This window comes from Astyanax mexicanus, chromosome 8, assembly GCF_023375975.1.
Source record: "Astyanax mexicanus isolate ESR-SI-001 chromosome 8, AstMex3_surface, whole genome shotgun sequence".
Lineage (NCBI taxonomy): Eukaryota > Metazoa > Chordata > Actinopteri > Characiformes > Acestrorhamphidae > Astyanax > Astyanax mexicanus.
In genome coordinates, this window is record NC_064415.1 from 19,664,371 (window position 1) to 19,788,611 (window position 124,241).

At 37.9% G+C, this 124,241-nt stretch overlaps 4 protein-coding genes and 2 long non-coding RNA genes across 57 annotated transcripts; 3 read left to right on the plus strand and 3 right to left on the minus strand.

Moving 5' to 3' along the window:
- The first annotated feature begins 4,895 nt into the window (after positions 1-4,895).
- Positions 4,896-40,905, plus strand: LOC103038751 (meiosis 1 associated protein). Of its 2 annotated transcripts, none has more exons than XM_022678448.2 (10): positions 4,896-5,227; positions 7,855-8,113; positions 8,893-9,078; positions 10,061-10,250; positions 32,339-32,524; positions 32,647-32,806; positions 36,089-36,230; positions 36,409-36,606; positions 37,397-37,585; positions 39,487-40,905. In XM_022678448.2, exons 2-10 carry the CDS (start codon positions 7,865-7,867, stop codon positions 39,604-39,606), a joined length of 1,620 nt encoding a protein of 539 aa, XP_022534169.2. In that variant the 5' UTR covers positions 4,896-5,227; positions 7,855-7,864; the 3' UTR covers positions 39,607-40,905. The 2 variants fall into 2 exon arrangements, with proteins under 2 accessions (XP_022534169.2, XP_007242133.3); XM_007242071.3 differs by having other exon boundaries at positions 39,490-40,905.
- Positions 40,906-45,289: 4,384 nt separating this feature from the next.
- Positions 45,290-68,783, minus strand: dok1b (docking protein 1b). Its single transcript, XM_007242035.4, has 5 exons — positions 68,630-68,783; positions 53,643-53,936; positions 52,008-52,098; positions 48,867-49,039; positions 45,290-47,200 (listed from the first exon to the last, which is right to left on the minus strand). Exons 1-5 carry the CDS (start codon positions 68,684-68,686, stop codon positions 46,010-46,012), a joined length of 1,806 nt encoding a protein of 601 aa, XP_007242097.3. The 5' UTR covers positions 68,687-68,783; the 3' UTR covers positions 45,290-46,009.
- Positions 68,784-70,598: 1,815 nt separating this feature from the next.
- LOC125804040 (uncharacterized) lies at positions 70,599-74,055 on the minus strand. The gene is made up of 5 exons (XR_007440539.1): positions 73,331-74,055; positions 71,827-72,250; positions 71,206-71,326; positions 70,985-71,095; positions 70,599-70,854 (listed from the first exon to the last, which is right to left on the minus strand). It is a non-coding gene; the product is annotated as an uncharacterized LOC125804040 (long non-coding RNA).
- Positions 74,056-77,060: 3,005 nt separating this feature from the next.
- On the plus strand, positions 77,061-81,475 carry nagk (N-acetylglucosamine kinase). The gene is made up of 10 exons (XM_022678447.2): positions 77,061-77,164; positions 77,770-77,854; positions 77,973-78,071; positions 78,190-78,331; positions 78,660-78,770; positions 78,897-79,009; positions 79,307-79,394; positions 80,243-80,340; positions 80,441-80,519; positions 80,832-81,475. Exons 1-10 carry the CDS (start codon positions 77,136-77,138, stop codon positions 81,020-81,022), a joined length of 1,035 nt encoding a protein of 344 aa, XP_022534168.2. The 5' UTR covers positions 77,061-77,135; the 3' UTR covers positions 81,023-81,475.
- Positions 81,476-88,093: 6,618 nt separating this feature from the next.
- Positions 88,094-105,004, minus strand: LOC103027680 (polyadenylate-binding protein-interacting protein 2B). 2 transcript variants are annotated; one of them, XM_007242036.4, is made up of 4 exons: positions 104,877-105,004; positions 90,708-90,868; positions 89,271-89,444; positions 88,094-88,897 (listed from the first exon to the last, which is right to left on the minus strand). In XM_007242036.4, the coding sequence occupies exons 1-4, from the start codon at positions 104,911-104,913 to the stop codon at positions 88,841-88,843; spliced, it is 429 nt and encodes a 142-aa protein (XP_007242098.1). In that variant the 5' UTR covers positions 104,914-105,004; the 3' UTR covers positions 88,094-88,840. The 2 variants fall into 2 exon arrangements, with proteins under 2 accessions (XP_007242098.1, XP_007242099.1); XM_007242037.4 differs by lacking the exon at positions 104,877-105,004 and adding an exon at positions 104,580-104,728.
- A 207-nt stretch (positions 105,005-105,211) lies between these two features.
- Positions 105,212-112,148, plus strand: LOC125803897 (uncharacterized). 50 transcript variants are annotated; one of them, XR_007440288.1, is made up of 8 exons: positions 105,631-106,410; positions 109,744-110,082; positions 110,125-110,458; positions 110,495-110,795; positions 110,920-111,268; positions 111,325-111,380; positions 111,415-111,504; positions 111,540-112,148. It is a non-coding gene; the product is annotated as an uncharacterized LOC125803897 (long non-coding RNA). The 50 variants fall into 50 exon arrangements; XR_007440300.1 differs by having other exon boundaries at positions 105,629-106,410; positions 110,920-111,234; positions 111,269-111,504; XR_007440293.1 differs by having other exon boundaries at positions 105,629-106,410; positions 110,920-111,122; positions 111,158-111,504.
- The last annotated feature ends 12,093 nt before the right edge of the window (positions 112,149-124,241 follow it).

Below are 124,241 nucleotides of genomic sequence, written 5' to 3' on the forward strand. Positions count from 1 at the left end.
ATGTGCAAATCTCACAGTTCCTATACATACAAAAACATAACATAACATGTCTCCTCAAGTCTATAAATCCACATTCCAAGATTCAAGAGTCTAAGTCATGCAGACGTTGGGGTGTCTCTAGAAGAGCATTGACCTCGACAGTGAGACAGACTTAAGCTGTACGATCCCTACGGCACCTACTGATGATGTAATCTCCCAGCAGGCCGTGCAGCTGGGTTGAGTAGGGACGATGTGCTGGATAAACCTTTGACTCCAGAGAAGATAAATGGAAGGAAAGCTGGGACACAGGGTTAAAGGAGACAATATAATTACACTGACACAAACTGAACGTCTGTCCTTACATTACTGAGTTAATCCATAAAGTGCTCCACATTTACTGCCTCCCAACAGCTCTGTTTACACCCGCAATACTGTTAACTGAATTTGAGCACACAGACAGATCACAAGCTTATTATTACCATCATCATGGTGGACCACCACTAGCATGCTGTTCCTGATTGCCAACTGAGCCTTACTGCCTTTTCAGAATATATCACCTTTATATCAACTTAATAAAGTGGTCCATTTATCACTGATAGGTATCTGATGCTTCCAGACACTGTAACATTACTGATTCAGTTGAAGCTGAGCATTTAAAGAAAAAATATCTAGTTTTTTTTACCTTAAAATAACACCTTCAAAATGATGAGCTTGATGAGCTATTGACAAAGTGCTCATCAACATCTCATAAAACTCATAAAACTTAACTATATATAACTTTGGTAAAACTGTACATGCTTTTACGAACAGTGTAAATCCATGTAATATTAATCTACTGTGTTAATTCACCTTTCTTTCAGCCCAGAAGCAAGAAATACTACATCTCGCATAATGCTGCTTTAACTACACAATATTCCTTACTTTTAACAGTACAATACGTTAACAAAAATGGAAGAGATTTAAGTTGGTCCTTTGCTATTTTTATGGCTGTCGCCAGGGACAACAAACAATAGCCAACCCAATGAGAGCTAAAGTGTGGCAGGAACCTTTTCCAGTTGTTGGCCACCCATGCCAACTGATGAGAGAATCTGCAGTGCTTTATAGAAGATGAACACTACTGTGGACTGCAGAGCACAGAGAGTAAATGTAACCATAGTTCATCATTCTGTGCATCCTGTATTTCAAGCATTAAGAATGAAACAAATAAAGTGGTATAAAGTGCCAGAAACACCCACAGCTTGATATGTTTTTGTTTTGTTTTAAGGGAAAAGGTGCAAATTTTTAATTGTTAGTTTACATTAAAGATTGGTATCAGACAGTGGTTTATTTTAGGTTACGTTCAAATTTCACCCACTAGGATAGCAGTGTTGTTTTCTGCAGTTAGATCCCAATATTTTGACGTGAAAAAAAAAAACTGTTCTGTTTCTCAGATTGTATAAATATGATAGTGAATCGCAACATATCGCCTTGCTTACAGTATCACAATAGACTGTGACAGATTATAAATCACATTCCCTGTATTGGACTACGTATCAGACCACCAAGTTCTTGCCAATACACAGCTCTACTATGTATATAAGTTTATTACCCCATTCTTCTTCTTTTTCTTCTTCTTCTTATTATTATTATTAAAATCAGAAACCTTTCTTACCTTTTAAGAGGAAGGTCATACAAGCCTTTTTACAGCGTTTTTACTGGTCCGGTCTGGTCCGGTCCTAGCGGTCATGATGAACTGTGCAAGGCTGCTGCTGTGATCAAATGATGAGAAAAACAATCAGGAGAAATGGTGATATATTTTTGGACAGTAATGGTATGAAGAGCTGCAGACTGTGGCATATCATGAAGCCAGAGAAAGGTCATGGTAGTCTTTGGCAATCACTGCATAACCACTGCGGACGTAACCCAATTCATAGCCCCAGAATTTCTGAAAGACATAATTTGAAACACCTGTCTAAGTGCTTTCCTTCCAGTACACATAGATCCACAGAGGACAGCTCCTCTTCCAGCACGTACCGAAATCCAACAGCATTCAAATCCAGCTATTAAATTCAACATCATGAGAACAGCCAGCACTTATCCCTTTATTGTTCAACAGCACATCACTGAGTGGGCTAAACAGCATTGTTGAGGCCCAGATTTGAGATTAGGAGGCATTGAGATAATGGGAAAGAGCTAAACACTATGGGAATTTGAATAAATCTCGTGAAATGTGGCTCAGCAAAAATGTTAGCCCTGAGGTTCTGTGAGAACAGATGCAAGATTGTTCACTTTTTGCACATGCTGTCTTAGCCTACATATTTTCATTGAACATTACACATGTCAAATTAATGTAATTAGAATTTCTAAGCAACATAAAAGCACACTTAAGTGCACATTTAAGTTTAAGCATCAATTATGTAACACAACTGGAAAGCAAACTAGGCTAGTTATATTACAGATACAGCACACTTTTCCCATAAATTATGCCACATAATTACAAAAGTGCAATTCAACCTCCCTGCCAAATGAAACAATGAGATTTAGGACAAAATCCCCTTAAGAGATGTAAAACCTCTCGGAGATACTGCCACATTCAAAATCCGGATACTGCTGCAAGCGTTTGTTCTAAGAAGCTCTTACATCATAAGGGAAGAGGCAGAGATGACATGCAGAGACATGGCCTTTGTTTCATCTAAGTGTGGGTTTCTGGCTAATGTCTGGCAAGCTTTAATGGAAGCTAAACAGCCATTACTTTACTGCTCAGCCACTAATTACTGTTTACCAGCTAGGAGGTGTATTCAATTTAAATTATGTAGTCTATATGAACATCCCTGAACACTCTAAATGATCTAAAAGTAAGTAGACAAGGGAATTCCATCATTTTTAGCTGGCATAGGCCTACCCTGGCACACACAGATTGTACAATCTCCAAGAAAAAGACACTTGTTTCTAGCACACCATGTACTGTGGAGTAGTGGAACTGTGGGTTCTCTGGGCTGATGGTGCTCCATCCAATAGCTCTGAAATGGGCTCAGGTGGAGTCTGTGATCGAGCACATCTCATCAAACATCAGAAGATGACCTTACTAATGCTGTCATGGCTAAATAAATACAATCAATTCCTCACAACACTGTTTTAATATGGAATGTTAAGACTACGCACAGAAGTAGACACTATAATTATTCCACTAAAATCTATGATCTCAAGTAAAAAGTTGGAAAAAGCTGTCTACAAACTTTTGTACCAAAATACAACCCTTATTTTAAGCCTAGTGGAATCTGATAAGAAATATCTGATAATAAAATGTGTCTGACCACAGACAACTTCTAACCACTGGTCCAGTAAAGTCTCTAAAGTCCCTGGCATTTCATTCCCATTGCCTTCTACCAGCAGACAGGCACACATAGATCAAACAGTCGCCGGCATTCCAGAGCCGGGCCTTCCATTTAGTGAAATTCGGCAAAGACGGTCGCGTCAGATTGGAGCCCCACTCCGTTCTCCCTTATCTCCACTGAACAGATGCAGCAGCTTCATGCTAATTCCCGCCTGCACAGGACAAGCAGCGCGTCGTCATACGTCAGGTCTGATTTCATACCACAGCCGTCAGCCAAAGCCTCTTAAGCTGCGGAAATGAACCCGCAACGGTGGATGTGCTTAAATAACCACCAGCATTTATTTTGGGAAAGATGAACAGAGTTTGATTTCATAATATCTCTGTAGGCACATTTCAAAAAAAGTTGCGGCAAGTCTGAAGAAGGCCTAGCTTTAACTTTGGGAATGGTTGGGAATGGTGGGCCCAGATTGTGCCACATGCATGCCATGGGGGCATAAATAATGTAAATGGCTTCACCCAGTTCATTAAATGGCAAGACCTCTAATCTCACAACCAGTTTAAAGCTGCCAGCAAGCTTATAATGCTTTCACCTAACCAGTTATAACAAGTGAGTGGCCACTGACATTAAATATTGCTCGAATTATTGGCTAGTAGGGGTGGGCGATATGGCTCTAAAATAATATCACGATATTTCAGGGTATTTTTGCGATAACGATATACTTGGCGATATAGGAAAACTAAAATAATTCATTCATTTTAGGAATATAGTATAATAGTTTAACAGTATAATCATAATGTGGCAAAATAAATAATATAGCATAAAATAATATAATGCAGCAAATAATATTGTAGAATATTTAGTGCATGCATATAAACTGCAAACTAAAACAATTATACAATAAATACACCTAAAGCTTCACAGTAAATAATAGACTACTTTTAAGACACAACAGCCCTATTATCACAATATGGATTTTTAATATCATGATGCTTCTGTGTCACGATATATTGTATACGATATAATATTGCTCACCCCTACTGGTGCCAATATCTAAATTATGATTACTTTATTTTAAAAAAATTACTTTGCAAGTTTGCATGTGTGAATCCAGTATCTTTTAGTTTACTACATAATGTGAACACAGAAATTGTCCCTTACACTTTTTTTCAGAATGTCTTGATGAGTGGACCAATAGAAATTCTCAAAGATTACCTGAAACTATTTGTACATTGACATCCATTGAAAGTTAGGAAGGTTTTACCTCTCTCCTGCAAAGTTGCCGTTTTGAAGATACTTGTTTTTCATTTTTCATTGAACATTGACAATATGCTATGGAGTTTTATATAAGTACATCAACCATCACAATGCCCTGCTAAATCTGTCTAGGGCCCTAAAAGAGTATCTCTTAAACATGCATTGGATTGGGAGCCTCACCAATAAGAAACACTATAGAGGGTATAAGAAAAATAATCTATGCTTAATCAACTAATCAAAAAAAAAAAAGTCCAGATTAGTCGACTACTATAATAGTCATTAGTTGCAGCCCTAATACCAGCTAGCTATAGCAGCACTAATTATACCGGGAGCCATATGAAATTCAGCACTAGTTATATAGGTTAGTTAGGTTAGCTAGGTAGGGAGCATGGAGTGATTTGATATTTATCCATGGTGAACCACTATCTTAACACGAGCTATTTTTCATAATTTAACGTTTTCACAAAAAGCAGACATAGACAAAAAATAGTTGTTTAACACCAATGCTACCACACGGAGAATGCGCCTGAAAACTGCAGGAAAGCTTGAGATTTTTCCTGTAAGTTACATGATCCACAGTCCCACTCCTACCCCAGTGACAAGACAGGTCGCGCGCAGTCTGAACTGAAGAAACGGCTCGAAATACAAACCCACCCGGCGGTTTCAACTTCTTACTGAAGGTAACTACACAACTAATAAATACAATTTTGTAAATCAACCAGCTGCGTTAATCATTCCAACTACTTTAACCACTGAGTCGTTTTGGTTTAGCTCTGGAAAAGTGCGCTAGTTAGGTTAGCTAGCTGATTTACTTGCTATTTATCTAGCTAACCTAGCTAACAAGTTACAAGTAATAAGTTAACATAGTTCGCTTAGCTACTTTAAAAGAACTGCTTTAACTGCTTTAAAAGAAATTGATTTTCTTCCTAGATTAACATGTAATTTAGCTTAACTCTTGTTTTGTGTGAAGAAAAAATATAAACAATAGAGGTGCTATACGTTACCTATCTAACTAGAACTAGCTTAGCCGAGTTACTTAGCGTTAGCTAGCGTAGCCGAGTTAGCTAACGTTAGCTAGTTTAGTCAAGTAAGTTAGCGTTAGCTAGCTTAGTCAAGTAAGTTAGCGTTAGCTGAGTTAGCTAGCTTAGTTGAGTTAGCTAGCTTAGTCAAGTTAGCTAGCTTAGTCGAGTTAGCTAGCTTAGTCCAGTAAGTAAACGTTAGCTGAGTTAGCTACCTTAGTCGAGTTAGTAAGCGTTAGCTGAGTTGGCTAGCGTTGGATAGCTTAGTCGAGTTGGCTAGCGTTAGCTGAGTTAACTAGCTAGCGGTAACTCCTCGCGTTACATAACTACCTAACGTTAATTGGTTAGCTAGCTTTAAACTAACTGGCTACAGTAGCTAGCTTATCTAAGTTAGTTAGGTTAGATAACTAGTTAACTAGGTTAGCTAACCCAAGCTAGTGTTTGTGCCAAATGGCTAACATGGATAACTTAGTCCTTGCCAGAATTAACGTTAGAGCTCTGGTGTAACGTTCGTCTGCTTAGTCTTGCAAAACGTGTAGACATATTTCTAATTTAATGAGTGAATTCAGCTTCTTTTAAAGTGTTTTAATCGCTGACACAGAGATTCAACTACTCACCGCAGAGAGTTTAAATAAAAATTCATCAAATACCTTGAGTCTGAGGAGTATAACGCCCCTCAGCATTGGTGGAACAGCACCATCTACCATCTTTTGGGATGGACCAGTTGAAGTGGCGCCATTTGTGATTCGGAACTAATGATCAGCTTACTAATTAATACTGCTTGGCTCAATGCGATCCAATCCTTACAGCAATATTCTAAACTGTATCTAGGTAGTGTAAAGCCTTCCCATGACCTTAGTAACTGTTACTGCAACAAAGGGCTAAAAAACGTTTATTCTTTCAGTACCCTTGATTTTAAAAAAGAAACTTTGAGTAAATAAGGGGACCAGTAGTTGGGCATATAATGTAATATAAGTACAGTCATATTCCAGTCTATGCAACTTTCCTTTTAACTGTAAACTGTTGCATTAATCAGCAGAAGTAGACATTAAGAAACACCAGAGTGTTTTGGTGAATAATATTTTATGTTTCTTCTTTTTAGTATGAAATAAAAAGAAACATGTAGAGATCACGTAGAGAATGCTTATTAAATTCTCCCTATCATCTTCTCTCATCTTTCTGTGTTATGATCAAGCTGATTGCTCCTTGCTTAATGACTGAGTCTGTGGTGCCCTTGGATCTGAAGCGCTGAAGGATCTGGGCTATTTTAGACAAGACAGTATGCCTTTTGTTATGAATGTTGTGTTGAAATGGAGGAAAAAGCCTGGAGCATAGTATGATGTGGAGCATCAGCCTTGTGAAAGGACGCTGTTGTTGAGGTGGAACAGCACTGATGAGGTCGTAAACAGCAGAGAATTCTAACTGTATTTAACAAGTCTGCCTGTTTGATATAAGTAACAAAATGTTCCTTGTTTTGAATAGCCCGGGGGATTTATTCATAAATACATTCACAGTGGCACGCAAACCTTTGGTCAAAATTGTTGCTGGAGATAAGTTAAGTCAGTAGCAGATTACCTGCTCTCCATCAAGCTCAATATGAAACAATAATATTTTTATTATGTAAATTATGTATTATTTTTGTTTTTTATAATTTTAGGGTGAAAAAAGGGGTTCCCTGCAGAAGTGTGGACACCTCAAGAGATTTAATGTATTAGATCAACTGACTATGATCTCATTCTTTAATAGCTTGTTAAGGCAAGAGCTTGTTAATAATTATTTCCTGGAAATACTAGGTGATGCCACTTAAAAAAAAAAAAAACTATAAAAATATTGGCTCCTCAGGTCTTGTCTCACCAAACAGCAGCCACATGCAGCTGCCTAATATTCTGAAAATAAAAATAATAATTAATGACCACAGGAGAAGACTAAAATAAGCCATTTTTTCACTTAGAAGCTTCCTCAGATCATAATGTAATAAAAAATGGCAGATAACAGGAATGACAGAGGTCAAGTTGAGGTCTGAAAAAGCAAGAAAATGTTCTGCAAGAACTTCTCATATTTGAGTGAAAACATCCTTCAGAAAGAAGTGGTGCACTATTCTACTGCACAGTGACCTTTATCTAAGGTCCTTTTAAAGGCTTCTGGCTTTTTACCAGTTGTATAGTTGTTAAATAAATAGCTTTGAGTGCCTGTGTGAGAATGATTGTTTATTATCATTGGTTTCATAATTAATTTTTAGTTTAATTTTTAGTGTTATTTTCTGTGACCATAACCTCTGTTTCCTCTAGATTCAAAAGCATGAGTGGTAGAAATCGGTACTGCCCTTCAGCCAGCCAGGTGTGCCGTGCCTCATCCTTTACCAGACAGCCACCCCGTGTGCTCATTGTGGATACATCACCACCCTGGTGGTCAGAAACATGTTCTGTCCTGTGTGAGGCCCTTGAAAACTTTCTTGCTTTGGCCAGCACTCTAGAGGGGCCCAGCAGAGTGCCGCTGCTCAGTCTATATGCAGTCAGTCTACAGCAGGAGTGTCTGCTGCCATTTGTGGTGAGAGAGAAAAAGAGGATATATGTTGTTCATTTTTTTGATATTTTCCTTTTATGTATTTTTTATATGCAGAGTGCAGAAGAACAGTACTGCTGTATATCTGACCTTTGCTTCCGGTAATGATGTTACATTAGAAAAATATACTGAATGAAATATACTATTGAAATATACATTGTTTGGGTTAAACCACAATGGCAGATGTGAAATATGCATTGAATATGCATCACTATCCTGACCAAATCAAAAGATGTGGTTTCAGTCGAGATCAACTGAATCATTGTTTGGTTTGTATGCAGTGAAGTTGAGACAGGCTAAGGACACATTCTAAACAACATTCTTTTGTGTACAGCACTATAAGCACAACAGATTACACTGGCAATTTTCTTTATTCACTCTCATTGTAGATTGACCCTTATGTATAAGCTAAAAGAATTTAAGAGTACCGGTAATCTCTTACACTTAAGGGACAATTTTGGTAAGAAGGCAGAATTTGGCAAAACACCTGGAAAAGCAACTTGCTGAATTTGACAACATACCAGCGTTCAACTCACAAACTTTACAAACTAACTAAGGTTAAGTATAGGGAGATGCACACAATGTAGGTGATGACAAAAGGATGTAGTTTAGGATATTAGGATCTAATTTGCACTGTGAAACCAAAACTAACTGGACCAAATTCAGTATAACAAAAACGTAAAGTTCGGTTTAAACCTTGGTCTGGACTTTCATGTGTGAAATTGCCCTAAAGATCTGTAATCCATCTTTTTCTCATCCCACAGCAAGTCAAGGGTAATCTTGCACGCCTGCACTCATGTGTGGAGGAGCTGCGTTCTCTGCCAAAAGAAGGTTGCACCAGACCACGGGCTGAACTTCTCAGACAGGCAGTGCTGGACAGTCTGCAGCAGTACAAACACTACACACACCATGCCACACAGGGGAATGACCTCAAGAGCAGCTCAGTGGAGGTGTGAGACTTACACGTATGTGTGGATAAAGTGTGAGTTTTCTGGTCTGTTTTTTCAGGTCACAACTTGTCTTTACTGTGCTGCCGATCAATCTGTGGATTACAGGTGAGACTGTAACCTTTGCCTCCTGTCCAGAGTGCTTTTATTCTACATTTGACTGACACTTCACATCAGTCTGAATGAAGTTATCTGTTCCCTGGACCTTTTCACTCACTAGCATTCATATTCAAATGATTTGCCAAAGCAATATACAGCTTATTTAACCCCTGTTATCAATCTTTAATGAAGCCATTACCATCCTGACACAAACCACATGGCCTGTCGTGTCCTGTCTGCTCTCCACAGTCTCCATTCAAAGCCAACACTAATGATCTCCATGTAGGAAGCAGAGCGAGAGGACAAGTGCATTTAATTAGATTATTCTGATTTTTTTCCATTTAATGGGATTATTGCTACATTTGAGCCCACTGTCTCACTCACTTTAGAGTTAAACATCTGCAGAGAGAGCACTGAGTGACTGTAATTCAAACAGAGATGCCTCTGTCTTAGAGGGAGGTTTAGTAGCCTGCTGAAGCTGTGTGCTACACATGCAAATCAGAGCTGATGATCATCATCTGCTTTCATCAGTGATCATACGATTGAGAATGATACACATAAGGCTTAACTTCATGAAAACCTTATACAGTTGTGTGAAAAAAACAGTAGAACACCATACAATCATTTTTTTACTATCTTTTGAACAATATTGTTTGATGCAGGAAAGGACAGAAAGAATGTCTTTCTAAAATTGATTTGTGAAAAGATAACAAAAGGTTAGGAGACTCTACTGAAATTTTGTAACATTAGAATCAGGTACACCACATGAGCTGCAGACAATTAGGACATGGTTGAGAGGACTTTGGAGCATGTCTTTAGAACCTCAGACATTTAAGCCCTGTCCACACATGTTGAGATATTTGTATTTTAAACGGCTAATTCGCAGGTGACGGTGTTGACCAGCCAGTCAGGCCAGATTGTACTGAAGCAGCTGGAGCAGAGCCTAAAAGACTCAGACTTGGTGAATTTGCGCAGACTGCTGGTGGTCCATATTGCTGTGGAGCAAAACTTTCCTGAGAGAGAGCCATCATTGAGCCCTGAACCCACTTTGAAGCAGAACATGGATGAGCAAGGAGGTCAGTGTAGTCATTTACATTACTTTACATTGTCATGCCAAATGTTATAGGACAGAAACAAATATTGTGTTCTATGACTTGTACTTTGTCCTATGGAATGCTTAAGAACACTGCACTGACCACTGAGTTATGTGTGTGGTGCCTCCTGCCCTGAATTTCGCTTGTCAGAGTCTCTTGTGTGTTTGCCTGAACAATTCTAGCTAGACGGTGATGATCACAATCATTACCACCCACTCTGATGCCCACTGTGGGTGGAAAATGCCTTCTATGATGTATTCCTGGTACACACATGACATTGTGGATCAATGACTGTTAAATGTCGGAAACTGCATGTCCCACTCATATGATATCCACTATCACTCTTTGCATGAGCTTCGATAATTTACGCTGGCCCATGTATAACCTTACTCATAAGAAAACTCATTTACATACTACTGTCCCATTACATTTGGCTTGTCCCTTTAGTTTAATCCTTTACCTGTTTTGGGGTTTTGGGGTTAAAGACTCATTGTAAAGTCTAATGTACACCACAACAGCGGTAATTAACATATTAACTTATTATTGAGGATCTGTTTTGGCTTTCATCAATAATGTGAATCACAAGCCCAACCAGCAACAGAACATGGGATTTGCTCATGAGTTCCAGTCAGAAGCCTAAGCCCTCTATTGTTTTCTACATGTTTACTCTAATTAAGGATTTGTGGGCAGCAGTCTCAGGCTCGCTCTACCACAAACTGTCAGGAGGTTCCCATGGAAAAAAGGAGGATGTACATCATGCTTAATCTCACGAAGACAAATTAAAACTCAACCATGTGTTCTTGTAGACAGTAATCCAGTGGGACAAAAGAGATGTTGTCATACCGCCATACATCAGGAGGGACACAGCTCTGGAACAGGAATGTGAAGTGCTTAGTACATTATAGCCCAATCAGAAAAAAAAGATTAAAACTTTTGAAACTCATTAAACTTGAATAGATTGCAATAATGTTTCTAAACTTAGACTTAGACTTCTTTTATTGTCATTCTTAATACACTCGTGTGCGCAGAATGATATTTCGTTGCATTGACTTGCCCGCAAAAAAAATAAATTAATTAATAAATAATAATTAACATGACAGTAAAATATATCAGTCTGTCCTAAATCCAAAACTATCATGTTAAGTTATCATGGAAAGTCTTTAGAAACACATGGGGTTAGGGTTGGGTGGTGTGAGCTTTGTTTCCCCAAAGCTGGACTGAAACTTTCACATTGCTGCAGAGGGACATTTAGATCCGCTAACCAGTCAGCATTCTCCCATTAACTACAGTAAATGAAAGTCATACTGAGAAGAAAGCTGTAGTAGATTAACCATTGCTTTAGATTTACACAGAGATTAAACAGGCTTATGCTAATGTTTTGCCAACCTAACTTTTTAGGGGCTGTCCCTTTTCCAATTAAACACAGTGACCTCGAAAAAGGGTTAGTTCCAGTGTGTATGTGTGTGTGCGCATGTCTGCATGCGTGGGTGTGCATGTGTGCACAGAGAAAAAGTTGATTGTAACGTTTGCGCAGCACAGGAAGTCTGTTTAATTACATAAACTTTTTAACAGCTTTGTTCAGAGAAGTCCAGTGGCTTTAAAGAAAAGGAGCAGAGCACTGAACTGTTAATAACACTAATTTATACTGAAGGTTCAGTTTCTAATTAACATTACTTTAGACAGACACATCGGCTCGGCTGCTCTCGACAACAATTTAAGGTCCACCTTTCCCTAAGTTTCTCTAAAATAAAACTTAATAAATAAATACTTTTTTGCAATTTACCTGACAAAAAATGACAGAACAATAGTTGTGTAATTTCCATCACTGCTGAAATTACTGTCTATAAAACAGCAACAGTACCTGAACAAAAAACACTGCTGCCTGTCTCAAGTTTACCTGTCTGAAGTTTCTGTCTGTAAAGGAACTAAAATTAATTGCTAACCAATGTATTTGTTAAATCCAAAACAGAATTATTAGGAATTAAATGATGATCACATTTTTGTGACCCTTTAATACAGAAATAATGACTTTCAAAATGCTCATAAACAAAGGGTTAAAAGTTAAAGGGTTTCAGATTTATCAATGGGCATTGTCACATTAGTATATAATTACACTATTGAGGGTAGCTATCTAGTGCAAAGAAGAGCCAGCCTATTTTAACTGGATATGTTGCTCCTAATATCTGAAGTGTGGGTGGTATGCTCTTATCCCTGCTGTATTTTTATCAGTCACAACAGTTAAGGCTACTGGAATGTTAATTGGAATGTTAATCGGTTACTTAGTGTGTGTTTGGTTTTGAAATGCTTGACTCATTCAAGATGTGCGTGTCTGCCAGCATTCTCTGTTTTTTGTCCTGCTTCGTGTATTTACTTTAGCACTGGGAGTGTGTGGAATGGGTGGAGTGCTGTTGAATTTCCTCCTCTTAGAAAAAGTGGGGCGAATTTTCTCTGTCCAGCCATCCCTCTCTCACGAACTTAAAGAAGGCTGACCTTTTGGAAAGTCAGCCAAGCTGGAAATTGCATAACGGCTGATAAAAAAATATATATATATTAGCTATTTCGAAGAAGTCTATCATCACCAGGAGAGTCAAGAAGAGTCAAAACAACTATAATAAAAAAACATTGCTTTCCAAACTTTGCAATAATTTCCAAATCGCAAAATAAGCTTTCCATTATCACAAGCCTTCAGAGTGTCTGAGGCCATCTAATTCTAAGCTTCTTAGAAGGAGTGGGGTCACCTAGTGCACTTCACTGAAGTTTATATAGTAGTTTGAAGTTGCCAAAATTGTTCATACAGTGGGGCATAGCTATACAGTATGCATTTATACATTTCTATTTAAATTACAAATTCAAATCAAAGCTTAAACAGTATGGAAAACAGCATTTCTTACAAGTACTTAAAATTTTATTTCATTGAAGTCAGTATTGACCCAAGATATTTGTCTGGTCTGGAGATCTTTTGTCCCATTCTTTCTGGAAACTCATCTCAAAGTGTGCAACAGTACAGGGTCATTGTCTCTGCCGGAAGCCCAGTCCAGTGCATGTACCCTCTTCTACCACATCCATGCATTTGCAGTGTGTGCAGCATGTAGTTTTGCATTTTCATCTTCAAATATCCATGAACATCCCTTTTCTGCATTCATACTGCATCACTGAAGTACACTGATAACACCCCCATACAATGACAGACTGTTTTTGGACTTGCCCTTTACACATTGAGATTGCCTAAATGGTTTAGTGATCTTATGCACTGTAGAGGGAAAAATATGCAAAATCTTTCCAATCTTTTTATCAGGAAAGTTTAGTCATTTTCTGTGTATTTGTTGATAAACTGCTTCTGCACCAAATCGTGATTACAATCACACAATACTTTGAAATCACATCATTATTTGTTTTATTTTTATCCTCATTACTAGCTCTAAATTGCCCCTGTCCCAGCTTGTCCTGCTGGTGTAAAATGCAGTAATCAATGTATATTTACTAGGAAAAAGAAGTTGACCAGGCAAAACATAAAATATCCTGAAATATCTTAACTTTTTGTGGTGTGTGGATGTACAAAGATGAGATTGCATCTGGGGTCAGTGATCAATCATATTAATAACTCTTCTCACAGCCAGGCATCCTACACAGTCTCCTTCACACACAATCACAAATCCATAATGACCTCCAGAGCCCAAGGCTACTCTCAGAGCAGGCAGTCTGCAGAGCATCCCTCGCTCCCTCCCTCCTTCACATCCTGTTTTTGGCTTTCAGTGGACGGTCTTGAGCATAAGGGGCTCATGATTAGCTTATTGGAAACGTCTGTTTGGAAGGAAGGAAGCAGGGGAGTGTGTGTTCATGTACAGTATAAGAATGACCGTTTGTATTTATGCATTTGAGCATTTGTGTGGGCAAATTCATCAGAGCTAAAGTGCAGACAGCTTGTTGACATTGTTTTCCTATGACAGGTGCAGTGTGCAAATCCTCAGGTTCATGCGAAGTCAATTGCTTTTTAAAGCCTTTGAGCCATGAGCAAAACCTCTTTCATCCATATGCCACAGAACTACAAATCCTAATGGTGTCATTATGATGCAACCTCATGCATTTCCACCTGCTCTTTAGGCTCTGTGAGTGAGTCATGGATTCGGGAAGCTCTCTGCAATATTACACCCTTAAGCTGCAGAGAGTAGGTTCAATGACCCATTCGGATGACTACATTATCATGGCATTACTGTCAAATGCATATTCAGTAAGCGCATTTACGCATAGCTCACCTGCTTTTTTTTACAGTGTGTTGACCTTTGACATTCAGAATGCTCATACAGCAGTTTAAGCTTGTAATGCATATTAGTAAAAGCACTTATAAGGCGTATTGCCAACAAACCTGCAGAAAAAAACACTTATAGAAAACTTTAGCTCATTCCTGGTTTGTAATGCCATTACTCATAATAATCTCAATTTGCATTTTGTTTAGCTATTCGTTGTTAACCAAAGGAGGATGTTTTTAGTGTTATTTATTAATTTCTCAGTTTTTGATAGTGAAAGTGTGCTTCTTTAGCTGTGTATACATGATAATAACATGTTATCAGGATTAACAGATTACTGCGACTAGTAGCAATAATTTGTATTATTCAGAATAAATTTAACATTACTATTTGGGAAATGGACACATATTTGCTTGCCCCTCTGCTCTACAATTTTAAATTTCAAATCAATCCAATCACATGTGATTATGATACACATTACACATTTTACCTTTAGGATATTTTGAACATTTTGGTTTTACAAAGTTTAAATTTGTACATGTTTTTACATAGCCCCCCTCATTTCAGGACACCATCATCAGCTTGTGTCTGGTGTTTTCCATTGTTTAATCTGTGCAGGCATAAAATACATAGACTTGATTCTGAACTTTTAAACACTTTTGGTGATTGCCAATGTGGAGAATGAGTAGTGCCAGTGAAAGTCAAAGAAGCTATTAGGAGGATGAAAAACAAGAATAAATGAACCAGAGACTTAAGTCAAACATTGAGATTACCAAACTGTGAGAAATTGTATTTAAAAAGAAACAAAAAAAAACAGTTGTTTGTCAGAAAACTACTAGACCAGTAAACACCACAATATGCAACTAACTTGAAAAGAATGCCAGATTTAAACAAGATGCGATAATCCTTTATTTAAAGCCAGTGGGGAAATTTGCAAACAGTATTTGAAAGGGCCTGAAGAATTCTGAAAGATTTTGTAGACAGACCAAGATTATCCTCATGGCAACAAAGTGTAGAGATAAAAAAGGAACTGTCCACATTTCAAAACTGGAGGCAGTAGCACAGTAAATTCTGAAGAGTATGGGAACATCTCATCTGCTCAGTGTCCAGTAAATACCTCTAAACTCTTTAATGATGTAAAAAAAATGTCTTTCATTTAATCAAATTCAGGATGCAATCTATATAGTAAAGGGAAGCATACGGGAACAGAGCCGAAACAAGAAATAACTAAGACACTTAGCACCTGGTGATGTTTATGAATCACAAATGTCAAGCAGTCATAGCATCCAAGAAATATGCAACAAAGTACTGAACACGAGTGTAAAATTCTAATGTCCTGAAAAGAGGGGAGATGAAAAAAAACCTTCTCCCTCATTCTCTATCTTATTTTATTTGTTGTATTTGCTCCATAATACAATATTTCAGTATTTCAGTTTGCAGTAGCTTACAAAGACAGATTGATGTTCCAGGCTTCCATTCTGCGTCTTTTCCAAAAACAAAATCGTGTGCATGATTAGAGAGTACTGCAATCTCTGCAGTCATGTAGGCATCTGTTGAAGTTCATCTTGACTTTATTTTGTTAAGCCTGGCACAAACATGATTTTTCATCCTGATTTAAACCTCAATTTTGCCCTTCCAACAAATTTTCCAATGATTGTTGCACAGATATTCTGATATTAGAGAAGCAACAAGTTAATCCTGAACATTCTGATGGAACTCACAAGCTGAACAGTGGCCCTCTGATATTGTTAGATATATTGGATTTCTAACTAAAATTGTGAGCAACTCTGCTAGTGAACACACTTCAGCCAGTATCAGACTTGTTGAGAAGAGAGCAAACCCCTGCCATCATGAAATGGTTTCCAGAAATAGAAAGGAGGCTACACTTGTAGAGCTCTGAGAAACACAAGTGTCTCTACAGAGTGTTAAAGTACAACTACCATAACATTATTAGCTCTAAGAGCAAATCTTAGCAGAGGTTTACATGATTGAAATATTAGTGATGCACCACATCATTTTTTTTATCTCTTTCTTACCCACATGAACTTGGCAAGTCTCCAAGCCTCCACCGTCCAAACTTCTTCCTTGAACTGTGCCATCTCTCATTTCTGACTCCACTTATCAGAGATGGAGGATTGACCTCTTAGGGCAAGTTAAAACTACCAAAACTCTTTAATTTGAAACGAGGGATGGAGACCTCTGCTGGCTGGTATAGTTTAGCTACAATTGCTAACAGCAGGGTTATAGTATGAAACAGTTAACAGTTTCTTCGCCCATGTTTTCTGTGAATGTGCAAGATTATTCTGATTCATGAAAAAGGTTTAGAATTTTTTTTTACGTTTGTCAGTTAAGGCCTGGTGCTAAGCATGAGATGTCCTCAGATTATTTTATCAAGTATGTTTTTTTTTCATACTGCTGTAGTTTGTGCTTGGCAACAGTTCATGTATGTATGACAAGACGTTAAGTGTGAGATTGTCAAAAGCACAATTGATTTATCTTTCATAGCCCTTGGTTTCCCACAATTCTCTGCACACATACAACATGAAGGGAAACAAGAAATACTGCACCAGAAAATTGGAGGAAAATGGTGGGAAAGTAAAATTAAATGCTGCAGTATCACCATGTGACGTTCTTGTGTGACAGACCACAAAGCCTTGATAGACTGTACTGTTTGTGTCGCCATTTCCTTGACCTGTAGTATCCCAACTGCAGCCTGTGCCTTGGAACTCAACTGTGCTGCATGATGACCTCTAAAGTTTTAGAAGCTGAAGTTGATTCCTTACTTCTGATTCATTATTCAAATAGCTTAAACTGAAATTCAGACTGTGGCTGTGGCTGTCCTACGTCAAATGTTTTCCTTGTGACGAATCAAAACAAGGCTGCACAGTCTAGACTGACTGTCTAAGGCAGGGTAACTCCGGCTTACAGTTTCATGTGTTGGCAAATTTAGTGCCATGGTTAGGGAAGGACGTGGGTACAAGACAGAACGACCCACCACCCACGCCCCACTTCTTTCTCTCTCTCTCACCATGTGTCATTGCCATAGCTACAAGTTGGCGTGGTCATAGCAACATGTTTATGTGAAGAACAGGGCCAGCGTTAATGTCACTCAGGCTACTATTGGATAAGATAAAGTGTGCATGTGTGTGTTCTGGTAAATGGAATATATCACCAGGCGTCAGGGAGCTGGCAGCTACGTAAATAGGTCTTAAGATTAGTGTCTGTTGCTGGATGGGTTTGGGAACAACACTGGCAGATTGATAGGGACGTATTTTGGGGTAAGGGTGCTGAAATGATGCATGTTTTTGTGTGCATGTCATTGTGTATTAACACCAATTACTCATGAAAGTCAGCAAAGTCTTGAATCAACCTCTTTAATCTTCACACATGCATGCATTCTTTCATAGCAACTGTTGGTTTGCAATTTTGGCAAAGTAATCCATTTAAACTAATGCAAAAACAAATGCAACTGGATCCTGGACTTTGTGACAGGGAGACCCCAGTCAGTCCGGTTCGGGGGCAGCACCTCCAGCACCATCACACTGAACACTGGGGCCCCCCAGGGCAGTGTCCTGAGTCCTCTACTGTTCACCCTGCTGACTCATGACTGTGCTGCAAAACACAGTTCTAACAGCTTTATCAAGTTTGCCGATGATACAACCGTGCTGGGTCTCATCACCAAAGGCGACGAGTCAGCATACAGAGAGGAGGTGCAGCGGCTGACAGACTGGTGTACAGTCAACAACCTTCACCTGAATGTGGACAAGACAAAGGAAATGGTTGTTGACTTCAGGAGAGCACAACACACCCACTCTCCACTCAACATCGACAGGTCCTCTGAGCACCAAGTTCCTTGGTGTCCACTTAGCAGATAACCTCACCTGGACACTGAACACCATCTCTACAGCCAAGAAGGCCCAGCAGCGTCTCTACTTCCTCCGGAAGCTGAGAAAGGCCCGCCTCCCTCCACCCATCCTCACACTCTTCTATAGAGGGACCATCCTGAGCAGCTGCATCACTGCCTGGTTTGGGACCTGCACCGTCTCTGACCGCAAGACCCTCCAGCGTATTGTGAGGACAGCTGAGAGGATCATTGGCGTCTCTCTCCCCTCCATCACGGATATTTACACCACCCGCAGCATCCGCAAAGCAACCAGAATTGTGAATGACCCCACCCATCCCTCACACAAACTGTTCTTCCTCCTGCCTTCGGGAAGAGGGTACCGCAGCATCCGGTCCAGCACGACCAGATTCTGCAACAGCTTCTACCCCCAAGCCATCAGACTCCTTAACTGCAGAGACTGAACTGATTTCTTTTCTATTTCTTTTCTGTACTGTCACTCTACCCCACTTACCCCAGAAAATGAAAGCACTAAAAAAACCCTACTACCTCACTGGACTCTATTGCACACTACGTAATAGAGGTAATTACTACCTCACTGGTCTTTTTTGCACACTGCATAATTTGCACACTGTTTTGATATTTATTATTCTTTGTCTGTACTGTGTTGTATTGTCTGTCTGCACTTTTTGTACTGTTGCACTTTTGTTCTGTCTACATTGTGTTTATGTGCACCATGGTCCCTGGAGGAACGTTGTTTCGTTTCACTGTGTACTCTGTATATAGCTGAAATGACAATAAAAACTACTTTGACTTTGACTTTGACTAATGTGGGGCCATTTGTAGTGCACCAATTCCTTGTCAGAATATTCTATATGTACATAATTAATATTAAACAGCTTGTGAGATCCAACAGTGTTACATATGATGGATTGTACAATACAAAATCATACCAAAATCATTTACTTTAATTTCATTTAATTGCATACAGTATGAAGTTTTATAGTTTGACGTATGAAGTTTTGTAATTTGATGTTTTGTCTGGTCAACTTTTTTTTATGCATTTCATGCACCTGAACCGTATTTCAAAAGAAGTTGGGATTGGGTTCATGTAGGGCTAGTAATGAGGAAAAACAAATTATGTCATATCAAACAGTATTGTAAAATCAATGTCTGACTGTACAAAAGCTGTATTAACAATTGAGAAGCAAATATAGGTAGAGAATCTCCAGTTTGTAGACAAATGCATGAGGAAAATCCTAAAATGTTTAAAAGCAGTGATTCTCAAATAAGGATTGGAATGAATTAGCATATTGCTCTCATTACAGTGCAATACATCATTAAGAAATTAATGGAATTGGAAGGAAAATGTGTGTGTGAATGGAAAACACCTGTGATCTTTGATCCCTCAGATGGCACTGCATCAAGAACTGACATTAAACTCATAGAACCACATGGTCAATTAATTACTTACTATTAATTACTAAATTTTGGCAAATATAGTCAGACATTGCAATATGGAGTTACATTCTCAAATACCACTTAAACTTCACTGTAAAAAAAGAAGCCTTATGTTAACCTTATCCAAAAGTGCCATTAACTTTTCTGAACTCACAGGCATCTGGGAAAGACTATCACACAGTGGAAATGTGTTCAAAGATTGGATAAATCTGCATTCTGGATTTTTTTTGGAAGATATTAACGCTGCAAAGCATTAATGTAAAAATTTACACTGCAATGGTAAAGTATCATGAGCATCAAGATGGTATCTTTTCCAGTGATGCTTGTGTATTTTTCAGCAAGACAATGCAAAACCACGTGTAATACACATTACATAGGCTTGACTGTGGAAAAGAAGGTACAGGTACTGTACGCTGGCCTGCCTGCAGTCCTGATCTGCCCCTAACAGAGAATGTGTGGAGAATTTTGAAATAAAAAAATGTGACAACAGCGACCTCATACTTAAGAAGTGTTTCCAGGAAGAGGAATCATTAGTTTCAATGTTTGTTGTGGTGTTGTGGTGTGGGGAGTTGAGCTCATGTTTGAACAGTGTAGCAAATTTGTTGTGGTTATTCTTAGCCTGTTTAGTCTGTCACTCAGTGTCTTTCTCTTTTTTTGTGCTTGTTTGCCCACTCACTATCTCTCATCAGCTATCAATATTTGGCTCCTGTGTTTCTAAGGCGTCTCCTGTTTTTCTAAACTTATGCATCTGCTCTAAACAAAAAAAATCCTCCAAAATGACAGTTTCTCTTTAAATTGAGATTTATAGCATTATATAATAATCTTGGCACAGGTATTATAATACTCCATCTTGCATTTTTCATATCCATTTTCCAAATGTTTCTTATTTTATTGCTCACTAGAAATTAAACAGTGTCAAGTCACATAAACTAGGCTATATTTTAAATCACTCCTGTCTCGTAAATGTAAAGACTACAGCCTTCAGTCAACACAGACTAAACATCTTTCCACTTGTACTGTAGATGTCAGGCATGCATTATTTCGTTAATAGATTTAGCATTACTAATCTGTCTAGACTTGGACAGTCTGCTGTCCCACAATGGTCACAGGGCTGCAGGAAAGAAAGTGATTGATAGCATCTGTCTCCTTCCCTCGTTTTCCCTCTCACTCCCATGTTCCAGTAGCACCTGGCTATCTCTGTTTATGGCCCATTAGAGAGTGTGAGCCATATATCTCTCATGGTTGACCAGTTCCAGTGTGTATCTGAGATTTAGCCAAGCCACATCTTCTCAGGTCATTCCAGGTGAAGATATCCTCTCCAGCTCACTATATCAACACATCTCAGGGATCCTCCTGCATAAGTAATTTAACAGTGCACGTTGTTGTCTATTTTAAATTAGACAGGCGGATGCCTTATATGATGGGTGGAGTCTTTTTTATTGTCTTTCTTATAATGAAGGATATAAGAATAAAGGCCAGTCTCATCACCTTTTGGGGCGAATGTTATTTCCTGGAGCATTGGTGACCTTCTTTAGTGGGGTTATCAGCTTGTAGGAGCTGTTTAGACTATCATATCCTCAGCTGACTCTGAGAGTAAAGCTGTGGATATTGAAAACAGGCTGTAGATCATTCTGCTTGCAGCCCTTGATAAATGGGAAGCTGTACAATCCTCACAGTATGTGATATTCTGTTAATCATATTTGATCAAGGCACAGTTGATGACTAACACTATTGCATGACATTGTAGTACTGTTCGATATGACGATAAGTATCATGAGGACGATAGAAAAGTGTCTATTATGCTACTTACCTTCTATCGTCCATATCGTTTCTACAGTAATTTCATCAATTATTCATGCAAATATATAAAGTAGGCTACGATGAAATGTATTGGCATGGTCACTTTGCATAAACTTGGTTTATATAAGTGATAATAAAGTAATCTTCACCAAAAAAGCTTCATAATGAGGTTTTGCACATGACGCTGCTTTACGTTATTTGACGGACATGCGAGGACACGCCGGTTTGCGACATGCTTTACGTTATTAAACATAAAAGTTGAACAATGGAGACGCATTGTTCTTTTGTGCATCTACCTCATCTGTTTTCATTTGATACATATATATTGCTGCACTAAAAGGTAGTAATTCCCATTTATGAAAGGTTGTTTTAATGTCACTTTGAAATAAAGTTGGAAAAAAGGAAGCAATGATATTACTTTGTCATGTTTTTCGAAGAATAACTAAAAAAAACATACTTAAATGTGGTATATCATGATATATATATCGTTATCGTGATATAAAAAATTCCATATCGTGATATATGATTTTTCACATATTCAGCACTACAACATTGCTTGTATCAGTCAATACAAATGATAAGGTCTGTCACAATAAGTTTTTTTTTTTTGTGGACGATATATCATCCCAGAAATTATTGCGATAAACAATATTTTTGTCCTTTTAGGACCATTAAATGCCACTGACATAATGATAATAGAATAGCATAACAAAGTAATTATACCCAAAGACAACAACATTTTAATTGAGTTAAAGGGTGGGAAATATACTTTTTCTTCACCTACTGCAGTCCGCACAGTTATTGAAGCATTGGTCATTTAGCATGCCTGGCTGAAATACTTTTCACTGTTATATACGTGAACAAACGTACAAATAAACACAATAGACAATATCACACTCAATAATTAAACTTAATGTCCATTTGGTCATATCTATTTATTGTTCGATAAGTCTGTAATGTAGTTATCGTGACAGGCTTACAGAGTATGCGTTAATTGTTAGAGTAAAATATGACATATTTTCAAGTGATGTTTGTGCTTTTTTCAACCAGACAATCCTAAATCACATGCTACACATGTTACAAATGCTTTGCTGCAAAAGAAATGAGCACAGGGTCTGCCTGCAGTCCTTACCTAAGTCTTCAGCTCTTGATAAATGGGAAACTTTAATCTCAAAATGATTTTGTATAATCCTCACAGTATGTAAGTCTCTGTTAATCATAATTGATCATGGCACAGTTCACACTGTTAATTACTGAATGAATCAGATGGGTCCAGATCTGACTAACACTGCTGCACGGTAATGCTTACACCAGTCGACACAGATCAAGCTTTTAATTGTTAATCACTACAGTGTTGCTGTTTAACACCCAAAGCTTCACCCTCTCTGTCCCAACCGCAACAGCTTAGCCTAATTAATGAGTCCCTAAATTAATTACCTAAGTGGAGCTCCTGTGGGGAAATCAATAAGCGAATAAATCAGATTAAAAGAGGCCAAAGTTTACAATTGGTTGGAGGAGTTAACAGACCTTAACAACAGAAGAAATGAGGGAGAGCCGGGAGGTAGGAGCAGAGGAGCCAAAGTTGAGGAAAGAATAGATAAGAGAGCTGAGGTGGAAATGGAAAGAGAAAGATGTAGAAAGAAAAATGAGAAGTGCTTTTTCTCACCGAACAAAGACTGAGAGATTGAGAGGCAACGGAATGTATGGCATAAAGAAGAAAAAAGAAGAAAAATTTTGGCAGACTGAAAGAGCAGAAGGAGGGAGCGTGTCCAGACTGAGGCAGCGTGAAAGAGAAGGACAGGGGATGAGAAAGAAGAGTGTCGGGAAGACGAGGGTGGGCTGGATGGATAGGAGAGTGGTGGGGGCAGAGTGAGAAATAAGGAGGGAGAGTGTGAGACTGGCTCCAGCATGCAATAAAAGGAAACACTATGTGGCATGAAGGGTGATATCAAAAACGTCGCTGGCCTCAGGGGGAGCTGAGGAACAAAGCCACACCATAAACCCCTATTCACTCGCTCAGAGATTAAGCAACATGACTCATCACCATAAGCCGCTCTCTGAGCATGCAGACCTTCAGCTGCTGTAGGCTGGGAAATGCATTTCAGGCTGGTCTAGGACCAGTTGATTCTGCCTTGATTGTGGACTTCTAGACCAGAGTGCTCAATAATGAAACAATGAAACTGGTCTCAGTTCAGAGAAGAGCCCCCACTGCCCCTCATTTTCTCATATCTTATTCAAAGAAGTGATTTAAAGCCGGAGGAGGACAGTGCTTTATGCATCACAAGCTCTTCTCAACAGTGTTGCTATTTCAGACAAGGTCATTGGTGGGAAATAGAAATGTCAAGGACAGTAGAATGACACAAGCTGTGCACATTTTTGTTGCACAATAGATGTGTAAACTATACTTGTATATTTACCAAACCATGTCTTCAACTAGTTTTGTATTTTTTTATGTATTTTAATGTCATTATATTTGTAAATGAAGACGGTCCTGTACATATATGTAAAAGTTACTTTAGGAGTGTACACTATATGAAAAAAAGTATTGGGACATCTACTTATTTATTTGTTCCTGAAACCAAAGCTATTCAACAAGAGCTTGTCCTACGTTTGTTGGAGTATCTGTCTCTACTGTCAAAGTAAAAACTTTCTACTACATTTTGGAGCATTACTGTGAAGATTTGATTGCAATTACTGTATCAGCAATTACTTTAGTAATTAGAAAAAGGAAAAAAAGGGTTGACCAAATAGTAAAAGGGTTGTCCAAAACGTTTGAGCATATAAAGTGATCCAGAAAGCAGCAGCACGTCTGGTCTTCAACCAACCAAAACGGGCACATGTCACCCCGCTGCTCATTGAGCTCCACTGGCTACCAGTTGATGCTCGCATCAAATTCAAAGCTCTTACAATCGCCTACAAGGCGATGACAGAACAGGCTCCTTCCTACCTGCACTCACTCCTGAAGGCTTACGCTACCTCCCGGCCGCTGCGCTCCTCCAATGAACGTCGCCTCGCTTTGCCAAACACTCACACAAAGCAATCCAGACTGTTCTCATACAGAGTTCCCCAATGGTGGAACAAACTACCCTCCACTACCAGATCAGGAGAATCTCTCGCTATCTTTAAGAGACTCCTGAAGACAGAGCTCTTCAAAGAGCACTTACTCTCTTAACACCTCTAACACACTAACTACTTCTAACCCCATTTCCTTCTTCCCCTCCTTCACTTCTCTATCCCTTTATTTCCCTTCGACCTCCTTTAAGCCCTATCTAAAAATGGGTTATCTAAATTCCTATTACTTTTGTACTTCATTATTGTAAGTCGCTTTGGACAAAAGCGTCTGCCAAATGAAATGTAATGTAATGTAAAAAGTACATACTGTCACTATCTGTATAAATAATCGTTTTTATGCTTAATTGGATAGTTAGTGTTCACATTGTGTGAATATTGATGATCTTCTCAACAACATGTTAAAATGGTGCATTCAGCCATTGCTGACACAGGTGTGCAAATGCACACACACAGCTTGTCTAGTTCTTCTGGAATTCCTACTTCCTAAAGCTGGTAATCTTTAACTTGTTGGCATCATTTCTAATGCCTGTATGTGGAACAATGCAGTTGTGTTCTCAGGTACTTTTTAGGATGAGTTGGGGAGTTGTTGTGATGGGGGGTGTGAATTAAACTCTGAATTGAATTGAAACATTCTTTCACTGAATGCTAGGATCTAGTAGAATAATTTATTCCAACAAAAGTATGAGAAATGAGCAGAAGTCACAGAAAAAAGAGAGATATGAGTCTTTGTTAAAGGAGAACTCCGGTGTAAAATGGACTTTTGGTGTAGTAAAACATGATAAAAAGTACTTACCTTTGATAAATTGCACACTTCCGTTCTTCTACAGAGTTCCGAGATCCAGACATTTGAACTGTTTGCCCAAAACCTTTTTAGACTGGATGACATGGGGCATAATTTGCCCCGATATATCACTTTTTCTTGGGTGCCACACTATACGAAGTCTATATATATAGCGTAGCAGCCGGTGCCAGGAGTAATGGTGGTGCTCGGAGCTGGAGTTCTCCTTTAATGATATGCTAGTATGTTACAGAACAAATAAACAAAGAAATCATATCTTAAAAAGATGTTTGGATGCTGATTATTATTCAGTTAACAATTATGGACAAACACAATCTTAAAAAACTGTTATGTGTACTGTTCATATATTTTCTAAGAGCACTAGGTAAATATCCAGGTCATTTCAATAAGTTTCCTTACCTTTTCTTGCAACTATATAAGGACACTCTATAAGAATGTTTAGAATTTTGCCTTAGAGTTTCTGCATTCTGCATTCACATTGCATGATCATAGCTGGGATTAAACAGGCAGATGTTTTATGCAAACAGTGAATGTGCACAGCTCTGTTTCCTCGCTTTGCCTTATCTCTTGGCTCTAGGCTAAGATAAACATATTCCACATTGTGAAAAGCCCATAAGTTGTTTTGAAATTGAGATTCTGCTGCAGTTTCTCAATCTCTGCCTCTCTTTCTTTCTTTCTCTCTCTCTCACTCTTTCTACCTCTATCTCTTTCGCTGTGGTACTTCACTAACGTGAGATAAAGTAGCCATTTGAAACGACTTAAGAGATGAATGTGTGCTTGTGTATCTGTGTGTGTATGAGTGTGGCTGTGTGTGTGTAGGGCGGAACTGGCTTGGTGGTCTGTCCCCACGCACTGTAAGACCATCACTCACTGTGTATTTTCTCATGAGGATTTGGCCTTGGACGATAGTATTTGCAGGGAGTTAAGAGGATCTTCCCTCTCTGTCTTTGTCTGCCATCTCCTTTTTCTTCATTTTTTCTGTATTTTTTTTTTTAATTAAGGGATTTGCACTGTACCGTAAGTGTAATCACCTCCACTTTCCCTATCCCTGTAGTACAGTTATGAATAATTGTGCATATTCTGTGTGCAGAAGTGTTATTTACCAGATTATTAATAATGCTAATGTATTTGCATATACAGTGTTTAATATCTGGGAATACAAGGGAAGACTGCTGAAGGACAGTGAACTCGTTATCATGTTCATGTAGCCAGAACAAAAACCCAAGGCTAGTCTATTTAATCTGATCCCATAGAAGTGCTACTGTAGCACAACTGCTGCTAATTTGTCTATGACAGGAAAGTGTCAGAACACAAAGCATTGAATCTTTGTCTGTAAGGTTACAGAGGGTTCAGCATGAGCCAAGTCAGCATCAGAACTGATCCATGCATGAGGCAGTGGAATCATGAATCATGTAGATGTAGATGTGTGTGAGTGTTTGTAATCCCTGTCTAGAGAAGAGATCTCAGGAAGATTCACTTTGGGAAGGAGACAAACCAGCAGATGGTTTGCATGTGATGCTCTGGACAATGGTTTGTGGTTGTTAACATGGTGAATGTTACTTAACATGTACCACCTACTCATACATAGTTGTAGGTCAATTATAACCCTTTATAGCAGTGGTATTTACTGCAGTAGTTATAGTTTGTTTAACATGATAGAGTTCATAAATTCCCAGATCTCAGTCTGATTAAGCATCTGTGGGATGTGCAAGATGAACATGTAGGGACACCCCACATCATAACCTAAAGGAGAACAACTCAGAAGAACTTAATTGCTGCTATCTTCTTTGTTTCAGTCATTGTCAGGCAATATTGCTATAATAATGCCAATGCCACTGGTGGCGACCCACTGGCAGCAACCTTATATTTCTAAGCATACCTTGCTGATTTATACCTTGCCTTTATTGCCTCTTTCTGCCTTGTGGAGCTCGATTACAATTTGTTCCAGTATTTTAACAGCTGATGGTTAGAGAGACCCATGGTTGCTGAGTGTTAGCAAAAGGTTTAAAGAGTTTGATCATTTATTTACTTTATTTCACCACGTCTACTTTTACATGTTTGTCTGTGAGTCACTGTAGAACTTCTAACTTATATCAACCACCTTCCAAACATAAACCTGCATCTATGTTGGAAGGAGATTTTTTAAAAACATTCACCCACATACATCTGCTCTTATCACTTGGTGGGAAAAAAAACTTGGTTAGGATGCTCTGGTGAAGCAGATTTGTTGGGTTCTTGTGAGGTTTCCAGTAAGACGATAGCTTAAGGGCTAACCTAAGAGGCTTACGACCACCCAATACCTCTGCTTTACCGGCGCTTCATAACTGAGCTGTTTCTTTGGTTAAAGATGTTTGGAGGTTGGTTTCCCATTCACAAAATTGTAAGAACAGGTATATGAACGTTTAGGTGGATGTTTTAAATTTAACATCTACAACCATTAACATAGCTCATCTTCTTTTAATATTGGTGAATATAAGTTATGTGGTGTGCTACAACACTTCAGTCTCTTTGTGTTGTGTTTGGACAATTGTCTTGCTAAATTTGTCCTCTATTTACTATAAAACAGGACATGTTGATTTATTATCACTGTGGTTAAATTGTGTATTATCGGATCCACTGCCACACCAGAGCTGGGAAATTTTATGAAGCTGACAGTTTCTAATTACAGTTGGCAACATGCTTTGGACCTGATTTACAAGCTCTGAGAACATGTCAGAAAGAATTTGAATCTTCGCAGTGCTGACCAGAATTTTGCACAGGCCACATTTCAGTTTGATCGGCTATAGCTGCAGTGTTTCCTACTTTACTTTTAAAGAAAAAACATTAGATCATGTCTTTTGGCCGAAAGGTCTATGTGATGTTGACCTGGAAAATTATTTCATTCAGAGAGTTTTGTATTTGCTATTTTTTTAACCACACACTCAGACCATCCTCTGTCATAGGCTCTGCTTAATGTAAACTGTGTGACATGGACTCTGCAGGACTGATCTTTGATGCCTGTACAAACATACAGTACAAATGCTTTTTTAATGCTGAGTTGGAGAATCCTCTACCTCACTGCGCTTGGACTCCACTCAGTGGTCAGGAGTTCAGGAAACAGTCGTCTGTACTGACGGTGGAAAAGGTCCCGTAAAGGTCACAGTGTTATTGCTATGACGTAAGCAGATACTGGCAGGTGTGTGGATACAAGTGGACATCACTCATCATTTAATAATAATGTGGATTGTATATTTGTACTGAGCAGGCTGTTTCTCCACACCTCAAATTACGTGGCTTCTGTGAAGTCTCCTCACTCTTTTTCTGTCTTACTAATGATACCTTTTTCCTTTTTTTCTTTTGTTATAAACAAAATGATTCCCTCTGGGTGTAACCTCTTTTATTGATGATGAGTGTATTTTTCTCTTTTCCTCTTTAGATTGAAGTAAAAAAAAGTTTTTTTTGAGATTCTGGGGCTTTTTCCCTCTGTTCCAAAGCATGAAACTACTTTGAAACCACATGCAATACTGTCAAAGGCAAGAAAATCCCCCAATATGAAAAACAAACAAAAAAAAAACCCACTCATTATTAGCTGTACAGATCATAACCTTTCTCTTTCTCCATTACTTCATAGGATGAGACATGAGTTATAGACCTCATTACTAGCAGAGTGTAATGAGTGCTAATGGCTCGGTAGTCATTAGGTGCACAATACTTGTCAAGCTAAACTTTCTGATCTCTTAGTGACTGCACAATGATCAATTACACCCCATTAGTTTCACTCAGAGAAGACAGAGGCTTGCTTTTTCCAGGCTGGTCTGGTACTCTGATCGCTATCTACACTTATGAGGGAGTGAGAGATCATAACTGATGGAGTGAGGATATGAGTCTTGCGTGGTTTCCGTGCAAATGAGTTTGGAGAGGAGTGCTGAAAATCACTTAAGCTTTTTACTGACAAAGGAAATAGAGCAGAGGAATGAAGAAGAGATTAGTGGAGTGGGGACGATGTGGAAAGCAATATGGATCATATTAAACACCTATGCTTAAAAATAAATGAATAAACATGGATGGATAGAGATACAGATAGACAGATAGAGATACGGCATAATGAGATACTGTGTAATCTGTGTATTAACAGGTGATGTGTGGGTTGTTTTGCATCTGTCACTGCTATTTACTCAAAGCCGGCATGCTTGGTGCTTTCTACGTATCCATCCACACCTTTTTTCATGTCGTTTTTTTATTTATTTTTTTGCCCACTTAAACCATCTGGGTGACATTTAGTAGACAAGAAGTCTGAGCTGTGTGTTAAGGTTCACTAAATTTATAAGCTTTTAGTCACTTTAACATTCTCGTTCACATTCTTTTTACAGATTTTGCAGTGTTGTTTTTGTTTGTGGACACCTCTTCTAATGAATGCATTCGGATATTTTAAGGTACACCCAATGCTGACACAAATAGAGAACTATAGCCAGTAGATTAGGAGCAGATAAAAAAACACAAACCTATTGTCACCATGCCTAATGCCAGGCATGATCTAAAGGGTATAAAGCTCCTAGCATTGGGCTGTAGAACTGTGTTTCCTAGAATGATGTTGCATGGTTTATAACCCCCTGGTGGTTCTAGAGGCGGCCTCAGCTGAAATCTGATTGGCCCTTATTAGTACCCTGATTAATATTGTGGATCTTGATGTCCACTTATTTAAAAAAACTCCTAGATCCACCACTGACAGTTAAAGCTTAGTAACATCAGTTTAATACCCTTGATTTCAGGAGAGACTGAGCAGGTGAGCAGGTGTCCCAATGCATTTAGTCCAGTATTTTTGATGAAGTATAAATCCAGTCAAATACATAAAATGCCCAACAGCATGCTGTTTAAATTGCAGTACATAGAGAATGGCTCCCTGTAACACTGATGGACTCAAAGGGGCAATTGCCCCCTTTGCTACCCACTCCCCATGGTTTCAAAAGCATTCTTAATTGCCCTCTACAATGTAAAAAAAAAAAAGTTTAGTAGTTAAATCATTACTGTAATAAGATATACCTTAGATTAAGAAAATTGCCCACCTATGAGTGGATTTCTTCCCCTCCAATAGAAAAAGGTGCCATTATGAAGTGCCTTCTATGCACCCCGACTAGACAGTACCACAATGTTGCCCCTATTGGTGCTCTTGTAGAAGAATAAACTATCTTAGTAAAAGACAAAATAAATTGTTGTAAATGAGAAGGTAATGAGGCAATCAAGAGTTTAGACTAATAACACAATATTAATCTTATTACAGAACAAAGACTATCATCATACGTGGTTCATAATAGCTTATTTCACGCTAGTTGAGCCCCATGTTGTGCAGTAGCTGCTGTTTTTATTTTTAGGCCCTGCCTTTCCGTCACTGCTCCATAATACGTCATTATGTTTTGAAAGGAAACTGCTCCAATATTCCGGTACTTTATTATTTTTATCATTGGCCAGGAGAAAGATATGCCATGACCTTGCTTGTATACAGTCTAAATTATTGTTTATTCAACACAAATGACATGTAATTGATTAGAGCACTCCTTCACGGCTTAAATATTAACCTCTGACGAAAAGCGTCAGTATCCTTGCTGACAATATGTGCAGCAACAGCAAACACAGCCGATGTTGATGTTTGACTTGTAAATTGAAGATCAGATACAAAGGATTAGCAGCTCTGCTTCACCGATGACCTGGAAAAGCAATTATTTCCAAACTGCTTTAGCGTATATTGTTGGTCTAAAAGTGCCCTAACGTCTCCTCCCTGCACAATTCCCATGACATCGGTCGCCTTCTAGGGATTGTTTCCATTAATTTTTCTCTAATTCTTTCTCTCTTGCCCCCCTCTTTGTTCCTCTCTGTCTCTACCTCTTTCTCTTTGCTAAGCAATAAAAATTTAAACATGTCCAGTTGGCTCCCATTAGGCTCTTTGGGCCCTATAGAGGAACATGAATAATTGAAAACTGCAGTGGCTCCAGAGGAAGAGTCAGTTTATGCTGAGATAGTCTTATCTTTGACTGGTTTATCTCCACAATTACTTTCATGAAGAATTACCCACTTTAACTCAAGTATCTAATCTAAAATGTCTTAAAGAAGAACTATATTGCATACAGTAAAGATATAAATATTTCAAATTGGTTGCTTTAGAGCAAATGGGAAAGTTAGTATTTGGTGTTCCAGAAGATAAAAAGGTTTTTGAAGATCCAAGTGAACTTAAATGCATAATATTCAGCCTACTCTTTAATACCATACAGAAGTAGAAGCCACCCTTTATTGCCTAAATGTTTGCTTTTAAATAAAAAATACAGTGAGTGTATTTCAGTACAATGACTGTAAATCATTTAAATTAGTTAAATACTGATCCCCTTCACAACAGCTCACACTTATTGCCCTAATAGGATATTTTCAGCTGCTACATTTGTCATAATTTTAATACTAAATCACTTGCATAATACTGGAACATTTTCTGAAAGATTCTGGAATACAATCATCTTTACCTTTCCCATCAGAAAAGAGGTAGAGAACATGTGATGGGTCTAATCCCCAACAAATCAGTTGTGCAGTTGTGCAGCACCCTCTAGTGGCAGAATAAGAGAGCTTAACTCTTCACTGGTTCCTCTATCAGGGTGTCTGCAAATTTCCTTTAAAACACTTTTTTAGTTATGAGGCTTTGCTTTTAACATAAAGTGTCTTAAATACATCTCTAAATGGTTTCAAAATAATTTAGTATTCAAAAAATACTACATTTCTAAATTTCATTTGCAAGTTAGTTTGCATTAAATGGTAGTCTAACATTTACTTTCCCCATATATGCAGATACACTGTCTTGATTAGCGAGCCTGAATCTCTCTCTTTCTCTTACTAGATTGTCTGATGTTAGGTGCAGAGATGGATGTGCAGCTAGTGGAGAACAGTGTGGTTGCTGTGGAGAATGTACTAAAAGCATGGCTGCATGACCAAACAGGAGAAAGAGAGCACCTTCAGCTGTTCTTACCTGCATTTGGAGAAAAACTGAGCTCAAAAACCAATACTGTTCACAGGCCCAATCCTGGTGATTCACATTATTTTACACACATACATTTCTGTTGCAATACATGTAGAAAAATACCATGTTTACAGTATATTTAAACACATGTATTTATTTATTTATGATTTATAAATGTGTGTTTGTAGTGTGTATAAAGTGTGACATGCAGGAAAGGCTTGTGAGTCCTGCTCTACTTCCTGGCACGCCTGACCTTGGAGCAAAAACTGAGAGTTTACGGGACTTCCAGCCCACTAGCAAAAGCCTGTCCAATCAGAGCCCTCCACCACAGCGGCTTCGAGTTATCAAGTATGGGTTTGCTCTTGATTAGTTGTGGTGTGTTGTAGCTATGTAGTCTTGGCTTTATGATTATAGATCATCTCAATGTGTGTGTCGGTGGGTGAACCATTCGCCCATTTGCTCATTACCATCTCTAAAAGATTTTTTATATAGTATAATATAATATAATATAATAAAAAATATATGTAATATAAAAAATCCTAAAGATTAAAAAACATTATTTGCTTTGATTGATGCCCAAAAATGCACTTCCGTTGGGCTGCACAATATTGAAAAAAAATTGATGTTAAAAAACTGTTCATCAATGATTGGAGTAAATTAAACACTGCTAGGTTGGTATAATCTGCCTTTGGTATATATGCTAAGCAAAATGAAAACAGTGAAGATTTATGCTTTGTAACAAGTAATCAAGATGTAGCATGATCTGTATGGTTTAATTTGCTCTACAGGACACTGCATATCCTGTGATGTAATTACTGTATATGTGCACATTGCAATGACAAAGCTGAAATTCTATATTGTGCAGCCCCTACCTCTGCTGCACTTCTTTCATAAAGTGTTCTACTTCTTTTAGAACACTGTTGCAATTACACATGCTTTGGTATTAGCATTCATCTTTTGTTTGCATTGGAACAACATAGTAAAACAGAGAAAAAAGTCAAATCTGCTTTCGTTCTACTCAGAACTCAAGACATAGACTGGACAAAATAATTAGCACTCAATAACAATACAAAAATCAGTGTTGTCCCTTTCTGTATCCATACATGACTTTCTTACACCTTTCTGCTGATATTTTGGACCAATTGTTTTTTTTTACCTTCTGCTACAGGCCTCTTAAATTTAAAGCGGACTGATTTAGATTTTTTTTTTATTTTACCACCTGGGTCTGCTACCATATCACAGGAACAATAAGATCTCTGGAGATGGACTTCAATATATGTATATATGTATATTTCTGGAGTGGAATTATATCAGATTTGTTTATCTGCTTTTTTGTGTTGTTCCAGTGCAAACAAAGAAAAAAGGACATACTGCATCAAAACTCTAGGAGAAGTGGTGCCTGACCTGAAAGAAATGCAGTGGTGAAAATGTTTCTGCAGCATTTATGTGTAAAGATTTTGGAATGGTTATATCTCTGTCTATAAAATGGAACATAACTTTGAATCAAATAGAAATGCTGCATTACTAAGTGCATTACAGAAGAGTCAGCACATTCTTTTATTCTGATTTTGCAACGAGAGATGTATTGAGTACTGTTTAGCAAAGCTTTAACGTTAATTGATCGCTGGACAAAAAAAAACAACCCATGGAAAAAGTGACAACCAGAAAGAAACTGAGAAACCGAGATAGAGAGGCTAAGAGCGACAGTCAGATAGAGTGAGTGAGAAACTGAATGGATTATGCAAAAAGGGCATCAGTGTCATGCTGAACATGGCTATGAGTCATGCTGTAATGTAGTGTGGAACAAGTAGACAGAGGCTTCAGTGTGTGAGGAGGCTTTAACACACACACACAGGCAAATACACTGCCAAACTTTGTGGTGACTTGCGGGTTTTGCATATGCTTTGCATGCCTATGAGATCAGGGATCTGAGGGACTTTTGGTGAGACAGTGAGAGCATTCTTACCTTCACATTGTAAAGCAAATCGACCATTTCTCACTGTGTCTTTTTAGCTCAGTTTCTTTTTTTTGTCATTTTATTTTCACTCTCACTTTATCTTCTTTATAACCACTCAGCAATCTGCTTTACACTGTTCGTTCCATTACTGCATGATTACTAAGTGTATTACTTACTATGAAGTACACATTATTTATTTTAAAGCTTTGTCTACAACAGGTATTCAGCCAAAAATCTGATTTGCATATTTTAATATTTTAAGTAAAATTATGCAGAAATAGTCAATGAGGCATAACATGACCTAAGCTAGACCCAGTTTTTAATCACAAAGAAAAAATAGTTAATTAAATATTGTATACCTTTGTAAATTGTAATATCAGTTTTGAAAACAAGTTTTGATCAACATTCAGTTGTTCTGGTATGTATGCAGATTAACCAGAATATGGACATACATCATTCTTCAGGATGGCTGCATTTCATTATAGCTATATGGGAAAAAAAGTATTGGAACACCTGCTCATGTATTGTTCTAATCTAGCTTTTGTTGGAGTAACTGTCTCTACTGTCCAGAAAGGGACAGATTTCTACTAGATTTGGAGAATTGTGCTAAAGATTTGTTTTGCATTCTGTGACATAAGTGTTACTGGGATGCAACAGACATGACACAGATGTTTTGGTCATGTTCTGATCTGACAGGCTACTGGTTTCACTTTATTTGACATTCTCGGTAGAATATGTGATGTAGTTCTAAAGCCCAGCGCTATAACTGTTATTTTTAAACAGAAATTCCAGCTTAACATGTTAACGTTTGCATCTTTGCTGGCCCAAAAAATATATTTTACAGTAGAAGTTAGCCAGTCCACCTAGGGGCTTTTACATGTTTACATTTTAGAAAAGTTCAAATATGTAATTAGAGGATCACACAAATTGTAATCCATTTGGCAACCCCTGTTGTGCTGTTTATCTAGCTTTCAGTCACTTCCAGCAAACTGAAATGCACCCAACATTAGTTCCCATCAATTCATTCTTTGTACATAGAAATGGCATGTACTTTATTTAGTTATTTAGTTAGTTCGTTATTTAGTATTTTTTAAATACACAGGATCCATAAATCTGGTCTGGATGTTAGATGATCACCTCCCCACCTCACACCCAGCTTCCCAGTATTAGATGGAGCACTCATTCCAGAGAATAAGGTTCCATTGTGTGTGTGTGTGTGTGTGTGTGCAAATCTGTGTCAGCAATGGGTGCAACTTAAATTAGCTGTAGGGGTGTCATACAAACATTTGGAGATGTAGTTTGTCCTAACTTTCAATAGATTTTCAATTATTTTAATTATTTCACTGTTCAATTTTAACACAATATAAAAAACCTAACACTTTCAAACTGTTGAGCAAGGATATACAAGGACACATTGTTAAGTATGCACTTTTTCTGTTCTTACCGATAACCATGTGGCGTACAGTAACTGAAACCACACAAGCGAATCTATTTGTGGTTATGTGTGATGATTTAGGCATGCAGTTTGCACAATGCTAATTAGCTCCAGTGGGAAACTAAAGAAAACTTCAGGTATGTCTTGCATGATTGGCCATATCTATTTTGGTGGGGGAGACAATTGGTTAAATTTGATTTTTGATCAAACCAACACAAGTTATTTGTGTGTGTCTCAGAGCTCTGCGGGCAGACGGAGTGTGTCAGTCTGTGCTGTATGGCCTTCCTCTGATCATCAGACCCACAACCTGCTGGCAGCTGGACTGGGACGAGATGGAAAACAACCAACAGACTTTCCACGCTCTCTGCCACACCCTCAGAGTCAGTTCAGAGTGTGTCTATGTGAAATGGAGATAATGATTTGTATTTGGGATGTAGGGTCTAATATGCAGATGAGATGTAAAGAAATGCAACATTTTTAAATAATATTATTATGGCAGTTTTCAGATCTTTAAAAGCCCATTAAATCTTTGAATTCATTGTATGCTTGTGTCTCCAGACCCGGTACTGGTTTCTCTTGGTGCGTTCAGAGCCAGAATTTGGTTCCGGGTCTCGTGTATTCTCTTACTATGTGCTCCAACCGTCCACATCACTCTCCCTGTTACTCAAACCTGTCCTCACAAGAGAACTGATGCTACCCTGCAACCTGCCCTTCCTAAATGAGGACCCATCCCTCAACGCACTCACCATGGTGGAGGTACTCTTCACATTTTCACTCTTTTGACATGCTAACACACAACTAGACACATTTTTATACAGTCAGATCTATTTTATACAGTGTTTTCAGTGGTTGAAGCAGTGGTGGATCTCCATTTCCATGGAGCAAAGCAGGCTTTATGATTTTGCATATGGTGTAATTGCATGAATATTACATGAACATTACAAAATTCTGTAGGTTTAAATGACATCACTGCTTATTGGTGCAGTATATTACATAATAATTGCATTCAGTGCTTAATATATTATATATATATATATATATATATATATATATATATATATATATATATATATATATATATATCTTAGAGTTATATGTAATTTTTTCCATCATAAAAGACCTTGTACATTAGATTTGCGTACCTACGTTTATAAACACAAACATCTAAGGCTCTTAAAAAGCAACATCTCTTATCTCTCTGATTTCAAGATGCAAATCAACAAAAATTGTGACATTATGGAAAATTGACTTTTTTGGGATGTGTTGCAGGCCTGAAATGCTGGATTGGATGTATCTTAATAAATGAAATGAAGTTGACAAGAAAATACATGAAATATCTTTGGTTCATATGGTCTGCATTGAAATAAAGCTAAAAGTAGACATAAAAACACTGTATTTTTATATTTGCAGTTTCCAAACTACAAACCTTTTTGATTTTGGGTTGTGCAAAATCACAGCCAAGTTGAACCCATGTGGTTGACAAATTTTCTGTATAAAAACTATTACTTATATTATTCATTAATGTTTTACTGTCTGTGTCTTTTAGATGTGCCTGGAACAGCTAGAGGAGGACCCTGTATTTAATCCTCTGTGTCTGCGCTCCAATCTGTACACCCAGCTGAGGATGAGAGGCCTGCTCTCTCGCCCCTATACTTCTCATTCTGAGAGCCAGAGCCAGGGCCGAGGCCAACGCAGAGACAACCACCGCCCAGCAGAGGGCTCCACATCACGACAGGTCAGATACTGCAATGACATCTATGCTTTGGTGCAATTTGTTTTTACTACAGAGAAAAAACTATAAAGTGTAGCCCAAATGTGCTGATTAGAGCCCCTATACCGTCTTCCTAAGAGTTTAAGCTGATTTTAGCTTCTAAGCACAGTATCAGGCTAGTTACATGTGCTACAGGCCACAGTTTAGAACTTTGTATGAGGATTAGTCACCATAACCTAATAAGATAACAAGCTGTCAAGACACTTTGGTCATTTAATAACCACCTGTGTCATGTGGAGCACTGAATTTGCCTATCAGCATAAATGTAGTCTGTCTACCCATGCTTAAAAATTCAAATACTGTATGTAATACTATATATTTGAGAAGGACAGCACAAAGGTCTTGACTATTATGAAGCTCTGCGTGGGTGTGTTTTAAAGAAGGACAAATGGTAGGATAAGGAAACATCATGAGATCACAGACCAAGCAATGACCTAGTATGTGAACACCCACACAGAATTAGATACAAAAATGTAAGGGAATGGAGAAGTCTACAGGGATAAATATGAAAATGTTCACAGCTGTGCTAAATATTACAGACTGCACAACCGTGGACTCTATCCACAAAAAAGCTTACTTTTTTTTTTAGACAAAGTAGCCGTTTCTTTAAATAATGTGCACCTTTACCATAGTGGACATGTAAAATATTACACACTCACGCAGTCACACTGCATCATGATCATACAGTTCTGCATTCTGTCTGAGAGATGTGTAATTCACAGAGTCTAGGTCTTGCCTGAAACTATTTCGCAAACAGTGTACGAGAAATAACCGGATGCAGTATTACAACTAAGGAAAGTATTGCTGTTTATAAAGAATTTGGATTTTAACTAATCCCAAATCAGATATTTCTTTGTCTTATATGTGGCAGTGTGAACAGCAAAAAGCAAGGTAAAGTGGCCTAATGTTTTTTTTTGTTGCTTTTTTTGATAATTATATTCTATAATGAGACTCTTTAATATCAGACCTTTGTTCAGAGAATTTACACTCCTAAACTGATGTGCCAAGAGCAATGCTTCACGTGAAGTTTCGGTTTCATCTTCGTCAGCACCTCAGGAAAAAACCTGGAAAAGCCAAGGAATTTAATTTGAAAATTGCAATTTCCAGGCCTGGATAAGTTTTGGAAAAATACAAATACCAGATAGTTTTGAAAAGTCATGGAAATTTGATCAACAAATCTTTGTCTTTCAGTGGTTATCGATTGAGAAAATCTGTTTTGAGCTAACAAATATGTCAGCTCAGACTACATTCCATAATTTAGCCCTACACAATGGATTTCTCAAGATGTGGCACACATTTTAGTATTAAAGATTGTGTGTCAACATTTTATATAATTCATTTTAGGCCTTATTTAATTCATTTTAATGATAGTTTTATTTGCTTTTTGGTTTTATTGTTCATGTCTGCACTAATGTTTTAAAAATCATATGGTCATCAAATTCATGAAAAAATCATGGAAATGTATTGGTTACAACGTGTATGCACCCTGTATAAAGGTTTGGTTTATATTCGTGGTATCTTTAAACTCTAGAAATGTCTTGAAATATGGAGCTGTTATTTAAAAGATACTGGAGCTGTCATACAGAGACATCACTATAAATATATTTGTCTGTTACTAAGATAAATAACTAACCTGCTACTGAAAACTTCCCTCACTGCTTTCATTCATTTTCCCTTCACCTCAGCGAATGTGTTGTAGTAGAAGTCACACTGAGTTATATTGATGCAAATTAAATCTGTGTCACATATGATGAAAAAAAAAATATGTGGGCTGCATATTTATCTGCTGTGAAACCTTAGCCCTAGTGTTACCTTTGCTGTGTTCGTGCATTTTTGTATTTATTTATATAACTCTGTTTCTCCAGCAGGGGCGTGTGAGAGCCACTATAGCCCCTCTTGCCTCTGCCCCACCTGGCAAAATGTCTCGCCCCCCTCTGACCCTGAGCCACTCCAGCGCCCATGCCCCCTCCCTCTGCCGACAGTGACTGACGGGGAAGCGGCCTGCTGATGATGACGATGACGCAAGAGTGAGAAACCAAGCGCGTCGCATTACTAAATCTGGTGGTAACTAGCACACAGAACTGTTTCACCTGAATGAGAAGCTTTTTGGCTAGCCTGTGGCCTATGTTTAGAGCGACTGAGCTGACCTACATTTGCGTAGACTGATAAACCACACTGTATACCAGAGACAACATTATAGATTTATTTACAGTTCGGAAACCTTTCAACTGCAATAGCTGTGTGTTTTTTACCCCGCGTGCAAATTAGCCGTGTGCCATATAATTGGTGCGCTGTGACTACTCAGACTACAACAGAAAACACACATCACATCTGTAAAGCATTTTCACGTTTCACAGATGCTATTGTGTACTGTATCAAGGGGGTGGGGTAAGCAATTGCAGATGGAAGGCATAAAAAAACAGCATATAGGCATGTTAATAACCTAAAGAGTGTTAAATATGAGTGCCACATCATAACGAAAGCCTGCAAATCGTTTAAAATAATCCCTAAACACCACCACAGGCTTAAGTTCAATTCATTAGTCTCAGTAAGCCTCTCAAGTTTATTGTTGGTCAGTGCAACATGGCAGCCTTACAATGGAGCACACACCAACTGTTTATATCTCCCCACAGCTGTAAGGCATTACTGAGCTGATAAAACACTTCATTTTTTCTCTAAAGACTCCAAAAACAGAATTAGACAATGTTCACTTAATGCCCATTTTTCTGTTTTGTTTTCGTAAACGCCTCCAATAAGCAGCAGTTCCCAAAAATGCTTAATTAGCACAAATTCACTTTTTAGTATTTTACTGCTAGCCCATTTTTTTCTTTAACAATGACTTGACCACAAGTTGGACAAGTTGGAAATTCTCAGAGATCCAGGCTGAAATGAGGCTGAGACTGAGGTTAGGCAAGGCGTTTAGTAAGCAGAACCACAAAGCCACAATTTAAAGACAAAAGACATACAAAAGCTTTTTTAGAGAGAAAAAAATATATAGAGAGAGCAAGAGAAATAGTACAAAAGAGTACAGCTCTTTTCAGCACACTGTTCTAACTGAAAGAATGGGTCTATCTGCTGAGTGTTGGGGTGTAAGGGAGAGTACTAGAAGAAAGAGCATAAAAAGAAAAAAAAAGAGGCAGCTAGGCACAGAGGCATTGCATTGCAAGGCTGTACAACAAGCCTCACAGAAACACACTGTACTCAGCTGAAGAGAAATTCAGAACAAGGCCTCAATGAGAAAGCAAGAGAGAGAGAGAGAAAGAGAGCGCGCGAAAAAGAAAGAGAGAGTGTTCTGTTCAGTCCCAGGGCACTAAGGCCTGGCTTTGGAGGCGTTGTTACAGAGTTTGGGGCATAGATGTGAAGGAGGGGGAAAGAGTTCAGTTCGGAAACTCAACTAAGGTCAGAGCCGTGGTGTTGCTCAATGCGCTCTATGACCAAAGCCCATTAGAGTTGCTTCATTAAGATTTCCGCCATTCCGCCCACCTAGCATAGCCTACGCCACAGTGTTATGACATCACTTTGGTGTTAGATATTATGCAAACCCGTCCAAAATCAGACCACTGTCTGTAGGCAGGAAGCTGGTACGTCAGTAGCATTTTTTAGTATTGGCATTTCCAAATTTCCGTATTTCCTAGTTCTCAGTTTTGTGTTCTTGTTAGATACTGCATATAGTTTTGAAGAAGTCTTGAAGTGTTTTTCCAATTAAGTTAATGTTTCTCTGTTTCTCTGAACAGTCTGCCTGAAATGTGTTCGCACCTCCGTTTAACTAATGGCCCAGGCATGTGTTCTAGTCTTGGCCAGACAGGCTGTTGGATTGTAATGTCTGTGCAGTGTTATTTAAAACCCCGGTCAAACTAAACAACAGCCTTATTCCCAAAGAAGTCTTTCTACAAATTGGCTGAAATAAGCTGAAATTGGCTGAAATCTCCCAGAGATCCAGACAATGGGCCTGAGCATATTCTACAGGGACAACAGCAGTGCACACAAGATTTATTCTAGAAATCTGTTGCATTACAACAAACATCCTAACTCTTACACCAGTGAAAAGAGCAGAGTTTTATGAAAGTTCAGTGTGCTCACTGTGTTCAATTAGTTTTAATTTATTCCACAGTAAATATACAAATATGAATGCCATAGTTTTACACATTATTACATTCGATTTTAATGTATTTATGCTGTTAATTGTGATGGAAAGTGTTGTTCCTGTCTGTCGTATTTAAAAGGAAATGTCTTATTAAAGATTATTAAAGAAATTAGGCTCATTCTCACACAAACCGACCCACTTAGTTCATCTCTGTGGAACTTTGTCATAACAGCCGGTCTTTGTGAAAAACAGAGTCAAAATCTGGCAGGAAGCAGAAGAGGGACTGATGCTATTTCCAAAAATAGGAATGATTAGCTTCTGGCTACAACATTGTTTTTGTGAAATGGATTTTCCAGCTTTCCTCAAGATTTTACTTAAAAAAAAAAAAAAAAAACACTATATGGACAAAAGTATTTGGACACTTGCTCATACCTATATTGTTTTGAAATTCCAAGATTGAAAACTAAGTGTTATCCTATGTTTGTTAGGGTAACTGGACCTTTTTACTAGAGCATTTTGGAGCATTACAATAAGAATTTGATTATATTTAGACAAGAGTGTTAGAAAAGTCAAGATATTGTAAAATCGCCACCCCTCTCCATCCCCTATTCATACCAAAAGAACAGATATTGTGTCAGCATTGTCAATACAATGTGTGCATGATAAAGATTTACATCACAGTCTTGCATAGGGCAAATTAAACAGAATAACTTAAAAAGAATAATTCTTAAGGTTCTTACAACATGTTTCACAACATCATTGACTTGTGGAGAAATCTATTGAAAATTCTTGTATTTTGTAATGTAGCAATATTTATAGTAGAACATTAAAATATTGCAATTTCATTTATTATCAACCAGCACTACCTTTAGGTCTCTTCTCCTATTAGGCATGCTGCTACCAATAGATGTTGGCATGCTACTTTTGTTCTAGACAGGGACAAGACGAGCTGTGTATGTGTTAATCTGCACGTGTGTCAGCAATAGTATAATAATGCACATTTATAAATGCTGTATATAATAATGCTGAATGCATATGTCCACAAACATTTGGACAAGACCAAATCTCCAATATCAAACCACCACATATATACATATAACACATATCAGTGTTAAACAGTGCTATATTTACTTAGTTGTAGGTATTTGGCATGAACAATCACATGCTGTGGTCAGTGACTGAGTCATGATGAAGTCCACTTTCAGCCAGTCCTGTTTATCATGACACATAAGGCATTAAATATATCATTTATATAATTTATACTGTCATTAAATGCATCTGTCTTGACATTGGTTAGTTGAAATAAAAGCTACTCCACATGCAGTTTATTTGCAATAGCTTGAATGTGTTTCTGGTAAGAAGCATTTTCAGGTAACAGCTGTACTTCTGCTCTGCTATTCGGAGAGCGACACAGTTCTGTTTTTCCCCCACTTATCCAAGCATAGAGAGGGGGGAGAGAGGGCGGTGGAATGAAAACAGAAACGGAACATTCTAGAAAAGGGGAAGTCGCGAGCAATGAGAAATACATCCCTAGTGCAGTCCTTCTCATAGGCCAGAAAATGCCAAAACTGAAACCGCCAAAAATGTTACTAATTAAATTAACACTATATAAAGCTTTGGTGGTTAAGTGGCATATTTTCCAGCAGCCTTGAGGTCTGCAAAGATAACAGGATCTACTATAATTGCACCATGCACTGAGTAAAGTGTCATCTGATGTTATCTGGTGTCAGCCTATAATATTCATTCTCAAACCACTTCTAAAATGTTTAGCAATAAAGTGATATTGAAAAGCCCTTCTACCAATACAGTGTGATCAATTAAAAGCTTAAGCTGAAAAAAAAATACTTTTACGTTGTATACAATAGGTTCATAGTATAATTTACAAATAAACAATGAGCGTATTATTCCCATAAGGGTATTTCATTTTTCATTATGAGGTATTCTGATACTGAATGCTTCCCTTTTTTTGTTCGTATGCTCTTTTTATGTGTATTGTTTCATTTTGAACTTTGTAGTTGCACACATTGAAGTTGCATCTGTTACAAATACAGATGTGCAAATGCACACACACGTATCACTCTCTGAAATGGATAAATATCGACTCACTGACACCATCTAACATCTAATGTTTTCATAGGATAGAGGGCATTGAGCTCTGGAGCGGTGGTGCAGTGTTCTCTGGAAGGATGGTGTTCTCTCACAGCAATGATCAATTTAGTATAAACCCTGCCCTGGACAGTAGAGACAGTTACTCCAACAAACGCAGCATAAACTATTGTACTACCCTTGATTTCATAAGAAACAACAAATGATTGTGTGTGTGTATAATGTCAAAAGTCATGGGACAGAAGCTTTATTGCATCACAATCTATGTCCATAGGCATTAGTTTGGAGTCAGTCCCCCTTTTGCAGATTGTAGAATATCTGAGAGGGAAGGAAGTTTTGGCAGTGGTGGTATTCTTTTGCAATACCACACTGGAATTCAGTGAGCTCTTAAATTTAATTGGATCCAAGTTTGTAAATCGTATGTAGTTGGTAAAACTGCTTCTTACAAACAAAAAGCAAACTGCAAGTATGACCCTTGTCAGTTTATCATTGACTGCATAATCATAAAACAGATCTAGGTCAAAACATAATTTTACATCAGTATATCTGAACCTAATTTAAAACTGTCAGAACAGTTAACAACAGTTTAAAGGTCAGGAAGTATGAGAGGTTACTGTCAGACAAAAAGGCAAAACACTTCCTCATTACACCAATGCCACAGTATAATGACTGCTGTATATTTGAATTGAGCCTGGAGACACAAGCTGTAGGTCATGAACGTTTCAGCACATATGGGTTGTGTATCGACAATCTCACGGGTGTCAGGAATTCTGCATTACAGCATTTAGAGCAGCTCTGTGCAGGAGTGCAGTTCTAAATGAAAGCAGACTCAATTCCGGAGAGCAGCAGTCTGCTGTCCCTTCACAGAGTCCGTTCTAGGGCCAAAATGTTTTTGTCATCTTTTTCCAAAGAAAAACATTGGTGTGAAGGACAAGGCACCGTCTGCTTTTTAGCTTAAGAAAACTGCCGATTGAAAAAAAAAAGTAAGGCACAATGTGATGAATAGATCAGATTCTGGCAGGCCAAGAGGGTGGCCAGTTAGGAAAAAAATCCTCCAGACAGTGGAAGAAAAGAGTGAGGGTGGGGGGAGAATGAAAGGAAAGGAGTGAAGGAGTGAATGAGAGAGAACACAGGACAAGGAACAGCCTGTACCTTCAAATAGAGCCGGGCAGATGCGGATTAATTTAGCCAACATTCAAACCTCACTTGAAGTGAGGCCTTATTTTAATGCAGATGGTTAATATTCACCAAGCATCAGGCTGTGTTTTATCTGTTCTGGCATCCCTTCAGCAGTCATTTAGCAGGGAAGAGCACGGGAGTGAATAACTAACAGTGAAAGAGGAAAAGAGCATTCAGGGTGATTTCATGCCCTCCTTTCCAACTCGCAAAGACAAAAAAAAACAGCTCAAACAGATTCAAGGAACTGAGATTTTCCTGGAAGCAGAAAACATGCTACCAAAAATTCATAAACAGAAGACTTGATTTCCTATGAATCTTTTTTTATTACTGTTATCATCATAATTTTCCATCATATTGTAAACAGCACAGCTGTTTCTGACTTCCTTCAACACACACATAGCAGTGGATTAGTAAATTGCTACATTTAGAATCTCAATAAAAAATGTACCGTAGATGTGTGCAACGACTGTCCATATAATCTATTAACGATGACTATCCAAGAGTGAATTGTCAGGCATTGTAAGACAACAGGACAACAAATTCCCTTGCCTTCCAGTTTTTCCTGACATTTAAGTGCTTTGCAGTCTCTAAAATACAAGTCACAGACTTATTTTGATTCACAAAAAAGAAAAAAGGTAAAAAAATAAGTGCAAAATTGTGATATATTCTAGAAATTATACCATATGGATAATCCACAGGTAAAAATGTGTTTAACAAGACACATCTGTTTTCTGTAAAATATGTAGTTCCACTTTCCTCCAAATTTGAAGGTATTCCCCCGTGTCACTGTTACTTATCATCATCAACCGCAGTTCATTGTCTGTTGTGATGACACTAAACAGCACACTTGCTCTGTTTCCTCAGTCACTGGCAAGTAAGAAAGGCTTTCCGTCTTTTTGACTCCAGAGAACTCACCTGACTCGCCTGACATTGCCTAGGACCAAGTTCATATCATGTAAGAGAGCCACTGGAAGTCAGAAGTCAGGCAGTCAGAAGGCATGAGTTGTCACTATTTTGGGTCAGATGTCGCCCAAGTTGTCGTAAATGATGTCTGGTGTTCGCATGGCAGGATGCCAAACATTGGTTGGAGGCTTGTGCTTAGATATTTTACTATAAAGCTCCACCTGCTTGCTTACTTTTCCGCCAACACCCCATCCATTTATAGTCCCTTCTTCACCACCATAATAGTTACTGGTGCTGCTATTGTTGTTGTTTAAGTTAGCTCCAGCTTTACCTTGAGGCAGTGGAGGCGGGTCCTTCCGGGGAAGTGCTCCCTTATTGGGTTTGGGTGCTGTGAGGGGTTTCGGACCTTTAGGCCGGGCCATAGCCTGAGGAGGACTTGTCTTGGCAAAGGCAGGCACGCTATAATCATCAAAACTGGGATTATAGGGCACCTCGTGACCCTTAAGTTCTTCAAGTCCTCTACTCCTCCAGGGTTGGTTCTCTAGTCGTGCCTCATCGTACAATGTAATAACGGGCGGGCCTGCTGGATGGCCTGCTCTTCCTTCAGGTTCATCATAGATGTGCTCTGCTGCAGTTCCTTCTGCAGGCCGTCTGCCCCGTGGATCAAGTCCCAAAGCTCCAGTTCTTGGGGTTAGGTCAAGAGTCACCCGGTCGTATATATCTGAATAGAATGGCTCAGCCTTGTTGCCTGGATGACGGCCTCCCCCTTCATCTCCGAGTGGGCGTAGCCTCGGGTTAGGAGTGGGTGTAGGTTTGATGCTGTCTATGGGGTCAGAATAAAGACCATCTCCAGGATTCGGTGGAATTCGAAGGGAGTCAGCAGGCTCTGAGTAAAGATTAATTTGGTCCTCCATTAAAGATCCACCTTTTGGCCCACGAGGCATAGGAGACCGTGGCGGTGTGCTTGTAATAGGTGGTGGGGGCTCTGGTAGGCTGCGGCCCTTTAAATTCTTGCCTTCACCTTCCCTTCGGCCGATAACACCATCTGCAGATCCGGGCTTGCTGCCACCAGAGTCCCCATCTGGTTCTCGACTGTTCCCCTCAGCAATGGCGGCACGAATCTGCTGCAGGGCGGGACAGTCGCCGTCAAATGACGGACAGCTCTGGTGTCGTTCCTCGGCCTGGGCTTTCTGTTCTCGTATTGCGTTCTCAACAATCTGGAAGATCTCGTTGCCTTGCTTTGTTTCGAAGGTGAAGTTCCCTGGACCAGACTCACAGCGCCGTCCAGCCTCGAATGAGAACATTACCTACACAAGAGATCATAATGAGAGCATTGGTTAATATTCGGTTTTAATAAACAATTTGGGTCAGGATGTAATAATTAAAAGTTGTGTACACAATGAACACATTAAATGATTACATACACAATATGAACAAAAGTATAAAAAGATTAATTGTGCTTTTGTTGGAGTTACTCTTCAGTAAATATCTACTGTCTAGGGAAGGCTTTCCACACTGCTGTGAGGATTTGATTGCATTCACTGACAAGAGCCTTAGAACGGTCAGGATGCTGGATGATTACCACTCTGCTCCACACTATCCCCATCTCCACAACTCTTCCCAAAATTACTGAGAACACAGTTCCACTGCTTCACAGCTCAATACTCATGGGTTATATTCTTCTCTAATGCATTCATTACAAGTGATGTCTGCAAACATTTGGACCTATAGTATATTTAAGATGCATTTGGCCCTTTTATATGGAATGTATTCTTTTTTAATCTAAAACAAAACTGAACTTCTATATCTATATACTGTATATTGACACATTTATCTATATTACAAACTTGACACTCAAGAACTAGTTAGTATTAGTCAATAGTATGTAACTGGGGCACACCATGAAAACCAGCCCTATACTGTATGTTTTGTAAAAGAATGTAGATGAAGCAAGGGAATTAGCACATGCAGTTTATTCAGATCCTCGAGAGATATCACAAGTTTGATGCCTCAACAGTTATCTGCCACCTTAACCCTGCCTCCCGCCCACTCTTAAGGGAGAGAGGAAGGCCAGCTTCCTGTACCAGACTAGTTTCTATGGTAACGACAGGAAGCAGAGTTGGAAACAGTGGTGGCCTCAAGTTCCTGCTTGAAGTGTCAGTTTTAGTAGAGGGCAGCTGTCACTGAAAACGCAAGGTGAGCACTGCCACAAGATTATTTTAGGCGCACTGGTCAGCATAGTTGTTCAGGTCCAAGGACAGATTAAAAACGTTCTATGGGTGGGTGATATGACCCTAAAAATAATAATAATTGTCTTGTTTGAAATGAGATTAAATGCCACAAGTAATACAAATACAAAATACGCTATACTGCCAAAAGTATTGTCTCACCCAACCAAAGCATTGAACTTCGGTTCCAATCACTTCCATATCCACAGGTATATAAAACCAAGCACCTAGACATGCAGAGCTTAGTAAATTCCAGTGTGGTTGCTTGATAACAAATTCAAAGTGATTGGGAGCAAAAGCAACTCGCTCGGTCAGTATTAGAGCAGAGTCAGTGGATGCTGAGGCACATTTACATAAGTCAATGATTAAAGACCTTAAAACTTTATGTGACCTTCGGATTAGCTCAAGAACAATGTAGAGCCTTATGGAATGGGTTTCCATGGCCGGGCAGCTTCATTCCAAGTCTTACATTACCAAACACAATGTAGACAAAGATACTTTTGGCAATATAGGGTACTGGTAGATTGCTTTTAAATAGAAAACTGCTATTATTACTATATAGATTTTTTTTAATTGTGACTTTTATCATGTATGATACCATTTTACACACCCCCTTATCAGATGTGGCTGACTGTACAGGAAAAGATGTGATTAAATATCTGAAACATTTCACCATTTTCAGTTCTGGTAACCTATGACCCAGTTAGCTGTAAGAAAATAAAGTTTAAAATGGACTAAAACTCACTCTGTCTCGTCCGTAGCGACGCAGAAGTTTGTAGGGCCACACTAGTTGGTTCCGTTTAGTCTTAGGATCTTTCAGTATCAGATTTTCTCCATCTGCTTTAAGCCAGTAATTACCCAGGAGTCCACACCGTTCAGATGCTTCTGTTTTTTGGACACTCACCCAGAATTCATTGACTATGAAATCAGAGATATAGTAAGAGAGAGAGAGAGAGAGAGAGAGAGAGAGAAAAAGGGGGGAAGACAATGTTTTAGGGAACACAGTTATTGGCCGCCTTTTTCTGACATAGATAGATACTTTACTGATCCGTGATGGGAAATTCTAGAATGTTATTCAGAATTAAATTCTGACATGTTTTGAATGTTCTGTCATTGCTCTGAAATCATTATTGACATTAAATGAATAATGGTAAATAACTATAAAACTGCATTTCCTGAAGAAAACTGAAGAATGGAGTGCAGCTGATTGGGATAAACAAGAGTTCACAAAAAAAAACTCTAAACAGATGTGTATGGGTCAGTATGACAGTGGATTAGAGCTGAAGGAGTTCAGGCAGCTTTGTGGCATGGATGAAAGTAAATAGAAGTAATAAGGGATGAAAAATGGCAAATAAAGAAAAGTACGGGTCAATATGGCTTGTGGTGTAGAACTTGGGGGCCTGCCCTGAATGAGAACATGGCATTTGGTGGCTGTCGGACAGAGGGGAGATAGGGATTTGGTAGGAGCGGAAAAGAATTTGAGGCAATGGGAGCAATAAGGGATGAAATAACAATAAACAGATCAATGTGGTTCAGTATGGTTGGGAATTAAAGCTTGGGAACCTGTAGTCCTGAAGGAGTATGTGCGGTTTGAAAGGGAGGAAGAAGGGGAAAAAATGACAAAAAAAGCGGTGTGGTCAGTATGACTGTGGATTAGAGTTTGGGGATCTGCCCTGCAGGATTGTGAGGGGTTTGGTGGTTCTTGGACAAATGAAACTCTAGGCCCTGGGCATGGATGAAGTTGAATGAGAGGAAGAAGGGGTGAAAAATGGCAAATAGAGGAGTGTGATCAGTATGCCACTGATTTAGAACACAGGAGGCCTTCCCTAATACCAAAGAAAGGGAGTAATGAGGATAAAAAAGACAAATAAACAAGTGCAGGATAAAACAGCACATTTTTTCTTGGGGACCTTAGATATCTGAAATGGTGTGCATTGGCTGAGCAGAAATACAGTGGATGGGTATGCATTAAATTGCAATAAAAACAGGGATGAAAACGATTGTTGCAGGTAAACAAGTGCACAGATCCAAAAATTGTATACCAGCCCACACAAATCAATCAGAACAAACTGTCTAAAGTTGATATCTCAAACAATGCGACTAGTATGGTGAAAATCCAGAATCCAGAAAAAGATGAAGCTTTGCAATGCACAAAGTTAAGAAATTAAAAAATAATAAATCAGAAAAAGCATTTTCATATAGATTGAATACTGCACAAATCTCTGTCGTACATAGCTAAGCTTAACTGGCCAAGCTTAAGATGCTTAAGCATGTAATTCAAAACCGGTATTCCTCCATATTTCACTAAAAGCTCAATTTCACAGGAGGTCGACAGACTCCCGTGCCTTCCTTTTCAACACCCCTATACATACATATATAGTATGTTATATATACACGTATAACCAGGATGTTTATCTATCACAGCTGGGCCAGTGGGTAGGTCCGCCATATCTTACTTCTGACCAGGTTAGCTTTGTTCTGCGGCTTATCAGGACCTGCAGAAGCTCGCAGTTGTTATCAGTGGCTTCACTTCAGAGAGGCTCTTTAAATCCCTCCAGGCCAGTGGAAAATTAAGGTCTGTAAAGTCAACAGTTGTAGTGCAGCGCAGCAGATCAGCCAAAGTGAGATGGCGTCACTTTGCATGCTTGGTTGGTGTCGCTGAACTGCAGATGTGTTTAATTTAAGAACACACCCACCAACACCACCACAGTGCATATGATGCTCACACACACATAGAGACACACACCCACAGACAGATCATGCACTTTTAAGACAAAGTGAGGATATGAGTGAGTGTTCCAAGACTGCAAAGTCACAAGCTTCTTAATGTTAGTGCTCACTCACAGATTTTTGAGGAACTGAATGATGCCCTTCTGAAAAACAGAAGTGTTCATGACCTCCATTTCCCTAGAAACATTCAGATTCTGGAGTTAAATTCAGAGAGAGAAAGATAGTGAGAGACACTGCTCACTGCTGTCTTGACTGTTTCCATAAAAATAAGTATTATTATCTCTTTTTTCTTTCTTTTTTTCTGTCTCTCTTTTTTCTCTCTCATCTGAATGCAGTGGACGGCTGTCCTGAAGGAGGAGGTTGGGTGAAAATGCTTGAGATTCTGTCCTAGTCTCTGTACAGCCCATTTGTTTTGCTTAGCAACATTTTTGTCTTTAATTCAATCACTTTTAACAACCTTAATAGTATGACTGGTATTACAGTGCAGAATGTCCTTTTCTGTGTGTGTGTGTGTGTGTGTGTGTGTGTGTGTGTGTGTGTGTGTGTGTGTGTGTGCGCGCGTGCACCCGCATGTCTGTCACAGCAAGGAAGCAGCTCTCTTCTCTATACTGTCTAGTGTAAACACATTAACAGCCACATTTTTCCAGGGCTGTGTGCCGAACATGTGACTAGGGAAAGCACCCTTCCGCCTCCAAATTGCGTGAAGCCAGTTTTTTCTTTTACCATGGTTATGGTTCAGGTACTGGCAGCGACGGTGGGCCCTCAATCAACATAAAAAGACAAACTTTTTAAAAACCCAAAACTGTGCCAGTGCTGCAACCGGACAGGAAAATATTTCACAAGACCCATTTTGTTTCGGCACTTGCCCCCGAAGGCATACGATTTATGTAATTCCTGTCTTTATCTATTGTCCGTGGCAGCGAGGACTCCCAGACAGAGCATAGCCATGACTTTGTGTTTGCCAGCAGGGAGAGTATGAGAGTTTTCTTGATTAAGAGCCATAGAGGAAAACAAGAAGGGAAAATGGGAGGAAAATCAGCTCTCGACCGGCTGTAGTTGACAAAAAAACAATCTATTTTGTAACATCATAAAATGACCAAAATATGACAGAAATATGGCGCAAGCCCTCTCACAGTCCTTTTGCACTTTCTATTACCTTCCTCTCTGGAGTAATAGATCAGGTTCTCAGCCATCTGAAGCTCCTGTTGTCCGTTGGAGTCTGGAATACCAAGAGAACCACTCCCTCCCTGAAAGCAAGAGAAAGAATAAGAGAGATGCTGAGCGTGCAAAGGAGGCAGCTGCCCTTCAAATTCCCATAAAAGCTCAAAGACCCTTTCCCTTTGGAAATTCCCAGCATGTATCCGGAACATGCCTAGACATTCCAATTTGCAACATTTTGTACACAAACACAAACACTTCTGGACTACATGGACTGTGTTTGTGTAGATATGCGGTGCAGACAAAAAATATATATTTAGAATTGCTTTCTAAACAGTAATCTGCAGGATGTGTATACAGTTATTAATTAAAAAAACTGGATTTGTAATAAGTAGGTGTGGTGTGGACCTGGTTTAAGATATAGCAATTATTGTTTACATCTCTGTGAGTTTCTTGGTGCTCATTCAATCAGCTTTACTGACTATTTAGGAGCATTTTGTGGTTATGTAATAATAACATACTGCAGTCCTGTAATCTGTTTCTCTGCATACTCTTTTAGACTCCTGTTACCCTGTTCTTTAATAGTGAGAACCCCACAAGCCACCACAGAGCAGGTGTTATTTGGGTGCTGGGTCATTCTCAGCATGCCTGTGACCCTGGCATGGTGAGTGTTGTGATGGAACGAATGGTTCAGACATTGTGTACCTGCATTTAGCAGTGCAGCTGGAGTTTTTAAACACTGTGTTCAATTACGGTCCTTTCTATTAGACATTCCTACCTAGCTGATCCACGTAGTACCAGTAGATAAAAGTAAAGTCAGAGACAGAATCTCTGAATCTGTTGCTGCTCAGTTTGTGTATGTTATCCTCTAGTTTTTCATCAGTGGTCACAGGTCACTGCCCACGGGGCACTGTTGGCTGGATATTTCTGGTTGGTGAACTATTCTTAGTCCAGTTCAGTGACTACAATGTTTAAAAAACCCAGCAGCACTGCTGTGTCTGATCTACTCACACCAGCACAGCACACACTAACATGCCACTGCAGTGTTGGTGCTGAGAATGATATGAAAATATAATACCTGTTATGAGATGACACTGTGGAAACTGTTAAAAGTTTTCAAAGAAACAGATTTGTTATACTATAGTCTGTAAATTAAACTCTTCCAGCAAAAAAAAAAAAAACATATCAACCATTTCCTTTTTTTTTGGTGAGAAGTTTAGTTTTTTTTTTTTTATTAATTTATCCGTGAAGTCACTTAAAATAACTTAACAACAGTAAAGATGTGAATATTATTAGTTATTCATTGGAGGGGCTCATTAACACAACCAACAAAGTGCTTCTATATAGTCAGTGGAGCAGATTAAACAGACAATGTGTGTAGAAACAAGGTGGTGTTAATGTAATGGCTGATCCATTTCTAAAAGTTTAAATTTGCTATAGAACATTATGTCTCTCAATGTATGAGCTCAAACAAATCATTATTATCATGTAAATTTTGTCAAACAATGGGAAATTTGTATGAATCATTTAGTGACGTTTAATACCCTTGACAGATCCGTTGCTCTGATCTCACCAACGACTGAGTAAAAGTAACGTTAATAAAGATGCGTCAGCTCAGTCAATGACACCTCACCTGAAAGGCAATCTCACACATCTTCTCCACCCACTCGGTTGTGATGTGCTTTTCGGCTGCAAACACATGCAGCTTGTCGTTAGTCTCCACACAGAAAGCAGCCATGTTGTCTTTGGGGCAGGTTTCAGTAACAGCAGGAAGGATGCTGATACACTCTGAGAGACGGATGATCTTTTTATCCAGTTTTTTAGTGCTTGGTTTTTCAGTGCTGCTGCCTCCGCAATCATAGAACTCGAGCCGTGCGATTCCGTTCTGACTTGCAGGATAGAGCACAAACCAGTTCTTCTTCCATTTCTGAAAACAGATGAGGAGGAGATAAGGAGGTGGTTAGATTGAGAATTTTTAGCAAAACATTATTTGATATTCTTTCATGAAGAGTCAACCTTGAGCTACACTTTAAGAGCTACACTTTTCTTTAATTTTACATTCGATTAAACAAACAGACAGTATTTAAAAGTCATTGTTTGGATAAAGTGGGAAGTCACAGAATGTTATCTGTAGAGTATTTGACTCTGAGATTAAATACCTGGCTTATCTAAGGCACGGGGTCATGAGTGCTTAGGTTGCTGCTGGCAAAATGATTCAGTCAAATACCTTTCATGAGAAATGGATCAATAGGAATGGTTTAAAATAAACATGAAATTAAATGTTGTACGCTAGTTGTTACAACAAAAAAAAGTAAATAAATTATCCTTAACATTAACACTACCTTCTTGTTTCTACACCCACTGTCCACTGTTTAATTCTGTAATTACAGGCTGTATTCAGTCTGTATACCTTGCATACCTTATTAGCCTCTTTTCACCCTGTTCTAGACACAGAGCAGCTTTTATTTGAGTGGTAGGTCATTCTCAGCACTGCAGTGACACTGGCATGGTGGTGGTGTATGAGGTGTACGACACAGCAGTGCTGCTGGAGTTTTTTAAACACCTCATTGTCACTGCTGTACAAAGAATTGTCAACCAACAAAAAATATCCAGCCAGCAGCATCCTGTTACCACAGATGGAAAACTAGAGGATGGCCGACACAAACTGTGCAGCGATAGATGAGCTTCTGTCTCTAACTTTACAGCTACATGGTGGAGCTGCTAGTTAGGATAGAGTCTAATAGAGCAATCCACTAATACCATCAAAACAGACCCTAACACCTCATATAATAAAACCATGCCAGGGTCACTGCAGTGCAGAGAATGACCCACCACCCAACTAACATCTGCTCTGTGGAGGTCCTGTAGGGCCATTAAAAACAGTGTAAAAAGAGGATAATAGAGCATGCAGAGATACAGATAAACTACAGTTTATAATTATAGAACAACAACGTGCCCCCAAATGCTCAGTGGAGCTGATTAGATGGACAACTGAGTGTAGAAACAAAGAGGTAATGTATATCCAAACTCTGACTGAGATCTCTATACCACACAAGCCTGTTACTTTAAGCCTGTTTGTATGACAATCATAAATCGTAGTCACATCACAATCTTTATTTAGCATCGAGGTCACCATTGAGAGGTAACCGTGAGGAAACCTACGTTGCCAGTGAATATCATTCCCCTTCCTCCAGATGCACAAAAGAGGGAAGGAAAGCAGGGAGAATAAGCAGGGAAATAAACAAAATGAGTGGCCAAGGACACCTGTTGAGTGTGTGTTTGTATTTTTTATTTTTTTTGCATCATTGACATTGGCCAATATATTAAATGGATAGTTGCTGGTGTATTCATTATAAGCCAAAAAAAGGGCCATGCAATGCTGGCTAACTACTACAACTGTCCGACACTAGCTGTGCTACTTCAAATATTAATTGATTAAAGCAAAGTTATATTTATTTTGTTTTAACCCTCCTGTTATGTTAATTTGTCAGGAACAGCGATGGTGTTTCTGGGTCAGTTTGACCCAACGCATGTTTAATTATCCAAAAGGTGTATGAAAACAGAAAAATCCTAACAAGCAATGTAAACATTTCATTGCTAACTCCATTGCTAATTATTCTATCAACATTTAGTGCAATGGTGTTACTTTCCTCTAACAGGTAATGGTTCAAATAGGATAATTTACCAATTTGTTATAATACATGTTCAATTTTTTATTACATTTGAAAGACCAACATATAAACACATTAGTTTTAAATAACACTGAAACATAACAATTGCAATTTTGTTTTTACTTTTTATTTTATTTTTATTTTTTTGCAGGCGGTGCTTGCAAATATGTGAAATGAACCGTTTTCATATTATGTTTTGATTCCATTAATTAAGGCAAGCAGAAGTAGTTTCATACTGAAAAAAAATATACTTTTAACTATTTTTCCTAGATCTTCAAACTTTAAAATGGGTCAGTTTGACCAGAACATAACAGGAGGGTTAAAGTTATAAAGTTATACCAGGATGTGTAGTCTCTGTAAATTCTAATCGGCAGATTCAGTATATACATTGGCAGATATGTACATGTGCAATTTCAGATATCGGCATTGGCCTCAGGAATTCGCACGTCGGTGTCACTATGTTGTACCATGACACTAAAAGTGCTCACAATAGTAAATGATCACCTGTCAGTAACATTCAAACAGCAGGGAAATAGAACCCTTTTTACTTCTGTGAAATAATCTGGAAATTAAGATAAGAAAGGCAGGTTACTATGTTGAGCAAACACAATAAATACCACACCTTGAGGTGGGGAAGTTGACAGTTCTATTCTAGCCCAGTCCGAGACCAAACAAATGTACTATATGTCTGAATGTTTGTGGACACTTTAACTTTAGCTAAATTAAGTTGCAAAAAATAATTCCCAGTAGAATGTGACTGTGGAGCAGGTCAATAAACCAATTGGGCCTATGTCTAATATCAGGCATGGGCTAGAGGGGAATACCTTAGTGCTCCTAGCTTTGAGCTTTAGAGCAGTGGAACTGGGTTATCTAAAATGATGGTGCTCCAACCAGTACTTTAAGAATCATCCATCCAGTCCTTACTAAAGCTCGTCACTGAATACAATCAAATCTTCACAGCAATGCTCCACAATTTAGTAGCAAGCCTTTGCAGGACATTAGTTACTCCAACAAAAGCAGGAGAAGCAAGGACCAACAAGGAACAACTGAATGAGCAGGTGTTAGGGCTGTACGATATTGGAAAAAATTTACATTGCAAATGTTCTTTTTGTCTACAATATATATCGCAATATTTCCTGATAAATACACCACAAGAAATGCCTTAAAAGGTCTTACATTTCGTTAAATTAAACAAAGTCTGTTGCACTACTAAACAGAAAAATTAACATCTTAGACAGATAAACTGTTAAATATGAAAACAGATGTGCCACCATGTTAACACATAACCCAATGAAAGAGTGTTGTTAGTTCCTTCATGGAGTAACTGGTCAAAATACAAGAAGGATCAAGCACCATACTGCCCTTTTTAGCCATCCTTAGTACAACCAGATTAAGTACCTGCTTCTTTAAATGATATTTGGCCACTGCTCACACCCTATCCTCACAAACCTTTGATACAATGCAGATTAAATTGTAGTTCATTTAAATTTGATATGAGTTAAAATAAAAGGTGCTCGCTCATTCATAACCCTGACTTTTAGTTTTACAAGGCAACAAAATGAAGTTTGACAGAACAAGAAAAACAGTTTAGATTTTTTTTTTTAAATGACATTTCCCACGGCAGCAGAATCTAGTACTACTTCCACCAGCCTACAGACCTATTTGCATACATCAGGGTACATTATAAAATAAAAGACCAGTCACTAGTTCAAATATGAATTGGAGTTCCTGTAATGCTCAGCATGGCATCTGTTTAAAGATAAATCCCACCCTTTAACAAATGAGCCAATCAGCTTTGGAGGAGGGTCAACATTTGTCGAAGTAGTCAGAAGCTGGAAAATCTTTGTTTGTGTGCATTGTTGAGCCAAAAGCTACAAATTGTTCATGTTTCAGTTTAAATTAGATTTTATCAGTGATTTAAAATATTTTTTGGAACTGTAATTTGACCTTTAGTTTTTGAGAATTTGGGTTTCTTCCAATTCATAGAGATCAGAGCCTGGTCTTGTGTGTGTCTGGAAATATCTGTCCAATTGTATGGCAACGATGCTGCTAAGTAATTAGATTAATCAGATTGCTGCAGTAATACGTAGCCTTAATAAAGCCATATTTCATAACTATGCACTTTATTTCAGATAGGCCATAATGCCACAGCATGAATACTGTCACCAGTAAAGATATAAGGTGCAGAGTTGGGGAGAAATTTAAAAGAGGGTTACAGGCAAAACCATACTTAGTAATACAATTACCAAGAAGAGCTTTAAATAAAGCATTAGTCAATTGAAGCTAATGGTAGCATATTGTACCAACCTAAGCTAAAGCTAAAGTACCTAGTAGATGTCCAGCAAAATCAAAAGTAAGTAAACAGAACCGAACCACAGGAGAATAATCCAGTGGAATAAGCTTGATGCAAAACTGAAAGCATGAAAAAAGTTTTCTTGTTTAACCGCCACATTTATAGATTATTCTACATAAGCTAATGCTAATAATAATGCCAACTTAATATTAATTTAGTTATAATCTCTCAGCAATCACAAATGAAACACTCAGTAAATGATACATTGTATTTAACCTAAAGCTTTTGTTCTCTCTCAGTGCCATAAAATGATAAAAATATTATAGTGATGCCAGAAAACAGTATAACAATAAAGGCCGTCATCATTAAAATCTAATGCGTCTGCGCCTCATCAGTTCAGTAAAGAGGAAATGTGTGGGATCCCCAATGTGCTATGCTTCCTCCAACACACTGCAGGTGTACATTATGACTGTTCCATTTGCAAGTTTGCTCTGCGCCTTCTTTCCAGCAGCTCCTCAGTAGAGACTATTTTAACACTTTGAAAGTGATCAGAGCACGGCACTTCCTCTACAGCCCAGTGTGCACCTGTGTGCAGTGATATTTCTGGGAAAATAGATGCTGGCCAGTCCATAGTGGAGGATTTAAACCTAGCCATAATGCCTACACACCTTTCTGTACAATTGTGTGTGTGTGAGGTTGTGTGCAGACACATTGTTTGCAAAGAATGACACAAGATCCCCAAATCATTAGCGGTTTCTTACTAAATCAAACCCAATTCATCATTAAATCTCACTCACTGATTTCCAAGCAGCTGCATTTTAATGACAAAGGTTATGTCAGAAGTGATTTCAGCACAGTTACCCCACCGAATCCATATAAGGTAAGAGTGAGTTTGTGAAATATATTACACAGTATGGAACTTATTCAAATAAGCCAAGAGACAGCCACTTCCTCAAATCTGTGTTCCAGCATTATCAGAGTTAACTCTGGTGTAATATACACACACTTTTCTCCCCACAGGTTTCAGTCTTGTCTTCTGTCACTATGCTTCTTTTCACTTTGTTGAAAAATCAAATATTAACTCAATATTCTACAAAGTTTCTATATGAAACATAGATAGATGGATAGCTCCACACTGAGGCCCTGCTTTTTAAAAGTGCACAGGTAGTTATTAAATAAAAAACACATTTTGTTTATATACACATTATCTTGAGGTACCTTTAGGTAGTTCTCCAGGCACTGGAGGCACTTAATTGAAATTAAGTCACAATAGGCAGAAATTAAGTCCAGGCACTTAATTGAAATTAAGTCACAATAAGTCGACTGACGAGTGCGAACGAATAGATAGTATAGGGAAACAGACTGCAAATTTAATTCTGTGGAAATCCTATCCTACCTATTTGTTCATGCCCATCAATTATCGTGACTTGACTACCTCAAGGTATTGTGTGTATAAACAGTGTTTTTAATAAACTACATATGCCTCTAATAAATGTCAGGAACCTCAATTCTACCAATGAAGTGTAGAGCTACTTTGAGCTTGTTAATGGTGTAAAAATCTTTTTTTTTTTTTTTTTGCATGGGCAATGCTATGCTTATATTACTGCATTGTAAGCCTGTTGAGAGCATTAGATAAAAAAGTTTTTTGTTTTTTTGGGGGGGGAATTTGGGAGAAATGTACATCAAACATATACCTAAATAAATATCAAATTCAGAAAAACTGATTCAGAAATTGAAATTGTCTCTTCATTTTTACCAGATCTGTAAATACCATATATACCACATATTTTTAAAATATCAACTTTACAGGATTTTATGTTTATTTCGTATAAACACTCAATATATCACGATACCTGCATCAACTCTCTGATACTTCTATTGTGAGCTGTACCCTCATGTTCAGCTTTCTGGCTTAATGTTTATCCACAGGAGAGACAGTGTTATAAACTATTCTGAGAGCTCAGTTCTCTTTAGACAGAGGTGTTCACTGTTTATTTCCCATTTTCATAGATGAAACATTAACTAAGCTCTAGACAACCACACTTTTCACACTGTGTCTGTATTAAAATAGCATTTAAATAACGTGTTTGTATGTAATAAATAACTGAGGGCAAAGATGAAAGAAGGTTTAGTCCAGGTTGTTGCTTTAAATAAAGTTGTTGGTTTGATTAAACTTGAACAGACGTGTTAAACATTTCAATTAGGTAAGTTAAAGTGATCGTAAATAACGTAAAAGCAACAATAAAAATAATATTTTATAAATATTATAACTATGGCAAATGTTATAAAACATTTATAGGTTCCTCTACAGCCCAAAAATAGCTTTTTCCACTTTAGTTCTCGAGTCTGTTAGTGTGTTTACAGGGCCCAGTGTTACTCAAGTGGAAAGATAACACATTCTATTCTAAAATAGCTTGTTGTCAGTTCTATACCTCAAAGCTTTAAATAGTGAGCGTGTGAACATTTGTACAGTCTACACACATTTACCATAAATTTACACACTCACCGACACAGACACTTTAAGGCCCATTTTGAGCATTTGTGTGGGTTTATGTAGGTAAAGCATCAATGATCTGTAATTGCCCATGAGCCTGTCTCTGGCCTCTGATTGCCCTTTCTTGAAATACTTTTGGTAAAGTACTGACCACTGCATACCAGAATACCACACAGCACCTGCCTGATGGGTTGGAAAAGTACTTACATAGTCATCTAGCCATCATGGTTTAGTTTATGTCAAAATGCCTCATATCCTTACACTCGTGAATTGTTCCTGCTTTTACGTTTCACGTAAACTTGACTGATCTATCAAGACTGATAGAACTGACTGATCACTCACTGCCTAATATATCTCCCCACTTACAGTTGTGGTCAAAAGTTTACATACACTTGTAAAAAAACATAATGTTATGGCTGTCTTGAGTTTTCAATAAGTTCTACAACTCTTATTTTTCTGTGATAGAGTGATCGGAACACATACATGTTTGTCACAAAAAACAGTCATAAAATTAGGTTCTTTCATAAATTTATTATGGGTCTGCTGAAAATGTCACCAAATCTGCTGGGTCAAAAATATACATACAGCAACATTAGTATTTGGTTACATGTCCCTTGGCCATTTTCACGGCAACTAGGCGCTTTTGGTAGCCATCCACAAGCTCCTGGCAAGCTTCAGGTCGAATGTTTGACCACTCTTCTTGACAGAATTGGTGCAGTTCAGCTAAATGTGATGGTTTTCTTGCATGAACCCGTTTCTTTAGCACTGTCCACATGTTCTCAATGGGGTTTAAGTCAGGACTTTGGGAAGGCCATTCTAAAACCTTAATTCTAGCCTGGTTTAGCCATTCCTTTACCACTTTTGATGTGTGTTTTGGGTCATTGTCTTGTTGGAACACCCAACTGCGCCCAAGACCCAACCTTCGGGCTGATGGTTTTAAGTTTTCCTGCAGAATTTGGAGGTAATCCTCCTTCTTCATTATCCCATTTACTTTCTGCAAAGAACCAGTTCCACTGGCAGCAAAACATCCCCAGAGCATAATACTACCACCACCATGCTTGACAGTAGGCATGGTGTTCCTGGGATTAAAGGCCTCACCTTTTCTCCTCCAAACATATTGCTGGGTGTTGTGGCCAAACAGCTCAATTTTTGTTTCGTCTGACCAGAGAACTTTCCTCCAGAAGGTTTTATCTTTGTCCATGTGATCAGCAGCAAACTTCAGCCGAGTCTTAAGGTGCCTTTTCTGGAGCAAGGGCTTCTTTCTTGCACGGCAGCCTCTCAGTCCATGGCGATGTAAAACACGCTTGACTGTGGAGACTGACACCTGTGTTCCATCAGCTTCCAAATCCTTGCAGACCTGCTTCTTGGTGATTCTTGGTTGACTCTTGACCATCCTGACCAATCTCCTCTCGGCAGCATGTGATAGCTTGCGTTTTCTTCCTGATCGTGGCAGTGACACAACTGTTCCATGCACTTTATACTTGCGTATAATTGTCTGCACAGTTGCTCTTGGGACCTGTAGCTGCTTTGAAATGGCTCCAAGTGACTTCCCTGACTTGTTCAAGTCAATAATTCGCTTTTTCAGATCCACACTGAGTTCCTTTGACTTTCCCATTGTAGCTTTTGTAGCTGAGTCTAATCACTGGGTCAAATGAGCCCTATTTAAATGGGCTCATGAGAAGTCAACAGCTGTAGTCAATCAGAATCACTTACAAGAAGTGAAGAGGCCATGACATGAAGCTAATTTGATTGACACAACTCGCTACATCACCAAAATTGACAAATTTTGTTGCTGTATGTATATTTTTGACCCAGCAGATTTGGTGACATTTTCAGCAGACCCATAATAAATTTATGAAAGAACCAAATTTTATGACTGTTTTTTGTGACAAACATGTATGTGTTCCGATCACTCTATCACAGAAAAATAAGAGTTGTAGAACTTATTGAAAACTCAAGACAGCCATAACATTATGTTTTTTTACAAGTGTATGTAAACTTTTGACCACAACTGTATAACAGAGACCACTGTAGATCAAGATAATCATACAGTTTGGCATCACCTGTTAGCAGTGCTAATAAGTAAGTACACATATATGTACATACACATACTCAATATGGATACAAGTATTAGAACAGCATGACATTAAAGCCTTTTCCAGAAGAGGAAATGCTGTTAGAGACCCAAAGGAAGGTCCAACTCAATATTAATGCCTAAGGATTTTAATTGGCATGTCAAAAGCTCCTGTAGGCATTCCAGTACTTCTGTCTATATAGTGTATATTGTCTCACTGTCATAAAGAAACCTTCACAACCAGTTATTTCTATTTAGACAGAGGTTTTCACTGGTTATTTCCCATTTTCATAGATGAAACATTAACTAAGCTCTAGACAACCACACTTTTCACACTGTCTCTGTATTAGCATAGCATTTAAATATGCATGTAATAAATAACTGAGGGTAAAGGTAAAAGAAAGTTTTGTCCACTTCATGTTGTTGTTTTATATAAAGTTGGCGGTTTAAGTAAACTTGAACAGACATCTTATACCTTTTACTGAGAAATATATTAATAATATATTAATATAATAATAATCGTAAATAAAGACAAATCAGACATAAAAAGTTGATTGAAAATTAATTTTCTCTTTAAAACATTAAAACTAGATACCTCTGTAAATACAAGACAGTTTTGTGTAGATGTATATGTGGTCAAACAGCGCAAAAACAGCAAAGGGAGCTCCAACTCCATATTAATGTCTATGGATTTTAATTAAGATGCCAAAAGCTCCTGTAGGAATCCCAATACTTTTGTCCATATAGTGTATCTTCCCTCACTGTCTTACAGAAACCTTCACAATGTCACATTAAAACATTGTCAAAGAGTATTTTCATGCATACAGGGTTTGTGTGTGACTGCAATAAAATATTGCAATTACTATCTATTAAACTGTTTTTACTATATTTGATTTCTATATATTTGTATCTTTATGTTTTATTTTATCTTTATTTATACATACATTCCATCATTATTGTCCTTGTTGTCTTGTTTCACAAGACCAGTTATAGAACCATTTAATTAGCTGTACCACGTGTGAATATGTCAATGTAGAGCGCTAGTTTAACAGAATGCTTTTGTAAATGTGTTTTATTTTACAAGACATATGTAAATTTGCATATTTAAATAACCTCTGCTTCAATTGGCAGGCCTGTATGGTGCCAAAACTTTTTTTTAAAGCAATCCATGCTAGGGTACTTCTCATAACTTCAGTGTGAAAGTGAGCATAAAATATAAATATTTTATATGAGTTAATAAAATGTTTATTGTTTTAGAAATTGGGCAATATGAAAGTAACATACTTTACATACAACATCAAACTCATATTTCAAAAACAACATGGAAAAATGCAGGACCCACATCTGATCCGATCGTTTTATATTCTATAGTTAAAGACCATACAGGCAGTCTCTTGTCTACCATAGAGCTTTGTGCAATCACTGATCACATTCCTGTAGATGCAGCAGCCCCTGCAGTGAACACAGGCCCAGGGGGCACAGCAAAAGACAATATATAATATCCCTCTACAGTCCAGCGTTTAGTGAGGGTAAACTTTGTCATGCCTTAGAGCATGTCCCAAGTCACACAAAATTTCTGATGTTTTTTTACCCAAATCCCTGGTCCAAATATTATATACACCCCTACAGCCATGAAATACCTTAGTGATTAATTAATTACTCCTTTTGAGTCAATGAAATTTAGGGATAAATATTTTGATGGTGATGTGTCAATATGCTTTAAATCAGGGGTGTCCAAACTGCGGCCCGTTTCCTTTTTTGGATCGGCCCGCTTGGTATTTTAGAAATAGAATGAAAGTTGGCCCTCTGCTAAGCAGGTTTTTATAATGTGAGATCCAAAGTTTGAACGCTAGGTGTCAGAAACGGGCCAAAGAGTCTAAAAGCGGAGAGGATGCGCAGTTGTAGCGCAGAAAAACGGGCCAAAGAGTCTAAAAGTGGCAAGTATGTTCAGTTTTAACGCAGAAAAAAGGCCAAAGAATCTAAAAGGGGCAAGAGTGTTCAGTTGTAGCGCAGAGTCTAAAAGCGGAGAGGGTGCTTGGTTGTAACGCAGAAAAACGGGCCAAAGAGTCTAAAAGCGGAGAGGGTGTGCAGTTGTAGCGCAGAAAAATGGGCCAAAGAGTCTAAAAGCGGAGAGGGTGTGCAGTTGTAGCGCAGAAAAACGGGCCAAAGAGTCTAAAAGCGGAGAGGGTGTGCAGTTGTAGCGCAGAAAAACGGGCCAAAGAGTCTAAAAGCGGAGAGAGTGCGCAGTTGTAGCGCAGAAAAACAGGCCAAAGAGTCTAAAAGTTGTCATAATGAAACATCAATTTGAAAAATCTTAGTTTACACAACACTGTCAAAGTAAAATGGTGTGTAAATGAAAGTAATCAGGAAAATGAATTATTTAAAGTGGTATATTTCATTATTTGTTTTATTACAGAGTCTGTGGCCTGCACTTTAAATATATTTTTCCTTCTGGCCCCCAACAAAAAAGTTTGGACACCCCTGCTTTAAATCACTTTGGAGAATCAAAAAAGGGACATGTCTTACGTCATTTTAAGTCACTAAAACTCAGCACCACTTATTTAGAGCTAAGATAGGCAAATACACTGACAGCATACAGTAAATAAAAAGTGCTCAGATTATTTGCATTTCTGTGGTGCCATTTTGGTCAATAGTCATTATTGTAAAACTGAAATTTTTATACTGTGTAAATATTACACTGTGTAAATGAACTCTCAATACCGTCAGGCACTTTCAAGTGACTTTCTGAAGATAATTATGTTAGTCAAAGTCGAACAGCAGCTATCAATATATGTTATAATGTCTTATATACTGAGGATGACTGTTAACAGAACTGGGTTCAGCTCAATAGGTGATATCCTACAAGCGACACTGTGAAACTACCCAAACACCTCCAACCCCACCTACACATATGAGCCAACCTTGAAAGCAAACCGCTCCACATTCTGCAGTATTAAAATAATTTTGTCCTGCATGTTCACACTCCTGTCACCTCAGACGCAAAGTCAACTTCCTCTGTCCCAGCTTAGCAGCTAAGCAGGCATTTTTTCTCAGCCTACGTATCGGTATATATCAATTCATTTCAAATCAGCTTTCATTTGTAGAAAACTTTTTTACAATGCACATTGTCATAAAGCAGCTTTATCTGGACCCAGAGTCTAAGGGTGATAGGATGGGACCAAATATAGACTAAATATAGGCCAATGTCCCAAAAACAAAATGGGAACAACACAAACGAAAATTGTTATTTCAAAGAAATATACATTAACATTTTTACATACATTTTTCACAAACAAATAAGGAACCGTTGTTCACTAAAATGCAAAACTGTACCATCTCCACTAGCTAAAAGCAAGAATTAACCATTCCTAAAATCGTCACCGCTCTGAGCCAAATAATATTGCTGTTTACACTCAGTCTGACGTAAATTGGTAAGATAACTCATCATATCAAATAGGGAAACTTACAAATGCAACACACATATGTATTTGATCAGTCTGATATTGAGCAAGGTCTAATAGTGGGTGCCAAATAGATGGCACATTGCATTTCTGAAGTTGTACAGGCATTTTACATTCCCTGACCCACATCAGGAATATATCATATAGAAAGTAATGACTGGTTACTAAGTAAACTGTCCATGCGAACAGAACTCTGGCAGAAATATCATCCACATTGACTGAATTCAGAAGACCCAACACAGGAGGTCAGTGACTGGCCTAAAGCAGAGTCTAGTAAGCAGTTCCAAACTCACAACTGTTCTCTTGCTCATCCAACAAAGCCAATTAATTGCTAAAAAGTTAAAGAAAACAAAAGGCAAAATGTTCCATAAAGAAACACATAAAAAAATAACTTTTAAATTTGATTTTATTTTCTCCTGTCAGGTTTTGAAAATAAAAGCTTGTTGTGTGACAACGTCGATATCCACAGGTCTTCACAGCAGCTATGACTCTTATCTGTTGCCTCAGGGTTACTAATGTGAAATTGTTTGCTCATACTTTTCCTTTGCCAAATAGGGAGAATAGTTTCAAGAGACACATTAAGGAAGCTATAAGAATAGATACTAAGCCTGAAGTAGAGCCACTGGCTATGATTTTAGAGACTTGAGATTTGAGTGTCACATGATTCATGTCAGTGTGAAATACTGGTAAAAGCAAACTGGCTTAACACAGTGTGCTTAGCCTGCATGAACTGAGATGTTTAGGTGATGTAGCATTTTTACACTTTTTATTTGTGCTTCTGGTGAAAAGATAAGGCAACACATTTTCAAACGTTTGTAAATTTAGTGTAAGTGAATTAATAGATTGCAGAGCGTGAGAAAAGAGTTATGTGTGTGTGTCTGTTGGATACAATTTTTTTTGTAGAACTACACCTAAATATCCGACAGTGAAAATAACTGCTTTTCCTGAACGCTGTGTTCGAGCATGCAAGCTTCCTTTTGTAAACAGCAACGTCCAAAACAGAGGGCAGTCGTGCTGGTGGTGTGTGTCTGACTGTGCTGCTCATTCATGTGACTATCTCATGTCACAGGAAAGAGAAGAATGGAGCGAGACCTCATGGTTACAGATATGTGTTATGATTAACTGATATGAGTTCTTGAACTTCTGTTTTTTTTTTTTAATGAGTGGAATTATTCAGTCAAACGTTACACATAAATAGAAGTGTGTAGCAACTTGTTAAATTTACGCAGATACACGTTTTCTAATATGAATTTAATGGATTTGTACTTTTACTTTTGTATTTTTAACAAAATTTTACTTCAAGAAACAGCTTTCAAATTTTTCCCCAACTGATGTTCATTTTAGAACACGGTGCATGAAGTGATTTGCAGGTAGAGATATTCATTGTGTACATTACATTACGTACTGTATAATGATGAATCAATAACCCAAATACTGTGACTAACCTAGCTCTACATTTACTCAGGAATGTTTACTTAGCTATATGTACTCAAGTGTTAATTTTTATAAATTCTTGAGTATTTTTAAATAATGCTACTTTAACAGAAGTACTCTTGTGATTAAATTATTTTACTTGTGTTTAACACATTAGTCGTCAGATTCATGCCAGGTTGTTTGTACTGATTTACAATTTATTTTTTTTATTTAGACCACAAGTGCACCTTATGAACGTCAGCGTCTGTGCTGAGAGATACAGAAATGTACTAATAAAAGTACAGTGCTATAAGTTTCTCAGTACTAATGTAGTGTTTTGGTGCTTGTTTTTAGTAGAGCAGTTTTTTGGGAAGAACTTGGCGATACGATACATACCATATATTGGTGTCAATATACTGTGATACTTTTATATATTCATACACCCTTGCTTTTAGAGATGTAGCTTTATTTACTTGTAAGTGACATCAGATGGATATGAATTTGTCCAACTCTGCTAACTCTGTAAATATCCACCCTTAATAGAAGTGAGTCTGAGACAGTCTGGATGTAAATAACCTCAGACAATGTCCTCGATGTTTACAGCAACACATGGTTCATCTAAGTTCTGGTGCTGTTACATTATTACCACAGTATCTATCTATCTATCTATCTATCTATCTGATCTTACATTATTACCACAGCTCTATAACACTACTGAGAGAGTGAACAAAACTGTGTCTGAGACAATCCTGATGTAAATACTAAATAACTTAAGACAATGTCCTTGGTGTTTGCAGCAACACGCAGTTCACCTCAGTTCCGGTGCTGTTAAATTATTACCACAGCTCTTTAAAATTACTGAGAGAGTGTCTGAGACTATCTAGATGTAAATAACTTAAGACAATGTCTTTGGTGTTTGCAGCAACACGCAGTTTACCTCAGTTCTGGTGCCCTTACATTATTGCCACAGCTCTTTAACTCTATTAAGAGAGTGTGTCTAAGACTATCTAGATGTAAATAACACGCAGTTTAGCTTAGTTCTGGTGAACTTCCATTATTACCACAGTTCTAGTTCAAGTTTACTGAGAGAGTGTGTGGAAGTGTGTCTGAGACTATCTAAGATGTAAATAACCTCAGCCAACGCGGTGTTTGGAGCAGCAGACGGAGAGTGTGGGGGGAGGCTGAAGTCTGGAGGGAAGAACAGAGCAGCTTACCTTGCCGAACTTCTGGTGCTGGACATAAAGTTGCCCCTCTTTGACGAGAGTGTCCATCTTGTAGCGAGTGCTGGAGTCGCTCCTTTGAAATAAAACCCAGACTCTAGTCAACACGCGAGTCCCCCTCCTCTCCTCCTCCTCCCCCCCCCCTCTCTCTCTCTCTCTCTCTCTCACTTCTTCACACTTCCTTCCAAGTACGTCTCGCTGCAGCCTGTAGGAAGGCGGAGTTGGACATCCAACTCCGCCCACATCCAACTCCGCCCACATGTGCTCTTGTACGCCAACCCCCCTACTTTTTTGTTCAAGAAGCACTGTGTGCCACGTGAAATACGCATATAACGCCGATGTTGCGCTAAATTTACGCATATCTTGTGAGTAGTTCCACCACGTAGCCTTGGCTACAGCACAACACATGCTGTAGTGTAATGCACAGATATCACAAAAAATAGGCTATATATACAGTACCAGCCAAAAGTTTGGAAACACTTTCTCATTCATTTTTGGTTTAACATTGTAAATAAAGTAATACATAAGGAATCATGTGAACTTAAAAGTGTATGATTTTATTGTTTTTCTTATATGGCATGCTGCTAACTTGTGGTTTATGAGGCTGGTAACTCATTCTGTGTAACAGAGGGAACTCTTCTTTTTCATCACGTGTGCCATTTCTCCTTTATTTTATACAATAAGCAAATAATTGCATACAACGATTTGCTGTTTCCAAAAGATCAATTGCCTCTGTCCTGTATATCACAATACATTAATCTGTCCCACTCACCAGCAGAGTAAGCCATTATTTCACTGCATTAATCCTTACATTTAAATTTGTTAAACTAGTTGCCAGAGTGTGTAGATTTTATAAATTTATTTTAGACTGGTAAATATCTCCAGAATTATTGATTAGCTATCATAGGAATCATTATTTACTTATTATATAAAGTTAAAACTTACGATATACAGTTTTTGGTTATGTTCCATATGAAATAAAGAGCACATTATCAATCATGGCTTTGCACTGGTAGAGGCTGGTCAAAGGGTGCATCTGATTATTAAAGTGTTTGATTGTTAGATCACACCTGTTCTCTGTACTGTAATGCTCTATACTTCATATTACAGATAGACAGTGCTTCTTATCACCACTCAGCAGGGGGAAGGCTATTTGTGTCATAGGCATAGCTAATATATAATAATGATATTAGAAGTAATTCTGCATCTTCACTGTCAACAGGGTGCTGAAAATATTACAGATGAGAATGACACAGCTGCACTGTATAGCATACAATTTAGGACCACCACAGAGCAGCTATTATGTGGCTTGTTGGTTATTCACAACACTACAGTGACACTGACATAGTGGTGTTAAGAGCTGTGTTGGTATGAGTGGATCCGACAAAGTAGTGCCTCTGGAGAATTTAAACACCTCATTGTCACTACTGGACAGGAAATGCTCCATCAACCAGCATCATGTGGGCAGCGTCCTGTATTCAGCATCAAGTAGGCAGCATCCCATGGGCACTGATGAAGAATTTGCAGATTTGCAACAAACTGTGCAGCAACAGATTTAAAGATTCTGTCTCTGACTTTTCACTCACAATGTAAAGCAGCTGTTGGTAGAAGTGTCTAATAGAGTGAACAGTGTTTTATACCTATTGTATATTATACACCAGTAAACCATTATGCAACTAAAGTGTCCTAGATGCTAATTGGAGCTAAAAAAAGAATAATAGAAGCAGAAACAAGCAGGTGGTAATAATGGTATGCTGGATAGTGTATAACGATAGAGTACAATATATCAAATGCTGTGGTTTCAGAAATTAAAATATATGTATACATAGCTATTTTGTCAATAATAATAATAATAATAATAATAATAATAATAATAATAATGATATCCCTCTCCTGCTTCTCCTCTCCCAATTTTGTATGGCTGACAGTAGTTCCCAGGGAAATTAACTCCATTTACAAACACTTTGTCCAAGCTAATACAATATCTTTATTGGCATTTATTGGCACACTAGCCTTTAAAATGTTTGGTTACATGCTTTGGTCAAACAAATACAGAAGTCTTTATTTAAAAATGCAACACCCAGCCACTCACACTCAGCCACTCACACACCCAGCCACTCACACACCCAGCCATTCATGAAGCTGGCTGCAGAATCCAGGGTGCTCGTTTTCGCTGTAAAATGCCACAAGCTCCCCTCGTCTCCCATGCCCAACGTAGCCTGTAATATAAGTAAAAACACACACTTTCACAAAGTAACAATCTCCCAAGCCCCAATACCTTAAATATATTGACTTACCAATTTCTGACCTCAGGAAAAAATTATCAAAATTTATTTAGAACAAACATACCCAGTATGTAGTCTTTATAAGTTTCTTGACAGTTCTGGCAGCACTGCAGTTCGTACATCCTGCGAAACTCGTCTTTACATGCAGCACTGTGATGTTTTCATGGCACTACACCTGTAGGTTTAAAAAAATCAAGAATTTTAAAATGATTTCAAAATCAGTGAGTGTAATTCCTTTTCTAAGGGAAAACAAACATCTTAACTGTACTGAAATATCATGCTTACTGTCAAGCCACTCGAAATGTGCCCGGGCCCGGAATGATTGTTGTCCAAACAATGTCCCGGAAGAGACGACAAACCAGTGACAGCTTTAAAAAAGCTTTGTCACCCTCATCCAGAACTGTATCTATGAGAATAAGGGGCATCTGTGAAAAACATTATAGAAGCATGTAGATTTTGATTCATGAAAATTATAGTAATTGAAAAAAATGACCAGATAACATTCTAAGGCTGCAACCAATTACTATTTTGGTATTCTATTAATCTGAGTTGGCACTTATTATTTCAATCATATCCCCAATCTCTGATTACTGTAGGAATGGCTAGCATTTTTGCCTGAAGACTGTAGTCAGCCTCATTCTGTTGACTAATCTCTGCCTTAACGTAACAAAACAGCTCTCTGCTTTTCTATCCCTTTAAAATGATAGCACTCCAATAGCTTATGGGCTTCAAATGTCCTTGAAATGACTAGTCAACACTAGGTCAAGTTGAAATTTCAAATAATGTCAACTTATCTTTTCAGCCCAATTCAGACTTTTGAAAACAAACCACAACAGTAAAACATTTTAAATGGCCCAGTTAAATTAACCCGAAATAAAAAAAAAACACACATCCACACCCTCACACCTGTTCAAAGGAGACGTTGCCCATTCTATCTCCTTCATCAGTCACACGTTCAACACGCTGAACTTTCCTGAGGGAAAATATAATAATTAATATAATTAATACCATGCACAGAGGAAGCAAGACCAGAACTGGGAGAAGGTGTATCAGGAGTAGCTGGCAGAGGGGGAGCTGGACGTGCATCAGAAGTAGCAACAGTCTGTGGATTAAACACTTCTGCTATAATGGTCTTGGTTGCACTGCTGCACAGAGATACATGATGTCTGAACTGGTCTTTGCATAGTATTGTATGGCTGCAATAGACACAATAAAAGTGTGCTGTAGGTGTGCAGTTTAGAGATGAAGGAAACTGTAAGCAGGGGCATTTGAAAACACCACACTGGCCAAACCGTGAAGGGTCAGGAGTGGCCTGGACATGTGTTGGATGCTGTAAAACAGAAAGCAACAAAACACAACATGAGCTTACAATTACTATATCGGTGCACATTAATTGTAACTACATTCAGTACAAAGGTAATAAATGTGCATCGACTTAACCCTCCTGTTACGTTACGGGTCAAATTGATCCATTTAGAAAGATAGTAAAAGTATTTTTTCTGTATGAAACGTCTTCAGCTTGCCTTTATTTGTATAATTAACATATAACATGAAAATGGTTAATTTCATATTTGCAACAACCCCCTGCAAAAACTAAAACGAAATTGTAATGTTATGTTTCATTTATATGTAAAAATATTGTGTTGGTCGTTTAAAAGTAACAAAGTAGTAAAACAAAAAAAAAAAGTAAGATTTTTTAAAATGGAAAAACAAGTGAATTATCCTAATTGAACTATTACCTCTATTGTACACTATTGTACTAAATGTTGATAGAACAATCAGCAATGGAGTTAGTTATTAAATATTTACTCTTCTGGTTAGGATTATTTTGGTTTCAGAAATATTTTGGATAATTAAAAATGAACCAGGTCAAATTAACCCGGGAATACCATTGCTATTCCTGACAAATTAAATAGGAGGATTAAGCATTGATATCTTCAAATATTTATTTGTATGACTAAGACTTTGAACCAATTTTAGTTAGCTAGATTATCTTGCTATCTTGTTAGCCAATTAACTTCTTGTATAGACAGTTTAAACAGTTTTTTAGGTTAGCTGACTATGACCCCTAGCTATGCCTAAAACAAAACTGATGCCTAGCTCACTACTAGCTATGAGAGTTTATCTGTGATACCATTAATTGGTAGCATTTTAGCCCATAAAACAGAAGGTAAGATAACTAAAGTTTGAATTAGACAAGACTGGGTGCAATTCTGCATTAGAATCCATCAAAAAAAAAACGGCAATATGATTAGAAGCAAACAAACCACATGGTACACGCGCCGATGTAGAACCTTCATGTGCGTATCAACGACTCACCGTTTATTCATAAAATATAATATAGAAAAACAAGAGGACATTATAAAAATAGCTCTGTTAACTTAAAAAATAACTCAATATTTGTACTTACCGCCATAACCGGAGATATAAATCAGATAGATGCTTTAGCTGCTTTCTCGGCTACAATTCCTGTTTACCTGGAGTAAATGTAGGCGTTCGTGACGGACGTAAGGTGGGTGTTGCTTTAGACGTAAGGCGGAGTTGGACATGGGCGGAGTTGGATGTGGGCGGGGTTGGATGTCCAACTCCGCCTTCCTACAGGCTGCAGCGAGCGGCTCCTCCTTCCTTCAGCAAGAACTTCCGCTCCCCAAACTCCTCCAGCGACTCTCAGACAGCTCATTTAAAGCCTGGTTAAAGCTACAGGTACTAATATGAAGGAATGAGAGCGATATTAATCTAAGAGGAAGCGGAGAAGCTCAGTGTTATCTCTCTGAGGCTCGTTCACGCTCTGGAGGTAGGGTTCACGCGCGCGCACGAGGAGCTCTATCACACTGCTATTCCCTGCCTCTCTCCACCCACCTCTCTCTCTCTCTCTTTCTGTGCACTGTGTATCTGCTCCTTATACCTCCCTCTCTCTCTCTGTCTTTCTCTCTGGAAGGATGATCACAAGCCATCAAACCAAGCTAAACTGCCTGAATTTTTGCACCAGGAGTGGCATAAAGTGTGTGAGACTGGTGGAGAATCCAGGGTTATTCTACCAAATATTGATTTCTGAACTCTTAAAACTTTATGAATATGAACTTGTTTTCTTTGCATTATTTGAGGTCTGAAAGCTCTGCATTTTTTTGTTGTTATTTCAGCCATTTCTCATTTTCTGCAAATAAATGCTCTAAATGACAATATTTTTATTTGCAATTTAGGATAAGTGTTGTGGGTAGTTTATAGAATAAAACAACAATGTTCATCACTTTGTGTCTCTGTATCACTCTCTGTCTCTCTGTGTATCTCTGTTCTTATATCTCTCTCTCTTCTCTCTCTCTCTCTCTCTTTCTCTATATTTCTCTCCTTCTTAAGATTCACGATTCAAAGCAGCTGCAAATAATATTACCAAAGCATTACAATGAGTCAACAAAAATCTAAAAGGTGACATTAGTAATGAATAAATAAATCAATAATTAAAGTAAAGACTGTTTGCTTACTAAACTATATATATATATATACACACACACAAACACACACATATACACACACAGGGGTTGGACAATGAATTTATGAATTATATATATATATATATATATATATATATATATATATATATATATATATATAAATGAATATATATATATATATAAAAAATGTAAAGAAAAAAGGAAAGTGTCACTTTCTCTCACAAACACACACACATGCTCTTGTCCTCATTACCCGTTTGGTGTGGTCTGTGCACCAGTGTGGTGAAAAGTACATTCATATGTAGAATTTCCACTCAGAGCGCACGTGCTCTTTTCACTCACATTATCACATTCAACCATCTATAACTAAACGCTCAGTTTTTCACTCTGTACAAACTAAAATTATATATTTTGTGCATGTGTTTTTTATATCTGACTTTCTTGTTTTTTTTCTTTTGTATTGAGCAGTTTAAATATGTTAGGTTATTATTTATTGTGTCTTATAAAAGCAATATATTTCTCATTAAAATTATATTAAATAAATATAATGCTGCAATATAATTTGCAAAATGTGTGTACTATACGTTCCTAGTTTGCGTATATAATTTGTGCTATAGTGTGCACTTTAAAATTGATTGTAAATTGATTTATTTTATTTTTTATGTATTTAATTTGAATTTGGGTTCTGTAACTTGGGATACTGTTGGGACACTAAAATGCAGATACAGTGATGCTCTCTCTCTCTCCTACACAAACACACACACACACACATTTATATTAGTATACAAGGTCAAGTTGACCCTGTGCAGCTGAACTGTGTACTACTGACTCCAGTCTGGTACACAGTGTCCTCTTATGTATGTAAGAGATCATCTAATGACTTTAGCTGAGCAGTGGGAGTGTTTGTGTATTATTTTGTACATACATAACGAAAGCAATTATGCATAATGCTGACGGAAAAAGATTCTCCCCTCACTCACGCCCACCAGACAGGCCTGCTAGCGGAGAGTCAGACAGTGTGGGCCTAGTTCAGAGCCACGGTGGGTGGCAGGGAACTACCACATTAAATCTTTAAATGCCTCTGCACCGCTGCCTTCAAACACTTCAGGCAATTTGAGCACAGCAGGTGAAAGCAAAAGTCAGACTCAAGCAGGAAAAAAGTCTTCCCCCATTAAGGTAAAAGGATATCCCATGTGACGGCTATACAGTTAGTTTTAGAGTAAAACTGAAATGGCCAATCTGACATCCAACATACTTTACAGTGAAATCCTGTGGTTTGGATTCAGCCATTTTGTTACCTAAATTCCCATGTACAGTATAACAGTAGAGCCAGGGCATGCACTGTATATTCAAATACCTGTATTCAAATTATGTACACCTGGCTGCTCACCCATTGTTCCATCAGTGCAGCTGCTCTATCAGCATGACTGACCTGACCAAGCTAGTTTTACTGTTTGTCCATTCTGGTAAAGCTGGCTGACCATTTTGGTTAAGATGGTTCTACTAGCTGGTAGATCATCTACACCACCCACTTCTCAAAGGAAAAGATGTTGTGTTGTTCAGTAGAGCTTTCTTTGACGATATATACAATTTGTGTGTAAAGAAATAGAGGATTAATAATGTGTGCTCCTTAAAGTAGCTGAACATTAATATATTCACATTAATGTCTATTAATGTGTTTTCCAAGCAACTTGAGTTTATTGCATAATGTAAAATAAATCATTGTCTACACTGGAGAAAACACCAATTTTATGACAAAAAAAGAAAGAAAATTAATTGTTTGAAATGTTTTTGCAGCAAGGCTTCATTATCATTCACTAGTCATCTTAAATTTTAAGGTGAGATGAGGCCTTCCTGCTACAGCCTAGTCTAATTTAAATGTGCATTGCTCCATCTAGTGGTGTTTTAACCACAAAACCTGAAACCATTTTTAATAATAAAATTAATAACTTAGTGAAAATACATAAAAAAAATAGAAACAAAAAAAGAAACGAATAAATTAGTGTTATGTTGCCCTTTTAATTTTTTCCTTTTTATTTAAATTAGCTCAATCATTACAGTACAATATGGGAAAAATTATAACCTTAAATCTAAAAACAATATTGAATAGTCTACTAACAAATATGTCCTGTGTTTTCTTATATATTTATTAAATTTTATGCATTTATTTATTTTTATTTTAGTTATTTTTTCCATTTTATTCTTTTCATACAATACTTGTAAAGCCACTGTTGGGTGTTGAGGTGTGGGTAGGTCTGTAGGTGTACTTTGTGTTGGGATAGGGAGGTAATTGGGTGTGCGTAGTATAACAGTGAAAAGTGGACCATAACCATAAATGTAGAAAATCAAAATATTAATGTCCAAAATTATTAAACTGGGGGAAACGTAGTAAAAAAGTCAAACAAAGGTAAAAATACATTAAAATACTACAAACAATATGTGGCTCTAACGCCTACTTTAACTTATCAGTATTTAGCTTGTAATCTAAACATTTCTTAAAATGTTTTTTAAAAATTATTATTTTAGGTCCATGACAATAACTTGTGGGTGGATTCCATAATGTAAAAGATAAAAATGCAGATTTTCTGAATTGCTGGTTGTTAACTAAAGCGATAAGAGGAGGAGGAAGAGAATAAAACAGAGCAATAAAACTGAAACGATCCAAAGTCTGCAGCCCCGGCGCTCACTATGACTATGCCACCATCTGATTGGTCGAGCCGGGTTGTGCACGGCGATGTCACATGACAGAAACAGGAAGCAGCAGAGATGAGTGCGGTGTATGGTGGAGTGGAAGGGTGAGTTATTACTGAATAAATACATTATTACTATTAATAATAATAGATTATCTTCAGCACAGTGTGTGAGAGTGTAGTATATTAGTTAAGACGGGCTGACGGGTGATTTTACACTGAGAGAGTGGAGGAAGCCATAGAGAAAGTAGAGTAAACTGAATCAGTGAGATATCTGGGCTTTAACTAATCTCTGATCCTTATTTAATAAATCCTCACTCTGCTTTAATTAATATATCATTCATTTATCATCCTGATTTATTTATTTTACTCAATTAAATAAATGATTTTCTAATAACTTGGGGTTACTTCTTTACTGTTCCTGTTCTGATTTGGATTTAGATTTTTACTAATCCTGTCCTAAATTGGATGTTATTCTTTACTGAGTTTAATTCTGATTTATTTATTTTACTAAATTAAATAAATGCTTTTCTAATAACTTGGGTTTACTTCTGTACTGATCCTGTTCTGATTTGAATTTAGATTTTTACTGATCCTGATTGTCCTAATTTGCCGTAAATGTTTGCTATTCCTATACTAATTTGTCTTAAAATGCTTGATAATAATGTTGCATTAATTGATTAATTGTTAATTAATGTCTTTTTTAACAGGGGTGGGACTCACTCCAAAGCAGTCCTGCTCTCTGCTACAGGAGACATCCTCGCTGAGACAGATGGACCATGCACCAACCACTGGGTGAGTGAGAACATATAGAGAATAAAGAAAAGTGGTTCCTTTGGTAGTAAATGCATTAATTTATGTGTGTGTTTCATTGCTTCTATAAAACAAATAATCTCTGTTGTGTTCTTTTCAGTTGGTTGGTGTTGATAAGTGTATTGAGGGCATCAATGACATGATTCAGAAGGCAAAGATCAGTGCAGGGTTGGACCCGGACTCGCCCATTCATTCTCTGGTAAGTGTTAACTGAACTCCAGCTGTAATCACAATTTTGCCAATTCCTTAGATTTTGTCAAATATTTCAGATTGTTCTTAAACTAAAAGGATGGTATGTATGTGTGTCCTGTCTGTAGGGCATGTCACTGAGTGGTGGGGAGCAGAAGGCAGCCATTCAGAAACTGATTGATGACATGGCAGAGAGATTTCCCAAACTAAGCAAAAGTTATTACATTACCACTGATGCTATTGGTGCCATAGCAACAGCAACTGATCATGGTAATGTATCAGCATCTAGGTATAGTATATTAGCACTGACGAAACTCAACAGGGAATTTTATTAATTCTTTCGATTCTACACAATCCACACATTCGGCAAATGATTATATAAGGCCCTGTGAAAACTGTCTTTTCTCATAATTCCCTTAAAAGTTTTTCATATTAAGGCATTATTGTATTTTTGTCACATTTTTTGTTTTTATATTTAAAATCCATATTAAGCATTAAATCTGTAATTCTGTCCTCATTCTCCTCTTTACAAAAAATCATAGGGTCCTACAAAGTGACATAGCAAGACAATAAACATGAAGTGTGTTCCTCTCTTCAGGTGGAATAGTGGTGATATCAGGCACTGGTTCCAACTGCAAGCTGGTGAACCCTGATGGCACTCAAGTGGGCTGTGGGGGATGGGGCCACATGATGGGTGATGAGGGGGCAGGTAAAATTTCCACAGCAGCTTCCAATTGTAACACCATTACTGTTAACTAGAGGGTTTTTGGTTCTTATTCGAATTCAGATTGTCTCTCTTAATTAATCCCAATCAGTTAATTCTCTATTTCTTTAGCATTTTGGATCTCTCATCTTGCTGTAAAAACAGTGTTTGATGCCAAAGATAACCTGGCGAAGCCCCCACATGATATCACCTATGTTAAAAAGGCCATGGAAGAGTACTTCCAGGTTTGTGATCAGTATTCTCATGCATTACATTGAATTTTCACTTTGGAACATGAGTAAAGGAGTATATACAGTACATATGACACTAAGCTTTTTTAATGATCAAATAATAAATAGCCTAAATGTTGTGTGCACCAGGAATAAATTTGTATAAATAAGGATAAAAACCTAATACATTTGCAACCTTAATGCACCAGATTAATATATTACTTTGTAGGCCCCACTTCACTGCAATTATTACCAAGAAGTTGTTTATTTTGTATGAATCTGACCCATGATGCTCTCAAACTTCACCCACAGGTGTCGGATCTGATGGGCATGCTTCCTCACCTGTACAGAAACTTCCAGAAATCACACTTTGCCGGATTCTGTAGAAAACTTGCTGAAGGTATTGCTTAAAGATTATAAGTACAAGACTAAATTAATTTTGAGCGATGATAAAATTGTGCACCTAAAATAATACCACATTTCATGGTATTTTTGCTATAACGATACTCTTGCCAATGTGAAAAAACATAAGAAATATTAAAAAGATATACTTCTGCTGGAAAATAAAATCCGCATCTCCATGAAAGTTGTCAGCAGAGTTGTCTCTCAGTGTGAAGTGTTGTTTCGGGAAAACACTGCACTGACTTTGGAGTTGATAAAACACAGAGTGGATAAACACCAGCAGATGACATGTCTCTCCAAACCATCACTGATTGTAGAAACTTCACACTAGACCTCAAGCAGCTTGGACTGTGTGTCTCTCCACTCTTCCTCCAGTCTCTGATCCCTTCATTTACAAATGAAATGTAAAATTTACTGATGATCAGTGATGGTTTGGAGAGACATGTCATCTGCTGGTGTTGACCCACTGTGTTTTATCAAGTCCAAAGTCAGTGCAGTGTTTTCCCAGAAAATCTTACAGCATTTCATGCTTTTCTCTGCTGACATATTTCATGGATATGTGGATTTTATTTTCCAGCAGGACTTGGCACACTGCCCACACTGCCAAAAGTACCAATTGGTCTTATATAATATTCAACTTTTTGAGCTTTCATTGGCTGCAAGCCATAATAATCATCAATAAAATACAAATAATAAAAACTTCAAATAGATGACACTGTGTGTTATACATCTATATAATATGAGTTTCTCATTTTGAACTTAATGACTGAAATAAAGTATATTTTTAATGATATTCTAATGTTTTTGAGATGCACTAGTACAGTACATATATGTTATATGTTTCAGGTGCCAATGCAGGTGATGCCCTCTGTCGTTATGTGTTTACCCAGGCTGGTAAAGTCCTGGCACAGCACATTGTAGCAGTTCTTCCAAAAGCACACCAGGTTAGACCTATTGCATGACTGAGCCAATCAGCATTCTGATGTCTGATTCAGTGTCTGTCTGACTCACTCTCTGACTCTGTCTGTCTCGTCTCTGTTGAAGGAGCTTTTCTCAGGGGAGTTGGGTTTGCCTATTCTGTGTGTGGGGTCTGTATGGAAAAGCTGGGAGCTGCTAAAGGATGGTGAGTGTTGTCAAAACAGGTCACAAGACAGAACAAGCCACTTCCACTTTCTGTTTATTTAACAAGTTGCAGGATATTTCTCTTTAGCAACAGCTGGAAAGCCCCGAAACAGCCCAAAAGCACACTGCATATTCACACAATATTATTAGGATATTATATAAACTCATAGTTCTTTACTTTACTTATTGAAACTTCATGCATGTGGGATTAAATGCAGATGACCTGTGCAATCAGAGATCAAAGGCTCTGAAACTACACACACGTCTTACAGTATATACTGTGGTCTGAGCTTGTGGTTTATTTGTTGTACAGGTTTCACTCAGGTGCTGTCTCAGAACCAAGCTCACTACAGCCATTTCCACAAATACAGCCTTCTTACCTTGTGTCAGTCGTCTGCTTTGGGTGGTGCCAAGCTGGGGGCTCAGAATGCAGGGGCCACACTCCCCCTGGACTACTCCACAAGCGCCAATGTGTTCTTCAGCAACTCTTTCACCAATCAGTGACCGGGATGAATATGCATCATAGAAGACTATTAAAGAAACATGACTTCAATCAGAAATCATGGTGGGACCATTGTTCTTGTTTTGCAGATGCATCTCCAGCCCTGTTGTTACAGTTCAGTAAAATCCCTTAAAAGTTCCCCTAGTCACTTCCACTTAGGAAAATCCATGTAGTCAGAATGCACAGTTAACTTCTTAATGACGTGCCTATTAAATATGCCTTTTGTTTGAGCCTATATAGTTCAATGCATTAACAATACAATAACTAGAGGACATAAAAACACTTCAGGAAACAGAAGTTGTAAAAAAAAAAAAGGCCTGGCCTGTCACAGGGCTGAGATGCATCTGTCTTCCAGAGCTCTAACTAAAATGCTGTGTATGTTTTATATTTTTATACAGTATGTAAACCTATTCTTACAATAAACCTCTGCACGAACCACTTTGGGGCATAAAATACATAGTGTGTGTGTGATTTTTTTTTAGGTGACATTTTTTAAGGATTTAAATCAGTAAAAACACGAGACTCTAGCTAAAGTTATGGCAGTTTTGAGTCATAATGAATCAATAAAAAAAGATTCGCAGTTATGGTTAAAAATATTTATATGGTGTATGCCATGAAAGGTACTACAAAACACTACTGTATCATTGTAATGTCATATCAAGATTCTTCAGTTGATCTGTGACCTCACCTTAAGATTCTACAAGTGATTTGTTATGTCATCTCAAGATTCTACACATGATCTTTGACTTCACGTTAATTATTCTACCAGTAATCTGTGACATCACGCTGAGATTCTACAGTTGAGCTGTGACATCACATTAAGATTCTACAAGTGATCTGTGACATCACCTTAAGATTCTACAGTTGACTTGTGATGTCATCTCAAGATTCTACAGTTGATTTGTGATGTCATCTCAAGATTCTACAACTGATCTGTGACTTTACCTAAGATTCTACGAGTGATCTGTGACATCACATTAAGATTCTACAAGTGATCTGTGACATCACATTAAGATTTTACAGGTGATTTGTGGTGTCATCTCAAGATTCTACAAGTAATTTGTGACTTCACATTAAGATTGTACAGTTGATTTGTGACATCAAATTAAGATTCTACAGGTGATCTATGACATCACCTCAATATTCTACAAGTGATCTGTGACATCACATTAAGATTCTACAGGTGATCTGTGACATCTTAAGATTATACAGTTGACTTGTGATGTCATCTCAAGATTCTACAGTTGATCTGTGACATCACCCCAAGATTCTACAGGTGATCTGTGACATCACATTAAGATTCTACAAGTGATTTGTGGTGTCATCTCAAGATACTACAAGTGATCTGTGACATCACATTAAGATTCTACAAGTGATTTGTGATGTCATCTCAAGATTCTACAAGTGATCTGTGATATCACATTAAGATTCTACAAGTGTTCTGTGGCATCACATTAAGATTCTACAAGTGATTTGTGACATCACATTAAGAATCTACAAGTGATTTGTGGTGTCATCTCAAGATTCTACAAGTGATCTGTGATATCACATTAAGATTCTACAAGTGTTCTGTGACTTCACATTAAGATTGTACAGTTGATTTGTGACATCACCTCAATATTCTACAAGTGATCTGTGACATCACATTAAGATTCTACAGGTGATCTGTGACATCACCCCAAGATTCTACAGGTGATCTGTGACTTCACATTAAGATTCTACAGTTGATTTGTGATTTCATCTCAAGGTTCTACAACTGATCTGTGACATCACCCCAAGATTCTACAGGTGATGTGTGGTGTCATCTCAAGATTCTACATGTGATCTCTGACTTCACGTTAAGTTTCTCCCAGTGATCTGTGACTTCACATTAACATTCTACAGTTGATTTGTGGTGTCATCTCAAGATTCTACAGGTGATCTGTGACATCACATTAAGATTCTATGAGTGATCTGTGACTTCACATTAACATTCTACAGTTTATTTGTGACATTACATTAGGATTCTACAGGTGATCTGTGACATCAACTAAAGATTCTACAGTTGACTTGTGATGTCATTTCAAGATTCAGAATAGGAGCAGTTGTATTATTGTTAGTCTTTGCACTTTTAAAGCATTTAAAACGATTCTCCACCTTGCAGTATCACTTGTTCTCCACCCTTCTGATTTTTAAAATAAATGTAAAGATTCATGAGTGGGGAAATTATTTTTAGGGGTAATGAATATGTATATACGTCACTCTGGGTAGCTGTTTCTTGTATCTATCTATGTGACATTATTCTGAGGGTTTATACTACTGAATAAGATCAGCTTAAGCCTTTAGCTCCATACTATGGTATGATGCAAGTGTATGTACCAAATGCATCACATATAATCATGACAGGCTGCAGGCGCAGACTTCAACCACTAGAGGGATTAATGCTAATACTTATCTGTAGTTTACTCATACAGTGCATTAAAGTGTATTACAGAGCCCTTCAGCGTAATCATGGTATCGTTCAATTATAGGCACAGAAATATACTGCATCCTAATAAACTCCTGTATACACTGAAAGGTCAGCTGAGCCACTGAGCCATAGTAATTATCTGTGAGTCACAGAGCAGTGAAGCCTAACGTCATTACTGATTAGAATTAACCATGCATTCATCTCCACTGCATTCTGCTCATTCACACAAAGGCCAGTAATATTCAGCAGTAATATTCTATATTATGCATTCTAAATATTCAAAATATAATATGGTGTATGCTATGACATCAAAATGATTAAAACGTTGAGTAAAAAAAATAAACACTGCACAGCTTATCTGTGTCACCTCACCTCAATGTTCTATAACTGGTGTGTGATTTATAACCATCGCCTCGTGTACAAGCTTGAGGTAACATCAACTGATTTGTACCATTACTATAAGATTCAACAACTGATCTGTGACATCACCAAGATTTTACCACATTTGTGACATCACCTCAAGGTTCTACAGCAGATTTGTGACATCACCTCAAGATTCTACCACTGATTTGTGACATCACCAAGATTCTACAACTGATTTGCGATCACATCACCTCAAGATTCTACCACTGATTTGTGACATCACCAAGATTTTACAACTGATTTGAGACATCACTAAGATTCTACAGCTGGTGTGTGACATCACCTCAAGATTCTACCACTGATGTGTGACATAACCTCAAGATTCTACAACTGATTTGCGATCACATCACATCACCACAAGATTATACCACTGATTTTTGACATCACCTTTAGATTCTACACCTGATTTGTGACATCACCAAGATTCTACAACTGATTTGTGACATCACCAAGATTCTACAACTGATTTGTGATCACATCACATCACCTCAAGATTCTACCACAGATTTAAGACATCACTTGAAGATTCTACAGCCGGTTTGTGACATCACTTCAAGATTCTACAGCTGGTGTGTGACATCACCTCAAGATTTTACCACCGATTTGTGACATCTCCTAAAGATTCTGACTCCTTCCCTGACTCTGTTCCACAATCAGACTCGTTCACTGTGACCTTACCCGCTGCCTCCAGCCAGTCCAGCTCACCCAGCTGCAGGCCAGCATAGACCGAAGTCACAAGCGTCAAGGAGACCATGCGGGTCACCAGGGAAACTGTGGCAGATGCTCCCACAATTCCACAGTCTGTAAGCGGTGAAGGTAAGTGTAAAGTCAACAGTGGCCTGCAGTTGTAGTGTAAAGGCTAACATTGCGTCAACAGAACAACTGCCCGGTCATATTTCACCCCATCTGGCTATTCAAGGCCATGAAACCACAGCCCAGCATGCACTTTAGCCCTCTGAACCAGATCATGTTACTCTGCTCAATCTAAAGCAATACATCTTAAAATAAACTCTATAGATGTTTTTTTTTCTTTTACATTAAAATACTGACATATGCATAATCCACATTTTAAGACATGAAAGCCTTATTAGGAGGATACAAGGCAGTTGTTTTAATCTATAAACTACGGACAAGATTTCTCCCAAATTCCAAATAGAAATAGTCATTTAGAGCATTTATTTGCAGAAAATGAGAAATAGCTAAAATAACAAAAAAGAGGCAGAGGTTTCAGACCTCAAATAATGCAAAGAAAAGTTTGGAATTTAATATGTAGTGGAATAACCCTGTTTTTTAATCACAGTTTTCATGCATCTTGGCATGTTCTCCTCCACCAGTCTTACACACTGCTTTTGGATAACTTTGTGCCACTTCTGGTGCAACAGGTCAAGCAGTTCAGCTTGGTTTAATGGCTTGTGATCATCCATCTTCCTCTTGATTCTATTCCAGAGATTTTCAATTTGATAAAATTAAAGACACTCATTTTTAAGTGTTCATTTTTTCAGAGCTGTATGTAGAGGGTTTTTTTTCAGTACGTAAAATTAAAAAATGAATGATTATGGATATGGATATGGCCTTAACATTCCTGTAAAGGATGTTTCTTTATTTACACCTAGAAAAACATACAATATACAAATGTATATTGTTGTAATGATTTTCCAACTAATTATTGGCATTGCATGATTGTTGATTATGATAATTAACTGCACAATAATCGCAATAAACTTTACTCAGAATGGTGTGGTAAAAGTGAGCATCAGTGCTAAGGACGGAAATGTCTTGATTAAAGAGAGAGATTATTAATATAAAAAAAAACTGCCTGGCTGATTTAAGCTGACATAAAGGCTATTATGACAGCTCAGCTATCCGCTTTGTACTGTACGATTGTAGTAGTGAGCTGAGAAAGATTTCCAATACGTCCCAACTTAGGATGGATGGGATAAAACAGCAGAGGACTATGTCAACTTCCACTTCTATCAGCCAATAACAGAAAACTGAGGCTACTGTATTGTTTGCACTATACGGCACACTTAAAATATTTTAATTTCTCAAAAAATTGTCAGTGTGCCTTATAATCTGGTGCGATATGTGGGATGAACCACTAACTATCACCACCCTGGGTTACTGGAACACTCAGGGTTCTTCAGTGTTGTGCTGTCAGGCTACACTGTTAGTGCTAATGCTAATGCTGCTGCAACCTGCCTTAGGCGAAATCTGGAAACCTATGCTTACTGTAAATACTAAACTGAAGCACTTCACTCACTCAAATAAAGGAGAGAAATCTGTGTAAATTAACATCCAGCGCTTGTTTGAAATTTTTTAATAATTACAGTTTTGTTTACTTAGTTTAGCTTTATTTAACTTATTTACCGAACACCACCACCACCTAGTGGCGAGACCTGCTGAAATCGAGGGAAAACATGGGAACACCCCTGTTCCTTACTAGAGTTGCATAATGCACCTTATAATCCAGTGTGCCTTATGTATGAAAATAGATGTTTATTGATAGGGTGCCTTATAATTGAAAAATATAGTACTTTCAACAGTTATAGCATGACCCGAATCACACACCAAAACCCACATACAGAACCCTCATTTAAAATGCATTGTTGTGTGAAGGTTAAGGTCTAGCTTCAATATTCTACTTAAGATGTAAGAGATGAACTTAAATGCTCTCTTGGCTTCTGCAGGTTTTAAATTCAACTGCAGGTCTGAGCTGCATTTGCAGGCAGAATGTTAAACCAAACTGAATCCAAATGAACTCTAGACCAGGTCCGTACTAAAAATGAACTGAGGGTCAGTATGAAAGTGATCTATGTGAAATAACTGAAAAACACTGTACCCTTTTGAAGTTGTGCAATATCCTTGATCAAATCTCCCAAAGGAACAACAGGAAAGAGAGATGGAGTAATAATTCATGATAGTATAGAAATCTGGCATTGTTCTGACTCTAACAGTTATCGGTGGTCGTACAGGAAGTGGGCAGTGCTCCAAGAGTGAGAAGGGGAGTAAAATTGTGTAGCTCTTATGATAGTATCTTGCAGTCCCCAGTCCACATCCTCCAGTAAAGGTACTGAGGATGTAGAAACACAAATGAGCAACTTCTAATTAAACAATCTCCATAAAAAAGGTAATAAAAACAGTAATGTAAATGCTTACCATGATAAATAACATTCAACACTTAAAAGCAATGCCATAGAAAAGCCACTTTCCATTGATTTAATAAAAAAAATAAAAAAAATTCACATATCTAGATCAATTAATCAAGAACCATTTAGCGTCCTACAATGTGTGATTTGCTTACATTCAGTCACAAAAGCTTTGGTAAGGTCAGGATGTTATATGATCACCACTACAACTCATAATCCCTAACTCCCTAAATGATCCCAAAAGTACTGAATGGAGCACAATCATTCCAGAGAACACAGTTTCACAGCTCAAGTATTGTTGAGTCCATGCCTACTTTACTTTTTTTACTTTTCTTTTATCTTATCAATGTTCCCTCTTATTCTATTTCTTTCTTTCCTCCTCTCTTTTCCTCTTATAATATATACATATGTATTTTTTGCACTGTAATGCACATTTAAAATCCTTTACTTTTCCCAAAAATAAATCAGTGAGCCTTTTAATCCGGTGCACCTTTATATATGAAATGTACCAGTCAGGAATTAAGAAGCAGTAAAAAGCCAATTTGCTGAAGTACAGCATTGTACAGGAGTTTCAGTTTAGTTCTCCAGCAGTATTAGCATTAGCACTAGCTCTTTGGCCGTCCTGAGGTGAAAACAAACAAGGAAAACATGGCAACACCCCTCTGTTCCTACTACTAGTTACTAATGTCGCATATAATGCACCTTAAAATCCGGTGCACCTTAAAGTGCAAAAAAATACGGTTATATAAAGTTCACCCAACAAATCAAATGAATAGTGAATAAAAACAAAATCCCCCTGCTTTGGTTTTACACTTTTTTTCAAACAAAGCCTGTTATTATATGTTAGCCTTGTAGCATTTCTGCAAAATCAAAGCACTAACTTCTGACTCCAAACAGTACCACCTGTTAAAAGCAATGTCTCGAAATGTTTGTTTCATCCAGACAGTTGTGTTAATACTGGGAGCAGGTCCAGTTTCCTTAATTTGTATTTCTTTTAAATGGCAGTAGCATTATTAGAAGCATAGTTGTAAAAAATACAAAAATGTCTCAACCAGTTACCAACTTTTGACTTTTATTTACTTTTTTTCTTCCTTTTTCAAATGAATTCCATTTTTGCATGTAAGAGGTTCTACTCAAAATCAAATTATGTTTTCATGTGAATTCATCCAAAGCCTCTTCTTATTGTACCCAAACTGCCCCCTCCTTTCCCTTCCCCTCCCCTCCCACCCCATTCAGTCAACCACTGTACATCCAGTCACACCCCAAAGCCCCTTTTGGCCCCTACCACCCTCAATCACAGGGCATGGTTACACAAGACAGACACAAACCTCCCACTGCAAGAAAAAGAAATGAAACAAAAACAAACAAACAAAAAAAAAAAAGACAGGCAAGGAAAAAAGTAAATACCTGATGAGGCACAAATTTCTAAATGAGAGCTGACATGATCAGTCAGTCACCTTATGGACAGAAGAAAATAAAACGGCTTTGTATCGAGTATGACATTAGGCTGCCACAGCGCCTCCTAGAGGCCACATCTAAACTCCCTGCCCTTGGTTTATATGTAACGAATGTAAATAAAAAGCTTATAGATGAGCAACCCCCCCCATCCCTCCCCTCCTCAGAAAAACCTCACCCTCCTCTGCATTTCCAGCCCTTCACAGCAGTGTGTGTACATGTGTGTGAGTGTACATATTTATGAGTGTGTGAACATGACTGTCGTAATTACAGCCAAAAAAGTCTCTGTATGTGTGGGTTTGTGTATGTGCTTGTGAAAGGGCAACTCCAGAGGGTGAGGCTGATCCCTAGTATTTCACTCCCGGGACAAATTCCTTGGCTTCGGGGTTTAAGCTGCTCTTGCGCTGGGAAAAGAAAAGAAAGAGAGAGAGAAGACTGTAAGGCTAAAGATCATTTTAAATCAAATCTTTTTTCAAATCTTCATTTTGGAAGACAAAAAAAAAAAATAATAATTATACACAGTTCTGGAGAAAGGAGAAAAAAAGAGCCTGGTTCATATATAATGCACCTCAATCTCTTGTTTAAAGTGGTCACATTAAATCTACAGAAATAATGAAAATTGAAGCTTCATGGCACTTATTTTGAGACATTACTAATAATACTCATATTATTGCCTGCACCACAAAACCCCCTGACTCAACACTGTACAATATAAAGATTAAATAAGTAAAAAAGTAAAGCAAAGCGCTTCTCCATTGTTATTGTTTCAAAGCTTACCACAATATCCTCAGCAATACTGTCGTTGACTGACAGGCCATTGAGCTGCTGCTGAAGCTGCCCGACCCCTGGAGGGAGGTCCCTTGCTGGAATGAACCAATCCTGGTCCTCCTCATCCAACATTTCTTGGAAACAGCGCTCCAGAAACTCCTGTTCCAATAACTCCTCCTCCACCTGAAAGACAAGACAATAGGAATGAACAGGAGAACCTTTCCATAAAAGATTAAGGATTACCCATCTGCCTGGGTGAGTCTGAGTTGGTCTTTGTAGGTGCATTTTCATAACTGAGCACATGTGAGTCAAAATATTATAAACAAGCCACTGCATGTCAGAAAAATCAGCTAAAAGCTAACTAACCAAAACAGTGGCACCAGACAGAGGAGGAGCAGTAGAGCATGTCCACTCTGCCACGAACATGCAGGTGCACAGCTTTTATCAGCAAATGTGAACAGGGTGGGGTGGCACATTATACATAAATTTATTTCCTCCTTAGCGGGAGGTGGAGGTGAGGCAGCACCTCCTATTTTCAAATCGCTCTGCTCTACTAGCACAAGTGCATTTCCTGCTAGTGTGGTAAAGTGGCTGCAATGGCATTTTAGGGGGTTTGCTAAAGAGTTACTTAGTGGTTGCTAGCCACTTGCTTTGGTATCCCATGTGGTTGATTAGTTGTTGCCAAAAGAGATTCTGTGGTACCTTATGCGTTTGGTTGAGTGTTACTTAGTGTTTGTTTGTCAGGACATATGTAGGATGGACTTTTAAATTTAAATAACAAAAATGTGTTATTAAACTGTTAAAATTATATTGTACTGGACTAAGCTTCTCAAAGAAAAATAACTGGTTGCTTAACAAATTAAATCAAAATATATATTTAAGACAATTTTTTATTTACTTGAAACAAACTAAAACAATATTAAAATAACGTGTAGTGTGATGTAGGTTTGGCATACTTTTTACTGTATTATAATGCGTCAGGGTAGAGTGAGAGCTAGGTAGTGTGAGACTCAGAGTCTTTCGCTCTGTGATGCTGTCTTAAAGGTTTGGAGGAAAATGAAGCATGGATGAAGGGAGAGGATGGCTCTATGGGTAGCTAGCTTGCTGAATAAGGCTACTGAACTACGTATGAATGTGATATCTGCTGGAGTTGCCAGATGTCACCAGTTCCAGTCATTACCACCCACTGTGGTTAAAATCCCCCTCACAACTTTAGAACTGATGTCCCCTCAATCTTGCCCCCACTATCATGTCTTGCTCAAACTCTGATAATTCATGTTGTCTTGCCCTGAGCAGAATGGCCAGAGCACAAACTCACTCACAAGATAGAAAATCACAATTCATTCAGGTATGGGCATTCACAAGCCCTCCCTCAAGGGAACATTTTGCTATCCCATAACTTTTGGCATCACCAAGCATTACGTAGGTGAACAAGCATATACAAACCTGTCGGTTGTACTCCTCTTCATTCTCCATCCACATATACTCTGCGAAAGGGTTAGCCTCTCCTTCTGCATGGCCATTGGTTACCGAGTCTTTGCCTTCTTTCCCTGGAGCCCCGCCTCCCGGCGTCTTCGCTACATCAGGCCCACTCATATCTGCTGGCTCTGGAATAGAAAAAGAGAGGATTAATATTACAGCTCCATACAAAACAATGAAACAATTACGACATGAGCAATTAACCAAAGCCTGACTTCACTACCTGCGCAGGAAAACAAACAGCACTGCAGTACAGTGCAGCCTTTGTTCTCAAGCATACTAAATCTGGAAGGCAACAATGATTGCGACCGTAAACTGAAGAATATAAGCTGTAATTTAAAAACCATGTCCATGTAGGGTAAAGCAGGAGTTTTATAAAGCACTTTTCAGAACATCAAAAGGCATCACTGGACACTTTCTCAGAGATTTCCCATCCAGCTTGGTGTAGCTGAATCATTTGTTCATGCACACAGCTAGTAAAAGGCCTGGAGCTCATTCCAAGATGCGGTATTCACATCAGGAGTCTGGAGTCTGTTGTTGTTATTTTCTTAGCATGAGTACTAATGAAGCATCAATGCCAGTAAAAACATAAATCCAAATGAACTGAGCTAAATTAGCTGTTTGTTTCACACTGGTGGGTCCAGTATAAGAAAACAAGTTTGCAAACCATAGAAGAAGACCACAGATGGTTACTGCAACTCACACCATGGAAATATGTATATAATAATAATAAAAAAAGTTCCTTCTACACTGCTTACAGAAACATGCAACATACACAAGAAAAATGATTTATGAGTTTCAACAGAGACTGAACGATCAGTGTTTTTTCAGGCAGATCACTGATCACCTGTACTGATACTGAATGTCACATTATCCTTTTTGGGATAATTTTGTAATTTTGCCCAATTGTGGCAACCTCATAATCACTGAGAATTTAAGATGGCTATGAATAAACAAAAGGGCTTTACTCACCCAAATAAAATTGTTTTCAGAATAGATGTCTATGTATATTAATATCCAATATTATATTTTCTTTTTTATTATATAAAATCACAATGTTTCGTCAATTCAAGTAGTTATATTTTCGATACTGCATATGTACAGGACATACAGAATATTGAAATTACATTACTCTCTTTCCCAAAGTTACAGCAAAATAAAATTATACATAATAAAATAATGATAGGCACTAAATGTACAACTAGGGTTGCAACGGTATGAGATTTTCACGGTATGATAAGCGTCTCAGAAAATACCGCGGTATCACGGTTATCATGGTATCACAGTTTGTTACATATATTATTAAACTGACCCTTAAAGAAATTACAACAAAGGTTTTTTGTTCAATTAACTATTTATTGTAGAAACCTGGAACAACTATATAGATAATGTCTCCTTAAAAAAATAAGCTGTACACCATCAGGTGAAGGAAACCAGGTTTTTCCATTACTCTTAAGGGCATTTAGAGTGTATATATATAAAAAAAAAAATATATATATATATATATATATAAATATATATAATATATATATATATATATATATATATATATATATACACACACACACACACACACACACACATTACATGTCCTCTAAGAAGTAAAGATCCTGTATTTAAAATATTCAGTGAAATTATTTAAGTTTAAATTATTTAATATCTGATAAACTGAGCCTGGGTCAGTGTCTGATCAACAACTGTTGTAAACGTCCGTTTTACTGCCAAGTTGGTATATAACCAGATACTGCAGAAAGAGGGGATTTATTTCTGACATGATCCTCACAATAGAGATTTCTATTTTAAGGCTTTCACACCGAGTCTGGTTTTAACATATGAAAAACAGGCACGTCAGAATTTGAAAATGAACGCATGTAAATGAATGGCGTCTTTCACATCCAGTCCGGCCAGGACCTTTACACGGACATGTGAATCCATCGTAGCACGCACTTCACGCCTGTACCTGCGTGCCCAAATTTCGGATAACTCAGCGCTTGGGTTGTGGGTTGTGCACGACTACAAAGAGGTTTTATTTAGGTTCAGATTAAAATTATAAATTAAACACATACTTTGCGCTGCACGGCGGGGTGCTGTTCTCGGAGATGGGAGAACAGGTTTGACGTATGTCCACCTTTAGCTGTGACTTTAGGGCCACATTGATTACAAATCGGATAACCATCCTCGGGTGCGTTCGGCGGGTCTCCGAAATAGTCCCACACTGCTGATTTTAGTTTAGCCTTTTTTTAGGCGGACGGAGATTTGTTTAGTCTGATGCACTTTCTGCTGTTCTCACCGCTGTGTGCTGAGCAGCTGAAGCGGAGCAGAGTTGCGCATGCGCGGGTGAGTTTCTCCGCTGGCTTGCGTTTTACCGGTAATAAGCAAACACACACGGTATGATAACCGTGCATTTTAATACCATGGTATACCGTGAAACCGGTTACCGCTGCAACCCTATGTACAACACAACCTAATATGCCAATACTGCATAAATGACTCTGCTGTAAACCCCTACTCCCGAGATAACTCAAGATCAGTTACTTGGAGAAATATATATGACAATTGCCGATTGCATATTTTGGCTGAAAATTGTCTGATACGATACACAGCCGATCAATCTTTCAATATCTAAATTGCAATTCATGATAATCTTAAGACTCTTGTTTTTTCATGCAAATTGAGTTAGAAGCCAAATCAATTCTGGTGTGTTTCTACTCCAATCAGAGCTACCCTGCTGCGATTAAAAACTTTAGTAATGACCTTTACTATATTATCCAGAACTACTACTGTACACATACTGCTAAAATATCCTAGCATATATACTAATACAAACCAGTAAAAAGTAAAACAAAGTGTCAAAGAACAAACTATTGAATGACTGGATCAATAAATTCAGTAATTAAGAAGACCTTAGTCATTGAAAGACAGTGAGCCAAATAGTTATCGGCTGGGTAGAAATATTCCTCATGCACACACACAGACTTACATACCAAGGTACCTGACAACTCTTCCTGTCTCTTATGTGTGTCATGACGTCAGGAGTGGTGAGTAGCGCTTGTTGCATAAGCAGACAGACAGATTAAAAAAAAGCAGAGCAGACTGTACCATTACAAACACATACACACTTTCCACCTGTCTCTACAGAGCCAAACTAAATGAAACAGAAGATGAACAGGAATTCCTTCTAGGTGTTGCATGCCTGAAGCTACAGTCATAATTGATTAACACGTTGTACTTTATTTGTCTGATCTAAAGACGGAATGGATTTTTTTTTGGTGTTATTACTCATTCAGTGCAATCTGCCTGACCTGGAAAAAATTAAGCATACTCCTTTTGAAATTCACAAAGACAATAATCTGAACTGTTCAGAAACGGCCCATTAACCCGCACACTTGGCATCCAATATGCCACGTGCGTACCAAATCTGATCCCTCAACTACAGGAAATAAAGAATAGAAAAATCTTGGAAATCTGGAGCATTCCTGATTAAAACCAGCCAGTCTGCTGCACACAACTGAGGCACCGATATTTACAGCCTTATTATCAACATCCTTCGAATCATCTTTGCCTGGGATTCATCAATTATTGACATGGCCAGCAGAACATCCATGCTCCAGCACACTGCACGACACACAGGCCACATTTAACAAGTCAGTCCTCCGAGAGACAACAGATATGAACTTATCAGATTAGATGTATTCAGGTCACCTTTTCCTGGGTCAATGTCAGCAATACCAATTTATTGAATATATTAAAATGTTAGAAAATTTTAATAAATCTCCTTAATGAAGAAAATAAACCAGATTGACATAAATAAACAGTAATGAAAAACAATATTAAGCCATTCAAATAAAGTCAAATCAAGTAGTTTTATTGTCAATACTGCATATGTACAGGACATAGAGAATTGAAACGTTACTTTCCTTCCCAATTTTACAGCAAGTACAGATAATAGATATAATAAAAGAAAGAATGGGAGACACTGTGTACAATACAGCAGGGACACAAATAGACATACATGAGACAAAAACAAGGTGCAGTAGTGGTGGGGGTGAAATGGATATATTTATATAAGTAAAAAGAAATAAGATACATAATCTAAAAGAGTGGGAGACACTATATGTACAATACAACAAGACACAATAAACATACGTAAGACAGAAGACAATAGTGCAATATTGATGGTGATTGAGATGGAATGTCAGTATAAATAGAACCCGTATAATGGTAGTGCAAATATGGTATCTAGCTGGTAAAGTGAATGAGTGCGTAAAGTACAGTTTTTGGGGAATTAAAGTGTGTATTGACAGTGCAATATAGCAGTAGTGCAGGTATTGGGTGTGTAGTGCAAGTCCGTTTGGAAAGGGTAATCTGTGTAATCTTGGAATATTCAAGAAAGGTTAGCCACACATGATGTGTGATTAATTGTATTTTTATTGTTACGGTGATCTGGGTTTATATAAAACAACACATTGTACTAGAACTGATGAATGTATCACTTGTGAGTAGCAACTGGGGCTGCAACTAATAATTATTTTGGTAGTTGACCAATCGAAAATAATCATTAGTTGCAGCCCCAGTTGCTAGTCAAAGATTATTTCTGCCATGTCCTCCATCTCTAAAAATGATAGAAACAGCTAAACATGAGATTTAAAAGAATATTGTTTAAACATGAAAATTACTGATATTTAGTGAGTAAATATGTAATCTGTTGTGTTTGGGCATTTTTGGGTAAACAGACTAAGTTGAGTGTAAACTGTGTGAGTGAGCCATTCACTCATCTCCTATTGCACTTCTTTCCCCAGCACTTTGTGTAATGCAGTACTGTTACGAATTAACGATTAGTTGATAACGAAATTTGTAGTCATTTGTAGTCATTTGTAAATTTACATAAATCAACATTGTCAAATATATCAACTAATCGTTGCTGAGCTAGTGGCAACAGAGAGAGCTCCAGATTTTGCTAATGTGATCTAATGAGGCTGGAGGTAGAGTGAGGTAGCAGTAAACAGTAAATGCACATCCAAGCCAAGTGGGCAACTAACCTTTGAGAAGCTTTTAGGATTTTAATTTATTGCATTTAACATAAATACTCAAACATCAAAATCGGGATATCCAAAAGGATAGCATTATTCAGTCACAGAAGCTCTAGTCAGGTCCAGCAGTGACGTGGGGCACCTAGCACATAGAGCTTATTCTAAAGGTGTTGAATGGCATTGAGGTGAGGGTTCTGTAAAGGCAGGTCAAGGCTTGCATTTTCTATACTGATTGTTTGCACCTGTCAGAAGCAGTGGTGCACGTGGCCCAAATAACCAAACCTGCTAATCCAAAGAGGAGCTAACCACATGCAGTGTCTCTTATACAAACAGAAAAAAAACACAAAAAAATCCATAACAATACATGAAACCATGCAGAAACAAAGGCAATGTCAGCTGTTGCTGAAGGTTTGCTTACATGTTGCAAACTGGATCAGACTAAGACATGACACATGTAGAAATATGCAATTAAATATGCAGTTTATCAGAAGAAGTATTAAGAGTTTTTTTTTTAAGTATTAACAGAATTACCTAAAATGAATAAATGACGTGTAATATTGTAAGTAGTTATTATTTCCATATCACAATATAAAATTAAATCAAATAGCATTAATTTTAATGCTGAAGAATAAGAATAAGAATATTGTAACATTGAAAATATTGTGTTTATGATAGACATTTATTTTTTCCATTTTCACTCATCCAATAACCTACAGCTCTCAAAAAAATTAGACCACTTAAAAATGATGAGTTTCTTTGATTTTACCAAATTGAAAACCTCTGGAATATAAATCAAGAGGAAGATGGATGATGACAAGTAATCAAACATCAACTGGTTTGCACCAGGAGTGGCATAAAGTTATCCAAAAGCAGTGAGTAAGACTGGGGGAGGAGAACATGCCAAGATGCACAAAAAACAGGGTTATTCCACCAAATATTGGTTTCTGAACTCTTAAAACTTTATGAATATGAACTTGTTTTCTTTGTATTATTTGGGGTCTAAAAGCTCTGCTTCTTTTTTATTATTTCAGCCATTTATCATTTTCTGCAAATAAATGCTCTAAATGCCAATATTTTTTATTTGGGATTTGGGAGAAATGTTGTCCGCAGTTTATGGAATAAAACAACAATTTTTATTTTACTCATACATATGCCTATAAATAGCAAAATCAGAGAAACTGATTCAGAAACTGAAGTGGTCTCTTATTTTTTCCAGAGCTGTATATAGCTTTCAAAAAAAACCCAGAAAGGTTAAGTTCATGCACTCAGAATTAAAACCGGTTCCTATATTCATAAACATGCTGATAATAACAGTGCTGTGTTGGGGTTCAGTGTGAAAAGCTATTCATAAGTCAAAGTAACCAATTACAATTTAAACAAAAATATCATGGTCAAGATAAACACTAAAATGGAAAAAAACAAAACAATACTTTAACAAATCATACTGATTTCACAGCTTCTTTCTGCTCTGATTCCCGCTGGCTCCTGGATTGTAAAAGGAACCATACAGTGATCCATATACTGTTCCCCATCGGTTACACAGCATACCGCCCACCTCCAGCTGGCACACAGCCACTGTGAATGCAAACAGGTTCCAATACACTTCTTACAAACAAACCACCATAAAATCCCCAATGCTGAATCCATGTTTGTGTTCAGACAAATGATCGCTGCAGTAACATATCAGAAAACACTGTCTCTCTGTTGCTGCACAGCGAGAGGGCAAACGGTCACAGCCTCGGGGGGCTGAACCATCACATGAGCCCCGGGTCCAAATCGCATCTCTTAGCAAGTGTTGCTTTAGGATCAGATCCCCTTTCAAAACAGAGCTGCATTCACACAGATACTAAAAGCAAGAACTTATCCGAAATCAATCTGAAGCATGCTGCTGAAACCGTGCCAGTATCCAGAGGGGGATCTCAGCTGCCAGACTCAGAGATAGACAAGTGTTCACTGGGGGATGAGGAATCTCCTCTGCTCAGTTGCTTAGAGGCAGATAAATGTCAGAGTAGGAAAGTACCAAGCTTCACGGCATCTACTTTCTTTTATGCAGGACGTGGCATAACAGTGTCCTTGTGGTCAGGGAAAAAAACCTCTCTCCATGTTTGATGTTTTTTTTACTTTGTGCAAATAAAAACTGCCAGCTTCATTTTCTTAAATTATCATAATTTCATAATGACCAGACTAAAAGAAATGTATGATTATTTAGAATAGAATCTGTGTAGACTACAATACAGTTTCAGTATACATTTCTGAATTCTGCATTAGCAACTGAACAGAACATACTGACAAAGAGTTAAACACGACAGAGAATGCTGATAAATATTAAAAACTGGCATACATAATAGAAATAATTCTAAAAATCATACAAATTGCAGGGATAATATTGATAAAACAATTGTAAACAACATTTTCGTGTTGATACTGTTATCATCTTGTTTGGGCTGTCTGTTGCACTGCTTTGAAACTAGCTTTTCCTCCATGTCAGATAAGCAACTACTGTCAAAATTGTTTTTTGTTTGTTTTTTAGTAAAGACAAATGGTAACTATTCTATTAGCCTAATACTTAATCCAGCAACATTTAAGCAATCCAAATGGTTCAAGTTCTATGCTACACCATTGTTTCTACCAAAGAACACCCTAAAGAACCACCCTTGATCTTTTTTTTTTTTTTTTTTTTAAGAGTGGTTACTTGCTAGTAACCACTCTAGTACTTGCATGTTAGATGTATTCTATTGACCTCTGATGTCAGAGAACGATGTCACACCAAGCATTCCAACTATACCTTCAAATAATTGTGCACTTTAAAATACTGTCAATCCTTTACTATGACTCTTTACCTGCTTTTTACTGTAATTGCAATTAAAATGTGTCCCCAAAATATGTCCCAGCTGTTTTAGCAAAGTCAGTTGATAAAGATGTGCAAATTTATCATCCAAACACCATGGATACATATTCCTCAGTCCAGTGTGTACTACTAATTTAATGAGACAATAAAAAGAGCAGCATTGGATTACGAATAGCTCTAAATAGTTATGAACAGCATATGTAGATAAAACACTTTGAACTTTAACTGACAACAAAATCCATAGTGTGGAAAAACTTTAATATAGTCTAAATTTTCAAATAGGTGTCCATTCTTACATTACTACTGTGGATTTAACAGAGCCTCAATTTCAACGATCAGATTTTATATGTCAGTAAAATCAATTTTCTAAGGTTTTCTAAGCCCAAATACCAAGGACTTCATAACTGTGGATATAAGCTTCACTATAAAAAAGGCACTACACAAGCTTCTTTAAGTAATTATATGAAATACGTTTTTAAGTTAGATGTACACAGACATGCTGCATGCCCTTTTCCATGTCCCATGTAAACTAAAGGAGGCAACAGTGACCTGCAGGATATGCATGTGGGGCCTCCCTCATTAAATGCCATTGTCATTTATTGTTCGCACAGACAATTACTGACAGACACGGCTGGTCCTGGTGTGATGTATTCTTGGTACACGAACAACATTGTGAAATTAAAAAGCGTTTAATGCCTGGGACACAACTGGCATCTGCAATCAGGTATCACTAGAATTCCAATGATTAATGTAGACTTGCCATGAGCACAGTGACCTGTGTTCAACCTTACTTACAAGATACCACCTCACATCTTACACAGGTGTGGGCATTCCCAAGCCGCCTTATTACATACTGCTATTCCATGAATTATGACATGTTTCTGTATGTGTGGAGAATGTTAGAAGTAAAGGTAAAGATTATTTTCCAACTTAAAAGCTAATTTATACTTATCTCCATTACCAACATCGTATTTTCATCGGCACTCTTCTTGTTGCACATTTATTTCTTTAGTGAGGAACAATCATGTCTTCTATTGCTCAAGTTATAGCTAAAACAGCGTCTATTATGGGCCAGTTTTTAAACTAAGTTAGTAATAATTAAATCATTCTAAAGACTTGATTTGTGGCCAGGCTTCAGTGGTTAGAGCTGAGGTTTCCAACAGCAGTCACACCATGTTTAAACAGGCAGTACATCTGATCCTTTTACCCTCACGTATTCCACCTGTAACACTGCCAAATAAAATTCCTCTCAAACCACAACCGCTTGAGCCAATCACAAAACCTCAGCAGATAAAGATTTACTAGATAACAAAATGAATAGTGCGTGTTAAGTCCAAAACCATGGGCTCTTCATTCAAACCATGGGTTTAGAGCACATTTCTGGTCTCTGCATGCAGGTGATGCAATCACTACAGCTGCGTGGACATTGAAACACAGGTCCTGTACACTCTGTTACCATGTACATTCTGTAACCAAAAAGTCACAAAAAGTTCCAGACTTGAGGAACATTACTGAACTGGTCTGGGAAAAGTATGACTAAACAAAACCAATGGGCTAATCTGCTGGAATTGAGGAGAGGGCTATGTCACCATGTATTAGTGGGGCCTGATGATTTCTGGGATGTGAAGATGATGGATGGATTTCACGTATAATCTGTGATCTGTTCAGAATGCCTGGATTGTAGGTGCATAAACAAAAATAAACACAAAGAAGCAAAAAAATATATATTTTATATTAGTAAACGACAAAACAGGCAAGATCTACAACCATCCAGTCATGTTTGAGACTGCTTTACATAATACAGCTGAAATGCTTTAACTAGTCATGCTAATCTTTTTTAATAGTGCTACAGGAAGTAAACTATTCAGCTTCCACCACTTCAAGGCAGATCAGATGTGTGAAGATGACCCATTTCCACACTTAGGGTTAAGCCATGTGAGCCCGAGCTAATCCCTTTTCCGTGGCTCCTTCTTGGCTTTAGATAGACATTGTTTTTTTTTGGAGACAAAACAATTTCTGTTATTCTGCCTGGGCAAACAATGACAACTTGAGGTAAAATATGGGGTTCTGAGCTTTAATTATTTTTTTACCTATTAAACCACAATAAAAAAGAGCAACAATAAATCAAGGTGGATCACTACCATTCTCATCATAGAATAAACAAGGCCTGATTCATGCATGCATTACAACTGTGTCCAAGTCACAGACATTTGTTAGTCTCCTTGCTTACTGTCCATGAGTTCCACCCCATTAACTCAGGGCTGTACACTATTTTCCTTGTTAGTCACGGTCATATAATTGGTCTCCAAGTAGGACACCACCAAATGCAGCAATACGCAGTATCATATAATCAGATCATGTTTTACATTGTAAAATATACATGTCAAAATCACACCATAGGTGTTTTTTACTGTGTAACATTGGAACTGCAGTTGTCTACCAATGGCTTGTTGCTACACATGAACACTACCAAACCACAATGCAATATTCATTCCAGGTTAGCTTTCAGTGCACACCTTAAGGGCATTATTTGGCAGTACTCTGCACTCTTGCTCCCAGGGCTGACATTCAGCAACCAATAACCTATAATTACCTTACAACCTCTTAATCCTTGGTTTACAGTTGCCCAACGGAACCAGAGAAGGGAAAAAGTAAGTATTCCACCACTAAATAATGCCTTGTGCATTACCCAAGAAGCTCACAACGACACATGCTGTTAAGTTAAGGTCAGTCTGTCAGTTGTAGCACAGCGTCTGCCAGGGGAACTTTTGGCCATGAACAATCTGCTTGTCCCTGCCAAGAATCCTGCTCTGCCTGTGCCTGTCCAGAACCATCGACGGGTGACAGACATGCAGGAAGAGGGTGGGGGTAAAGGAAACCAAGTGGTCAAACACACAGCTCACCTTTCTGCTTTCAGCGGGGATGGAACTGCAACCAGAGTGCTGAGAACAGCCTGTACACTTGTGCAGTAGTCTGCTCATCTGTCTGTAGCAGTGAAATCTGTGGTAAGCAGTAAAATGCTCTAAACTACATATCAGCTACCTGGAAAAGCAGCAATAAATAGGGCTTAGGGACAGTGAGTGTAGTAAAATGGCCATATATGGACTGAATTATGGTTTTGTTAGGTGTTGTGGAACAATACAGAAAGGGAGGCATGGGATAAACAAATCATTTCTCTTGGAAGGCCAGTTCAGTTCACTTTTGTTCCAACGTGCTCTATTATTATTTCAATCATGTGCAGTAGGCGTAACAAATACAAGGGGAAGAAGGGATCAAGACTCTTCTTGGATATGGCCCATAAAAAAATCTAAGCCTGAGCTCCATTGAAACAAACCAACGTGAACTAGGCCAAATATATCCACCGATCCCATCACAATAACATCACTTTAATTGTACAATCATAAAAAGTGTATTTCTAATAGCAGTACTGCAAGTATATAAGAACTGTGTGTAAACTAGCCTGAATAGGAGGAATTTCACTCTTGGATGCTGCGTTTCCAGAGAAATGTATAGTTACACTGCAACGCTTAGTTGACACAATCAGCAATGTCGATTCTAAAAAAAAGTGTGGACTAATCCTTAATTGTAGTACAGACTTGGCATTGAAGGGCACTTAACACCCACATTTCTGTTTCAATCGTTTAAAAGCAATATAGAAGGCAAACTCTGGATTTACCGTCCACCCTGTGTCCCTTCCGTCTCTTCTACATTACTCTTTGCTGTGATTCCTAAAAACATCATTCACATATTTTTTTGTTCCAATACAACAGTTTTCTTGTTGCAAAAGAATAAGAGTCACAGCTTTAAGTTTTAGTTGCACTAGTTGTTTCACTTTAAATAGTACAGTTACAGGAGTAGTTAAAATTTCAGGATAAAATAAAAACAAGGAAAAGCCGTAGCCAAAATCTTAAAATCCTCTGTAATACAGTTTGTACATAATGTTCATTTGAATGCTTACTTACACTAATACAAACTAAATGTGTATTTTTTGATTTATTAGATATACACCAACACAAAACAATGACACTTTACCTGCACTAAGACAAAATGTTACTGAACTCCACTTACACTTATGCTCCATGCTGCTATAGCAAATTTGCACTCTGGGCTTCTTGTTATGTTCATGCTACTTTTCTACTCTCCTTTATATTTTGGGTATTTATTTTGATATCTGTTTAATTACATTTTGTTTTTATCTTTATATTTATCTTATTTTAACAATAGCTCGTTTGTGTGTAACGGGACCATGAGAAAAGCTCTAAAGAACCCCCCCCCCCAATCACTATTAATGCCTAGGAGGGTGAAGATTAGCACATGCCTCCTCTGATACATGTGAAGTCATACTCCGCCTATTTTCGAACAGCATTGCCAGGTAGCATCACAGTGACTCGATTCTGATACATCAGCTCACAGACGCCTGCTGAGCGACATCACCCCTTGGAGTGATATCGGGAGAGAGCAAGGCCAACTGCGCTCTCTCAAAGCTCCGGTAGCCGGGGCAAGCTGCATAAGCAGGATTCGAACCGGTGATCTCCTAATCATAGTGCCAGCGCTTAGCCAGCTGGACCACTCAGAGCAAATATAATTACACAATCACACAAAGTATAATTAAATCTAGACAGATTAACACACTGACAACACAGAGAAGGACAGATAACCACTGACTAATCGATTAAACGAAGCAATAATTGACATATTAGACGACTAGTTAAAAAAACGATTAGTTGCAGCACTACATCACAGGCTTTCCTAAGCAGGGCAAACACTGCAAGGCCTAATTTCTTCCAGCACACAGCAGGACACGACTATTCACACTGAGCGTGTTCCCCCACGTCCAACACAGCTTATGTAACAAAGGGAAGCCGCATTTCCCCGTGTTACAGACGGCAGCCATGAAAGCGGGATGAGGGGATAGATAAATCAAGCGTGTCTACAATACTGTAGGAGGACAATAAAGACAAGGAGGGCTGAAACATACACAGGCTGGAGAATCATGGCATTAAACACGAAAGCAGAGCGTCAGCCGGGGCACCAGAGACCCTCACAGAAAGTCCAAAACGTCCAAAACGTCAGAGAAGTCTCAAAACCCACGTTTTCAGCTCTTTATCAACACCAGTGTCGACGCATCCAGCTAAACATGGCGCAGTGGGGAAGAAGCGCACTGTCCACTCGGCCAAAACATGCCTCACCACCACCAAAACAAAGAGGGAGATGGATAATGTTCTCCTCTCTCCATGTTGTTTTCTCACATGAAGGAGGAGGAGGACACTGCTGCTGCTGTTATGCAAGAGAGGGTTTGTTTTAACTAGCTTTACTAGCATATAAAACGAGTGCTCGATAAGAAAACTAATGTTTATAAATGTTTATAAACAAGAAAAGCACTCAGCACTTTATGACCCTTAGCTATAATAGAATACAAGGTGAACCTGACAAAAGGTCGAGTCAAGTGAACTAAAAATAAAGTAACCTAGCTAAAAACACACATATAAAAAAACAAAAAAAACAAAACGGAACACAAACATTTGGGACAAGATGAGTAATATCTAGGCTAGCTATGCTATGTTTAGTTGGCTGGCTGTGTGCAGAGATAAGCCAGACAGTCAGTCAGTCATCTACTAGCTAGTTAGCTAGCTGTTAGGTTAGCCAACAGCTGGGGTGTTTGTGCTAAAATTTAGCTAGTTAAATGCACATTTTCTTATACAACATGCCATAAAATTAGACTACTTAGCTAACCTAGCTATGGCCGATATGTGCTAGCTATCTAACTAGCTACAATTCACTGAAAACAACAGCAGAACAAGCAAAACAAGCAGTCAAAGCTGGAGTTGATGAAGTCCAGTCAAAGGCACAGTTAACCTACAAACACACACACAGCACAGAATCGACCAAAACATTAAATCCCCCATCTAATAAATCCACCAAAACCACACAAAAAGACCGAGCACACTTCAGACGTTATACCTGGCATCTCGTTCCCTCCGGTCACCCCTCAAATTCCACCCAAGAGCACGGTTAAACTCCAGCACAAGGCGCCCACAGGTAGCTAATTCCTTCACTCGCAGTGAGCTGAGGGGGCTAGCGGCTCTTAGCTAAATACATTAGGAGCAGCGGAGCAGCGCGGTCACGTGGTCTGTGTGCGCTTAAACAAACAGCCACACGGCCCCTCCTCCCGCGCATGCGCACCGGCGGCCAGCTAACGGGCTCTCCGCGCAGTCAAAACAAAACTTGTAAACAAGACGGAGAAGCTCTTTTACTCACCACTAAACATTAGACGTCTTGTGGACGTGCAGATCATGTCTATATTGCGTCGGTCGGTCCAAGACCAATTCTGTACGTCTACACGACGTGCAAACTAGGTCCACTATTTGGACGTCTAACTATGACCCCACTTGGACGTCAATATGCAGTTAAACATTTGAACGTCGGACTAGGTCACTTTTTTGGACGTCATGGGGACGTCTAATACAGGTGCAGGAAATTAACGTTATTTAAGAATATATTTATTTTTAAATGTATGTCAACATTGTTGTTATCAATATTGTTAATCACTATGAATATAGATTATTTATGATTAAGCATCATTTATTTCTAATTATTTATTTGAGTATTATATTTTTTATCTATTTAATTAATTAACGAATGTAGGTATTTATTTACGTATGTTTTTATTTTTATTTGGAAATGCAATTTATGTGGAAAATTGTTAAGTTGATTTCAACCAGTCAATGCCACTCTGATTTGCTGAGACCGCACGTCATCATAAACTCAACTCTGATATGCCGAGGCAAAACACGCTCAACATTTTTTGGCTGCTACAGTAGCTCAGCTCAGCTCGTTCAGTTCAGCTCGCTCAGCTCAGCTCCGCTCCGGACCGGACTCTGCTGCCACTAAGCTATAAGGTAAGACGATATGTATAAGTTAATGTATTTGTAGTGTTAGTTGTTTTAGCTCTGTAGTCTTAAATCATCTGAACCTGCTGGCGTTGCCTCTCTTCCCAGGCAGTTAGCTAGCTAGCTAACGATAGCTAAACAGTGGCCAGTTAAAATGGAATTGGAATTACTTTTGAGAACGACCGTATTGCCAATAATATTTACTGTAACCGAAGCTTTAACGTAGAAGCATTGTCCGGTCATTAAGTCAATGCACTAACCAGAGCTAAGCTGATAAGCCAATCTAAGCTAAATCAAAGAACCGTCTTTGGCTAAATTCGCTAAGCTAGCCTTAAGTTATATAAGTTTGTGGCGCCCACAATTAACCAAGGCAACTGGGGGCAATATCAAGTGCATTATGAATAGCGTGAAGAAGTAAGTTTATGTTAATATTACATAAATAAGGCAATTTAAAATAGTTTGTTGTGGGGAAAAAAATATTAAAATAGCTTAATATGATGTGTGAGAATTAAAACGGCAGGATAATTCTCGTCAGGTGTTAAATGTGTATTCCCACCGTTAGCTTAGCGTTAGCTAAGCCATAGTGTGAAGAAGTAAGTTTATGTTAATATTACATAAATAAGGCAATTTAAAATAGTTTGTTGTGGGAAAAAAATATTAAAATACCTTAATATGATGTGTGAGAATTAAAACAGCAGATAATTCTCGTCAGGTGTTAAATGTGTATTCCCGCCTTTAGCTTATCGTTAGCTTAGCGTTAGCTAAGCCATAGCATGAAGAAGTAAGTTTATGTTAATATTACATAAATAAGGCAATTTAAAATAGTTTGTTGTGGGACAAAAATAAATTAAATAGCTTAATATGATGTGTGAGAATTAAAACGGCACGATAATTCTCGTCAGGTGTTAGCCTAAATGTGTATTCCCGCCGTTAGCTTAGCGTTAGCTAAGCCATAGTGTGAAGAAGTAAGTTTAGAGAGGGGGTTGGATCTCTGCCTGACGGGAGACGGGCGGCAGTGGTGGGTCTTCGTGACGTCACCCGCCAGCCACTTTTTCATCGACCCGGCAGTGTCAGGCACGTACCCGGCAGTACTAAAAACTGTCAGGTAGCTTCCTGACAGTACGCCGGCACTACTAAAAACTGTCAGGGGGCTAGCTGACAGTACACCGGTAGTATTAAAAACTGTCAGGTAGCTTCCTGACTGTACGCCAGCAGTTTTAAAAACTGTCATGGAGCTTGCTGACAGTAAGACCGGAGTCAAGCTATCCGCGCTTCGGAAATTCTCAGTCAAGTCATCCCCGCTTTAAATTTAGATGCGCGTATACGTGCGATTTTACGGTAAACAGCCGCGCAGGCGGAGAGCACGCTCAAAAAACACAGAGAACGGGAGACCGACACGTTTCAGTCTATTATATTAATTCAGACATACATTAAGTCCAGAAACGAGAAAAAACGGATTAAAATAACTCACCTCACTGTATATTTTGTGCAGTACATTATCTATTTGATATAATATCCCATCAGTGTTTAAGAGAGAGAGAGAGAGCGAGAGAGAGAGAGAGTTTTATATTAATATTACTTTTTTCAATCCATGCTTCAAATTAAATTTCTCATGAGTTTCCCAAAAAACCAAAACAGATCCAGTACCTCGTAAAAGAGTCCATCCTAGACTATCACTTCTGCAAGTGTGGGCAATTTTCACTGTATGGTTTATTTTATATTAATAAAAAAATTGTATGCGTGTTTAAAATTAAATTTTTCATGATTTTCCCATAATGCCAAAACTGGTCCACTACCATTTGAAAGAATACAACATAGGCTGTCACCTCTGCAAGTTTGGGCAAATTTCACTGTATTTTTTATTTTATATTATTATTATTATTATTATTATTGTTGTTTTTTTTATTCATGTTTAAAATTAAATTTCTCATGATTTTCCCATAATGCCAAAATAGATCCACTACCATTTGAAAGAATCTGTCCTATGCTATGACTCCTGCGAGTTTGGGCAAATTTCACAGTTTTGTTTATTTTATATAAATTTTATTATTTTTTATTTATACTTAAAATATGTTTTTTTCATGATTTTCCCATAATGCCAAAACAGGTCCACTGCCATTTGAAAGAGTATGTCCTAGGCCATGACTCCTGCGAGTTTGGGCAAATTTCACAGTTTTGTTTATTTTATATTAATTACAAAAATATATAGATATAAACATATATATAGTATATGCATATTTAAAATTAAATTTCTTGTGATTTTCCCATAATGCCAAACCAGGTCCACTACCATTTGAAAGAGTCCATCCTAGGCTATGACTCCTGCAAATTTGGGCAAATTTCACTGTTTTGTTTATTTTATATAATTTTTTTTTTTTTTTTTTTATGCTTAAAATGACATTTCTCATCATTTTCCCATAATGCCAACACAGTTCCATTACCATTTGAAAGAGTCTGTCCTAGGCTTTGACTCCTGCAAGTTTGGGCAAATTTCACTGTATTGTTTATTTTATATTAATTTATTTATTTTTTATGCTTAAAATTTAATTTCTCATGATTTTCCCTTAATGCCAAAACAGTTCCACTGTTAGCATTTGATGCCAAAACATAGGCTATCACCTCTGCAAGTTTCGGCAAATTTCACTGTATTGTTTATTTTATATTATTATTATTATTATTATTATTTTATTCATGTTTAAAATTAAATTTCTCATGATCTCATGATCTCTACAATTTGAAAGAGTCTGTCCTAGGCTATGACTCCTGCAAGTTTGGGAAAAATTCACTGTATTGTTTATTTTATATTATTTATTTATTTTTATTATTCATGCTTAAAATTAAATTTCTCATGATTTTTCCATAATGCCAAAACAGGTCCACTCCCATTTGAAAGAGTCCATCCTAGGCTAGCTCCTTGACAGTTTTTAAAACTGCCGGCGTACTGTCAGCAGGCTCCCTGACAGTTTTTAAAACTGCCGGCTTACTGTCAGCAAGCTCCCTGACAGTTTTTAAAACTGCCGGCGTACTGTCAGCAAGCTCCCTGACAGTTTTTAAAACTGCCGGCTTACTGTCAGCAAGCTCCCTGACAGTTTTTAAAACTGCCGGCGTACTGTCAGGAAGCTACCTGACAGTTTTTAAAACTGCCGGCATACTGCCAGCAAGCTCCATGACAGTTTTTAATAGTGCCGGCGTACTGTGAGCAAGCTCCCTGACAGTTTTTAATACTGCCGGCGTACTGTCAGCAAGCTCCCTGACAGTTTTTAATACTGCCGGCGTACTGTCAGCAAGCTCCCTGACAGTTTTTAATACTGCCGGCGTACTGTCAGCAAGCTCCCTGACAGTTTTTAATAGTGCCTGCGTACTGTCAGCAAGCTCCCTGGCAGTTTTTAATACTGCCGGCGTACTGTCAGGAAGCTCCCTGACAGTTTTTAGTAGTGCCGGCATACTGTCAGGAAGCTACCTGACAGTTTTTAAAACTGCCGGCATACTGTCAGCTAGCTCCCTGACAGTTTTTAATAGTGCCGGCGTACTGTGAGAAAGCCCCCTACTGTCAGGAAGCTCCCTGGCAGTTTTTAATACTGCCGGCGTACTGTCAGGAAGCTCTCTGACAGTTTTTAAAACTGGCAGCGTACTGTCAGGAAGCTCCCTGACAGTTTTTAAAACTGGCGGCGTACTGTCAGCTAGCCCCCTGACAGTTTTTAGTAGTGCCGGCGTACTGTCAGCTAGCCCCCTGACAGTTTTTAGTAGTGCCGGCGTACTGTCAGGAAGCTCCCTGACAGTTTTTAGTAGTGCCGGCGTACTGTCAGCTAGCCCCCTGACAGTTTTTAGTAGTGCCGGCGTACTGTCAGCTAGCCCCCTGACAGTTTTTAGTAGTGCCGGCGTACTGTCAGGAAGCTCCCTGACAGTTTTTAAAACTGCCGGCGTACTGTCAGGAAGCTCCCTGACAGTTTTTAAAACTGGCGGCATACTGTCAGCAAGCCCCTTGTCAGTTTTTAGTACTGCCGGGTACTTGCCTGGCACTGCCGGGTCGATGAAAAAGTGGCTGGCGGGTGACGTCACGCAGACCCACCACTGCCGCCCGTCTCCCGGCAGGCAAAGATCCAACCCCAACTGTAAGTTTATGTGAATATTACATAAATAAGGCAATTTAAAATATAGTTTGTTGTGGGACAAAAATAAATTAAAATAGCTTAATATGATGTGTGAGAATTAAAACGGACGATAATTCTCGTCAGGTGTTAAATGTGTATTCCCGCCGTTAGCTTAGCGTTAGCTAGCTTAGCTGAGATTTCTAATTTGTCTTTTTCTACTTGTGCAGATGGAGTCATGAAATGTGACGGGACAGCCACCGAGGACTTCATACAGATGTGTACTTCGGAGCATCTCAAACATGCACCACAAAGACGTGGAGGACACACCGCTGTCTCTCAGGACCTAGAATCTTAATGAAAGTATAATGATGTTAAGGGAAGGTGTAATGGAAAGGTGTAATGTAAAGTTGTAATGGTGTTAAGGGAAGGTGTCGTGGAAAGGTGTGATAGTGTTGAGGGAAGGTGTAATAGTGTTGAGGGAAGGTGTAATAGTGTTGAGGGAAGGGGTAATAGTGTTGAGGGAAGGTGTAATAGTGTTGAGGGAAGGTGTAATAGTGTTGAGGGAAGGGGTAATGTTAAAGGTGTAATAGTGTTAAGGGAAGGTATAATATTGTTAAGGGAAGGTGTAATCTTAAAGGTGTAATAGTTTTGAGGGAAGGTGTATTGTTAAAGGTGTAATAGTGTTGAGGGAAGGTGTAATAGTGTTGAGGGAAGGTTTAATATTGTTAAGGGAAGGTGTAATGTTAAAGGTGTAATAGTGTTGAGGGAAGGTATAATGTAAAGGTGTAATAGTGTTGATGGAAGGTATAATGTAAAGGTGTAATAGTTTAAAGGGAAGGTATAATATTGTTAAGGGAAGGTGTAATGTTAAAAGGTGTAATAGTGTTAAGGGAAGGTGTAATGTTAAAGGTGTAATAGTTTTGAGGGAAGGTGTAATAGTGTTGAGGGAAGGTGTAATAGTGTTGAGGGAAGGTATAATATTGTTAAGGGAAGGTGTAATCTTAAAGGTGTAATAGTTTTGAGGGAAGGTGTAATAGTGTTGAGGGAAGGTGTATTGTTAAAGGTGTAATAGTGTTGAGGGAAGGTGTAATAGTGTTGAGGGAAGGTATAATATTGTTAAGGGAAGGTGTAATGTTAAAGGTGTAATAGTGTTGAGGGAAGGTATAATATTGTTAAGGGAAGGTGTAATGTTAAAGGTGTAATAGTGTTAATGGAAGGTATAATGTAAAGGTGTAATAGTGTTGATGGAAGGTATAATGTAAAGGTGTAATAGTTTAAAGGGAAGATATAATATTGTTAAGGGAAGGGATAATGTTAAAGGTGTAATAGTTTTGAGGGAAGGTGTAATGTTAAAGGTGTAATAGTGTTAAGGGAAGGTGTAATGTTAAAGGTGTAATAGTTTTGAGGGAAGGTGTAATAGTGTTGAGGGAAGGTGTAATGTTAAAGGTGTAATAGTGTTGAGGGAAGGTATAATATTGTTAAGGGAAGGTGTAATCTTAAAGGTGTAATAGTTTTGAGGGAAGGTGTAATAGTGTTGAGGGAAGGTGTATTGTTAAAGGTGTAATAGTGTTGAGGGAAGGTGTAATAGTGTTGAGGGAAGGTATAATATTGTTAAGGGAAGGTGTAATGTTAAAGGTGTAATAGTGTTGAGGGAAGGTGTAATGTAAAGGTGTAATAGTGTTGAGGGAAGGTATAATATTGTTAAGGGAAGGTATAATGTTAAAGGTGTAATAGTGTTGAGGGAAGGTATAATATTGTTAAGGGAAGGTGTAATGTTAAAGGTGTAATAGTGTTAATGGAAGGTATAATGTAAAGGTGTAATAGTGTTGATGGAAGGTATAATGTAAAGGTGTAATAGTTTAAAGGGAAGATATAATATTGTTAAGGGAAGGGATAATGTTAAAGGTGTAATAGTTTCGAGGGAAGGTGTAATGTTAAAGGTGTAATAGTGTTGAGGGAAGGTGTAATAGTGTTGAGGGAAGGTGTAATAGTGTTGAGGGAAGGTGTAATAGTGTTGAGGGAAGGTGTAATAGTGTTGAGGGAAGGTGTAATAGTGTTGAGGGAAGGTGTAATAGTGTTGAGGGAAGGTGTAATATTGTTAAGGGAAGGTGTAATAGTGTTGAGGGAAGGTGTAATGTAAATGTGTAATAGTGTTGAGGGAAGGTATAATATTGTTAAGGGAAGGTGTAATGTTAAAGGTGTAATAGTGTTGATGGAAGGTATAATGTAAAGGTGTAATAGTTTAAAGGGAAGGTGTAATATTGTTAAGGGAAGGTATAATGTAAAGGTGTAATAGTTTAAAGGGAAGGTATAATATTGTTAAGGGAAGGTGTAATGGTGTAATAGTTTTGAGGGAAGGTGTAATAGTGTTGAGGGAAGGTGTAATGTTAAAGGTGTAATAGTGTTGAGGGAAGGTATAATATTGTTAAGGGAAGGTGTAATGTAAAGCTGTAATAGTTTTAAGGGAAGGTAAATGTTTAGTGAAATTGTTATGGTGTGAATCTAAGGTGTATGTTATGTTGATGTAAAATAAAGGCATTAACCCCAAATGAGATTTACTCATTTTTTTTATTATTATATTAATGTTTCCCCAAACAGAAATGGTCCATTTAAAATCAATAGTGGTAAGATGGGGGTAATTAATTTATTCCTTGCTTTTACTGGTTCTTTGCAGGTTGACATGTTTTGGAAAAAGTGAGAGGGTTGAAATGCAATTTATTTGTAAAGCATATTGTGTATAACTAACGTGCATAACTAGTTCCAGAAGGTTGTGAACCTAATCGTTTGCCTTAGCTTTGTATGCGTTTCCAGTTATCTGCTGAAGCTGGAACAATGTAACAGTTGCCACCGTCTGAAATGGCACTACAGTTATGCAGGGAGCCTCAAAGTAGTTGGTCTATAAAAACGTATACATGTAAATTTCACGTAGAAAAGACGTCCACAACGACTTAAATTAAACTAGAATTAGCCCTTATCCGGAGGTCTGGGGGACGTCAATACTGGACGTGCAGAAGACGTCAGAAAAAAGACGTCGTCTGGCGTCACAGTCTGCACCTTCAGGAGACCAAAATTGGACGTGCAAAAATGACCTAGAAAAGACGTCGTTTCAACGTCTCTTTGTTTAGTATATAATTTATTATAACAATACATCAAATAAACCTTTAAAATTAATGTTTAAACATTTATATTCTACTAGCAAAATATTTTATTCACAAACAAAAAAATCTGAGCTTTCCTATCTATTTAATTGAGTTTAATTCACTTCTCTAATCTTTAAATATAATCACGACAATAAATATTAAGTTCTTCTATTATAATTCGTTTTATAATAATGATGATCTATCGTGTATTAATTTATCCATTAGCCTTCCTCAATTAATGTTTTATTGTTTTTATTTGTAAATGTGTTTTATCTCTCATATTGTTATATGTTGTCTATATCTGTGGATTTTCCTGTTTTCCTGTCCATGTGAGCATGTTGAATGCATGAATAATTAAGTCTGTACCTACCAATAACTTGGATATTGTTGTTTGTCTGATGTAATTAGTATATTTGTTTGTTGAATACATACAAAAGACAGATAAATAACAATGGAGAAATAAGAACAATATGAAACCTAGCTAGCTATATAGGTGCACATAAATTAAATCCACACATTCAGACCGTTCCTTTATTCCATAAAATAAGATAAGATAAGCCTTTATTAATCCCACAGCGGGGAAATTTGCATGGTAACAGGATTGCAAGTGTCAGAATATACAACAATATAAGGTAAAAAATAAATAAATAAAAATATGTACATACAGAAAATACAAGAGAACAATACTAAAATATAGATCTACAAATATGTATCTAAAAATAAATCAGAATATAGGAGGTTCCCCAGTACGTATGTGCTACAGTAAGCAGTAACCAATGTTATTGAACATTTAGCTTTTAGATAGCTAAAGTTGGAAATGGAAATGCTTTCTCATGAAGATAGAGCAAGGAAAAATGCTGGGTGTGACGGGATAATTCCACCAATGTTTGGGAAATTCCACCTTAAATAAAGCTACAAAACTCTGAGACTGTAGCTACTTTTTAAGGTGGAAGTACCAGTTCAACTATAACTTGACGCGGTAAATCTGATTTATTTTGCATCCTAAACTGTTCGCAAGGAAACTGTTGCATCAAGAAAAAACGCTAGGAATTATGAGACATTTCACCAAAGGTTAAAACCTAACATTTGGTTCGGGAAACAAAGTTCGAGAGAGGGTAACTTCTAATTCCACCTTAAGTAATGCAGCGAATCTACTCCTGCAGCCGTACTACTAATTAAGGTGGAACCACCAAAACAACTCCAACTTTACGCGGCTCTTATTATATAAAAAACAGCCTTGGTAGCAAATTTTATCATGCATCTATAAAAAGTAATAAATGTATACATAAGACAGTTTGCTCACCTCAGCCAGGCTCCCCTGGTTCTCAAACAACTTAGCTTAACTAACAGGCGAAATATCTGTGTAAACTAACTAGGTTAAAGAAGTTTTGGAGTATATTGTTATTGGGGTAAATTGGGAATTCTAAGATCCCGCAGTGAAAAACGTCGTTTGTTTCAGTGTTTTGAGAAAAGTTTTGAGAGAACTGTCTCGAATGAGTGATTCCTTATCTTTGAACGAATCGTTTGGAAGAACTGAACCGACACGCCTCCGAGTGTCGTTTTTCAGCTTTGCTTGCGAATGCATAGCAAACAAAACACACGTTGTTTTAAAATACCAGAATTGTACACAAAGAAGCAGAGAGAACTCCAAACCCAGTTATTAAAATCACGTGGAATCCTCCAAACAACTTTAGCTACACAATATTAAATGAATGTCTTTTTTAACGTTTTCAAAACGTTCCTGAAATTACCCTACTTCTCATCTTGTTTGTTGGGATTGGACCTGTCAATTACCTTAATTGTTAAGAAGGTGGTAAGGGTACAAACGCTGGAAACTAAACACCAAAAAGTGGTGCATGACTGGATATAGAAAAGGCATTTTAGAGAGACAGATTCTCATAGACTTGTTTTTGTACTAATGTACAAAAACTGCATCTAAAAATTGTGCATCTGTTTCAGAAAATGTTCTTGAGTGTGAAATTGCAAAGGCACTGTGACATCGTGTTAAAAAAAATAATGCGTGGCCACTACTTATTAAGGCATGCCCACGAGTTATTAAGGCATGGGAACGAGATAATTATGCCGTGGGAACAAGTTATTTAAATCTTAGCCAAGGTGTGGCCACAAAGTCATTTAGTGTCACAGCTAACAAAACAAGCAGCTCTTAGGGGTTGTGCACAATAGTATGTGAAATAACTGTCTTCTATTTAGAATTATGCCATGTCTCACTGCAAGAGACTCCAAAATCTCACCATAATTCATTCCGAGATGAAAATAAAAAGAAACAATTCACTCTCCATTTTCTTACAAAAGATTATCATTGGAGCTTTGATGTAATATTCAGTTTTTTAAAGGGTAATAATTTACAGAAAAGCAAGTTTAATTATTCTCTGGCTACGACTTAATTATGTTGTTCGTATGCCTTAATAAGTCGTGGCCACGCCTTAAGATCTCATTACCATGCCTTAATAAGTTGTGGCCACGCATTATTTATTTTTAAACATGATGTCACCTTAGCTGCGTAACACAAAGGCTTTGGATATCTGAACATCTTGTCCACAAGGGACAAGGCTGATGGTGAATACTGGATGCTGGTTATCTTCTGGCCCTCACACGGCACTGCAGAAAAAAAAGCCAAATTGATGCGGGTAAGTGTTGTCAAAATATTAGAATATGATTTAAAGATACTGACATCAAGTTTAGTATCATAATGCTCAAAACTGAACTAAACTAATATAAACTTGGTTATTAAAGTAAGCTTAATACAACAAGTAGTCACATAGTTCTTTCTTCGAGACCATGTGTGTCTCAGACCACCTTTATTGAGTAGAAATTTCTATTGCTTATACTGGTTACAGCATGACTTAAATAGTCTTAAAGGGCTTTTTTTTTTTTTTTTTTTTTTTACAAATAATCCTTTTACAAAATTTCATAACATAGAATGTCCTCCAAAGGTTTTGTAAGTAATGTTATGCAGAGAGCTAAAAATACAAGGGCCAGTGGAGACGTCCAACCTCAGAAACCTCCCTTGATAGAAGAGAGCAACGACTGTACAAAACCTTTTGGAGGGAGTGAGCTGGGACTTGCAGTGCTGCAGCAGCCCCTCCAAATGGCGAAGTAACAAAACAGCACTTTCAGCAAAGTGAATTCCATTCCAGATTCCAAAATGTTTACATTTTTAAATGGTTTAATGGTTAAACAGTCATTCCAAATGTTTGTTTTTTTTATGTGCATTATTATGAATCAGAATCATGATGATATATTGGCACAGGATGTCTTAAGGGTTGGCTTCCTTCCCCTCTTACCAAATGCCATTTGAATACATTTTTCACAAATGACCCACATAACCCTGAGAAAGTTTTAAAAATATTTAATTACTCTGCCACCATCTTAATGATATCAGCATTACACATTAACTATTAAGACTTTGCATTCCCATTGCAACCACTGTACAGACATCGGAGTAGATACATTTCCCGACTATTGCCCGATTTCTCAAATTGGTGGATTTTCCCTTTCTTTGAAAATTTGTCTAATGTAAAAAATAAATCAAATGAAAGTTTAAACTGAGTTATGTATTCGTAGATAAAGCATAAATACATGTAATCTCTATATTTAATAGTATGGAAAAACACATAAAAGCAAACTGATCTTTATAGTGAACCAATGAAAACTATTTACATTAAAAATACTTTGTTACCACAAAAATCATGTAGATAATTAGAACATTGATGGATGTATATTATTTACTGTTGTTTTATTAATAAATGTGTATTTTTAGGTATATTCATTATTAGTCCTAATCTTTTCTATTTTTAAGTTTTAATATTAATATTTTTTTGCCAGGGTAGTATGGCTCTTTACTCAACAATTTGCCTAGGCTCTGTCTTTGTTTGAATTATCATCTTCTATGATTCTATGATTCTACAGAATGCTAGGATAAAACAGACCTGACCCAAAATGCTGTGCTGAATGCTTCTTTTTGACAAACCTCAACTGGACAGACAGGTAAATGACCTATTAACCACTTCTGTGCATTACTTTTAGTGGTCTAACAGGGGGCGCAGTGCGTATGCGACTATTAAAGCATCTAGAGAGAGGTCGGAGGGGTCAGAAATCTTTTTTTCTGCTTTTTCCCCCTTTGATGTTCTTATGCTCACTTGAAGATTTTGTTTTTAGAGCATAAGTGACAGAATTGCAACACATACAATATAATCTCTTTGTGTCAATAATGGAAAAGGTGTAGTTTCTGCTGGAATTACTACTTGTCAGAGTGCAGAAAACAAAAGGCCTAGAGAATCGACACAGAGAAAGGCTTGCTAATCTTAGACGCCTTCCTTATTCCTCCTTTGAGAGGAGTATTTATGATTTTATTTCTGACAGTGTGTGTTTGGGCCACTGTGGGGCAGCCACCCTGCAGAAATGCCTCCCAGAAGATCCACACATCATTTGACCCCTGATAAATTATCACTCTTTGGGATGTAACCCAGTAAAGTGGAATCTGCTGTGAAAGAAACCTCAGATGTAATTGCAAACCAGATGCTTCTTACTGTTGTCGGGTGGGTGTTGAAAGACGGAGGTTTATGATTTGTGCTGATTTATTCTGTCTCTGCCGTGGGGGCCCAGTGTGCTCCCCAGTGAAGGTGGTAAATTTCATAATCTCTGAAGGTGCCCCTCTCTCCCCCTTCAGCTATTTTTCATACTCATTCTTAGTAAGCAAACCATGTGTGGGTGTATGTGTATGTGTGTGTGTGTGTGTGTGTATCCAGCACACCCTGACCACACAAAACGTACAATGCAAAACCCCTTGCTGCAACCCCCACACATATCCAGCCAGTACACCAAGAAAAAACAAAAGCCACCACATATTCCTGGGCACACTTACACATACATACACACACACGCGGTAAAATTGCATTTGATCTGTCAACAACACCATCCTGCAAGTCATTTCTTTTTGGCAGGTTGGGGGAAGGGGAAAGAGGAGGCCCCAGGCAGTCAATGGCGGTGAGCCAGCAACTCTCCACCAATAGTCCAGTAAAAGTATATGCTCACAGCATATACAGTAGATGGGCAAAACAGAGACTGGAATTCCTCAAAGAAAGAAACATGTGGATTCGGATAAGGGTTGTCAAAATACCAGAAATTGATTTAAAGGTACCGACACAAAGTGTAGTATCTCATTGCTCAAAGCTGTACTGTTCAGCTAAACTCATCGTTCAAGTAACTTTAACACAGCAAGCAGCATTAATATGTGCATCACTGTTCATTGAACAATTTCCAAAACTCTCTCAAAAGATGGCAAATATTTCTTATAGTCATCATGCAATAATGGTTTGGTTTATCTTGCTTTCATTCCCTTCTGTTCTATAGAAATGATGTCAAAGCTCTATGTCATGTTGTCGAATTTGTGAGTCTGCGCAGTAGTGACAAAAGGCAGAGCCAGACTGGCCCCCTTCTCCAAAAACAAGTGTCTCAGACCACCTTCATTAAGAGTAGATTTTTCCATTACTTATACTGGTTGCAGTACTGAATGATAAAACCTGTTTTCTATCTTATTTTTCTCCTCTAATCTGTCTTTCCATTTACAGTGTCTAATTCCCGTGCATTCCTTTTGATACATTTTGTAATTTTCCCCCAGAAAAGATGAAAAAAAAATATTCTGCTATACTGTAAAAAGTTGGAGTTACAGTTAGAATTAAAACAGTTAAAACAGACATCATTGGATTGCAGAGACCACATGTTGGACCTACATCAATTCACAGGAAATTTTATTTACTGACTTTGTTAAGACTTCTGCACAATACTCAATGGAACCTATATGTTTTACGTATAGTAATGGTAATTTCTCTGCTGCCGGCATGGTGGTGGGTGCCACAGGTAGTAAATTTGTTCTTTTTGTGTCTGTGCTTCGTGGCCCTCCAAAAACATGCTAGTAATTTGGAAATGCAAAGTCACATGTCCAGGATGTATTCCTGTCATGTGCCTACTGTTTTTGTATAGACTCTGCTGTGAAGAAGAAGAGGAGGGTGGGGATTATAATAAAGTTTCTGAATGGTGAAACGTCCAACACCCTGATCTCACTAATTTGCTAATCAACGCAATAATGAATGCAATCAAATCCACACAGCATACCCTTAATACCCTTGATTTCAGAAGAAACAATGAATGTGCATGTGTCCCAATAGTTTTGAATAATACATATAGTGATTGTACATCAGAAATAATGGATATTGGCACTTGTCCACAATTTTCGGGTTAGTGGTGGGAACAGTATAGTGTGCTGTACGCATGTAGAAGGTTGTCATACCTCTTTACCGGGTGGAGATTTTATTCAGGAAGGGCAGGGGTGGAGGCCAAGACACACATGCAACACACACACACACACGCACGCACGCACATACACACACACACACACACACACACACACACACACAATATAGGACAAGTGCACATTTGGATACAATAACAGGCATACAGTACATGCATGCCTTTTCAGGAAGGAGCAAATTAGAGTAGAAGTAAATCTGTAGACAATTGACTTCCTTAAATGTGTATTCACACAAACAAGTGCACACACACATCACTGTTAGTATCATGCCAAAACTGTGAAGACCAGCAACAGTTTACATTGTGCATGCATTTAATGAGGAAACAGAAGGTGGAGAAGGAAATGTGAAGGAACTAATGATGAATGCACATATCAAACCAACTCACACAAACATTAGAACAGTGGTCACAAGGGTTGCAGCAGTTTACCACTGGTAAAGTATACTGTGGTATGTATATTGATGATTATAATACTTTGTACATTTACTTAATACCATTATTGGGGAATAAAGCAACCAAACAAGAGAGTTTAAAAACCAAACAATAATTTGAATAATTGAGAACTTAGCACAAACAAGTGCATGCACTTCCAGCAGTAAATAGTTTCAAGCTTTAACAATAGCAAAACTTTTTATTAATATTTTGTAAAGGTTAAATATACAATAATAACAAAAATAATATGAAGCCACCACGTCTAACTTCTTATTGCTAGTTTGAACAATATCCTCATCATGCGGAGGGAACTCTAAGAACTTGGGCTAGAGATCTTTGCAGCTTTGAACCTCCCCTCCCTCTAGTTTGGCCCAAACATGGCTAAGAAAGTCCTGAGGAACATGCAGGAGATGAGGTAGTGGCTGGGCGTCAAAACTTTATCACAGGAAACAGAAGGTGGAGGGGGAAATGTGAAGGACATCAGATTGAGGATCTGCAAGCATGGTCTTCTTATTTAGTCATTAGTTAAATCATAACTTAATTAAAGTTGTGATCTTCTCATTAATCAGTGTTTATTTGTTTATTTAGGTTTTTAAGGACTACACAAGAAATGTGTGGAAAAAAAACAGGTCAAAACTAGTGGATAACTGGACAGACCACTCCACAATCAGATCATCTTAGATTTAGCAGTCTTTCAGCCACTGAGTCGAATAGTGAAAAAACACAAAACAGGCTGCCATGTATTGTACTGTTTTCCCATACACAGAGGAGAACATGTTCCAGACAGCTGTATCACGGGCGTGGACCATCCGATAGCGGAAGGGTGGTGAACAATACAGGAAGGCTTTCGGGTGTGTTTGGGGTCAGAGCCAAAACAGTTCCTGGTTTAGCGTGCACTGCACAAGTCTAGTAGGGGGCTAGGGGGAGACCTTCCTGTCAGCTGACCCACTGACTTCCTGTCTGAGGCTGGGTCTGTGGGAGTGAGAGTGTTTATAGTTGTAAACGGCTGCAGCAGAGTGGAAAGTGACTTCTGTACACTGAAATAGACAAAGGCAGTGTTTTATTATTCTCACAAGGCTAATAATGGAGTATTGGCTTTTGGAGTATTTGGGTTGGATTTTGTTTGTAAATGATAAATACAAAACCCAATGCCAGACCATGTTTTACTTTCAGTGCAGGATCTCCATTCACAATGCTGTGTAGTTCAGGACAAGGTTTAGTACTTGTCTGGGAAACTGATCCTAAATTTCCAAAGATTTGTTCTACAGTCAAGGGTGTTAATATGAGATTTGACCAGTGATGTCATGAATACCTTAGTGTTACTGTAATCTGAATTTTTTTTCCAGTACCAAATAATCTAACGCATTACTATTTCCAACCCAGTAATTTACTTATCCAAGTCACTGTGCATTACTTTCTCATTTTTCTTAGTAAAAGATATTGTACTGTCCGGCTGGACGCATTGAAAGGATGGGTGAGAAATCTGTTTACAGTCATTTCTTTATTGCTGGAACTTACAGTGGTTGCTGTCGGCCGCAACCACACCAAAATAACAACAGGCTAGCAAGCTAACAAGCTAACAGGATAAAACTAGCACTCTGGCTTCAAAAACACAACGTCAAATTTGAAGAAACGCTTGGAGCTGCAGCCGCACACTTAGAACAAGTCCCAAAAGTGAAGCGAAGCTTCCATTAAAGTGAGTTTTGGCAAAACTGTTATGTTGCAGGGTGTGTGTGTGTGTGTGTGTGTGTTGAACCGGCTTAACTAATACTAACATTATGGAAACGTTAAAAAATAACGTTCTCAAAACAAAAAATTAAGAGATGTTGCAGCGACATTACCAGAATAATTAAAATTTTAAATGAAAATGTTGCAAGAACATCCAGAAAGATTGAATGTTTTAAGAAGTTCAGAAAACATTATACTAAACTAAAATTTGTTGACTGGGTACCCTGATAACAAGTCGAGCTAAAGACCAAGTTTTCAAGTGAATATTTAAAAAGCTTTTTTTCTGCTTGATAAACATAAAAATTCATATTGTTCTCATTGTACATGGCAATATCTATGAGATTAACATTAATATCTAACCAATAGCATTTATTTTACTCAAATCATTAACACACAGATGCATTATATTGGACCATTGACTGCTGGCCAAATGTGGTCTATTTGTTTTTTTATATTTTTTAATATCGCAATATACACTATATTGCCAAAAAGCATTTGTTTACTAATCCAAATAATTTAACTGAGGTTTCAATCACTCCGTTCTTAGCTGGTCAACCAGCACGACCAAGGTGGTCAATCAGCATGACCAGCTTTTGTTTGACCAGTTTCTGTTGCTGGTCATGCCGATCAATCGTATGGTCATAGTGGTCGATCAGCTTGGTCTTGCTGGTCATGCTGATTGACCAGAGTAGTTTTGTTACCATGCTTGGTCAGGTTGATAATGCTTGATAACCAGCTAAACCATCAAATTAATATAAAAATAGAATAAAATAAAAAAATACCCAATGCTAATCAAGAGCTTGGTTGGTCAACCAGTATACCCAGCTTGGTTCCCCTGAGCTGGCCAGGCTATTTTTGTAAAGGGATTCTTCTCTGGGGAAAGATTTTCTTTAAATGTAGCAACACTTCTGTAAGGATTTCATTGTAGTCAGCCACAGACACATTTATGATTAGTTTTGGATCACTTATCAATGCTGTTCCATTACTGCAATGAACTATAGCATTGCATTGCTCTGAGGCCAGAAGCTGGGGAGCATTATCCCTGTCTAGCTGATGCTTAGCATTGGGCATTGTGACTTAGGCTCATGTGCAGGTACTTCAAAGCACCCCAGTCTATTAGCAATGCTAATTTCTTACTCTTTCAGGAGTATCTGGATCATTTCATCATGTAGTGTATATGTACACCATATTGAAGTATATACATCATATTTGTGAACATTAAGACATATAGAGGACTGAATAGAATATACTAGAATAGTTTTTACATTGGTTCTTTATGCATTTCCAGCAAAATGGCTTTGAAAGGAAAGAAAAAAGAGGCAGGTCTGGATGTGTTTGAAAAAGAAGTGTAAGAGAGCTGGGTAGACGTGTAGGGGGTACAGGGGCCCCTCACTGAGGCCTCGTCTTTCACAATGCCATCAGTAATGGCTTCCAGACTCGGCCAAAATAAATTGATTTGGAAATATGACAAAACCAGGAATCCACAAGGGCCTTTTCTCATTTGGCAGTATGTGTATGTGTGCATGCATGTGTATATATAAGCCTGGCAATGTCTTCCATTTAGGTAGTAAGTCCATTCTGCACTTTTACAAAACTTTGCATAGGTGTGTGTGTGTGTGTGTGTGTTTATTGTAAACACTAGGAGAAAATTGTATTGTATTGTTCTAGATCTTGGGGTGCCCACCCTGGTCCTAGGAATCAGAGAGCTCTAGCTCTAATCTAACACACCAGGATATTCAATTTCTACAGGGTGTTGAACTCCAGCACCTGAACTGGGCACTGCTGTGCTGTTCCATGCTGTAATTGCCGCCAGATTAAATTGATTCCACACTTTCCATGTTCTGGATTACCGTTTACTTACCTCCCCAACTCCTGGTCAACAGCTCTAATGGTTCTCCAACTTCAATGTCTTCAAATCAACATTACCTTCTAATCAACAATTAACGTTCTCCATATGCCTTTACCTCTCAGTTCCTCTCAGGAAAGCTGCTTTGTCACTATCTTGACTGAGCTGAATTTAATTTAAGTGAAAATGTAAATTATTATGACTGTTTTCAGATAATTACACTATTAAAAGACATGTTTCAAAATGTGAAGTTTTGCCTTTAAACACGCTTACTCACTTGAATAGCTTTTTGGTGCTTCTCAGTAGTGACGCTGTGTGTATTTGTAAAGAAAAGGACATGAAGTCTCCATAACAGTTCTTCTTAAACTATTATTGAACTGTACAACCAATCCTAGAACAATGTTTTCACAAGTGGATAAGTGTTCTTCTGTTACATGGCTAAAGTAGTTGCAGCAGTTACAACAGTTTGTTCTCTCAGCCTAGTACTATAGATAGATGCCCACTTGGATTTACGTTATGTTTGTGTTTACACTCATTGAGTGCTGAGTAAATCCAAGACTTTGTGGAAAGAATTCCAAAAATGTGTACTGAAACAACTATATACCAGCAACAGTCTTTGGCTTTTGAAATTGTTGTTCATGACTGTCTGTTTGGTCCTTTTCTTTTTCTGTCCAGTGCACAGAGCGTCTACTTCTTCCAAAAATAGATCACAATACATGTTTCAACTGTGTGATGGCACATCCCATGTCACTCCTCATTGTAGTGCTTAACAATGGTTATGATTAGGTTGATCAGCTGAAAGATGGTTCAGTGATCTTGGGTGTTCAGCTAAGATTTGTGCCTTTATGCACTGAAGTTCCTCCTGTTTCCTTGAATGGTTGTATAATATTATGCACTGTAGATGGATGAAATATTTAAAATTCTGCTAATCCTTTGTCCTTTTTGGCCCAATAACTCAGGGATACTGCATCTCTTTTTTATGTACCAAATCATGATTACATTCACCTGGGCATTTACCATAGGCAATACAAAGTTTTTGGGTGAAACTCACCTGTGAACATTACCTGGAGCTGTTGGCCCATATCTGTATGTATGCATTGCACTGCTGCAACATGATTGGCTGGATTAAATAATTGTATTTTTGGCACAGCCATTGCTACAAATCT

Coding starts and splice junctions, on each gene's coding strand:
- dok1b (XM_007242035.4), bottom strand. CDS start 68,686: ATGGACACTCTCGTCAAAGAGGGGCAACTTTATGTCCAGCACCAGAAG. Junction 53,937..68,629: donor AGCACCAGAAGTTCGGCAAG/GTAAGCTGCTCT, acceptor ATCTGTTTTCAG/AAATGGAAGAAGAACTGGTT. Junction 52,099..53,642: donor TGTGTGAGATTGCCTTTCAG/GTGAGGTGTCAT, acceptor TCTTGCTTTCAG/GGAGGGAGTGGTTCTCTTGG.
- LOC103027680 (XM_007242036.4), bottom strand. CDS start 104,913: ATGATCTGCACGTCCACAAGACGTCTAATGTTTAGTG. Junction 90,869..104,876: donor AAGACGTCTAATGTTTAGTG/GTGAGTAAAAGA, acceptor TTTCTATTCCAG/AGCCAGCAGATATGAGTGGG. Junction 89,445..90,707: donor AAGAGGAGTACAACCGACAG/GTTTGTATATGC, acceptor CTTGTCTTTCAG/GTGGAGGAGGAGTTATTGGA.
- nagk (XM_022678447.2), top strand. CDS start 77,136: ATGAGTGCGGTGTATGGTGGAGTGGAAGG. Junction 78,771..78,896: donor GATGGGTGATGAGGGGGCAG/GTAAAATTTCCA, acceptor CTATTTCTTTAG/CATTTTGGATCTCTCATCTT. Junction 80,520..80,831: donor CTGGGAGCTGCTAAAGGATG/GTGAGTGTTGTC, acceptor TTTGTTGTACAG/GTTTCACTCAGGTGCTGTCT.
- LOC103038751 (XM_022678448.2), top strand. CDS start 7,865: ATGAGTGGTAGAAATCGGTACTGCCCTTCAGCCAGCCAGGTGTGCCGT. Junction 8,114..8,892: donor AGTGTCTGCTGCCATTTGTG/GTGAGAGAGAAA, acceptor CTCATCCCACAG/CAAGTCAAGGGTAATCTTGC. Junction 9,079..10,060: donor TCAAGAGCAGCTCAGTGGAG/GTGTGAGACTTA, acceptor GCTAATTCGCAG/GTGACGGTGTTGACCAGCCA.